This window comes from Schistocerca americana, chromosome 2, assembly GCF_021461395.2.
Source record: "Schistocerca americana isolate TAMUIC-IGC-003095 chromosome 2, iqSchAmer2.1, whole genome shotgun sequence".
Classification (NCBI taxonomy): Eukaryota; Metazoa; Arthropoda; class Insecta; order Orthoptera; family Acrididae; genus Schistocerca; species Schistocerca americana.
The window spans coordinates 303,508,082-303,652,260 of record NC_060120.1 but is presented as its reverse complement, the minus strand read 5'-3'; the positions used below and the strand labels follow the sequence as shown (position 1 = coordinate 303,652,260).

Genomic DNA, 144,179 nt, shown 5'->3' with positions numbered 1-144,179 from the left:
AAAATGGCGAGAAATTAAATTTTGGAGGAAAATTCAAATTTTGACAGTGTTTTTCCTCGCTCCTGTGTAAGTAGGACTGTTGTCCTAAGTAAAAATTGATAGGAAATTAAAAAAAAACGAGATATAGTGCATTGTCATAATGGCTGGCCTGGACTACTGCACTGGGTCTATGACGTCAGAATCCAGGGAGCCAAAATTCATGTAACTTGAAAATAACTCGTAATACATACATAAGAACATTAAGCATGGAAAGTGAAAAATCTGGAGACGCACATCCATCCTCCTGGCAATGTACACTTGTGCAGTGGCTCTGAAGCAACAAAAAAAAGGTTCAGGTACTATGCTTGAAAAATTTATCACAAAAATTTGTATGTGGAATGGATGGTGGCTATTTCATTGGCAGTAACATAACCAACATTCACAGAACCGCAAAACAACCGAACTTTTATGTACCAGCCATGTAGCAGCAATTTTTGAGAATGGAACACGCTTTCACCTATTCACAAATAATATCATAGCCATAAAAACGCGGAAAATACAAATGACCGGAAATTATGATATGTTCTACGATAATTGTGGTCAATACCATACTTGCACAGGACATTTCAAGACGAAAAACTGAACAACAAGCAACGACAAGGTCTGTCGGCATCAAATGCCTGTAACATGTAACCTAGATCCCCAGCACTCTGTATCAGTACAAAGGAAACTGGCACATCCACAAATACACTAAAGTCATATGAATGATGTGGTTTGGTGCAGAGCAGTCAGCCGACCGCTGCCGGCTGCATCGTCCCTTATGCAAGCCTGTAACCTATCCAACCACAGCCAGCCGAATTTTCTGTCATGTCATGGAACTTTAATATCTAGAGGTTACTACGTCACAGTGGGAGATGACGTCTCCATAGGATTTCTAAATGGTGACAGGTGACATCCGTTAGTACATGTCACTGAATTTTCATATCAGTTTTATTGTGAAATCAACGAATAACGAAATGAAATTAATGAAATTTCCACCTAAAGACACTATCTCCACGTGTGCTCGCATGATTTTAAAACGAATATTGTAACGACGATTCTGAATTTTACGTTGCAAATATCGAATATGGAACCGAAAGCAATGAAATTTGTACCCAAATAAGTGTAAACTCTCTCTCCAGGTGTCACCTTATGCTTGCTACAAAAAGAAAAAGAATGTAGCCACAGTAAGTACAGAATCTACATCATCTCCTGCTGAAATGGTGCTTCAAAACAGTGTAATCACATAAATCCTGCAGAAGGACAAGTACAGCACACTGCTGTCTGGGTTTCAACCAGAACTCCCCCCCCCCCAGCCCCCCCACCCCACCCCCAAAAAAAGCCACAGAAAAGCGAATATTTTTTATGGCATGCTTCAAGGAACTCCAGTCACAAGCTAACTTAGGATCCAGTGCCACATAATGTGACACAGCATGGAGGATTATAAAAACAGAGTTGGGTACAGATAAAAAGTGTAAAGAAACCACAAGTGCTGTAAGCAATTTTTGTCAAGGCAGCAAATCCCATTACCCCCACACCTACTGGTGAGCATATTTCCAATTCACTGAACACTCCTATTGTAGACCCCATTTCTGACAATAAGTTTCTTCATAATTGAGCAAACACTGCGCCAACTTTCAAGTAGACACATATGCAGGTATGTGACGTGGCTAAATCAATAAAAAACTAGGAATTCTGAGGTCATTTATGTCTTATCAAATGTTGTGGTTAAAACAAATAATCCAGCTCATATCAAACTCACTTTATACACTAATAAACTGGATGTACACTAGTGATCATTTTCCAGAGCCTCTAAAACGAACTGTTGTCATCCCTTTACCTAAAAAGGGCAACAAGTTATGCAGAAATAATTATTATCCAATTTCACTGCTAGCTCTTCTCTCCAAAATAATAGAATACTGCCTACAACTTGATAGTTCATAACATTTATCTGAAAACAATATTCAGGCTCAGTGTCAACTAGGTCTTAGGTCCAAATTATTAACAGTGAAAGCAGTTGAAGATATTTTTTCTTTAATACAAACCTCATTTGAATCAAAGTTATCTGCTGAAGCCATTACAGATGACCTAAGCAAGGCTTTTGATTTGTCGAACCATGCAATACTACTGAAGAAATTTTGACATTACGGAGTCAAAGACTTAGACCTCTCCCTCATAAGCTCCTATCTCAGTGACAGCAAACAAAGTGTAGCTTACAAGAAACAAAACTCCCAGTGCTTAGATGTAACTAGAGGTGTTCCTCAGGGTTCTGTGCTTGGCTCTTTATTCTTTATAATATTTGTGAATGATCTTCCCAGTAACATGCCCTGTAAATCAGTACTTTATGCGGATGACACAACATTCATTAGGTCTGGGAAAGACATAAAAAATTGTGACTGGAAAACAAAGTTTACCTCAACCTGTGTAATACATGGTTCAAAGGCAATGAGCTATCCATCAACTATGAAAAGACAGTGAATATTATTTTCAGTTTAGCAAGTAGTGAAACTGAGTGCTCAACTGTTACTTGGTATATACATTGTTTCCAAATTAACTTGTTACAAAAATAGACTACATATGCAGAAAGCTCTTACATGTTACCTTCATATTGACTAACCTACTGACATGTGTAACAACACCTCTGTTACTTAACTCCTACCGTGCCTTCTTTCACTACCATCTGCAGTATGATATCCTATTATTGGGTAATACTCCAGGGGCCAAAAAGCTATCGTCTGGAAAAAAAGGCTATCAGGCCTATTCTTGGAGTTACAAACTCTAAAACTTCCTGCAGACAAGTTTTTAAACACTTTAAAGTATCGACAGTTCCACCACTTTTTATGTACTGTTGTGTACTAAAGATTAAAGAAAATTTAAACAACGACATCTTAAGGCAAGCTGTACCCCAATATAAAACTACGCTAACGACTCAGATAGATACGCCCACTGCTAGGTTACAGAAAACACAGTCTCTTTATGAATATCTGGGCATAAAATTACTTAATACTTGATGTTTACAGGCGTATCATGTCTCACTTAATGACTTTAAATTGAAGAATGGTTGAAAGGCAAGACTTCCTATAATATTTCAGAATTTTATAAGTGTTCTAACAATGACTTCAGATACTGAGTTATTTCTAACTGTAAACTATTATGTATTTATCTTAGTATGTCATCAGTTTATTTGATACTTCTGTATATTATTTTCTATGTACTGTAAAATTAAGAAATTGTTCTCTAGTGTATATTTTATGTGCTTTCTATCATTGTTAGAGTGTGTACTTATCAATCAAATAGTTAGAGAAATGTGTACAAAGAGCTGACACAACCTCACCAAAACTATAACTGATTTACGTTGGATGCAGGACGTCCTACACGTACATCAGATAGTTATCGTGCAGTCTTCTGAGTTTGAATATGCTGATGACGATTTAATACAGTCCAACAGTCCTTAGCTCCATATTTAGGTTTAGTTCTGACATGGTAGTACTATACATTGCATCATCACATTAAGGCCAACCCACACTGTCAGTCCTGGCACTGTCACATCATGACACCACATGTCAAGGTATACTCACACTGTTCCTCATGCCATGGCATGTCAAATCAATTCAAGTTACATGATCTCAACAAGCATTGCTGTACTCATCTGTTCTATTCACAGGAATCCCTATCTCTGCAAGATGATTTTCAACTGTTTTGATGTACAAAGTGCATTTACACAATGTGGTAGTCCACAATTGTATGAAAATGACTTTCATGGGACCCAACTGGTTTACAGCTTGCAGGAATAGCTTGTGTATTAGTAAAGCGAGACAGTAGTAAAAAACAACACAAAGAAACTGCATGGGCCTCAAAACATGTCTTTAAGATGTATAGAAGGGGAATTTCATGCATTATACAAGAAGCCTGAGGATGAGGAAACTGCATTTTATATTTTGAAGAGTGGAAGAATCAGTTTTTTCATTTGTTATGTCAAATTTCACCCAGAATTACTAAAATGAACGCAGTGTTGGGATTTGCCATTACAGTGTGTGAAAATTTCGTCAAAGATTAACTTTAGTTACTATACCAGTGCAAAGTTTTGTACATTAGTCATACCTCCCTCAGTATCTTTCATTTCATGATATATATGTTTTGTTTAAATATTGTATTTGGCTTTTAGTGCCTTATTTGTCGTGGGATTAGCTAATGAAACCACATAAATATTGACCACTGCTGTTTCCAAAACTGTCTCACACAATTCAGAGAGCTGGGTAATAATAAATAGGCCTGCCACAAATACATATTTCAATATACAACTGCAGCATCTGAAGTTTTCAGTGCATTTCCTTATGTAACACTAAAAATGGCTGGCAACATACAAATAAATTCCACCAACTAATCGGTCTGGTTCTACTTACAGTACTTATTCCACTTCATGTTGCAATCCTTTTCATTGTAAATATTAAATACGGTATTGGTATCTATAAAAATCCACTTTATAAGTTTAGTACAGGGCAAGTAATTAAGCATGATCATGTCGAACAATTTAGACTGCTAGCTCAGTCTGTCCTCATTTATTATAAATTTTAACAAAATAAATAATGGAATGAAACAATTTATAGCAAATAATGAACAACAAACAACTGATATCAACCATGGAAACCATGATGAATCAAAATATCGAGATATGCCCCTGGTGGTTCATCATGAGGAAATAAGCTTCTAGGTCTCGTGATGTGCAATGGATGGATGACATCAATCATCAAAACTTTCCTCCAGAAAAACTTTGACAGTGCCGTGATGTGATGACACAGCCATTTGAAATATATTGCAGAACATTTTGAATGGAGGGCATATGACGTGACGTGACGGCCAGTGTGAATTGGCCTTTAAGGTGTCCACAATTTTATCACAACCTTGAAACTCCAGCATAGCTCGAAAGTTGCTCCATATGTAAATTGAATAGAAAAAAGAGTCGTCTAGCGGTGATATAAGATATTCCTGACAATGTGTTGTATGCAGGCTTCCAGGATATACATAGTCGTCTTTATTATGTTTGAGGCATAGTAAAAGCAGCATCAAAGTATTTAACGCCACACACACAACACATACACCAGAAACCATACTGATGAATTGTAAGGATGCTTATACAGGAAAATGTATTATAACGGTTCATACAGCTGAGTAGGTCACTGTAGCTCAGTTGGTACAGTATTAGCGATTGTAATCGATTCAATAGATGCAAAAAGTAGGTCTCTTGGCGAATTCAGACTGCAGTAGGTTCCTAACGAGCTGTGGGATTCTCTGTCAGCTACAATGCAGCGATCAACACTCTCATTTGATGGTTGAGGGTATTACTTTTTAATTAATACCGATTTTCGTTGTAGATATGCCTTGGTGTGATCGAAATTTGAAATCGATATTGACAAAAAGTTAAACTGAAACCATTCCTTTTATAAACAAAATGACCAGGCAAGCACTGCATTTTAAGCGATTCTTCGCACACATTGTCAGTGTTTTATGTCGTACATAGGACATCTAACATTTCGAACTGATTTATGTCCAACACTCACCTGTAGCTTCCAGGCTTACTAACGATCAAGCATATTTTGCAGCAGTATGTAGAACTGTTCCCAGACAAGCTCTTTGCTACATAAAAAACTCATTCCCAACTTTGCTTTTTCATTATCTTTAACTTCTACGCCACTAGCATCACATAGCCCAACGATAAATCTGGTGTTACTCACCGCAACGTTAAATGCGTAGTACAATTGGCGTTCAAAAAGTTTTGCTTAGTCGTCCCGATTTTTTTTTTTTTTTTTTTGCAGGAGGAGAATGAAATTTTTTGTGAACATACTTGGAACATTTAGCTATAAGTTGGTGTATAAAAGTATTTTCTCTTATTTAGAAGTGAGCCATAACGGGCCGTGAAGTAGATGTCAGGTTGCGACAACGGTCGGTGATGGAGTTCCTCTTCAAGACGAGCGATGACTCTGCCACATCGATTCACAGGGAGCTGCTCCCTGTTTATGGGGAAGACACAGTGGATCACAACAGTATCCAGCGGTGGTTGCAGAGGTTTAAAGACGGTGATTTCTCTCTACTGGACAATCCACGATGCAGTAGACCATCGATGGCAGTGAGTGATGTGAATAAAGAGACCACTGATCACATCATCCAAAATGGCTTGGCTCCGTCTGATTTTTACCCTTTTGGTCGTATGAAGACCGACCTGCATGGCAAAACATTTGATAATGAGAAAAACCTTACGTACTGTGTCAAGCGATGGCGTAAAAGTCAATCTCCAGAATTTTATTAAAGTGCATTTACATCATCGAAAGAACGTTGGGTCAGATGCATCACAGCTGATGGAGGCTACATTGAGCAGGCTCAATGTATAGCTAAATGTTCCAAGTATATTCACAAAAAAATTCATTCTTCTCCTAAGAAAAAAAAATTAGAGACGAGTGTGCAAAAAACTTTTTGGACGCTCTTTGTATTAGAAATGTCATAACGACAGTTCAGTGTCGTGTTAATTTAAGAAAATCTACGATTTTCTTACATGAAAGTATTGCTACTAGATTGTGATTGATATCAGTTATATCAGAATACAACACAAGTAACTGCAATGTCCAGCTCTGAAGTGCTGATAGTATTGATGGATTACACTGTGTAAGAAACCTCCAAGAACAATGGAAATTACATCTACAACGAGAATATCATACAGTGCACTCATTTTCAGAAACCTGAAACATCAGCAATACCATTTTAGTGTGTGATATCCTTACACATACATATTTTATAGAAGTGGCTAGAGAAAGCTCATTGATCCCACCCATCAGAAAACGTCAGACGAAGACTCAGATACGAATTTCTGCCTTTTTATTCACATATGACATTCCAACACAGTAAAACATTGAGCCGAGTCTCGGCATTTCTGTGACATCACCCTATATGTACTAATCTACAGGGTTTAAAGTTTAGAATCCAAGATGGCGATCCATGACGTATTTGGTGGCAATAGAACCCAAGATCGCTGACCTGGGGTATGGGCGAAGTCAAAAGTAGTTGTTGCAATTCCCACAGCACTGCGGTCATCTCATCCCCACCACACAACCTCATTGTCCAGGCTTACTAGCTATCAAGCAGACCCACAATTTGTGCCATTAGATATCTATCACCTCCAGACAGAAAAAACTGACTCAAACACTTGATTACAGGTATTAATCCTCGCACCACACACTGGGATCCTAGGAACCCTTGCATAATTTTTTTCTGTATTGCAAAGAGCGTGTTGGCTAGAGTTTATTGAAACAATATATTACATTGGTAACACTGCCTATATGTATGCTATGTTAACTCAAACATTTGCATTGTTGTTGCAGTAGTGTCAAGCTCTAAAGATTGTTGAACATCTGTGGAATCTTGATTAAACCCAGTGTGTGTTCCTTGTACCTCATCTATGCAGATTGAAAATAATAACTTGGTAAGTACACAATATTGAAATATATATTGTGTGTAACTTATAACTGTTTCCTTTCAATAAAATAAAATGAACTTATGGACAAGTTGGACCAGGAAGACAATTCATTTGAAGGCCTAGATTCGGATGAAGATCCTGATTTTGTCGAAATACAGGAACCATCAGGTACGGAAGAGACTGGAGAAGATGATGATGATAGTCATGGTAATTCTTCCAACTCAAACAGCCTTCTAGGTAAGAATGGCTAGAAGTGGTCTTCAACTACACCATCTGAGAGAGGAAGAAATAAAACCAGGAATTTATTTACTTACCTTCCAGGACCAAAGGGTCAACCAAAGGTGTATTTCTAGTCCAAATCAAGCATGGCAGAAGAAATGCTGGACATGATTGTCACTTACACGAACAATGAAATTATTCACGTACAATCTTTAGTAGGAAACCTGAAAGTTACCATATCACTACAAATATTGTACAACTAAGAGCTGCCATTGGACTCGTGTATCTCTGCGGTGTAAACAAGGCTGCTCACACAAATTTAGAAGAACTTTGGTCTCCTAAATTTGGCAATGCCCTGTTTCACGCTACAATGTCGCAATGGCGATTTCAGTTTTTCACTAGTCGTCTAATATTTGTTGACAAAGCAATCCGCATGCACATCTGGACTAAATTTATTGATAACTGCAAACCCCTATACACCCATTTCGAATACTGCACAATAGACGATCAGCTAATGGGCTTCTGTGACACATGTCTATTCAGAATATACATGTCTTCAAAGCCAGACAAATATGAAATTAAGATTCTGATGTTGAATGATTCCAAGACTTATGACATGCTAAATGCTGTTTCATACATTGGCAAGGTACTAATAAAAAATACGAAGCTGTCCCATCTTATTATGTGAGAAAGTTATCAGAGCCCATTCATGGCACTAATGGGAACCTGACTTTTGACAACTGGTTTTCGTCAGTTCCTCTTTATCAGACAACGATTAAAAACTTTGGTTTGACAATGCTGGGAAATACCACAATCATTTTTACATTTTTAAAATGCTGGAAAAATACAATTTGCCTTTAATATGAATAAGACACTACTGTCATATATCCCAAAGAAGAATAAATTTGTACTGTTGCTGTCTACCATGCACTACTCAAACGACAACAAAACAACAGGAAAACCTGAAATGATAATTTCATACAATAAAGCAAATGGTGGTACTGATACTTCTGATCACCTGTGACAAACTTACACCACTGCGTATGCAACAAGAAGATGGCCTATGAGGGTTTTCTGTGGCATTTTGCATCAAAGTAGCCATGAAGAAAATTTTTGCATGAACTGGCAAGGAACATAATTGCACCTCACTTAAGGGCTAGACTGAATATACCAACACTACGAAGGAATGTGATAAGAACTAGATACTGTGGCGCCATACAGACCAGAAACTCTAACCATCAAAGTGAGATGTTCTCTATGTTCAAAGAAAAGGGACATAAAAACAAAAATGTGTTGCCAGGATTGTAAAAGGGCGATCTGTGATGAAAATCAAGCCCTAATTGGTACCAAGTGTGCTCACTGACAATACAAACGGTGACTGATATATTAGTTACAGTTTTTCACATGATTCTAACATGTATTAGTTTCATCTGTCTTAAGCATCTTATGCTGTCATAGTAATTTTGTAAACATGCTATGCCAAAATATCCTGTAAAAATCAAACAATCCATTATATTATATCACATTATATTACATTATATTATATTACACTATACATTCAAGTTCAGACTCATTTTGAGTTTATACATAAAAAATAAATATAAAAACTCATTTTCAGTATTGTATTGAAGTGTAACATGTATCAGATTTGTAAATACCATATGTTACTCAGTGTAATAACTAAATAAGGTCAAATAAGACATTCTGATGCATTATACACATTCAAATATGACAAAGCTAAACATAAAGAATTACAAAACAGAATTTGTTACTAATTTTGTTTTATAAATAAAATGTGTTACTGATTGTTGTAATAATATAAACAGAGATGCAGGTAACTACATAGATATTTACAGCAGCCCATATACATAAGACAGTATAATGTATACATTAATGAGCTTGGAACTCATGATATATGAAAACATTTTACTGGGGTTCAGTGGACCCCATTTTGAGGTGCTGGGTAATTCAAATCAAGTAGGTACGCAGTGTGAGGGTTAAACGATTCCTCTTTCTTGCTATTTATTATTTTTATGTGTATGTGTGTGTTTTTCAAGGTTTTCTTTCATTTCTCCCTCAGTTCAACAGCTCCATGATGTAGACAATGCTGTGCCTGATGCATCTGAGAAGCACAAATAGTACCAGATATCAAGCCAACATGCAGACACACTCCCTGATGCAACCCCCAATACGTTGGAGCTGAAATCAAACTCATTTGAGCAAAAGTAGAAATCAAGTCAGCATGCAGACCAGCCACAAAGTGCTGAATCCGACATGCTCGAGTGGAAATCAAGTCGGCATGCAGAACTGTTCCCAAACTTTGAGTTTCCATAATATCATCCACTAAGCAAGCATGCAGATAACTTCTCTGATGTAGTGCCCAATATACAGGGGCAGGACACAGAATTGTTTCCAGAATTTGAGCTCTCTCTATTGCTGACCACAACTGCATGTCACCTTGTATGAAACCAACAACAAACTGAAACTTTTGGAATTTGGACCAATGCTGAGGTAAAACATTTCTAAAATCTTGCACAAAGACAGTGGGGTGTGTTTTCTTGGATTCTTGTGAGAAGACTGGGAATTGTCTATGTTTTAGTATACTCTCGTCTATTAAGTCTGACGATAGGCTAGGCATTACGTCTTCAGATTGTGATGCCACCCTATGCATTTTCAAAGGTGGCAATACTGTCTATGGTGACATGAGCACAAAAGTTTAATTCTTTGCAAACTGCTTTCCTTCGTTATCATTCGAACTATTTCTTTCATTGATAACTCCGAAACGGAGCTTACGTTCTATTGCTTTCATATCACTATCCATTTCAGCTACAATTTTATGTTCTCTTTCGTTTATGATCTCTTCAATTGCATCAGCATAAGTTAATCTTTGTTACATCCTTATTGATACGTTTGTACTCGGTTTTTAAAAAGTTTGTAAGAAAGTCAGAAATCCGTTGTCTTGCGTGAGTTTTTGTTCATTTCGCATGTAGATTTCATTTCAGATACCTGTGTTACAGTTGCTGTGACCACTTGAGCTAAACATTCATGTGCACTTTCTAAACTACAGTGCACTAATGCAAGATCCTAAACCTGATGTGTACTCCTTGATTTTCGCTCACACTAGAAAGTTTTTTTCTCTAGATGATCGTACATATTAGTAAATTTTGTATCTGATTTATTGGCTGCATCTGTCAACTGTTTGTTCAAGTCAGTATACAAATTTTCGAAGTCTATTAAGTGTTCATGACTTTTTGGTCTAAGGCACTGAGACTTCGATCTAAATTGCTAAGACCACTAGACATGTTTATGATTTTTGTACTCAAGTCTGTGCATAACTCAGTATTCATTTCCATGAATTTCTGTAATTACTGTTCTGTGGTTGGTAACAGTGAATGATGGGTGTCTAATGTGTGTATAGACTGAGTGTGTGTGGCTGTCTGTTCTTTTCACTCAACACTAAGCTCGGAAAATTTCTTTGTCTGTTGCATTGTTTCTATCCAAATTATTTTGAAAAGAGACATTTCCCATCGAGGATTGTGAATTAATCTCATCAACTATTAGCCATGTGACATCATTTGGTCTAACGTTCTGTCCATTCATTGCAGTTGCCTTCAGTTTTATATTGTTTTCGACTGTGACACTGTCAACCTGTTGTGACACATTGTCATTTTCATTATCTAATACATTAAATTCTGATTCAGTAATTTCGTGATCATTACCGTTAGTATTAATTTTATCATTGACACTTGATTCCAATTTTACTGAGAATAAAAGATATGCACTGTAATTGAATTAATGAAATATAACAGAAACTCAATTGCTGTGGAAAATTTCACTCATGATATACGTTCATGACAAAATGGCTTCTCCTTGTTGTCTCCATTATGTATATGAAAAATCCACTCTACCATAAATATTGTTGCTTACAAAAAGGTTTTAAGCGGGTAAGGAGGAGAATATTGTGACGAAATTGTTTTAGTGTGCTAAGGTCAGTGGAATATCCATGATTCTACCTGTGGTTAACATACTTCTGTTCATGTTCTGTAAAGACCAATTACCTGTCTCTGTTGAAAATTTTCTCTAGTTTCCATGATTTATTTCATTTTTGCTGGTAACGTACTCCTTTTCTCATTGTCAAACATGTGGAACAAAGACAGAATACTGTTAGTATTTCAACAATCACCCTTAAAATTATATTATTTTTTACTTAAGGTCGGAAGATAGTGGGATCTGGTCCCTGTTCGGTCGCCAGTGCGCTATATTCTACTTTTACTACTGGCTTGATAATGACGCTACAGGTGAGTGCTGGGTATAAATCAGTATTGACAGTTTGTGTGAGGCATCACTTAAAATGCAGTGCTTGCCCTGTCATTCTGTTTATGGGAAGAATTCTTTGAGTTTAACGTTTTGCTTATATCGATAACAAATTCCGATCACACCAAGGCAATACCTACAACGTAAATCGATGTTATTTAAAAAGTAAAACTCTCAACCAGCAAAAGAGTGTGTGAATCGCTGCAGTACAGCTGACAGAGAACCCTACAGCTCGTCTGAAACCTATTGCAATCTAAATTCGATATGAGACCTTGTGTTTGAATCCATTGAATCGATTACAATCGCTAGTACTATACCAACTGAGCTGTATCAACCCACACAGCTCTATGAACTATTATAGTACGTTTTTCTGTACAAGTACTCTTACAATTCTTAATAAATGAGAAGTATGATGTATGGTTTCTGCTGTATGTGTTGTGTGTGGGATATTAAAGATTTTGACACTGTTTCTGCTAGGCCTCAAATCATAGAAATTTTTTCATCTGAGTACTTCACTCGAGAAAGGCGAAAAGTGGTTTCCAGTTCAAAAACTGTATTGCTCATCATAAATATGAATGGGATGTTCAGATTCCAAGTTGTGGTGGCTTCGAATCTGTGGTAGAAATATGGACACCTTAACGTGATAATTCAATAGATAGTATTACTACATGTCAGAACTACACCTACAAGTGCACCTAAGGACTGTAGGATGGTATTAAATCATCATCAGCACATTTCCACCAAAAGACTGCACCTTAAGAAATGTGCTAAATCTCTAAGATATACCACCACATCCAATGTAAAACACTTATACTATATATGTTTCTCTATGTCTTTGTTTGACAGCTATTTGTGTGTGTGTGTGTGTTTGTGTGTGTGTGTGTGTGTGTGTGTGTGTGTGTGTGTGTGTATGTGTGTATGTGTGGGTGTGGGTGAGTGTGTCTGCGTATGTGAGTGAGTGAGAGACAAAGAAAGAGAGAGACAGAGAGAGAGAGATTGTGGTGATCTAGTGTTCTGTTCACATTATTAGCGTAGCATGCTGTTTAATTTCAGGTGTAAAACGCTGAGAACTGAAAGGTGTGTCAACAGCTCAGCACATAAACATCATGTATGTGAGAGATGCAGTAAAAATAAACATGTGAAACTGAGTGAAACATATCAAACTGTTATCATTATGATCATCATAGTTAGAGTTGAGTCGTTCTTTGGCTTTGTGAAGTGCAGGAGAAGTGGATGGAAGACTTAGATTTATTGGAAACATTAACAAGCCATTACATCATTAGTGCCACTATTTGTCAAACCGTATGTGGAACTCTCAATTTCCTAGTTGTTGTAGTTTTGGATCTGTAACAGAAATGGGAACATCTTCACAGAATAATTCAGTGGATGTTATTGCCACATGTTATTCAACATACATCAAACAACTTTCTATATGTGTGTCAGTTGTCTCCATTTACAAATCCTTTAGAGATGTCTGATATCATGTGTGCACTGTGGAACACATGCTGAGGTGGAAAGTCTTAGATATGAAATTCAGTTGCTTGGTTGCCGTCATGTCTCATGCTGACTGACCAAGGATACTGTTACAGGCTCTGTTTCATTTTGGGGCTATTGTGCACTCAGTCTGAATGACTGAAAATATTTGAGTTCACCTCTACATGATAATTCAGTGGATATTCATTCTTTTCAATGCAAAATTCAGTGTTGTCAGTACAATATTCGTTGTAGCAAGAATAAGATTACACATGGAGAGTGACTTTACACATATTTATATATAAATGTCATTGATTTTGGAACCATGTTCGATATTTACAATGCAAAATTCGTTGTTGTTGGTAAAATATTAGCTTTAAAAGCATAAGACCACACTTGGAGACACTGACTTTAGGTGGTAATTTCATTGACTTTGATAAATTTTTCGTTGATTTCCCATAAAATTGACGCGAAAATTCGATGACTTGCAGTATGTATATCGCCTGCCGCCATTTAGAAATCCTATGGAGATGTCTGATAAAACACATAGTGGCATGACAGTAAACTCGACTGGTTGTGGTCAGCTAGGTTACAGGTTTGCGTCTCAGACTGGCGTTGGGAGTAGAACAACTAAAGATGGGGACCAATGGAACTTTTGAAAATGCATACTGCATATCACAATCTGATCCCACGCTATGCTGTGTAATAGGTTAAAATTCTTGGACTTCTTCTTCAAACGACTGCAGGTTCAGATTGTGCGACAAAAAAAATAGATACTGAAAATTAGTAACAAGGTCAAACCAATGGGTGATAGCTACCACATCGAAATGTTGCGTCTCTCCCATGAGAAGCTGAAAAATGGAACTAGCAGCACAACGATTATTTCAGAATTAAATTTTCACTCTGCAGTGATTGTTAACATAAACATATAGACTGGTACTATAATAAAGTATTTGAACATATTTTTGATAGAAGGTAGTTCACCATATTAGAAATTAGTCAGAGCTGTAGAGAACGATGCTTACATGAGAAGATAACAATGGTAGAAGATGGAAGTGACCAGCCAGGCATCTCATAGCTGCCCTCGAAAAAATAAATTATTTGTACAGATAGGATAAATATTAGCACATGGACTCTTTGGTCCTCAATCAAAATATCAATTACATGTTCATTTGCAGAAGCATATACAAAATTTTAGATGCAAAAAATAGTTCTTAGTGAAGTTGTCTTACAAAGCCACCTGAACGAACTGTGAAACAATTTGTTGTTTTATTGTGAGTAGTCATTCAATTCATAAAAAAATTAATATATACATTTTTACATGCTCAACCAGAACAGTCCCATAAATGAATGATTCATTATTTATCAAGTTCTTGGCACTGACTTGTCCACAAGTACACATCAGTATGACATGAGAGCAACACTATTGTTCTAAGTTCGTTAGGACACTTGTTGATTTCTGCCGCAGTGCAATGCAGCTCGTAAGTCCAGTGGGGGAGTGATAGTCAGACACAAGTTACATTGTGTCATCCCATCTGGGCAGCGACAGGTTGGCTGGTACGATTCCCCTCAGTGTGTCCTGCGGTCTTGTAGCTTCTCACCCCTGTGTCTGCTTGGATACATGCAACAGTGCCAGAGCTCTGGGGGGCATGAAACAGTTGTGTAATGCTACCGGTCTTTCGAAAAGATGCACTGCTATGCTGCATACAGACTTAAAACACATAGGTAAATACATATACAATAGACACAGTGTAGGTTTCTTTCTTGCTTAAAAACAAATAATAACGTGAGATCAGAATTTAATAATATGTACAATATAAATTACTCATTTTCATTTGATTTTAGTTAATTGGGGAGACTTGGACATTGTCCAGAACATAAATCCAGTTTGAATTTAGACGAAACTTAAAGTACGTTTCTCCTTTTCTTTGTAATAGTATGCTTCTTATATATAAAGGTCAGAAGTGGATAGTTTCTGATGAATATTATTGTGTCCATATGTTGTTTACTTACATGCATTTTATCGTGTACATCTGAATGCTGAATAATTGCTTTGCACAACCATTCAGCGACAAGCACATTTTACTGTAGACACGCCTGCAGCTTAGTTCACACATGACCGTTGGACATGACACACTGTGTTTATGTGATGTGAAATTGTCTCAGCGAAGATTAGTGTCACAGACGCGTTTTGAGCTCTGTGCCACGGAATCCATCGTCACCCTTTGGATAGCACACACTCTTGGTGGAAACAGTTTCAGTTTTGCCATGAGGTAAGTGCATTCCTTTGTATCCAGGTGAAATGCTGCTTATTTGTAGTAATGTTTCTTTAGCACACTACCAGTGATCAGGATTATGCGCTATGCAATAATTCTCTATCCCAATGCATGATTGGTCACTGTTTCATCACTTATACATTACTAGTTTGGCTTCACTATAGCAAAAGTTTATGTACCTCCATACGATGTTTTGTACAATGCTTTTACAATTACAGATTCTCTGTACAAGTCATTTTATCTACTAATTTTTTTTTGTTAACTGGTCACATATTTTTACAACTTTCACTTAGCCTGTTATCAGCCTCTAAAACATGCTTTAGAATCTGGATGCAGCATTCATATTTTATGAAGTTAATATTGCATTTACTTCTATGCACATATAAATCAGATTGGAGAAAAGTCTCTACAACACATTCTGCAGTCTTGTAGCTTCTCACCCTTATGTCTGCTTGAATACATGCAACAGTGCCAGAGCTCTGGGAGGCATGAAACAGCTGTGTAATGCTATCGGTCTTTCAAAAAGATGCACTGCTATGATGCATACAGACTTAAAACACATAGATAAATACATATACAATAGACACAGTGTAGGTTTCTTTCTTGCTTAAAAACAAATAATAACTGAGATCAGAATTTAATAATATAAACAATATAAATTACTCATTTTCATTTGATTTTAGTTAATTGGAGAGACTTGGACATTGTCCAGAGCATAAATCCAGTTTGAATTTAGACGAAACTTAAAGTACGTTTCTCCTTTTCTTTGTAATAGTATGAGTGAAAATTAGCAAAGTATCTACTATTAGAAACAATTCAAGTACAAAACAGGTGCTCGCCCAAAAGATGCAGGGAAAAAACCTCTAGATACAAGTTTTGCATCAGCAGTACAATGCCTTTCATGTTTCTTAGCAGTATTTTATGTGAGTGTACTACTGATGTTTACTCTGTGAACAGGCATATTTGCATATGATCGTATTGTGTTCAGATGGTCCCATGCACACAGAGCAGTGTACCCGTATAAAATAATTGACAGGACATCATTTTACTATTCACTCAGTTGTATAATTTTGTGACCATCTTTTACTCTTTTCACAAAATAAATATCATAGTATTAAAATGCGTTAAGCATAGTGGGTATTCAACAATTTGAAGGCTGAGACGCACCTTTGCTTTCAGAGAAAACACTTAGCATCCTAATAAACACAGAAAAACCATAGATAAAAGTAAGATGGTGCTACTGCACATCTTCTTCAAATTGTGCATGTACATATGCAAATGGATAAATGTAATTCCTACTAATGTGGATCCTGTATCACTGATATATACATGTGTTGCAAATATAATGCTCATTCCTCAACGAATTCAGGACATGTGATGTTTATGTTTTTTAGTCAATTTAGAAATCAATATGACGAATATTCTTGTAGCAGCTACTTACCTTTCATAATGTTCATTTACTGATTTTGTGTACATTGAAACTTCTTCAGTTCTTTGCATGGGCACAAACCTTCAATCTTATTAGTCCTAGGGTTTGTGAGTAAAGAAAAACCTGGGTGTGGAATGTGTATGACGATTTTAACGAAACTATTGTTACTTGGAGTGAACAGTAAAATATTTCTGGAGTGAAAATTTTCAACATCGAAAAGAGATTATTTGGTTTAAACGAAAAAACCTCAAAAATTGGTTGTTGTACTTGTGTTCCACAGACATCAGGAAATGTGTGATTATGGGGATGTTTCTTACTGATCAAATTGGCCTCCACCACTCAAAGAATTACTTTGAGATAAATGCAATTCTTTACTGCTAGAACAGTTTCCAAAACATTACACATTAGTAATTACTTCTGCAGTGACACTTATATAGTTCAGTTGATTTCTTATACGTATCTTAGTTCAGTGTAACTCGGAGTAATCGGCTTCCTGCTGTTGCTGCTGCTGAAGTAGTCGTTGCCTGGGTGCATTTCATGTGCTAACTGGGTCAAGTTACGTGAATTCCATGAAATAATTCAGGTACCAAGTCGTTTTATAGTGGTTTATCCACATAACAGGCTACATAGTCACAATACTGTATTACAACAATTAGATTTTTGCACAGATGTGCAACACAGTGGTTGCGTCTCAAAAATGTCTCCAACTGACTGTCCTGGAGCCTTGTGCTCCTCCTATTTATACGTTTTTTAACAATGAAGTCAACAAAATTACAGTGCAAATTTATTAAATTAACAATAAAAAGTTTAACATTTTTATGAGTAACTATCCATAAAACCTCGCTTATTTTATGCTGAAACTGGAGTATGCAATAAAAATGACTTTTACATAGGATATACATCATATTATATACAATACTGAAAGATAACAATGCTAAAACTGAAGAAACTGCAAAAAGATGGGAGTTTAAGGAGATGGGACCTGGATAAATTGAAAGAACCAGAGGTTGTAGAGAGTTTTAGGGAGAGCATTAGAGAACGATTGACAAGAATGGGGGAAAGAAATACAGTAGAAGAAGAATGGGTAGCTTTGAGAGACGAAATAGTAAAAACAGCTGTGGATCAAGTAGGTAAAAAGACGAGCCCTAATAGAAAACCTTGGGTAACAGAAGGGATATATAATTTAATTGATGAAAGGAGAAAATAAAAAAATTCAATAAATTAAGCAGGCAAAAAGGAATACAAACATCTCAAAAATGAGATCGACAGGAAGTGCAAAATGGCCAAGCAGGGATGGCTACAGGACAAATGTAAGGATCTAGAGGCGTATATCACTAGGGGTGAGATAGATACTGCCTACAGGAAAATTAAAGAGACCTTTGAAGAAAAGAGAACGACTTGCATGAATATAAAGAGCTCAGAAGGAAACCCAGTTCTAAGCAAAGAAAGGAAAGCAGAAAGGTGGAAGGAGTATATAGAGGGCCTATACAAGGGCGTTGTTCTTGAGGACAAAATTATGGAAATGGAAGAGGAGTTAGATGAAGATGAAATGGGATATGTGATATTGCATGAAGAGTTTGACAGAGCACTGAAAGACCTAAGTCGAAACAAGGCCCCAGGAGTAGACAGCATTCCATTAGAGCTACTGATAGCCTTGAGAGAGCCAGCCCAATTCCAATCCCAAAGAAAGCAGGTGTTGACAGATGTGGAAATTACCGAACTATCTGTTTAATAAGCCACTGCTGCAAAATACTAACACCAATTCTTTACAGACAAATGGAAAAACTGGCAGAAGCCGACCTCGGGGAAGATCAGTTTTGATTCCATAGAAATATTGGAACACGTGAGGCAATACTGACTCTATGACTTATCTTAGAAAATAGATTAAGGAAAGGCAAACCTACGTTTCTAGCATTTGTAGACTCAGAGAAATCTTTTGACAGTGTTGACTGGAATACTCTCTTTCAAATCCTGAAGGTGGCAGGGGTAAAACACAGGAAGCGAAAGGCTATTTATAATTTGTACAGAAACCAGATGGCAGTTATTAGACTCGTGGGTCATGAAATGGAAGCAGTGGTTGGGAAGGGAGTGAGACAAGGTTGTAGCCTATCCCCGACATAATTCAATCTGTATATTGAGCAAGCAGTAATGGAAACAAAAGAAAAATTCTAAGTAGAAATTAAAATCCATGGAGAAGAAACAAAAACTTTGAGGTTCGCCAGTGACATTGTAATTCTGTCAGAGACAGCAAAGGACCTGGAAGAGCAGTTGAACGGAATGGACATGGTCTTGAAAGGAGGATATAAGATGAACATCAACAAAAGCAAAACGAGAATAATGGATTGTGGTGGAATTAAGTCGGGTGATGTTAAGGGTATTAGATTAGGAAATGAGTTTTGCTATTTTGGGAGCAAAATAACTCATGATGGTCGAAGTAGAGAGTATATAAAATGTAGACTGGCAATGGTACGGAAAGTGTTTTGAAAAAGAGAAATTTATTACCATTGAGTATAGATTTAAGTGTCAGGAAGTCGTTTCTAAAAGTATTTGTATGGAGTGTAGTCATGTATCGAAGTGAAACACGGATGATAAATAGTTTACACAAGAAGAGAACAGAAGCTTTCGCAATGTGGTGCTAGAGTAGGATGCTGAAGATTAGATAGGTATATCAAGTAACTAATGAGGAGGTATTGAATAGAATTGGGGAGGAGAGAAATTTGTGGCACAACTTGAGTAGAAGAAGGGATCACTTGGTATGACATATTCTGAGGAATCAAGGGATCACCCATTTAGTATTGGAGGGCAGCGTGGAGGGTAAAAATCGTAGAGGGAGTCAAGAGATGAATACACCAAACAAATTCAGTAGGATGTAGATTGCAGTAGGAACTGGGAGATGAAGAAGCTTGCACAGGATAGACTGGCATGGAGAGCAGCAACAAACCAGACTCTGGACTGAAGACCACAACAACTACAACAATGCTAACCTAAATTTTCTTAATTATGGCTTCATTTGTAAATGCAAAATATTGTGAACATATACTGGACAAGCTTGACCTACTAGTAAACAAATGGACTAATAAATTTTATGATATTTAGTGTCTTACACGGAATCACTTATTAGATACCATTGAATTACAGAACTTCCAAGACTGGAATGTAAAACAAAAGGGTTGTTTTATTTCATGATATTTGGTTCTTCATAAAGTAACGCAGACTTGAATTTTGTTTGATGTCCTGATTAAAACATAATTTCCTACGTCACAATTCTGCATGTTTATGAGATGCTTGTCATTCTGCAGTTTTCTAAAATGTGCTTGACAAGTCAGTGCAATCAAAATGCGTCTTACCTTTCCTTTGTAGGGTTCTGCTTGTCTTATAAATTTTCTAGGAGGGGCGACACACTGGTTTTCTTTGACGTTCAACATCAAGTCTGCAGGAGTGTTTTGTGATCATAAACAGGAAGATGGTTCATTACCTGCTAAAAAATACCAAGATACTGCATCCAACGAGTGTGTGTATAAGTGCTTATGAAATTTTTTAATTCGAGGAACACTCGTTAACACGGATTTGCTTGCGGGTTAAAGTGCAATACTAAAATATTTTGCATGCCATTTTCTCGTAAAAGCTTTCTCCATTTGTACTCAGTGAAGTAAGATGCGTTGCCTGTTAACAATAGACTACAGTATGGCCATTAAATTATGTTACATTCTAGGATTCGCTTGATCTTCTCTCTCCCTTCTGTTCGCTTTGAACAGGGGATCATAGACGTATTGTAGCAAAGTACATCATGGGGCGAAACTACACATTGTAAATATAAGTTTTAATAACACCTGGTTTTCGTTTGAATACTTGTAAATAGTGTAGTAGTAAATCATACAGCGTATCTCGTTGTTCCTTTATAGTTGCTGTGCGTTCAGTCACTTTATCATGTATGAGTTTCTTTAAGTCTGATATCGCATTTAACGTTATGGACGTCATGTAAATATAGCTACTCAAACTTGTGGCATTAATGTGCATTTCGTGCAATTGTTTCAGCGTCTTGTTTGGCCTCATCTTAATGCCGCTGTTAGCGCGTTAATATGGGGGTGTTGAGGGCGCTGATGCAGAGAGCATGGGTCACATTTCAGTGGTGCCAGTGGGGTCTATCAGTAGATCGCGTTTCACTAGGCATGGTCTGCACCTGAATAGGTATGGGAAGGGGAGGATGGTAAAGCTTATAGGTGACAGTGTAGTGCGTGGTGGTGGGATCACTCATGGAAAAATTCCTGTAGTAGTTGATGTAAGAGCTGTACCTTTTTCAGGTTGAAGTCAGCTGATAGGTATACCTGTTTAAAGGAAGTCCCTCTAACTAAGGGCTCACCCTCAGAGGATGTCGTGTTTCCAAGTAGAGAAGGAACTAGCATATTTCATCAAAATATAGAAGGTATTAGAGATAAAGTTAATGAACTGCTTATAGATACTGACTCTGAAATTATAAGTATGTCAGAGCTCCACTTAAGTACTTTGACAAATCAGAGGCTTCCTTTACCAAGATACATTTGCTGGATGTTTTTCAAGGAGTTCCTTGTGGAATAGGGGAGTGGCTATGCATGTAAAAAAAACAGTATTCCATTTGAGTCCACAGATGTATTACAGCACTGCACTGAACAGATATTTGAATGTTGTGCAGGGGCAGTTGAATTTTGTGAAACGAAACTTCTAATTGTTGTTGTTTATAGGTCCCCTAACTCTGATTTCAGAGCATTTCTGCTCAAGCTAGAGAGGGTTCTTGATTCATTTTCTAGGAAGTGCTGGAAATTAGTTATATGTGGTGACTTCAATATAAATTTTGTATATGATGGTGCAAGAAAAAGGATGTTGGTATAGCTCCTAAATTCGTATGATCTGGTGCAGACTGTGTTTTTTCCAACTAGGCTGCAGAGGCACAGTAGTACAGCCGTAGACAATATTTTTATTCACTTTTCATTATTAGATGGGCATTCTGTTAGTAAAAGGGTGAATGGCCGGTCAGACCATGATGCACAAATTTTAACACTGAAAGGCTTTTGTAGTCAAACAAGTGTCACATATAATTACAAACTATGTAGGAAACTTAACCCAACAGCAGTAAAGAGTCTTTTAAATCCTGTCAAGGAACAAGAGCGGCAGGATGTTTATTGTGCTGATGACATAGATGATAAATATAATGCTTTCGCCGCGTGGGATTAGCCGAGCGGTCTGGGGCGCTGCTGTCATGGACTGTGCGTCTGATCCCGGCGGAGGTTCGAGTCCTCCCTCGGGCATGGTTGTGTGTGTTTGTCCTTAGGATAATTTATGTTAAGTAGTGTGTAAGCTTAGGGACTGATGACCTTAGCAGTTAAGTCCCATAAGATTTCACACACATTTGAACATTTTTAATGCTTTCCTTAACACATTTCGCATTTTCTTTGAGAGTTGCTTTCCATTAGAATGTTCTACACAGGTACTAGAAGTAAAAGGCGCCAGGATGGCTGACTCGAGGGATAAGGATATCATGTAGAACAAAGCAGGAAATACATCAAAATGTTAGAAGTAGTCACAATCAAGCTACTATAGTGCACTACAAACAGTATTGTAAGGTGCTTAAAAATGTTATTAGGACAGCAAAGAGTATGTGCTATGCAGATAGGATAGCTAATTCACATGACAAAATTAAAACCATATGGTCAGACGTGAAGGAAGTGTCTGGTCAGCAGCACAAGGTAGACAAAAAAGTCAGTTCATAGTAAAAATATTTCTGTTACTGATGAGTCAGATATATGTACAGTATTTAAGAATCACTTTCTGAGCATTGCTGGTGAATTAAGCAAAAACTTAGTTTCTACAGGGAATCGTATAACTCTCTGGGAAAACACCTTTCCAAGATTGATATCTGAAATACTTCTCTGTGATACTGACAAGGGGGAGATGGAGTCAACAATTAAATAAATGAAAACTAAGGACTCTCACGGATATAATGGAGTGCCTAGCAGACTATTACAGGACAGTGCTGCACATATTAGCCCTGCTCTTAGACATATTTGTAATTTTTCCTTTAAGTGTGGTTAGTTTCTTGAACGATTAAAGTACTCAGTAGTAAAGCCACTTTATAAAAAGGGAAAAAGGGGAAATGTATATAATTTTAGACCTATTTCTATGCCATCAGTGTTTGCAAATGTTATTGAAAAGGCTGTGTATGTAAGGATAATTGATTATTTTATATAACACGATTTGCTATCAAATGTACAGTTCGGCTTTAGAAGTCGTTTAACAACTGAAAATGCTATATTCTCTTTTCTCTGTGAGGTACTGGATGGGTTAAGCAAAAGGTTTCGATCGATAGGCGTATTTTTTTAACTAAGGCATTTGATTGTGTTGATCACAAAATATTGCTTCAGAAGTTGGACCATTACAGGATACGGGAAGTAGCTCACAATTAGTTCACCTCTCACTTTAACAACAGACAGCAAATGTTCATTATTCATGATGTCGAGAATGGATGTGATGTGGGGTCTGAGTGGGGTACGGTAAGGGGGGGTGGGTGCTCCCTGGATCAGTGTAGTCCTTATTTATATAAATGATATGCCATCTAGTACTACAAGTAACTCTAAAATATTTCTGTTTGCTGATGACACTAGCTTGGTAGTAAAGGATGTTGTGTGCAACATTGGCTCGGTTTCAAATAGTGCACCTCATGACATAACTTCATGGCTTGTAGAAAATAAACTAATGCTAAATCACAGTAAGGCTCAGCTTTCACTGTTTCTAACACATAATTCAACAAAACCTGACTTCTAATTTCACAGAATGGGCATATGATTAGTGAAACTAAACAGTTCAAATTTCTAGGTGTTCAGATAGATAGTACTCTGTCAAGGAAAGCCCACATTCAGGATCTTGTTCAAAGACTTAATGTTGTAATTTTTGCTATTTGAACGGTATCTGAAGTGAGTGATCGTTTGACACGAAAATTAGTCTACTTTGCTTATTTTCATTCGCTTATATCTTATGATAATTTTTGGGTAACTCTTTCCATTCTAAAAGGATATTTTTGGCTCAGAAATGGGCGGTTCAGGCAATAAGTGGTGTAAGTTCACGAACCTATTGTCAACACCTGTTCATGAGTCTGGGTATTTTGACATTGCCCTCTCAATATATATATTCCTTACTGCCATTTCCTGTTAACAATATTAGCTTATTCGCTAGGAAAAGCAGCTTTCACTCAGTCAATACTCGGCAGAAATCAAACCTGCATTTGGATCGGACTTACTTAACTCATGTTCAGAAAGGTGTGCAGTACACTACTGCATCCATTTTCAGTAAGTATGATGTAACTTTTGCATTTCTTACTTTTATGTTTTTGTTTTCTTTAAAGGCAAAGAGAAAAGGTGAAGTGGTAGCCCAGCGTAGAGCCTTCGCCTACGTCATGTATCTATGATTTTCAAATGTTAAAAAAACATAAGATGTTTTTCCTGTTCCTGGGTAAGAGGAAGGACTCTCTCTCTGATAATGAACGAAGGTAGATGCACGTTATTTTAGAGCGTGATCAAAGATAGTCATTTTAGTTATGTGAATAAGTGAAAAGTCTGTATTTTTATGTACATTGAAGAAAAGAATATAGTATCATTTGCTAACTGAAAGATTGTATCAGTCATTATTCCAAGTAGTACTGTAATTAGAAGAATTGAAGCCCACCTGTGTACAACTGAGTATTCACAAAGATTCAATTAACATAATACGGACATGGTGAAGATTTTGTATGTGGATATAGCAATCGGACGTAGTATTATTAAATGGTAAGCGGAAATCTACGACAAGAAAAAGAATATTTCCTTAATGCAGAACTAATATGAATCCATTTGCAGGTATAGCCCAGCTTATTGTGGTTGTTGGAGTGCCGAAAAATTAATCTCATTAACTCAATATATCAAAACGTTTTTTTAATATTTTTTTATTATATTATAAAGTGGCGACAAGTGACAGGCACGATACGTAGTGGGCAAAGCTGAGAGCACTAGTATCGTTAAGACAATGAATATACATGTACGTTAATAATTTCTTTATGTTCCATGTACGTTGATGCCATGACAGAGACGATGATGTAACACTGTAAAAAAACTAACTGTAAGAAGAAATAATAAATAAATTAGAAGGAAGAAGACAACAATACCAAGAGTGGACAAAAAAGCACAACAGAGGGAGTGCCAGCCACAAGATAACAATACGGTAGGACCACGCAATGCATGTAGAAAAAGCGTTCCTAGTAGACCTATTAGAAAAGCCAAGCACCTATTTCCTAAAATCCAGAACCTAAAGCTTCAGAGGTGAACGGAATTACAATCAAGTAGAGAGAATGACATTTCTTTATTAGCACAAAAAGCATACTGAGTGAACAACAATTATGACTACAATTAGATATAGCTGTATATGCATTCTGTTGCGCGAGAAATAGCGCGGAAGTAAAATCCAAACAGAGAAAATATTAATTTTGGTAACTGCAGAGGCGTAAGGATTTGTATAACGGATGGACAAAACAATAAGGGAATGTCTTCCAAAATCAAAATGCCAATGTAGTAGCCTTCAATTTGCAAAACGCAGCTATGAGTGGTCTGGAACCGTCAAGCGATGATTATTTGGATGCTGGGCGCGACATGCCATTGTTACATTCGACGCCCGTGAATACGAAAAAAATTCATTACAAGTAACACGTTGATTACAGTAGACGAAATTAATGACACCTCAAGGCAAAGGAATATTTTAAATAAAAGTAGTACGCGTAGTACAGACGCAGATACTGACAAGCGTAGGCCAGAAGTGACTAGGGAAGATACGTAAGCCTTATTTCGAGCCTTAACAGACATAAATTCAAAGATGGCGAGTTTAGACACAATACAAACAGACATGAATACTATGAAAGCAGACCTGATTACAGCAAATTCAAAAATGTTGAGTTTAGAAACAATACAAGCAGACATGACCACAGTAATGTATGAAGATGGTGTACGAAAGAACAAAACATGGTTCAAATGGCTCTGAGCACTATGCGACTTAACTTCTGAGGTCATCAGTCGCCTAGAACTTAGAACTACTTAAACCTAACTAACCTAAGGACATCACACACATCCATGCCTGAGGCAGGATTCGAACCTGCGACCGTAGCGGTCGCTCGGTTCCAGACTGTAGTGCCTAGAACCGCACGGCCACTCAGGCCGGCTACGAAAGAACAGATACCATCTTCATATAGTTAAGGCTAACCAGCCATTGACCTTCTTCTTGTGTGCGGATGCACACGCATTGCCTGAACTCTTACGGGACTCGGTAAGATTGTCCAAGTAATGAGTGTAGTGGGCAGGGGCACTACAAATGTAGTGTGTAGACATTAAGTTGGGAATGTGGATCTCATGCGGAGCGTGCAAGGGATAAATCCCTGCAGTCGCACTATCCTCTCTGCCCTCGGTGGCTCAGATTGATAGAGCATCTGCCATGTTAGCAGGAGTTCCCGGGTTCGAGTTCCGGTTGGGGCACACATTTTCAACTGTCCCCGTTGACGTATATCAACGCCCGTCGACAGCTTAGGGTCTTGATTTAATTAACATTTCATTGACCACAGTAAAGTCCGAGATCGGGAAGGTAAATACAAACATGACACACATTTCAGACGAGGTAAAAAATTTGTGCACAGAATTCAGTAACCTGGATACGAAGTTCACAGAGCAGATTTCGAAAATCTCCACAGAAGTGGATTGGAAAATTAACGAACAAGTACAAACTTCAGTTCACGATGTGAGTGAGAAATTAAAAGGCATAGTGGAAGAAAAATTTGAAACAGTCACACGCACGTATGGACAGGAGCTATCCAGAATCAGAGACACTCAGGATAATTTACAGGTAATGCAAAAGAATACGCAGGTTAACATAGATAATGTACAATCAGAAATAGTGAAGCTGCATTCTTTCTGTGAAGACTTACCAGAAAATGTAGAGAAAAATCACAATGGAGACAGGATTAGTGAAGTTAGAACATAAGAGAATCAACTCAGACGTTTGTAACTTTACGATACAGTAAAGGGTAATACAAAAGATGAAAACACAACGTTCGCGGTGTGGAAGTCGTAAAGGAAGTGATGCGGGACAAGGAAGAAGAAATTTTAAAACGCGTAGAACATGATATCAAACAGGTAGAACAAAGGTTAAGGGATGAAATAGTTAACAAAGAAACTACGGTAATACCATAGCCAGGGGCGGTAAGCGGAGCTATAAGCAACCGTCCGACGGTGAGTAACATCAGTGGCGCGGACAACAATGCCCAACCCACGCCGCGCGACAGCGTGGCGAAGCGCGACGCGAGCAACGGGCAAAACTTTGGTGGACCAGATGTGTCATCACCGCGTGTAATTGCCGTTCCGTCTTGCTAGACAGCGTTGTTAGTGGACGAGAGTTCAATAAAACATCAACAGTTTCCTATATTTTCAAATGAAACAAAGCGAACGCACTTGGTAGTGTTTGTCCGAGGCTGTAGGAATGTACTGCCCAGGACTTGGACAAAAGCTCAAAAGATCGAGTATGTGGTAGGACACACAGAAGGTGACGCACTTTTGTGGGCTACCGTGATGTTGGAACTCTGCGAGACATTTCATCAATTTGAGAATGCGTTTTTAGATAAATACTGGTCAACAGCTGTCCAGGAGAGATTAAGGCGAGAGGTATTTCATCCAGTATTATATCATCCAAAATTCGGGGGGCTGAGAACTATTTTGAAACATATCTAAACAAGACCCGCTACTGGAATAATCCAATACCTCATGTCGATGTATCGAAAATCTTAAAGAACAAGTTGCCTGCAAATGTTAGGGAAAAATTTAGTAACCGTTCCCGAATATGATCTCGAGTATTTTCTCTCAGCGCTCGACTCAATAGATCTAATTCATGAAGATGGGCAAGCCATGCCTAGTTATCTTAATGGTAATGAACACAACCCAAATGGGAAGAACAACTATGGTAACGGCAATGGCTTTGGAAACTATAATGGTCGTATGCGTATGAATGAATGGCATCCTTATGCACCGCCGCGCCACAACGGAACTCCGTAAAATCGGTTCACCTATCAGCCACAGGGCGACCAAAGGTACGAAAATAAATATCAGCCTCATAGGTACGGCAATGGCCGAGATAGGAGAAATTCGAGAGAAAACTTTGACACTAGGCGACAAGGAAATGCAAACTACCAGGATCGGAATGTGGAACACAGGGATCCGAGAGAGAACCGGCAGCCCGTACAGTCAAACCGAATCAACCGGGACACGAACTGGCAAGCACGCGAACATACGGTGAGCATAGTAGGAGTGACGGCAGAAAATGAAACAATATCTTTACTGCCCCCCAGGAAATAATAATCGAGCGTGACTACAGGAAAAAGGTAATGAACTGTCAGTGTGCCACAGTAATAATATTAGCGACATAAACACTAACACGAGCAGAAATAGAAAGGAGGAAGTAGACACTGAAACAAACTTACACGTACAGCATATCAGTAATCTATTTTTAAGGTATGATAAGGAAGCAGAAATGAAAGAAGATTTGAGAACGCAAGGTAAGTGAAACTATTCAAGCAACAATAAAGGTTAAGGTAGGAAACATAGATGTACCAGTAATTTTGGATACTGGCGCGTCAGCAAGCATGACGTCAACCAGCTTGTTTAAAGAGATATCGCGGGAAGTAAATGTACCCACACTACCCATAGAGAACTGTAAGATCGTAACGGCGATGGGAAGTAAATCTAAAGTTATAAAATTACAGGCCAACATACCCATTAGCATATGTGGTGAAATTTTGCAAAGTACTTTCTTGTTGTTAGACAGACTTATAGTGAACTATATACTTGGTAAGAAAGTGTTCAGAAAATGTTGTAGTTGTTGTGGTCTTCAGTCCTGAGACTGGTTTGATGTAGCTCTCCATGCTACTCTATCCTGTGCAAGCTTCTTCATCTCCCAGTACCTACTGCAACCTACATCCCTCTGAATCTGCTTAGTGTATTCACCTCTTGGTCTCCCTCTACGATTTTTACCCTCTAAGCTGCCCTCCAATACTAAATTGGTGATCTCTTGATGCCTCAGAATATGTCCTACCAACCGATCCCTTCTTCTCGTCAAGTTGTGCCACAAACTCCTCTTCTCCCCAATTCTATTCAATACCTCCTCATTAGTTATGTGATATACCCATCTAATCTTCAGCATTCTTCTGTAGTGCCACATTTCGAAAGCTTCTATTCTCCTCTTGTCCAAACTATTTATCGTCCATGTTTCACTTCCATACATGGCTGCACTCCATACAAATACTTTCAGAATTGACTTCGTGCCACTTAAATCTATACTCGATGTTAACAAATTTCTCTTCTTTCGAAACGCTTTCCTTGCCATTGCCAGTCTACATTTCATATCCTCTCTACTTCGACCATCATCAGTTATTTTGCACCCCAAATAGCAAAACTCCTTTACTACTTTAAGTGTCTCTTTTCCTAATCTAATTCCCTCAGCATCACCCGACTTAATTCGACTACAATCCACTATCGTCGTTTTGCTTTTGTTGATGTTCATCTTATGTCCTCCTTTCAAGACACTATCCATTCCGTTCAACCGCTCTTCCAGGTCCTTTGCTGTCTCTGACAGAATTACAATGTCATCGGCGAACCTCAAAGTTTTTATTTCTTCTCCATGGATTTAAATTCCTACTCTGAATTTTTCTTTTGTTTCCTTTACTGCTCGCTCAATATACAGATTGAATAACATCGGGGATAAACTACAACCCTGTCTCACTCCCTTCCCAACCACTGCTTCCATTTCATGGCCCTCGACTCGTATAACTGCCATCTGGTTTCTGTACAAATTGTAAATAGCCTTTCGCTCCCTGTATTTTACCCCTGCCATCTTCAGAATTTGAAATAGAGTATTCCAGTCAACATTGTCAAAAGCTTTCTCTAAGTCTACAAATGCTAGAAACGTAGGTTTGCCTTTCCTTAATCTAGCTTCTAAGATAAGGCATAGAGTCAGTATTGCCTCACGTGTTCCAACATTTCTACGGAGTCCAAACCGATCTTCCCCGAGGTCGGCTTCTATCAGTTTTTCCATTTGTCTGTAAAGAATTCGCGTTAGTACTTTGCAGCCGCGACTTATTAAACTGATAGTTCAGTAATTTTCACATCTGTCAACACCCGCTTACTTTGGGATTGGAATTATTATATTCTTCTTGAAGTCTGAGGGTATTTTGCCTGTCTCATACACCTTACTCACCAGATGGTAGGGTTTTGCCAGGGCTGGCTCTCCCAAGGCTGTCAGTAGTTCTAATGGAATATTGTCTACTCCCGGGGCCTTGTTTCGACTTAGATCTTTCAGTGCTCTGTCAAATTCTTCATGCAGTATCATATCTCCCATTCCATCTTCATCTACATCCTCTTCCATTTCCATAATATTGTCCTCAAGAACATCGCCCTGTATAGACCCTGTATATACTCCTTCCACCTTTTTGCTTTCCCTTCTTTGCTTAGAACTGGTTTTCCGTCAGCTCTTGATATTCATCCAAGTGGATCTCTTTTCTCCAAAGGCCTCTCTAATTTTCCTGTAGGCAGTATCTAGCTTACCCCTAGTGATATATGCCTCTACATCCTTACATTTGTCTTCTAGCCATCCCTGCTTAGCCATTTTGCACTTCCTGTCGATCTCATTTTTGAGACGATTGTATTCCTTTTTGCCTGCTTAATTTACTGCATTTTTATATTTTCTCCTTTCATCAATTAAATTCAATATTTCTTCTGTTACCCAAGGACTTCTACTAGCCCTCGACTTTTTACCTACTTGATCCACTGCTGCCTTCACTACTTCATCCCTCAAAGCTACTCATTCTTCTTCTACTGTATTTCTTTCCCCCACTCCTGTCAATTGTTCCCTTATGCTCTCCCTGAAACTCTGTACAACCTCTGGTTTAGTCAGTTTATCCAGGTCCCATCTCCTTAAATTCCCACCTTTTTACATTATATAAACTATCTGAAACCTATCAGTATCTCCAAACTTCTTCCATGTATACAACCCTCTTTTACGATTCTTGAACCAAGTGTTAGCTATGATTAAGTTGTGCTCTGCGCAAAATTCTACCTGGCGGCCTCCTCTCTCATTTCTTACCCCCATTTCATATTCACCTACTACGTTTCCTTCTCTTCCTTTTCCTACTATCGAGTTCCAGTCGCCCATGACTATTAAATTTTCGTCTCCTTTCACTATCTGAACAATTTCTTTTATTTCATCATACATTTCATCAATCTTTTCGTCGTTTGCGGAGCTAGTTGGCATATAAACTTGTACTACTGTGGCAGACGTGGGCTTCGTGTCTATCTTGGCCACAATAATGCGTTCGCTATGATGTTTGTAGTAGCTTAACCGCACTCCTATTTTTTTATTCATTATTAAACCCACTCCTGCATTACCCCTATTTGATTTTGTATTTATACCCCTGTATTCGCCTGACCAAAAGTCTTGTTCCTCCTGCCACCGAACTTCACTAATTCCCACTATATCTAACTTTAACCTATCCATTTCCCTTTTTAAATTTTCTAACCAACCTGCCCGATTAAGAAATCTGACATCCACTTGAGCAGTCCCTCCCCGGAGATCCGAATGGGGGACTATTTTACCTCTGGAATATTTTACCCAAGACGACGCCATCGTCATTTAACCATACAGTAAAGCTGCATGCCCTCAGGAAAAATTACAGCTGTAGTTTCCCCTTGCTTTCAGCTGTTTGCAGTACCAGCACAGCAAGGCCGTTTTGGTTAGTGTTACAAGGCCAGATCAGTCAATCATCCAGACTGTTGTCCTGCAACTAGTGAAAAGGCTGCTGCCACTCTTCAGGAACAACATATTTGTCTGGCCTCTCAACAGATATCCCTCCGTTGTGGTTGCACCTACGGCACGGCTATCTATATCGATGAGGCACGCAAGCCTCCCCACCAACGGCAAGGTCTATGGTTCTTGGGGGGGAGAGGGGGGGGGGTTGAGAAAATATGGGTTAAAAATGGACATTGGCAGTGGAGAATTGGACTTAATAAGAACTACAATGACAAATCAGACTAGGCAGATACCTGACATTAATGTTAAACTCACATACCCTCAAATCTTAATGGCAAATGAAGTGGAACTTGATGATGCTGGCGGGGAGATTCTCAATGAGCAAACAGTAGTCAGTATAATAAGTAAATCCACTTGTCTTAACAATGAACAGCGAAGTGAATTGACAAAATTACTCTTTAAATATCATAGCATTTTTCGTAAACAACCCAGTGTTATTAAGGGGAATGCATACAAAATCGAAGTGTACCTGCATGAAACCTATTGTAGAACGTCATATGGCATTCCTTGGGCAAAGAAAGAGGCAGTAAGACAAGAAATAGAGTAGTTGATTAAATGGAAGGCTATTGAAACATCACACTCACCTTACTGCAGTCTGATTCTCACAGTTGGTAAAACTGATGGAACGGTGCGGTTGGTGTTGGACGAGACAGAAATAAACAAAATCATCCTTCCTATAAGAACAAGGCCAGAGAATTTAGAAGAGCAGTTACTAAAGTAACATGGCGTTAGGCACTTAACATACCTCGATTTGAAGGCTTCATACTGGCAAATTTTATTACATGAAGAGAGTAGAAAGTATACAGCTTTCATAAATGCCGGGAGGAGCTACTAGTTTAGGGTGCTACCTTTCGGATTAAACGTGAGCGTTGGTGTATTTATTGAAGCATTAGACAGAGTACTTGGACCAGAATTGCTCAGCCAGGTTACACTCTACATTGATGATCTATTAATTGCGACTCAGACATGGAACGAACATAAAAGTATTTTGGAAAAGTTTTTTCAAAAATTTTGTGAATACGATGTCACAGTTAACCGTAAAAAGTTTGAATTCGGAAAAGACCAAATAAAAATCTTAGGGCTTATCATTTCACCAGTAGAAATTCTACCTGACCTCAGTAAACTACATGCGATATACGCAGTTACCCAACACCCTGCACAAAGAAACAATTAAAAGGTTTTCTGGGACTGGCCTCGTTTTTCAGGAAATTTCTGCCACAACTATTGTTGAACAGTAGTTCACTATTAAACTTAACTGCGTAAAAACCACAGTTTGTTGTGGACTAAAGAATGCGAAAATGATATTCAGCAGATTAAGCAGGGGCTGATTAACGCACCTATCCCTAAACACCCAGATATGAAGTTGGACTTTTGTTTAAGCACCAATGCTTGTTATCAGGGGCTCGGTGCGTGTCTGTTTCAAATAATAACAAAAGATGGTAAAGAAGAAGTCAGTATAATCAGTTTTGTTAGTAGAACCCTCACTGAATGTGAAATATCTTATTCTGTAACTGAGATAGAAGCGTTAGCGGTAGTTTAGGCGTTTCGCAAATTTCAATATTACCTTTGGGGAAAGCATACTAAACTTAACTGTGATCATCAAGCTTTGTCCTTTCTTCTCAGATGTAAGTTGTTACATAAGAGAATAGCGAGGTGGTGCATGTATGTCCAATAGTTTGACTTTGAAATAGTGTACATAAAAGGGGAACAGAATGTTTTGGCAGATGCGCTATCACGGTTACACCAAGGCCTCACCGATTTCCACGAGTTAGAGGAACAAACATCAGATTTGAGGGTACTTTTAATAAATGATGGAACTTTTAAACCATATTATATCAAAATGTGCAAAAACATGCAACACTTGCAGGAAGAAGATCCGAGATGGAGCAAGGTAATAAAAAATTTAGTCTAGAACACACGAACGATTAGAACAATATTACATTATACATAATGGCGTCCTTTTTCATAGAGGAGATCGACGAATGGATAAGTGGTGTGTGTGCATACCTCAGGAATATGTGGACAACTTAATTCAACACACGCACTGGGACCAAGGGATCTTGTATCCATTGACGCTGCAGGACCTTCTCTCCGAGTCCGCGGCGGGCTCAAATACATCGTAGACCTGTACGACGTTTTTAGTAAGTATCTTCAGCTATACGTAGCCAAAGCAATTAGGTCTGGTCCATTATAAGACGGATTCTAGAAGACTATGTACCACGCGTTGGGAAACCCCGAGCAGTACTAACTGATAACGCATCAAATTTTACAGGTGACCAATGGAAATCATTTTTGAAATCACAAAACGTAAGTCATATTTTAATATCCAAGTTTCACTCGGAAGCAAGTCCCGTCGGACAGTGCTTTCGTGAATTTAATAGGTTTATCCGGACATATATACCAAAGAATCAAAAGAAATGGATAGAATACCTGGGTCCATTTCAGCATATAGTATGTCTCCTAACGCACACTTCAACAGGGTACACACTGGCCGAACTTATGTTTGAAAAGGTGGAACTAGATGAATGGGCAAAGCCGATACCTAAATTAGGGCTCAAAGACGTAGCCTTAGATGAGAAAGTATGACGAGCGCTAATAACATTGGAAGGGCAAGCTCAAATAAGAAAAGGAATTTACGACAGGAAACTGAAAAACGTGACAGAAATCCAGATTGGACAGGAGGTACTACTAAGAAGTCATCCAAAATCATCGAGGTTAAAAGCATTGAATAAAAAATGACAATTGTTATATGTTGGTCCATATATAATTTTTGACACGCCACATCCTGGGTACTACTTGACAGGAAATATAAAAAATGGTAAAATAAAAGGAATGAATCAACACCGACTCAAAGGAAGGCCTCGGCGCTTGTTCGTGACGTCACGTCAGCTAGGCACGGCGAACGCCACGTCTGTTGCAGGCATACTCATAATAGCCGTGTCTCCCTCTCTGACACAGGAAAATGTGAAACTATTGGCGGTAGTTGACCGACACACATTGTTCTGAGAGATTTCTGCATTCAATTAATTGTGCGGTTCATTACACTTCTTAACAAATAGTGTACTCCTGAACTTAAATTTCCACCTGTTTTAAGGATTTACAAACAGAAACAACTTCACGGTCCAGCAACAACAGAATTCGTGCTTCTTTACCTTATTTGTAAATCTCAGGAAGTTACATTTGCACTGGGTTGCTTTTACAAGAAACTGTGGACATATTGGTGCTCTTCTTTAGGTATCTTGGTTGACTATGGGATGAGGAGCACTGAATGTCAATGAAATATGTTGCGATTGTACACGTCGGGGGAGGGGGTGGGGGACAGAAGAAGAGGCAAAAGAGAGATACTTGTTTTATCAAATAAATTTTTTTTATCTTATAAAGTTTCTCCTTTCAGTTGCAAGCGGGGAATATTTATCTTTTCTAACGTGCATGTTTAAAAAAGTTTAAGCTCAGCAGTATTTTCGATCTATGAAGCTATTTTGGTTCCTGTTTAGAGTTCCTTTCGTTGAAAACGACTGTAATCTAATGACTGGCAACAGTTGGACATTTACACATGTAAATTAGTTCACATTTCCAGTGCCGATGTCAAACGAAAATAAATAAATAAAAGAAACGAGTTCATTGTAAGGGGGTTGGGGTAAGTTTCGATAACAAAATGGATTAAGTAAATATAGTTACTTGAATGTAAAATTCCCGAAGTTTGCAATGGGGCAAAACATCTTCTCATACTGGTCTACGTTTGTTTCGACAGGATTCAGTAATACAGAACTATGATCTTCTTTTGTAGCTTTACGATAGTAAGGAAATCTTTCATCTAAATAAAACTGCAGAATCCAAAACAATACCAAACAGTTTGTCAGAAAATTAGAGATTTATAGTGATAAGCACGCCCAGGCGTTTCTGCCTGCAGCAGACCTGGCGTTCGCCGTGCCTAGCTGACGTGACGTCACCAACAAGCGCCTTTGAGTCGGTGTTGAATGAATCCACATAAAGAGTTGCGGAAATTTATTAAATGAAAATTCAATTCTCGTTCTTTCGTTATCTGTTATATCAATAAAACACATGAAGGTAGGAGGTTTGTCGCCCTTTGACAAATAAATGGACTGGCGCTCAGTTCCTCTCCAGCTAGGGGGTACAATACTCATCTTTCCGGTACCCTCTCCCTCTTCTACTATCCTGTCTGGCCAATAAGCAATGTTCAATTTTCTTCTACTACCTAGCATTCAGAGAATGAGATGCAACCTAGTGAATAGAAATTTTCCTTGTATTTTAATATTGTACTTTCTTAAGACTTAAATATCTGTAGAAGCAAAGGAAACCTTATGATATTCCTTAAGGAATCACGGAATATACAACAAGAACTAAAACAACTATACACAATATTGAACAAGTGAAAACCATTAGATGACGTAGCTATACTACATCAGGCGAAAAAACCTGAATAAGAGTGATGGAAAAGAAAGGAATCCACAGCACATGAGCTTTAAGCGGGAGTCATGAGCGGGGAAGTACTGATATGCGCAGTCGCGCTTAAGGCATAGTGTACATTAACAACTATACACGAAGTGCCTAACAGCTGATCGTAGGAGTAGAGTATGCACAATGCAAAGTTGAGTTCAGTGTCCCCTTTAAGATGCGCAAAGACACACTGCGCACCGTGACGGAAACCATTTTAGAATTTAAGCGAACTGGCATCGACAGCTCACAGCCAACTGGACAAAACAGAAGCGATACGAAATGGCGTACCTATCAGCTGATTACTATGACGTAAATCAGTTACACAAACAAAACGAATAGTGACATTTATTCCCAAGTTGGAGATGATACAATAAAAAACACTAATTTTAAGAGTACATCGTTAGGTTAAGCATACGTAGTTTTAGGAAAAGGAGTGCAACGGCGAAAGTAAACTATAAGAAGTGTATAATACGCTAGACTTGTGAACTTAACATAGGCTATTGAGTGTACATAATTAGAAATAAGTATAAGTGTTCAAAGTATAAGCGAATATACACATGAAATGACCTATTCGACTATACACAACAGGATTAAGACCAGTTTAAAAGAGAAGTAACAACATGTACACTTAAAAGAACGTGATTGTACAGAACTTAAGAACTAAGCGACTTACATACAGTATGTAAGTAAGCGACGATGAGAAAGGTAGTGTGAAATATACACATAGAAAAATGCATGTGGCTGAGACGTAAACTATAAAACAATATATCACATAAGATTTAGCGAGAGCAGCAGTTGTGCACTTATAGAACTACAATTCTTTCCAGACAACATTAGAAGTAGCGAGCTTGATATACATGGAGAATACATACCCACAAATTTGCTATTACAGAGCTCATTTATGTTAGTTGCTATTAATTACATGGTACCTTACAGGAAAAACATAAGCAGCAAAATAAAACTGGGAACATTAATCGTACAACAAGCAGGAGATAAGATACTAAATACGAAAACCAACCAATACGCACACAACGTAATTACATGAACTAAAAACAAAATAACTGAGGTAAGTACTGTATGCGTAAAAAGCAGCTGGAAAAATAAATGAATTTAGCTGCTGGATAATACTAGGAAGTAGTGAGAGTGTGAGAGATTTTAGATTCAACTGGAGGTCTTAATTAGTTAATCTACGTTTGTGGTGACATACCATACATGGAGTGAAACTAGGAAGAGAACGAAAGTCTACTAGAGTAATATGAGTTTATTTATTTTTGCGGGAAGAAATAAATAAGGCGGTAGTGCTAGTGTGAGAATTCCACAGGTAAGACATGGGTGATGTTGCTGTTGTGGTCTTTGGTCCAGAGACTGGTTTGATGCAGCTCTGTAAGCTACTCTATTCCGTCCAAACTTCTTCATCTTCGAATAACTACTGCAACACACATCCTTCTGAATTTGCTCAGTTTATTCACCTCTTGGTCTCCCTCTACGATTTTTACCCTCTACGCTTCCCTCCAATACTAAATTGGTAATCCCTTGATGCCTCAGAACATGTCCTACCAACTGTGATCCATTCTTCTAGTCAAGGTGTGCCACAGATTTCTCTTCTCCCTAATTCTATTCAATACCTCCTCATTAGTTATGTGATCTACCCATCTAATCCTCAGCATTCTTCTGTAGCACCACATTTTGAAAGCTTCTTTTCTCTTCTCATCCAAACTATTTATCGTCCACGTTTCACTTCCATACATGGCTACACTCCATACAAATACTTTGAGAAACGACTTCCTGACACTTAAATCTATACTCGATGTTAACAAATTTCTCCTCTTTAGAAACATGCTCTTGCTATTGTCAGTCTACATTTTTTAACCTCTCTACTTCGACCATCATCAGTTATTTTGCACCCCAAATAGCAAAACTCCTTTACTACTTTAAGCCTCTAATTTCCTAATCTAATTGCCGCAGCGTCACCCGATTTAATTCTACTACGTTCCATTATCCTCATTTTGCTTTTTTATCTTCATCTTATATCCTCCTTTCAAGACCCTGTCCATTCCGTTCACCTGCTCTTCCAGGTCCCTTGCTGTCTCTGACAGAATTACAATGTCATCGGCGAACTTCAGAGTTTTTATTTCTTCTCCATGGATTTTAATTCCTACTCTGAATTTTTCTTATGTTTCCTTTACTGCTTGCTCAATACACAGATTGAATAACATCGGGGATAAACTACAACCCTGACTCACTCCCTTCCCAACCACTGCTTCCCTTTCATGCCCCTCGACTCGTATAACTGCCATCTGGTTTCTGTACAAATTGTAAATAGCCTTTCGCTCTCTGTATGTTACCCCTGCCACCTTTAGAATTTGAAAGATAGTATTCCAATCAACATTCTCAAAAGCTTCCTCTAAGTCTACAAATGCCAGAAACCTAGGTTTGCCTTTCCTTAATCTTTCTTCTGAGATAAGTCGTAGGGTCAGTATTGCCTCACGTGTTCCAACATTTCTATGGAATCCAAACTGATCTTCCCCGAGGTCGGCTTCTATCAGTTTTTCCATTCGTCTGTAAAGAGTCCGCGTTAGTATTTTGCAGCTGTGACTTATTAAACAGATAGTTTGGTAATTTTCACATCTGTCAACACCTGCTTTCTTTGGAATTGGAATTACTATATTCTTCTTGAAGTCTGAGGGTATTTCGCCTGTCTCATACATCTTGCACACCAGATGGTAGAGTTTTGTCAGGACTGGCTCTCCCAAGGTCGTCAGTAGTTCTAATGGAATGTTGTCTACTCCCGGGGCCTTGTTTCAACTCAAGTCTTTCAGTGTTCTGTCAAACTCTTCACGCAGTATCATATCTCCCGTTCCATCTTCATCTACATCCTCTTCCATTTCCATAATATTGCCCACAAGTACATCGCCCTTGTAGAGACCCTCTATATACTCCTACCACCTTTCTGCTTTCCCTTCTTTGCTTAGAGCTGGGTTTCCATCTAAGCTCTCGATATTCATACAAGTGGCTCTTTTTTCTCCAAAGGTTTCTTTAATTTTCCTGTAGGCAGTATGTATCTTGCCCTAGTGATATAAGCCTCTACATCCTTACATTTGTCCTCTAGCCATCCCTGCTTAGCCATTTTGCGCTTCCTGTCGATCTCATTTTTGAGACGTTTGTATTCGTTCTTACCTGCTTAATTTACTGCATTTTTTTAATTTTCTCCTTTCATCAATTAAATTCTATATCCCTTCTGTTACCCAAGGTTTGACCTTCTTGATCCACTGCTGCCTTCACTATTTCACCTCTCAGAGCTACCCATTCCTCTTCTACTGTATTTCTTTCCCCCATTCTTGTCAATCGTTCCCTCATGCTCTCCCTGAAGCTCTGTACAACCTCCGTTTCTTTCAGTTTATCCAGGTTCCATCTCCTCAAATTCCCACCTTTTTTCAGTTTCTTCGGTTTTAATCTGCACTTCATAACCAATAGATTGCGGTCAGAGTACACATCTGCCACTGGAAATGTCTTACAATTTAAAACCTGGTCCCTGAATCTCTGTCTTACCATTATATAATCTATCTGAGACATCCAGTATCTCGAAACTTCTTCCATGTATACAACCCTCTTTTATGATTCTTGAACCAAGTGTTAGCTATGATTTAGTTATGCTCTGTGTAAAATTCTACCTGGCGGCTTCCTCTTTCATTTCTTACCCCCATTCCATATTCACCTACTACGTTTCCTTCTCTTCCTTGTCCTACTATCGAGTTCCAGTCGCCCATGACTGTTAAAGTTTCGTCTCCCTTCACTATCTGAACAATTTCTTTTATTTCATCATACATTTCATCAATCTTTTCGTCATTTGCGAAGCTAGTTGCCATATAAACTTGTACTACTGTGGCAGGCGTGGGCTTCATGTCTATCTTGGCCACAATAATGCGTTCACTATGCTGTTTGTAGTAGCTTACCCACATTCCTATTTTCCTGTTTATTATTAAACCCACTCCTGCATTACCCCTATTTGATTTTGTATTTATAATAATTTGTATAAGCATGGGCCAAGGAAAGAACAAATTTGAAGTAAAATGTTTAGCCTTTGCGGATGATATGGGATTGATAACTGAAAACCGAACAGACGCAACAGTTATGCTTGATATGTTACACGAGATTGCTGAAAAGACTGGGCTAAAAATATCCTACGAAAAAACCGAGTATATAGAACACAAACATAATACAGAAAAGTTCATGAAAACAAAGTATGGAAAAATTAAAAGAGTTGATAGATTCAAATACCTGGGGGAGTGGATCCAAGCCAATGGACTGGATAACACAACAAATAAAGAAAGAATTAGAAAGTTGGAATTTGCATATAAATTAACACAAAACTACTACAATAAGAAATCAATATCCAAACAAGCAAAGATTAAACATTATAATTCAGTTATTAGGACACAAGCAACATATGGATCAGAGTGCTTAACATTGAATAAGAGAACTAGAAAAAAGAGAGAGAAAAATATTAAGAAAAATTCTAGGTCCTGAGAAAAACAACAGGTGGATTAAAAGGAGAAATGAAGACCTATACAAAAATACAGAAAAGATCACAGATACAATGAGGAAGAGACGGCTAAAATTTTATGGACATTTAAAAAGAATGGAAGAAACACGGATCACAAAGAAAATTTTTAATTACGTTAGTAAGCTGAAAAACACTGTAGGATGGATAGAAGCAGTAAAGAAAGACGCCAACAAAATAGGTGTTACAGAAGAAATAATACGTGACAGGAATAACTTTAGGCTACTTATAGAAAACGCAAACTATGAAGAAGATGCGCCAAAACCTCGACCAAAGAGAGTGTGGACAGATGAGCAGAGACGAGCAGTTGGCGAGAAAATGAAGAAGTACTGGGAAGAACGGAAGAAAAAGAAACACCATAAGTCTTAAGTTGTATGCGGTTCATAGCTGGCCAAATTCATAATAAAAAAAAAAGAAAAAGTGTATTCACCTGACCAGAAGTCTTGCTCCTCTTGTCACCAATCTTCACTAATTCCTACTATGTCTAACTTTAACCTATCCATTTCCCTTTTTAAATTTTCTAACCTACCTGCCCGATTAAGGGATCTGACATTCCACGCTCCGATCAATAGAACGCCAGTTTTCTTTCTCCTGATAACAATGTCCTCCTGAGTAGTCCCCGCCCGGAGATCTGAATGGGGGACTATTTTACCTCTGGAATATTTTACCCAAGAGGACGCCATCGTCATTTAACCATACAGTAAAGCTGCATGCCCTCAGGAAAAATTACGGCTGTAATTTCCCCTTGCTTCCAGCTGTTTGCAGTACCAGCACAGCAAGGGCGTTTTGGTTAGTGTTACAAGGCCAGATCAGTCAATCGTCCAGACTGTTGCCCCTGCAACTAGTGAAAAGGCTGCTGCCCCTCTTCAGGAACCACACGTTTGTCTGGCCTCTCAACAGGTACCTCTCTGTTGTGGTTGCACCTATGGTAAGGCTATCTGTATTGCTGAGGCACGCAAGCCTCCCCACCAACGGCAAGATCCATGGTTCATGGGGGTGTAGATTTATGTGGAAGACTTTTAATGAATAATTATATGGGTATATGACGATGAATATGAAGAGTAATATTACAGGGATACCTAGAAAAGGGCACAAAGACGATGTAAGAAAGAAAACATTATATAGTTTTAAGTCTTAGAAAGAATGATTGCATGAGTGTGAAAAGTGAAGTATGACGATATGTGTACGGTAAGTAATTGTGAAAACAAACATCTCGAAGAAGCAGTGAAGAGTAAAGAAGAAACAGTGAAGTCAATAGTAACAAAGGTACACGGTACATTTAACATACACCACAGCACAGTAGTTTGCTTCACATACATCATAATGTAAATCAACTTAGTATGAAGCATATTCCATTAGCAACTGTTACAGCTAGAGCAACTATAAGGTGAATGTAAATGAAAATATGATATACAATTCGTACGAGGGATGAACACAAAATGCAGTGAAACAATGTTTTCTACATTGAGCTCTTGACACACGGAGAAGCGAAAGAAGTACATTTAGCTTAAGCACATTCTTCTTTAGTCGGAATTAATTATGAGTGGAATTACACATCACAAAAATACAGTAAAATTACCGGTCAGACATTACGAAGGTAAACATGTATACATCGTAGCACCAATAAGGCGGAAATGCAGTTTGAAATATGTGTACATGAATGTGAATTATTACGACGATTAACCAGTAGTGATGAAGTCAGGATTGTCAAGGGATAAAACATCCCCCATACTCGCTGACAAATGAGCACTTGTCAATATTGTACATATTTATCAAATGCCAAGGATAGAAAAAGTACACTAACGGCGCACTACAAGTATCAGTCCTAGAAGTAACTTGATCTCTGAAGCAGGCCCTAGCAAATCCCCTTTTTTCTTTGTAGTGAGTAGTGCTGGAAAGTATTTTCTATGTGTAGCCGTGAAGGTAAAAATGCGCAGGAAGTTGGTCCTGCAAGAAAAAAAAAGAAAATGGAAATATTCAGAATAAATGCAAGATTCCTTCTAATTTACTAATTAGTGTGTAAGATGGTGCCTAACACGGAGCCTATATATGAAATGTGAATGTGAATTGAACATTTATTTGACAACTTTAATACTGTCAATGTCTATGTCTATGTAAAATGTATGTACTATTTTCTACGTGTAGTTGTGTAGGTAAAAGCGCGCAGGAGGTCTGCCCTGCAAGACAAGACAAGAAGATGCAAGTTTTCAGAATAAACGCAAGATTCCTTCTGATTTACATACACTACTGGCCATTAAAATTGCTACACCAAGAAGAAATGAAGATAACTGACATGTGATTACATTTTCATGGAATTTGGGTGCATAGATCCTGAGAAATCAATAACCAGAACAACCACCTCCGGCCGTAATAACGGCCTTGATACGCCTGGGCATTGAGTCAGAGCTTGGATGGCGTGTACAGGTACAGCTACCCCTGCAGCTTCAACACGATGCTACAGTTCCTCAAGAGTAGTGACTGGCGTATTGTGACAAGCCAGTTGCTCGGCCACCATTGACCAGACATTTTCAATTGGTGAAAGATCTGGAGAATGCGCTGGCCAGGGCAGCAGTCGAACATTTTCTGTATCCAGAAAGGCCCGTACAGGACCTGCAATATGCGGTCGTGCATTATCCTGCTGAAATGTAGGGTTTCGCAGGGATCGAATGATGGGTAGAGCCACGGGTCGTAACACATCTTAAATGTAACGTCCACTGTTCAAAGTGCCGTCAGTTCGAAACTGAGGTAACCGATACCTGTAACCAATGGCACCCCATATCATCATGCCGGGTGATACGCCAGTATGGCGATGACGAATACACGCTACCAATGTGCGTTCACCACGATGTCACCAAACACGGATGCGACCATCATGATGCTGTAAACAGAACCTGGATTCACCCGAAAAAATGACGTTTTGCCAATCGTGCATCGAGGTTCATCGTTGAGTACACCATCGCAGGCACTCCTGTCTGTGATGCAGCGTCAAGGGTAACCGCAACCATGGTCTCCGAGCTGATAGTCCATGCTGCTGCAAACGTCGTCGAATTGTTCGTGCAGATGGTTGTTGTCTTGCAAACGTTCCCATCTGTTGACTCAGGAATCGAGGCATGGCTGCACGATCCGTTACAGCCATGCGGATAAGATGCCTGTCATCTCGATTGCTAGTGATACGAGGCGGTTGGAATCCAGCACGGCGTTCCGTATTACCCTCCTGAACCCACCGATTCCATATTCTGCTAACAGTCATTGGATCTCGACCAACGCGAGCAGCAATGTCGCGATACGATAAGCCGCAATCGCAATAGGCTACAATCCGACCTTTATCAAACTCGGAAACGTGATGGTACGCATTTCTCCTCCTTGCACGAGGCATCACAACAACGTTTCACCAGGCAACGCCGGTCAACTGTTGGTTGTGTTTGAGTAATCGTTTGGAAATTTTTCATGTCAGCACGTTGTAGGTGTCGCCAGCGGCGCCAACCTTGTGTGAATGCTCTGAAACGCTAATCATTCACAGCATCTTCTTCCTGTCGGTTAAATTTCGCGTCTGTAGCACGTCATCTTCGTGGTGTAGCGATTTTAATGGCCAGTTGTGTATTAGTGTGTAAGATGATGCATGTCATGGAGCCTTATATGAAATGTGAATGTGAATCGGACATTCATTTGTCAACTTTATTGTCAATATCTGTGTCTAAGTGAAATGAATGTACTATTGTGAATTTTATGTGAAATTGTATTCTCGAAGAAGAACCATTTATGGATGTATGTGAAGTGCAACGCGATGGACGAGTAAAATACTCGCACGTGTGAAGTGATAGAAAAATAGTAAGGCCTGATAATAGTGACAATAAAGGCTGAGCCGTGATAAGAGTAAACGCTACAGTAAAGCGAAGTGATTACAGTGAGTGTGATGCGTGCGCGACGGAGAAATCAGAAGAAATCCGTATAACAACTAGTTAATGTGTGAGGACCGCCGAACTACAATGCACAACGGAAGATAATGCCGAGTTCTGCAGTGTGGCCCTTACCTTCAATGGAAATGGAAATTCCGTGTGGCAAGGGCCTCCCGTATGGTAGACCGTCCGCCTGGTGCAAGTCTTTTGAGTTGACGCCACGTCGGCAACTTGCGTGTCGATGGGGATGAAATGATGATGATACAGACAACACAACACCCAGTCCCTAAGCGGAGAAAATCTCCGAGCCAGCCAGGAACAGAACACGGGCCGGTAGGTATGACATTCCGTCGCGCTGACCACTCGGCTACCAGGGGCGGACACCTTCAATTCCACTGGTTGAAAACCTCATCCAGGTGTGAGATGAGGTATTGGTGTTCTTCGGGTTGAGCGTTGGAGTTGAATCTTTTGTATTCAGTCTCCGGACTGGAGGGCATGTACAACACCGACTTCATAAGCCTGGAGCGACATTCTGATGAATGCGCGGGCAGTGCTGCTGCTCACATGGCCCTTGCGTCACTGTGGACGTTGCGTCAAACAATGAGCTGCTGGTGGTAGCGAACGATGAGGTAACATGTGCCGAAAGGACACCTTCTCAGAATTGCCAATAAACCGAAAGCAAGTGAGAAAAACAATTTTTAAGACCAGGATGGAAGGACGATTTAAGAATTTTAAAATTTTTCCTCTGTTCACACCATACAGCTTAACAAATGTTAGAATAAATAACAGACTAAGACGTTAGCGCAACATGGACGTGCAATTGTGTAATATAAATATATGTGAATGTATTTATATGTATGAATTGGCAGTAGACAAAGAAATGAAGCTTTGTAGATATACTTGTAGTAGCATCAGGGTATTAAAACTCCACTGACGTCCACTAAGTGACCAAACTATGAGCCCCAATGTATATAAGGCTACTGTATACTGTCTCTCTAAATAAAGAGACTTATTTCCGACTATACAGTAGGGGGCAATTGTGATGTGCCTTTTGCATTTCTTGCTTTTAAGTTTTCGTTTTCTTTAAAGGCAAGGAGAAAAGGCGAAGCAGTAGCCCAGCGTAGAGCCTGCGCCTATGTCATGTATCTACGATTTTCAAATGTTAAAAAAACATAAGATGTTTTTCCTGTTCCTGGGTAAGAGGAAGGACTCGCTCTCTGCTAATGGATGAAGGTAGACGCACGATATTTTAGAGCTTCATCAAAGATAGCCATTTTAGTTACAGGAATAAGTGAAAAACCAGTATTTTAATGTGCATCAAAGAAAAGAATATAGTATTATTTACTAACTGAAAGACTGTATGAGTCATTATTCCAAGTAGTACTGTAATAAGAAGAACTGAAGGTTACCTGTGTACTTCGGAGTATTGACAAAGATCCGATTAACGCAACATGGACACGGTCAAGATTTTGTAGGTGGATACGGCGATCGGACGTAGTACTTTTTAATTGGTGAGCACAAATACACGGCAAGAAAAAGAATGTTTCGTTCATGCAGAACTAATATAAACTAATATGAATCCATTTACAGGCATAGCCCAGCTTATTTTACTTGTCCAAATGCCAAAAAATTAATCTCATTAATTCCATATATCCTGACTTCTTTTCATATTTTTTATTATGTTATATAAGCTACCACTTGTACTCAAAAATCTTAGCAGTAATCCACGCGCTTTCAAATCGAAACTGAAGATTTTCCTCCCAGGTCACTCCTTCTATTCTGTCGAAGAGTTCCTTGAAAAATTAAGCTGATGCTTCTTGTATTGTTGATTGTGTTTACTGAAATTTATGGATTGACTTTTTTCGAGTTCATAAACATTTCATTTTTCGCTGTTATTACTTTTATGTTGTAATTTCATGTACTGAGACGTACCATGACCTTGAAGACTTGCTCATCAATTTGGTCCTACGGAACTTGACCTGTAAATAAAAAAACCGTTGCTCCAGAACTGTAAATGGTAGCTCTGGAAATGTTTGCCATGACTTAACGTGTGTTTGTTCAGAATTACTTCATCCTTTTCGCCATTGTGTGTCGAGAAACATTTTCCTTCGGAGATGTCGATTATTGTGTCTTTCTCTCTCAGAAAAGCTACCGACTATCAGGTAATTAGTAACTAAATGATCAGTTACTAGGAAACAGGTGTTCCATCACCCCATTTCCCAGCTCAATTATCACAAAAATATGCATTCTAGCCCCATGTGACTTAACGTCTACTGCACTCGTGATTCAGCATTTCTGGACAGGAAAATATGGAATGGAGCCTGTTGTTGTTGTTGTTGTTGTTGTTGTGGTCTTCAGTCCTGAGACTGGTTTGATGCAGCTCTCCAAGCTACTCTATACTGTGCAAGCTTCTTCATCTCCCAGTACCTACTGCAGCCTACATCCTTCTGAATCTGCTTAGTGTATTCATCTCTTGGTCTCCCTCTACGATTTTTACCCTCCACGCTGCCCTCCAATACTAAATTGGTGATCCTTCCATGTCTCAGAACATGCCCTACCAACCGATCCCTTCTTCTAGTCAAGTTGTGCCACAAGCTCCTCTTCTCCCCAATTCTATTCAATACCTCCTCATTAGTTATGCGATCTACCCATCTAATCTTCAGCATTCTTCTGTAGCACCACATTTCGAAAGCTTCTATTCTCTTCTTGTCTAAGCTATTTATCGTTCACGTTTCACTCCCATACATGGCTACACTCCATACAAACACTTTCAGAAACGACTTCCTGACATTTAAATCTATACTCGATGTTAACAAATTTTTCATCTTCAGAAACGCTTTCCTTGCCATTGCCAGTCTACATTTTATATCCTCTCTACTTCGACCATCATCAGTTATTTTGCTCCCCAAATAGCAAAACTCCTTTACTACTTTAAGTGTCTCATTTCCTAATCTAATTCCCTCATCATCACCCGACTTAATTCGACTACATTCCGTTATCCTCGTTTTGCTTTGTTGATGTTCATCTTATATCCTCCTTTCAGGACACTGTCCATTCCGTTCAACTGCTCTTCCAAGTCCTTTGCTGTCTCTGACAGAATTACAATGTCATCGGCGAACCTCAAAGTTTTTATTTCTTCTCCACGGATTTTAATACCTACTCCGAACTTTTCTTTTCTTTCCTTTTTTGCTTGCTCAATATACAGATTGAACAACATCGGGGATAGGCTACAACCCTGTCTCACTCCCTTCCCAACCACTGCTTCCCTTTCGTGTCCCTCGACTCTTATAACTGCCATCTGCCTTCTGTACAAATTGTAAATAGCCTTTCGCTCTCTGTATTTTACCCCTGCCACCTTCAGAATTTGAAAGAGAGTATTCCAATCAAAATTGTCAAAAGCTTTCTCTAAGTCTACAAATGCTAGAAACGTAAGTTTGCCTTTCCTTAATCTTTCTTCTAAGATAAGTCGTAGGGTCAGTATTGCCTCACGTGTTCCAACATTTCTACGGAATCCAAACTGATCTTCCCCGAGGTCAGCTTCTATCAGTTTTTCCATTCGTCTGTAAAGAATTCGCGTTAGTACTTTGCAGCCGTGACTTATTAAACTGATAGTTCGGTAATTTTCACATCTGTCAACACCAGCTTTCTTTGGAATTGGGATTATTATATTCGTCTTGAAGTCTGAGGGTATTTCGCCTGTCTCATACATCTTGCTCACCAGATGGTAGAGTTTTGTCAGGACTGGCTCTCCCAAGGCTGTCAGTAGTTCTAATGGAATGTTGTCTACTCCGGGGGCCTTGTTTCGACTCAAGTCTTTCAGTGTTCTGTCAAACTCTTCATGCAATATCATATCTCCCATTTCATCTTCATCTACATCCTCTTCCATTTCCATAATATTGTCCTCAAGTACATCACCTTTGTATAGACCCTCTATATACTCCTTCCACCTTTTTGCTTTCCCTTCTTTGCTTAGAACTGGGTTTCCATCAAAGCTCTTGATGTTCATGCAAGTGGTTCTCCTTTCTCCAAAGGTCTCTTTAATTTTCCTGTAGGCAGTATCTATCTTACCCCTAGTGAGATAAGCCCCTACATCCTTACATTTGCCCTCTAGCCATCCCTGCTTAGCCATTTTGCACTTCCTGTCGATCTCATTTTTGAGACGTTTGTATTCCTTTTTGCCTGCTTAATTTACTGCGTTTTTATATTTTCTCCTTTCATCAATTAAATTCAATATTTCTTCTGTTAACCAAGGGTTTCTACTAGCCCTGTCTTTTTACCTATTTGATCCTCTGCTGCCTTCACTATTTCATCCCTCAAAGCTACACATTCTTCTTCTACTGTATTTCTTTCCCCCATTCCTGTCAGTTGTTCCCTTATGCTCTCCCTGAAATCTGTACAACCTCTGGTTCTTTCAGTTTAACCAGGTCCCATCTCCTTAAATTCCCACCTTTTTGCAGTTTCTTCAGTTTTAATCTACAGTTCATAACCAATAGATTATGGTCAGAGTCCACATCTGCCCCTGGAAATGTCTTACAATGGAGCCTAATCCTCTTATATTCGTACACAAAATTATATGATACAGTATATATTGCTACCTCTGTATCTATAACAAATGTGATCGGTACACCATCCTAATGTGCTGTGGTCTGTATTATTTCATTTTGTGTGCCACAGCATTTCATATTTTCTTTGGTTAACTCATTGTGAAGATCTATGTCTTTGTTGCCCCTCGACAGGAATACAGGATCTGTCTGATTACTATTTTGTTTATTCTGGTTCTTGTTATTAGCTTGTAACAGGTTGTTGCCCACATTATGATCCCAGTCATCATCTGGGGTTTAGGTGAGACCGGATCTAATTTGATGGACCATCATTTGAAGGTTGACGCTGATTCGCTAGCTTTATTGCGTTAACATGAGGATGCTGTGTTCTCCAGTCACCTTGGACCATACGACTTAGCGTGCTACTTGTGAACTATGCTGGTTGTCACTGTTATCATTATTATTATTGTTACTGCTGTTATTATGGTGGTTACAGTAGTTGTGGTTTCCATCGTCATTTCTGTTCCTATTCCACTAGCTATGTCTGCTATGACTACTATTGCATCCTGCATGGAAACGGCTTGCACTCTTTCTTATTAGGCACATTCGGCCCATAGCTCTGAGGGGGCCAAATTCGTATTTGACAACTGATTAGCCAGTACTATATAGTCAACAAATTAAGTTGGCTGTTGTTTTTTGTTTATACATGATCTAAAACTTGGGTAAGTTGTCGTGATGCAAGTGGAAGTCTAGCTGATACCGACTTAATTTCTTTCTTTTCTTATAGCCATGTGGACAATGAGCTAGTTCCCATACGACTGCAAGATCAACTAGCAACAAAATTCTTTGAACATCGTTTCAGATCTGTTTGTGTTTGAACAAAACATTGCAGAACATCAAAATATGAGACCATTTCATTATTTGCCCCTACTATACAACATGACACAAGTGGGGAACTGAGTACCAGACATTTTCACATTGCCAAAATTTCGTGCAGTTTGCATGTGACTGAAACTTTCAGGTGTGGGTGCAACTGTGGGTGTGTTACAGTGTCCTGCACTTGTTTTTAGTTACTTTTGCAAATTAGACAACTGTGAAGACAGATTTTGTTGCCAAACAGGCAGATCTTTGTCAAATGTTTGTTTGAACTGTTAAAATTCATGACTGTTCAGGTTTTGAAATCTCATTACTTGCAAAGTATTAATTCACCAATCATTGCAGCACTTGCAGTAACTCTTCACTAATACATTTATCAATGTGCTTATCTTTGTCATCTATACATTTGGAATAACTAATGCTAAACATATATATTTGGACATCGAATTACAACATTGAATCTTTTGCCCATTCAGTAGCGAAATGTGCTATTTGAGATTGAAGTGTATGTTAAGAGTTACAGAGAATGGTATTTTCGCCAATGTGCTTCCTGTATTAGCAGGCACAGTATTACAAACACTACGTTTATTCAGTTGGGATATTTGCCCCATATGCAGGGAAAACATACTAAACTGTGACTGCAAATCAGATACAGTCGATGAAAGCTCTGAACCTTGTGTTGTGATATTATTTGTTGTTTCTTCGAACTTTGAGTCATTTCGTCTGATATAATTGTGGCAGTTTCTTTTTTAAAAATACAATGGTGTCCAAAATTAAAGCAACAAACCGCTATTTCCCCACCTTGTGTCTAATTCATAATATAATAATGCAGCATCAAGAAATGTCCATGCGATCGTGTTCTGCACGGAAGATGGGATTTCGGTCAACGGAAAACCACGCCAACGATGACGTCAGGGCACTTATCAAACAATCGCTGTGTACAAAGTCACAGACGCTGCAGTATGACACAGAGAAAACATCTAACAGACACTCTGTGGTGGAGGGCCATAGGAAGAGTGGAAGCAGGACAGTCGCAAACTTATATGGTTTGATGACTTAATGTGACTCGTTCTGTTGTATCTCGGATGTGGAGACAGTTGATAGAGACCTAAACTGTATTTCGAACATCATGGTACAGCCGACCACGAGTAAAATCAGAAACAGAAGACCGTTATTTGGCTGTAAGGGCATATTCGCACTACCTTAGTACTGCGCAGCGACTGCCATTTGACCTTGCAGCATCCACTGGAAATGTATTATTGAGGCAAATGGTGTAGAGAAGGCTTCGACAGAGTGACATTTACTATTGGAGATCTGCCGAATGTGAGCCTCTGACACGTCTTCTCTGAAGGGAACATCTACAATGGAGTCAACAACATGCCACTTGAACAGTCGAACAGTGGGCCAATGTTCTTTTCACAGATGCATCCCAAAGTGGTCTGGAGAGTGATTCTCGACGGATTTGCGTCTGAAGGCAATGTGGAACACGATTTCGAGACCCGAACATTGTGGAAAGAGACCGATATCCAGCACAATTGCTAATGATGTGGGCAGTGATTGTGTTGACCACTCGAACACCTCTTCATGAAATTGTATAGGTGAATCGGAAAGGTTTAACTGCTGTCAGGTAACGTGACGATGTCTTGGGGCCTCATGTATAATTGTTACGAGGTTCGCACCCACACGTCATACTGATGGACGATAATGCTCGACCTCACAGAGCACAAGTGGTTGATGTTTTCTTGGAAATGGACGATACAGCACACATGGAGCGGCCTGCTCGCTCTCCCTATTTGAATCCCATAGAGCATGTCTAGGATGCCCTAGGGAGATGGGTTGCATCACATCAACATCCACCAACCACTCTTCAAGACTTCCAAGCAGTTTCACGGGAACAATAGGCGTTACTGCCTCAAAATGACATAGATGACGTTGTTCACATCATGCTCCGTCGTTATCAGGCCTCTATTGCTGGCAGATGTGATCAAACACCATAGTGAGCACATTAATAAGTTGTCAGAGTGTGTGTTATTAAGTTTGAACTTTTTCGTTTGCTCTTCTGCATGTTTCAGTTGTTTACTTTCTCTGTTCTTTACAGTTTCTACTTTCCTATCACCTATTTATACTGTTCTGTGACAAAATAAACGCAACGTTGCAGAATTTCGGTTTGCTGCTCTGATTTTGGACACCAGTGTAGTATTTCATCGTTAATGGTAATATTAACTAACATCTTTTGGAACATTTTCTGTACATCAAGTTCATCAGAAACTTGCACAGGCGGAAAAAATAGGTCAGCTAAAGGTCAAACTGTTGCATTCGTGGTCTGTACGTAACTTGTAGTTGATTAAACATCTGATTGTAATGTGTCACTTTCCGAGTGTGTTGGTTTCTCACACAGCGGCATTAGTTTGGATTAATTTCTATTTCGTTACTTTCTTCTTCTCAAGATATGTTACCAGAATTTGTTTCTGCCATTTTTTGTTCCTTTCCAATTTTGACCATAATTTGGAAGATTAATAAATCGCAATCAAGCTTTTCTTTGAAATAAATAACATTACTTGTTCAAGGAAAATATTAACACTGTTGCAAAAATGACCACGATACAGACTGCATTTACCTCAATACCGAAACGTGCCATTATGTGTGAGATACAACGAGATTGTCCATCTTGGACCAACAAAACTGCATATTGTTACTTCTGTTACTGTTAACTGCATTATACTGTATGAATGAGTGTTTGTGACTAACTAAGATAGAAAAGTAATGTACTGCTGAGGTACTTAAATAAAAAATCATAAGATCACAGCTTAGCACTCACTACTTCAAACAGTACAACACAATAATGAATTATCTCTTACCTTAAATATCTTCATTCCGCTTCAGCTTCTTAATTTCTCATTTATATATTTCTTTGTCTATTTTATTTCTTAGTTTATTACATTCAGTTTTAGTTTACAATTCGTTTGTATGTCAATTCTACAATGAGGTTACAAAAGTCATGGGATACCTCCTAATATTGTATCATACCTTCTTTTGCTTGGCACACTGCAGCAACTCGATGTGGTACAGACTCAATAAGTCATTAGAAGTTCCCTGCAGAATTATTGAACCATGCTTCCTTTATAGCCGTCCGTAATTGCCGGTACAGGATTCTGTGAACGAACTGACCGCTTGATGGCATTACTGTCAGGCGACGTGGGTGGCCAAATAATTCGCACGAATTGTCCAGAATGTTCTTCAAACGAATCGCGAATTCTTCTGACCCAGTGACATGGCGCATTACCATCCATAAAAATTCTATCACTGTTTAGGAGCCGGCCGGGGTGGCCGAGCGGTTCTAGGCGCTACAGTCAGGAAACGCGTGACCGCTACGGTCGCAGGTTAAATATCCCGCCTCGGGCATGGATGTGTGTGATGTCCTTAGGTTAGTTAGGTTTAAGTAGTTCTATTTTTTTTTAACTGTTTAGGAATATGAAGTCCACAAATGGCTGCAAATGGTTTCCAAGCAGCTGCACATAAACATTTCCTTTCTTAATTTGTATGGCTATGTTGTCCGTAGTTGCTTTACAATTCCTGAGAGTATTTTCGTTCTGTCGTTGCAACTACAAGAAAATGCGTGTTTTTTTCACCAGATGAGTTTCGCTTTATTGAGGTAAAGCGTCATCAGTGGTGGTGATTTCCGCTTGGTTTCTCGCCAACATCGGGAAATGCCGTGTGGTAGCACATCTTCGGTGTTTTTCTTCATTAGACACTAATACTTCTAGTTTAATTTTTAGTTTCTCTGCAGAACTATGCATCTCTTATGTTTCACACAGTACACTTTTTCGCACACCACTGAAAGAAAGGCATAGTTCTGCAGAGAAACTAAAAATTAGACTTTTTTTGTTTTTAACTCTTTCAGTTGTTTGTCTGCGCCAGGGACGCTTGTTACTATGTTGTCCATACAGAGTCTGTCTGATGGTCAAACGAAAGTATGTTTGTACAATTCGCCTGCATGAACGATTTCTTGAATGTGAAATTTAAAACTTTTGCTTTCGTTTTGCTATCTTCAACTGCCACACCAGACTGGTCAACTAGTAACTGGCTCGAAGCCTTAGACCGACTTAGCGATTTTACATAGGACCAGAATTTTCTCGAGTTCTCTGGCGGATCTTTTGCTAATGTATGACGGTAGTAGTAGTTGTACGCTTCACGCATAGATCTTTCCACAGACGCACAAATCTCTACTAACTTTTGCTTGTCATCATTTGCGTGCTCTCTTCTGAACTGAGAGATCATCAGCCTCTGATTCCTCAGTATGTTCCGAATCTCGTTAATAAACCATACTTGATCTTTTCCTGCCTTGATCCCCTTACAAGGCATATAATTCTCTAGGCCACGAGTTACAATCTGCTTAAACTTTGCACATAATTCCAGTAAGTCCAATTTACTGGAACTAAATGATGTCTCACTGTCTCCGTGAGATGCTAACAACACCTTACGCGCTCTTTCAAGCAGAAACACTCTCAACCTTCTTAACTGATTTGTTAACTTTCGTAACCATAATTGCTATAATGACATCATGATTGCTACGCCCAGTTTCTATACTGACATTGTTGATAAGGTCCGACCTACTTGTAACTGCTAGGTCTAAGATATTTCTGTTGGTTGCAGGCTGCCGATCTAGCTTCTCAAGAAAGTTTTCAGAAAATGTATTCCAAAGTACTTCACATCTCAGTTCTTCCGTGCCCATTGCGGCCGGCCGGTGTGGGCGAGCGGTTCTAGGTGCTTCAGTCTGGAACCGTGCGACCGCTACAGTCGCAGGTTCGAATCCTCCCTCGGGCATGGATGTGTGTGATGACCTCAGATGTTAAGTCCCATAGTGCTCAGATCCATTTGAACCATTTTTGCCCATTGCAATGAATCTATAGACATCCCAGTCTATATTCAGTAGCCTACAGTCGCCTCCAACTAGTATTGCATAGTCTGGGTATTTACGACCTACTGACTGTAGTTTTTCTTTGAATGATTTTAAAACTGTCACAGTAGAATTGGGTGGGTGATAAAAAACATCCAACAATTAACTTGGTTTCACCTCGACTTGGTTTCACTATCACACTCAACTTCGATCTCAATGGAGACAGTATTTTTGTCATCTACAATGAACACTCCACCGCCTATGGCCTCTATTTTGTCTTTCCGATATATACCCCATGGCTCACTAAATATCTAAGAGCCTTCTACTGTGGATTTCAGCCAGCTCTCGGTCCCGAGAATAATTTGAGCGCGAGAACTTTCCTGGAGGGCAGTTTGTTACGAATAATTCGAAAATTTACTGATAAAATTTTGACAGTCGAACTGTCTTTACTCTGAATACAGTCTGACTTCCCTGCATGCTTATCGACTGGAGAGTGTTGATCAGAATACCTCAAATTACTGCCTAGCCTAAAAAACCCTCATGTGCAATCCACAGGTACTCTGCTACCCGAGAAGCTGCTTCCTTTGTGTAGCGCACCCTTGACATATCACACGGGCACTCCTACAAATACCCAACTGATAACGCAGGTCGAGAACCTGCAGCCAAGAGCGTCACAGTCAACAAATAATTTGGTTAAGACCCTCCACTTGGCTCCAAACCAATCCTGTCATTGTCGCAGGTGAATTGGTTTCCACCTCCTCTCAGTAAATAAGTACTGAAACAGTGAAGTAATGCATACTATAATTATCCCAGACTGGTGTTGGGAACAGTGCAATAAAAGAAGTGGACCAATGGAATTTTTGAAAATGCAAATTGAATATCATGATCTGATAACCGCCCTATGCTGTGCAATTAGTCTAAATTCTCAAACTTCTTCCAGTGACTGCAGATTCAGGTTGTACAATAAGAGAAAACAAGACACTGAAAACTAGTAACAAGGGCACGCCAATGGCGGATCCCTGCCACATCGAAAGGTATCTCTCCCACAAAAAGCTGAAAAATGGAACTAGCAGCACAATGATTATAACATAAAAATGTGGACTGGTATCGTAATAAAGTATTTTAACACATTTTAGGAAAAGTTAGTTCACTATATTACAAATTATTCAGGGCTACAGAGAACAATGCATACATAATAAGATCGGGATGATGAAAGACAAAAGCGAACAGCCAGGTATCTCCTAGCTGCCCTAAGAAAAACTGAAGGCCACACCCCTACTTATTTCTACAGATAGTATAAGTATTGGCATATGGACTCTTTGGTCCTCAATCAAAACATCAATTACATGTTCTTTTGCATACACAAAATTTTACTCACAAAAATAAATATGTTACCAACCACTATTCTCGTAGAAAATATCATATATTCCCATTATTTCCATTTGCCAAATTTTTTATTGCTATAATTCGACTCGTATATAAGCATTCCCCATTATCAAAAATTGCTGTTATATGCCTGGCACACATTAGTTCATTTGTTGGACGGCTCTGTGGCGGTTGATTATGTTATTGCCGACGAAACAGGCACCATCGAATCCACATAGAAATTTTTATGATGAATTTTACAAGCACAAAACCTGAACCTAATTTTTTGGCTTCAGAGCCACCATACAAGTGTCCTTTGCCAGGAGAAAGAATGTGCATCTTTAGATTTTTCAATTTCCATGCAATATGTATGTATGGGTTATTTTATATTTACATAAATTTTGGCTCCGTCATTTGGGTTAAAGTACAAGTGAACACCCAATATGTAAACGCAGCTATGTGACCAAAAAACAAAATTTGTGTTAGCGCCGCCATCTTGTACCGTTTTTCACTGGCTATCTAATGCTGTATCGATCAGGCTGCAAAAATTATTCTGACGTTTAAAATGAGGTGCGAAAATCGCACGCAGTGGAAAGGCGGGCATGTCTTCAGTGTACTGGGTTGCAAAACCGATCAAATCCTAATTGGTTGCAAAAGAGGTAAATTGTGTGGGTGCAGAATCATACATGTCGCCCTGCCATACAGCACCCTGCCACTTCATAAAGTTTGAATTTTTGAGCAACCTGTGACTAAAATGTTTCGGTTGGCAGTATTGGAGAGAATCGTTGCAGTCTTGAGTAACCTGTGACTAAAATGTTTACGTTGACAGAACTAGGGATAATCTTGTATGTTTTGCTTCTATTGCTCCCTCATAAGAAGGAAAATGCGAGTAGATTTTTTTAATGATGAACTGACCAGCTGCCATGTTTATGCCATTGTTCATTTTAGAACAACTTTGTGGTCAGTTTTATTGTAGGACAGTCCGTAATGGACGAGGATAATGAAGAGGAAACTTCTACCATTGAAGAAGTCAACGACCCCAACGAAAATAATGCTGAGCGGCATTAGTGATGACAGGGAAGACACTACGAGAAATTGTAGTTCCAGGAGGAGACGAAGGAATACAGAGCAATGGAAACAAAATGTTGAGAAAAAGAAGTAGAAAGGAAAACCATTTCTTATACTAATATTCAAATATTTATAAGTTACGTGTTTACTGTTGGAGGAGGTGGAGATTACTGTTTAACGTCCCGACGACAATGAAGTCATTAGACAGAGCACAAGCTCTCACTAGGGAAGAATGGTGAAGGAAAGTGGCCGTACCCTTTCAAAGGAACCATCCAGGCATTTGCCTTAAGCAATTTTGGGAAATCATCGAAAACCTAAATCAGGATGGGTGCATTCAGGTTTGAACCGTCGTCCTCGCAAATGCGAGTCCAGTGTGCTATCTGCAGTGCTACCCCACTCGGTAATATTGTTAGAATTAATGACCTAGCCATATAACTACTCCCGTTCTTAATCTCTTCATTGCTGGGTAACTTCTGAAAATCTAAAATATGATTCTCCCTTCACACACATAACATGGTAACACAGTGTACCTGAAAATATAAACAATGAACTTTTGATTGTTTTGACATACAACTATACTCCATTCGCCGAAACGAGATATGGCATGTAAACACCTGAAGACGCATAACCATAGCGCTGCCGCCAAGGGGTGTATAAGGCGGGGGCTACTCGCTCCATATGATCGCTTTCTATCCAGATATAAGTCATCAGTGTGTCTTGTTTTATAGCAGTGTTCTTAGAATCTGATTATAAAGTTCATCACCTTTGCAAGACCGGTTTTTGATTATTAACGTTAAGTATCAGTGTTTATAATCACAGTCAGCAGTCACTGTTGCTCTGCCCACCGAATAACTATTCTTTTTTCCCATTCGTAAGATGTACGAGTAAACTTGTTATGTAATCCTACACGAATTCGGGGAGCGAGGTCAATATGTCAGTTTTGAGGCCACCCAGGAAGCGATTAAAGAAGAAATCATTAAGTTTTGCAGAAAAACACATGGTTCTTCGTGTGTGTAAGACGGAGTTTTTGTATACCTAGCAGTCAATGACTGATGTTTTGAAAACAATTCGTTCTTCAGTGTATTGTGCGATAGGTGAGTACAAGGCCACACACGGTTCGCAGAAGAAAGAAATCACGACAAAAGCTTTCAGAAAGTGTTGGTGACTTACATAGTAAGACAGTACGAAAGAAAGTACACGAATCTTTTTCGTAAGGAACTGCTAACAATTGTCAATGTGCTTGCTGCCCTGAACGAAGATTCAGATTTGGGCAATTTTCGTAGAAATACATTTTATAAATTACTAAAAGAAATAAATTTTAAATATATTCAGCATGAATACAGTAACATAATAACAGGCAGGGATGATATTTTGTGGAGGTAGTGTTATCTATGAACCATTAAATTGTTGAGAGATGGAGGAAGACCATTTTCTACTTGGAGGAGAAATGGATGAACGCAGGGTATATCTGAAGTAATGGCTGCTTAGATAAAGCCATAAATCCCCGAAGCATGCGTTTATATTCGGATTATCCAACGGAAACAAAGGGCCACCATATAAAGGAAAATGCCTGACTATCACACACACTGGGAATGAGGCAGATTTCGCCGACGGCTGTTTGTGGATTTTTGAGTCCAAGAACAGTGGAAACCACTATGATGAGATGGGCGCCGATACATACGAGAAGTGGTTTCAAGGTGTTCTTTTTCAGCTTCAGAAAAACGCAATTATTGTTCTTCACAACGCGCTGTAGCGTTCTCCTCGAAAAGAAGAAGTTCCTAATGCAAATTCCAATAAGCACAAGATATCATAATGGCTAAAATCTAAAAATATCGCGTTTGGAAAAGGTATGTTGAAGAAAGAAATACTGGAAATCGTAAGAAAAAACCCACAGAGTAGTGCACAATGAATACACATTAGATAAAATGGCTAAGAATGCAGTTGTGGTATTTCGGTTCGGTTGTAGCCCAAGGAAACACACTCATTTCTGTAATACTTGGTATATTTCATACAGACGCCCACATTACAACAAATCATACAGCAAACTGAACAACCATAATGGCGGTGGGCCCTTATGTTACAGAGTCGAAGAATCTGCGATGGCGGAAATATGTCGTTCATACCTGTCAACGCCGCCCCCCCCCCACCCCCGCAATTTGGAGCACAGTTTGAGCACAGTGGAAGGCAGCAGTGAGGGAGAGGGCAGTGATGTGATGGGGATGTCCATCTCCAGAAGTTGTTGTGGCATGGACCACACTGAGGATGCAGAGGTGTGGGGAGGGACTGTATTCCTCGCATGACTGGCTGGGAGCATTCAGACTGTAACTAGAGGAGCGTGATGTCGACCCCATGCGAAAGCGGTCAGGAGCCAGTAACCGACTGCCAAACCGGGCCCCAGTTGGGTTAGACGAGTTGTCTCGCAGCAGGATGAAGATGTGGTTGTCGCTGATGAGGATGGTGACATCCTCCACAAGTTCGGACAGGACATTGGTTTGCAGAACTACTAGTGGCGGTAGGGGGGAGGAGGTAGAGAGAGAGAGAGGATGAGAATCCGAGGAATGGCATTGATGGTGACACAAATGCATGTTCGGGTGAGGGCTGTGCCGGGCATCTCTGAGGGGTCATAACTTGAGCGTGTGTCCTCCATGCTGGGAGGCTGCATAACATCATCGGGTGTGAAAGACGCTGGGTCAAGGTGTACTGGTTTCACATGGTGGAGAGAAATATTGAGTGGTGAACCTTTAACCCAGATGTCCGTAGTGTTAGCAGTGCAGTTTATGGCATATGGACCTGAATATGGTGGGGCAGGTGGGGCCCGGATGGTGTCATCACAGAGAAAAACAAACTTGCATGAAAGGAGATCAGAGGGCATGTAGGAGTGGGGGGGAGGGGGGTATGGCTAGATGGGGGCTCAGGGAAACATTTGCAAAATGCATTCAGATCTGGCTTACAAAGTCGGGAAGGGGGGTAGGATTGTCAGGGGAGGTAGGTTGCAACAGATCCCCAAGGAGGACAGGGTTTTCACCATAAACTCACTTGTGCACCCTCAATATCTGGTTTGTATGACGACTGCAGGCCAAGGAGCATCCACAGGAGGAACTTGATCCAAAGACTGTCATGACACCGCAGTGGTGTCTTGAAAGTGCGATGCCACCATTCTACCAGTCCGTTTGCCTGAGGGTGGTAGGCAGTCATGCGACATTTGTTGATGTTGGGTGAAGAGTGCTGATTCAAACTGCCAGCCCTGGTTGGTGGTGATGGTTGTCGGGTAACCGAAGCAAGAAATCCAGGAAGAAACAAAAGCCTTAGCCATGGTTTCGGCGGTTATGTTGGTGAGAGGTATGGCCTCTACCCACCGAGATAAATGATCGCTGCAATAAAGATCACAACAGAAGTCCTCTGGGGGGGGGGGGGGGGGGTCGATAAAGTCCAGGTATACATGGTGAAAGCGGCCAGAGGGGATATCGAATTTGTGGAGAGATGGAACAGAGTGCCTGGTGACTTCATTGTGCTGGCAGGTGACGCAGTTCTGGGCCCAGGCATGACAATCATGCTTCATGTCTCACCACACGAATCATTCGGACAAAAGGCGTGTCGATGACATAATTCTGGGGTGTGCTGCTGGAGTTGTACCAGGCTTCCTCTCGGACACCGGTGAATTTTGCTTTGGTGAAACACAGCAAAGTGGAGGTGCTGTTGAGAATTTACTGTGTATCCCCGTCCTGGTTCTGTAGGGACGCAAGGTCGGAAAGGTCGACCACCATTGAGATGCTGCTAATGCGGGAAAGGAAATCTGTAATGATGTTGTCGGCAACTTTGATATGGTCGGTCAGGATGTGGAAAGGTCAGCCCTTGACATCAGGGCATAAGTGTTTCACCACCTCATAAACTGCTAAAAGTTCAATGTCGAAGGCTGAGTATTTTTGTTGGGCACATGAAAGTTTCTTCAAAAAGAACTGAAGTGGCATCTGTGATGATGAAGTTTGGCATATGAGACTGGATGAGCAAGGGTGACGGCTCACGCAAGAGTGTCTTTCAAAGCCTGGAAGGCTGCGCACATTGGTTCTGTCCACGGAACAGGGTAGATCCCTTAAGATGGCTTACTCTCAGGGTATCAGTGCGGGCGGCCTGTGTCAGCTGGTGCAGGCAAATGACGATGGTAGTAGTTTATTGTTCCCAGGAACTGATGAAGCTCTTTGTCTGTAGTAGGGAGTTGCATGGATAAGACTGATTGCACCTTTGATTCAGGGGGGTGTACACTGGCAGCCGAGACTGTGTACCCCAGGAATTGAACAGATTGTTGGCGTACTTGCAGTTTGTCGATGTTGATCTCGACTCCGTTTGATGAGAGAGCGATGTGGTGTTCATGATCTTGCGCAGATTTGCTGAAGATCAGGATGTCGTCGAGATATACGAAACAGAAGTTAAACTGGAGCAAGAGAGAGTCAATAAAGCGTTGCCACGTCTGGGCAGCGTTTTTTAACCCGAATGGCATGAAATGGTACAACCCAACAGGCGTGACAATCGCCGTTTTCGGAATGTCGTTGGGTGCGACTGGGATTTGGTGATAACCGCTTTTGCCATCCAGTACAGTGAAAATTGTAGCACCCACAAGAAGGTAAGTGAAGTCGGAAATGTTCGGTATAGGATAATTGTCCATCACAGTTCCAGCATTCAAGCATCTTTAATCACTATGCATATGAAAGGAGCTGTCCTGTTTGGGAGTGAGGTGTAAAATTTCCGCCTCAAGACGTTTCTGTATTTGCTGATGAGCCGAGGGTAACTGGAGTGGGTACGGGTGGCGAGCCATGTGGTGAATAGGTGGGACCTCGGACGTGATGTTGTGATGAACAGTTCAGTTCATGACAGCGGAAACCGAATGTTCGATGACTGCGTAGGCGGGACGTGGTGTCAGTTGATTTATTAGGGGCGCATGGCTTGAAAGCAGCGTAGTTATCTATTCGAGAGGGGAATGACAGCGAAAACGTCACATTTTTGTTATGTATACGCTGGCACAGATGGCAATTTGCGAGTGCCGAGCGTGAGCGGTGCACGTAGAGGCTGTCTATTGTCTGTAGTGTGCAAGACAGGCGCGTTTGGCGGCGGCGGCACTGCTGGAGATATGGAGCGAGCCATGTGAGGAGGCACGAGATTTGGGGGGGGAGGTTATGTGTATCAGCAGATATGGCGGGCGCACGTGTGATGGCAGTAGGCGTGGTCGGAGCCTGGCCAGCTGGATTGTCATGAGGCAAGTGAGTGTCAGTTTGTGAAACAGGTGAAAGAGATGTTGAGCGAACACACTTGATGGGGGCGGGAGTAACACTGTGTGGTTGAGACTGGAGTCACACGAGACAGGTATGGTGTTGCTAAACTGTTTGCTGTTCTTGACAGAGCTGTCAGGTGCGGCAGAAGAAGGCTCGGGTGACGGCGCTGCCGAGCAGTGTGAATTGATGCGGGTGGCATGAAGAATGCGGCAAGCTCGTCCTCGATGCATGCAATGCGATATTTCAAAACGGCGTTCTCACAGTGAAGGGTGCATGTCTTGACACTTTCTGCCAGGATGAGATTCACGGTTGTACAAGTCCTGCTCGCGGGAGCCACGCACTGATGCACTAAACATATAACGGCGTTTACACTTGGAGCAGGTAGTGGAGCACAGTCACAAAGGATGTGAGTTAGACGTATGGTGAAACAGAGAACCTCGAACGTCATTTGGAGGCCGGTGGTGGTGGTGTGATAAAAAGTCAATTCCCAGGATCGGTTCCACGATGTCCGCCACATGGAAGATCCAGGGGAGGGAGAGGCCGTTAGAGAGGCAGAGTTGAAGCTCGACAGAGCCACAGGTCTGGAGTGTAGATGAGTTCACAGCTTGCAGGAGTGTGTGTGTGTGTGTGTGTGTGTGTATGAGAGAGAGAGAGAGAGAGAGAGAGAGAGAGAGAGAGAGAGAGTGACTATGTGTGACCATCGATTGAGGTACGATTGAGATGTCAGCGCCGCTGTCCGCAAGGAAGCTGCAATTTGAAGAATAGTCACTGATGTAAGGGCACCTGTTCGACAGGACAGAGGCATGGGCGGAATGAAGCGTGAATTGGCGATTATCAGATGATTGGCTTTTCGGACGCTTGCACGGGGAACGGCACTTTTTTGTGTCAACGCCAATTACGGTGCGGTACCAACAGTGAGTGTACATTGGGAGACGTTGCAGCCGGTCTTCCACTATGTGTTTGTACACCGAGGTGGTCGGCGCAGACGTGATATGAAGCAGTTGGGCAGGCAGAGAGTGTGCGTGCCGGGTGGTGCAGCAGTCAAGGGGGGGGGGGGGGGGGAGGGCAACCGTGGCCTGCGGCGGAGAGCTCTACTGGACCAAGAGTGCCAACCTGTTGCATGAGCTCCTGCTGGTGGCACTGGTGTGTGAGCAAATAAACCCGGTCAGCCATCCACAGACACAAACCGATGGACTTCAGGGCATGGGGGAGGAGATGAACCTGGAGGTCTGTAGGCAGTTTTGATAACCACACCGACCACAGGGTTTCGTGTGGCATGATCTGCTCACTGACCAGGAGGTGTAGCCGGCGCCAAAGCTGGAATGATATGTGGTCACTGAGATGTTCCTCGTACAGTACTCGCAGAATAACCTCTTGTGGAGAATGCTAGAAGAGATCGATGACAGTCTGTTTTGTAAAATCGTCATCAGTAGTAGGTTGCAGATCACTTCTGTGTGCCTGTGCAGTTGAGTTGTAAGGCACAGGAATTTTGAATTGTCATTGGTAATGCTGTACAGTTCGAACAAGTTCTCCACCAGTGCAAACAATGTTGCTGTGTTGTCCTCGGATAGCGGAGGAAGGGTCAGTAAGTGGCCTGGTGCTGTTGATGAAGGCACAACTAGTTCTGTACCCGAGTCTCTTGTGTCACTCATATGATGTTGATGCTGGGCCAGCACGGTCGAAACAGACAGCACTGCATAGAGTGCAAGTCAGCAGTCTGCTGGAGCGAATGAGAATGAAATAGTGCTCTAGAACTGTCCGATGCAACGTTTGTGGCATGGATATCCAATGTGGAAGGGATGGCCAGTGCCATGTCAAAAGCGAGTGGGTGAACGGCTGCAGCCAAAACCCCTTGCAAGTTTACTTTTGGTGGCTGGAGGCTGGAAGAGTCTGCAGAGCAGAGCAGCACAGTAAAATGTTCCCATTGCACTGTTGACATGACGAGCCGGGGCATGTTTGGAGGGGCAGAACCCCATCACTATCACTACGTGGCACATTGTCCACAACTGGTGGGAGCCTGTAAAGTGCACTGAGGAGCTGAACAGTCACTTGGGGGCGAAAACAGGCCTGGAAATGTTCATGATATACGCTGGGCGTTGTCTGCTTTGTAAACCAATAAAGTAGTAAAGTACTCGGACATCGTGGGAGTGCAATCGGTACACGTGGTGTCCTACCAAAGGCAAGGTTTATCCTACCAAAGGCAAGGTTGCACACTGCGCTGCCGTAATGGTCGCCCGGGTGGCCACTGTCTGATACATAGCTTGTGCATGAAATGGAGAATCCACATCACCATGATGAAATGCAGGAACTTTGCTCTCCTTGTTATCGTTTTCGAAATGCATATGTCGATGCACACTTGCTGGAGAGGTAAGGCCTGAGTCTGCAGTCACATGTTGCACTGTCAGATGGCGAAAGTGTTGAAGAAACTGCAGGAAACGTGTTGTAGAATCCAGGTGGTGGTAAAGCGACGAAATGTCCTGTTGTAGGTGCAGGAGCTTCGGTATCCACGCGCTGAGTGGCAGGATACATGGCCAAGCAGAACGGATGAAAGCGTATACAAAGCCTGTGCGGTAGACGCGAAAATACTTGCACTTCGAGGAAACGGCGCGCGAATACTCAATTGGGGTCACCACTGTGAGATTTCGGTTGATATGTAGCACAAGGAAACACACTCATTTCTGTAATACTCGATGTATTTCATACAGACGTCCACATTACAACAAATCATACAGCGAACTGAACAACCAAGGTGCCGTGGGCCGTTATGTTACAGTGTCAAAGAACTTGTGTTGACGGAGATATGTTGTTTGTACTTGTCGATGCCAAACAGGGAAAGGTGCTTTTCGAATTCGTCTCTATCATTGCGAATTAAACACCATCAAGCTGGTTTGGGACAGAATCAAAGGCTGTGTTGCAACAAAAAACAGTACATATACAATGTTGGAAGTTAAAGAACTTTAGAACAAGCAGAAGAGAGTAACAATGTGTCCTCTATGTGGTGGAAAAGAGTGAAACTCAAATATGGAAATTAGACTGCATTAGAGAAGGGAGAGCAAAGCATTTTGTTATAAACCTATATGAAAGCAATTCAAGTTTTACAGAATGAACTCAGTTTTATTGTTCCTTTAAGGCTAGTCTAATTGCTATTGTTACTAAAATCGGCTGTGTCTGAATCTGCTATGCCACTTGTCGGTTTTTTTACTCTTCTTTCGTTCCACTGTGCCCAAGTTTGTAATAAAGGGTTTCTCATGAGAGACGCATTCTTCATTGTGACATCAGCCAGGCGCGCTCTACGAATTTTCGACACCCCTGCTTTTGCTGGAACAGGTGGAGGTCAGTCATGTGAGACTGTTTCTGATTCATCCCAGTTCTAGGTGAGCAGACTGTAGTATCTGTTGGGTTTCAAATAATTTTATTTTCGCTTATCTTTAGGTAGCAACTGAAAGGGTTTCTGCAGAGGCCAAGCTGTAAACATCCCGCTGGAAAGCTGAAACCCAAGGAACTCATTATGCAAGACATACAGCAGATCCATTACATTTTTTTCAGGAAAAAGGAAAAGACTAAACAAAATCTGCCATGGTATGATGAACGATTCCTCACCTGCAACTGGTGAAAGAAGGGAAGGTAACAAACGAACATTGTTGTACAACGATATTGTCAGACACACTGCACAATTCATGCCTATCGAAAGTCACTATTCAAAAGTAAAAGCGTCTCATCGCCAATGTTGAGCAGTGAGTTGAACATGAAAGTATGTGGGAAATTTTCTACGGCAAACATCCCAATCTGGACGTAAAGTATGACTATGACTGGACAGCATTTGCAATATTTTTATATTACCTTTGGAGCACCTTATGTTCACAAATGCTTGTCACTACAAAGTAGCATTTTCTTGGAAAATAAACAACTGAAAAGGAAAAAACTGGAACATTAACTCACAGATCACAAAATTTGACTGCCAAAAGAATTTAGTCCTTGCAAAAGTTCCAGATCAGGCTATCTATTACACAGGTCTGTGGCTAAAAAACTACATAGGATTTTTTAACATTTTCTTATCGATTCGGACCTCCCAAAAACAGGAAAAATATTCAAAAAATTCTATCACATAAGTTTTTATGTATATTGCGGTATTTATGTTCATTAGTAATAAACCCATGTGTTTTTTTAATTTAATAATTATTAAAAATTATATCAATGATAAATTGATAAAATACATTTAAAAAATTTACAATGTTAACTATTATTTGCAGGTTTTACTGTGAACTCCTTGGCACCAGAAGCAAATGTAAACAATCTTATTGTTCAGTTTTATCGTGTTGCGACAAGTCAAATGACGATTTGTATTTTTCATGAAATGAAGATAAACTCTCAGTAGACATATTGCTATTCAAGTGAACTGTGCTGTTGTTTCTGTCTAGTCATGGCTACAAGAGGTTAGTATTTCTCCAAATCGTTTTTGTTATATCTGTGGTGAATACACTATTAAAAGTCAACGGAGAAACATAACTGATATTGCGAGGAAAGTTTATTTTGCTTACTTTGCATTAAAACTTGGTTATCAAGATGAACCATGGGCCCTGCATAATGTGTGTAGAAGATGTGAAGAAGATCTTCATTTGTAGTTTAAGGTTAAGAAAAATGCGTTTCGATTTGGAATTCCTATGATATGGTGTGCACAGAAAAACCATACCACTTATTGCTACCTCTGTTCAGTTGACGTAAAGGGATTCAATTCAAAAAACAAAAGAAGCATAAGTTATCCTAACCTTGACTCAGCTATAAGTCCAGTGCCCCATAGTTCTGAAATACCTATCCTACAGCCACCTTCCAGTTTGGATGAATGCCTGAGTGAGTTGGAGGACGAAGTTACATTAACTCCTCAGGGTGAATCAAACTCAGAATTTTCTTCAGACGAAGGCCTCAACTATTTTCTCAAAGTGAGCTCAATGCTCTAGTAAGAGATTTAGGTCTTCCAAAAGATGCAGCCAAACTGTTAGGTTCCAGATGAAAAAATAAAAACCTTCTATCATCTGGCACCTCATTTTCATGGTACAGACACTGAGAAAAAGAATTTACCCAGTTTTTCTCAAAAGAAGGAAATTTAGATTTTGCAATGATGTGGGACTCACGCATTTCTTTGATATGCAGTACGACTCATCTGAATGGCGCCTTTTCATTGATTCATCCAAAACTAGTCTTAAAGTACTATTATTGCACAATGGAAATAAATTTGCATCGCTTCCGATGGGACATTCTGTGCATATGGACGAAAATTATAATGATTTGGCCATTATCCTGGAAAAAATCAAACATCAGGACCATCAATGGATGGTTTGTGGGAACTTCAAAACACTCATGATGCTTTTGGGTCAGCAGGCAGGCTATACTAAATACCCATGCTTCTTATGCTTGTGGAATACTAGAGCCAGAGAACAGCACTGGACTAAAAGTGATTGGTCACACTGAGAAACAAATTGGGGTAAAGGGAAAAAGAAGCTTGGGTATCGTTCAAGGATGTAGTGCGAAAGTTTTTGGGACTACAAAACCATTGTTCAGTGGATGCTAGCAGCATACGGAGCTCAAGGCTGCTTGAAGGTCCATTTTTTACACTCCCACATAGACAGTTTTCCTGAAAACCTGGGAGCTTACAGTGAAGAACAGGGGGAGCGGTTTCACCAGGATGTCCATGATATTGAGACACAGTACCAAGGAAGATGGGATGTCACTATGCTTGCTGACTACTATTGGATGCTTAAGCGGGAAACTAAAGATTGAAATCAGAAAAGGACTCAGTGAAGTATCAAGGAAAAGAAGAAAAGTTTCATAAAAAACATGAGTAAGTATAATATTATTACCATGTCTCAAAATGATGTTTCTTTGGTTGTAAAAAAATATTGTGTTTGATAATTTTGAATAAACGAGTGCTTTTACCATTTTTTGTGTTTGTGTCATAGAAAACAATTGACATCACTTATGAAATCAGCACATCTAAAACATATAATTCAGTAAAAATATCTCATGCAGTTGACATAAATTTTTTTTGCAGACCTGTGTTATTCAAGACAGATGTATAATTTCACAGTTCGCCGTGGTTCCTCTACAAGCACTCAGATGAAGGAAAAATGTGACTTATATTTGGGTGGAGAACGAGTTTGCAAAGGGGTCGAACTAGACTGCCTCAGCTTCATGTCCATTTGGATGCTGCCACCAAACTATACACCTTTGTGGATGTATGGGGTGGGGAAAATAAGAATATGACAATGATTGGGGCAATGATGTACTGGTTCCTGTATGAAGCTGCAGTATAAGTAGCAACCAGTGAAACATGGTTCCTGATTGTCAATCATTCGTTATACCACACAAAAAGGTCTATGGAAAGAAAATATTGCAAGATGAGCATAATCGAAAATCCTGCAATCTATGTCAGCATAATGGAGCAATTCGCCACAGTAGTCCCCTTGGTTTCGGGCAGCAAAGTGAGAGACGCTCATGGATCTTTTACTTTCAGCAAAAAAAAAAAAAAAAAAAAAAAAAAAAAAAAAAAAAAAAAAAAAAAAAAAAAAAAAAACTCACTAAGAAGCAAGCAGAAAGTAGTGAATTATGCAGACACACCCATTATTCAATTTTGACATTGGAGAGTCGAAATCTCTTTTTAGGAGAGAATAACATCACTAAAAAAAGATGAGTCCCACTGAACAAAGCTCAATCAGCTCCTAGGATTTCACTGGGGAGTGGCATGGTGCAAGGACAAAAATAAAATTCTATACCAAAATTTTTGATCATCAGGAGCATTTTTGTAGTTTCCCCGTAATTTTAACTCAAGTCATGAAGGCTGTGGCTGTGTTGCCATCACAACAGCACACTAGTGTTGGGAATTGGAACTTCTACACTTCATTTCACATGAGGTTATTGGATAAGCAGTATGCGTGTGGTGTGTGTCTGCATGGAGCTGTCTGCGGTGTACAGTTGTGCGACTCCAGGGCAAGTTAGATTCACACATTTTATGCAGTATGGCAACAACAATGACTGATGGTTCTGCCCTGACCAACCTTCTGGGAGCAACAGCAGTGCACTTTCACTTGGATCTTAGCAGGGTACCGCAAACAGGGCGGTGGCGGACTTCTTGACCCATTCTCTGATTATGAACTTTTCGACCATGGAATAGGGAGATCGCTTTGGCAAGTTACTTGTTTAAATAAACACCCAAGTGTTCCTGCTACACAGCATACAGTTTGAACTGTAACTGAGGGAAATACATCAGGGTGACAGCACAGTGATGTGTCCAGAAGACCCTTTCCCTTCCCCTGGTATTTGTTCAATTAAGACACAAGTGCAGAGATCCAAACTTAAGAGAAGCAGTGTACAGTGACCATACACCTCTGCATGAAATGCTGCTTGGGGAAAAAAAGACTTCAAGTAGGAAATCCTTTGTTCAGCTGACAGGCCTGGACCTGCAGTGCCAGTATTCTAGAACCTGGATTCTGATGTCAGAACCAGTGCCAGTATTCCTGGGCTTGAATTTTGACATCATAGGGCGTGCACCAGTATTCTTGGTCAGACATCTCAGATTTTTGAATTTCCCACCAATTTATACTTAAAACAGCCCTACTTTCCCGCCATTTTATACAGATAGGGCAACTGACCTTTGTCAGATGAGGAAATCCCACGACTCATCACAGTGGATACTCTAAGTTGGAAAAAAAAAAAAAATCCCTGATAAATCCAGGTGTGAGAAGGAAGATGGTGTCAAAAGGTCCCTAATAAATTAATGGTGAGCAGGGGAGACGGACAGCACACCACAGTAATGACTTCTTTTCCCAGTGAGCTGTATACCAGCCATTAACAGTGGCTTAGCAACAGCTTTTAAACACCGATGATTTGCATGGAATAGTATTCACATAATTACTAGTTTGAGATATTAAGTATTTTAAAATTTGTTATTTATAAAACTAAATATAATTCAATTTCAATGATAGGTTACAAATGCAGAAATCCATGAGATTTTGTGAATTTCCTCGATTTTCCAAGTAAAAGTAGTTTCCTAATAATTCCAGGTTTTCCTGAAGAATCACCACCATGCTCTTTGACGACGTCAGAGGTGGCACACTTTGTGCCGAAACTGTCCTTACATATCTACTTACATACCTGCAAAAGTTTTAAGATGGCTGAAATAGAGTTTATGTCAGGTACAACTGCTTGCGACAATGACCGGACGTGGCTGTTTCACAGGCTGACTGACATGCTCCACGAGGCTTAACTGTTTCCAAATTTTCTTTGCTGCATAAGTTAGGTACTACTATGCAGAAATATGTGTGTATGGCATAGCTAAATTGACATGAGTGTAGTTCAGTTAGTGGGAGAATATCAGAAGCAACACCAGCCTACAGACAAACAGAGCTGCTATAATGGCCATGTCAGAGGCGAGCGTAGCAAGCTGGGTGGCCTCTGCCCCATAGCTCACCCCACTCCCAGCATTCATACTCGAACAAGCCACGCCGAAGCGCAGCACACTTGAGTGAGCAAAAATCCGCAAACTGGAGGCTATTATAGATTTCCTAACACATGCCCCTTCTCATACACTTTTCCAGCCACTTGGTTTAAACGTTTGTGTATTAATTGCCAGTTATTGTCTCACACTGACAAAGGTAATCAATAAGAAGTTTCGACTTGCACAAAGCACTTAATTACCACCAGATCACACTGATTTCACCAGTTTTGGTTAAGAGCCACCATCTTTCACTTACTGCTTTGACTGCTGTTTCAGTTTTGTCATGATGTGGAGACATGTCTCATTCACAGTATCTAATCAGTTTAACTTCAAAACACCTGATATTGGCGACACTTTTTTTGCATTTTCTTAGCTGTTACCAGTTATTAAATAGTAACTGTTTGACAAAAATATATCACACAATTTCTTTTAATGTGCCTATGCATCAGCTAGTTCAGTGCCCTTTAATTTCCAATTGTGCAATACCATACTGCAAATTTTCTCATCACTTTTGTCTATGGTTGCTGCTTTTGAACATCTTTCTCATAGATAATCTTCACGAGGATGATGGCATGTCTTAATCCAATATGCAATTACCTAACTGTTGAAAATAAATGAGTAGACTCCTTGAAGACTTTCACTAACTTTGGATGAATTTCAGTGGTTGATAATCCACTCACAAAAATGTTTATGATAAACAGTGTTCCATTTTAATGAAACACAAGCGATTAATTTAAAAATTCATATAAACAAAATTGAGATAATAGTGAAATTGATACAATTTACATTATGAACTGTCCTAGGAAAACGTTTCTGAAGCCAAAATAAAGGACGGCCCGTCCCCTCCCCTCTTGCACATACTGTCCTAAAGATACATGCCTTAATAACATTATCTTGTAATGAGCAGTTAGTATGTAATTTCTTTGTTGAAATTTCCTGCAGTACAAATGTGGATAACTGCAATGCCCAGGGGAAAAAAACATCTTTTGGAGCAATATGGAAATCTGAGATGTAACATGTATTAAGTATTTCACAACTAACATGCTCAGTGTGACCTTCTCCCTAAAAATTCTAGTACAGAAAGTGACAAACAGGGAGAAAATTTCCATTATAAAATTCTATGTCTTTCACAATGAGACTCACAAATGTGAACATACAGAATGCAAACCACCACTGACGGAAGGGACAGTGCCAGGGAATGCTTGAAAACAGTACATTTCATGTTTATTGTTATCACACCGAAAACTTGTAACCAAGTTATTAATTTGCAGTATTACAGTAAATTACTGTTGCTTTTACACGCAGCATAATTTGGAGAGTTGAATTCACTGTTTTGTGTGTTTGTTCCACAGCATAAAAACTGCCCTCCTCCAAACATGGGTCTCTATTCAAATTATTATCTGCTCGGTTCCTCTACACATCCTGAGACTGTATCGGACAGTAATTATCCCATTCTTTCCCGAAACAATTTCCACATTTTACACAGAGATCCTTTCAAAGTATTAATATAGAATAGGCACTTGTTTCCTCACAACAGCACTTTTTTAACCCTATAATCTCAGTAATGTGTGCACATTTAGAACATGAAGTAAACCATATCAGACAACTGAACGAAACTTATTGGTTCATGAGCTATTGAATCATTTGATCTTAGAAAAACCCTCACTAGTTTCCATCTTGCACTATCCAGCTATAGCCCTTGATTCAGGGATCTGCATGAACATTTAGTATGACTCAAATTATTTTCGTTTCCTTTCCCTTACCAGCTTAAGGAACCACTACTTCCCAAAACTAGTTTTTGTTGTTGCTTGGTAAACAGACTGCTGCTTAGTCAGCACAATTTGATTTTCCTGTCTATACCTTCTACCATGTTTTTCTGTCTATGCCAAGGCTAATCTCATGAACTACTATAGGGTAGTAAATACATGGTCCACAAGGAACGTTCGTGTATACAATCTACAGGCAAACCTGGCAATGCTTTGCAATTGTTAATCATGTAAAGGAATTGCATAAATATCCTGATCTCCTAGCCGCCCCGCCAGTCTCCTCCAACTTCTCTTTCCATCATGGCCCCCTCTCACTGACATTAACCCTTGTACTGTTACAGTTAACGAAAAATTGACTGGGAACTGAATGCACTTAAAATAAATGAGTAAATCAGTTGGAGTCATTGGTATATGGGGCACGAGATCTATCTTCTGTTGCTGTATTAGTGTGGGTAGCAGCTTCAATGACAGTGTTTCACATAACTTTAATCTCCAGATGGGTAGGATTGCAGTTTTGCACAATACAGATTCCGTAGTAGTACTCTAATCAGAAGGTGATAAACCAATCATACAATTTTCTTTTAAAACTATGATGAACAAAACAAAAAAGCACTTAGTTGAGAGTTCAAACTTTGACTAAAATTATAAATAAGAATGAAGATCTATGGAAGAAATTAAATGGCCTGCTATCATAGTTAAAAACTGAGTGGGAGAAAGAAAACAAAACCACACATTTTCAGAGCAGAGCAATTTCTTTCTCAAAGCTGGTTTTACCAGAAAACCTACCCACTGTTACTTTAAAAAATTGATAGCCTTATGTCTGTATGAATGTTTATTGGTGTATTGTGTAAAAATTGGAAGTAAATCAGTCAAGAACTTTTCCATACACAGCGTACTTATCATTAAACTGTAGCTACTCATGGAGGTCTAGTGTGGGGTCTGTAACTATTGTGTGGCAGTGAAACGTATAGATACGCTAATGTGGAATCAATCCATGCTGGCAAACAGAGTTCTAACTCTGCCCACCACATGCCAATCTTACACTGCATGCAGTTTGTACGACATCCACGCTGTCATTTGACATGGCATAATATGCATGAATGGTATGGCTATGAAAGAGACACACTGTGTGCTGTTACTGAAACTATTTTATAGGAATGGCAGCAATTACAGTGCTGCAAGGTCTGAGGAGAGGCCCGATGTCATTAAATGGTTCAAAGATGTTAATGAAATACAAAAGTGCAGATGAGCTTGGTGTGGCACCTGGAAGAGAGAGGCGTCCTATCCCAATGGGAGTTACTGATGAGGTGGTCGTAACTAATCATGCAGCAGATGTCTTGGGTAGTGCTAGTGCTCATGCAGTGTCACGAGTATTGCCCATGTCATGGCCAACAGTATAGAAAGTTTTGTGGTATATTTTAAATTGGTACGTATGCAAGATGCAGGGGAAAGTGCAGCAACAGTCTGAATCTGCTCTTCGATTTCTGGTGCGGACTGAAGTTGATGACGTGGCTGGACAATATTCTATGGAGTGATGAGGCACATTTTGTATTGTAGGATGCAGTAAATACACATAACTGCTGAATTTTGGGCACCGTTAAACCACCTGTTGTTCACAAAGAGCCACTACACTCACCACACGTCGACTCTGGTGTGGATTCACAAGCACCTTTATTCATGGTCCATTTTTCTTTGAAGAGAACACACCCAGAGGGCCAGTCATCTGCGTGTTATCAAGACAGCCTTCTACAGCCTGTGATTCCTGGTTTGAAAGAGTGGAGATAAGTGGAAAACATCTTTTTCATGCAAGATTGGGCAACACGTCATGTCTCTTGCCCAGTGACAGATCTGCTTAATGCAACCATCCACAAATGCATTATCTCCAGAGGTTCCACAGATCACATGTTCTTAGGCTCTGGGAACTCCTGAAAGAACGCGTTTCAGGGACTAATTCATTCTCTATCTGATCTGAAGGCCAGTCAGTACACAGGAACATGATGTTAGTATTCCACCAAACTGCTGCAGGCAAATGCCGATCTTGTCATGTCACACATCCAGCACCCCACTGACATCCCTGATGCTCACACTGAACAAATTGTGTAAGCAGTGGTTAATCATAAAATCAACATTACACCTTTCTCATTTGTTTAACCCTTTCTGGCCACATCCTGTTCGTAACACTTTACATATGGAAATGTCTATATGGTTTTCTTGCACCTAGTGGCCAAAATTGGAACTAACATTTTTTCCAATGTAAATCAAATATATATAACGAAAAAACTACAAAGAACGAAACTTGTCTAGCTTGGAAGGGGAAACCAAATAGCGCTATGGTTGGCCCGCTAGATAGCGTTGCCATAGGTCAAACGGATATCAACTGCGTTTTTTAAAATAGGAATCCCCATTTTTTATTACATATTCGTGTAATACGTAAAGAAATATGAATGTTTTAGTTGGACCACTTTTCGCTTTGTGATAGATGGCGCTATAATAGTCACAAACATATGGCTCATAATTTTAGACCAACAGTTGGTAACAGATAGGTTTTTTAAATTAAAATACAGAATGGTGGTACATTTGAACATTTTATTTTGGTTGTTCCAATGTGATACCTGTACCTTTGTGAACTTATCACTTCTCAGAACGCATGCTGTTACAGCGTGACTACCTGTAAATACCACATTAATGCAATAAATGCTCAAAATTATGTCTGTCAACCACAATGAATTTGGCAATGTGTGTAATGACATTCCTCTCAACAGCGAGTAGTTCACCTTCCGTAATGTTCGCACATGCATTGACAATGCACTGACGCACGTTGTCGGTGGATCACGATGGCAAATATCCTTCAACTTTCCCCACAGAAGGAAATCCGGGGACGTCAGATCCAGTGAACCTGCGGGCCATGGTATGGTGCTTCGAGGACCAATCCATCTGTCATGAAATATGCTATTCAATACCGCTTTAACCGCACGCTATCTATGTGCTGGACATCCATCATGTTGGAAGTATATCGCCATTCTGTCATGCAGTGAAACATCTTGTAGTAACATCGGTAGAACATTATGCAGGAAATCAGCATACATTACACCATTTAGATTGCCACTTGTAAAGTGGGGGCCAATTACCCTTCCTCCCATAATGCCACACCATACATTAACCCACCAAGGTCGCTGATGCTCCACTTGTTGCAGCCATTGTGGATTTTCCGTTGCCCAATAGTGCATATTATGCCAGTTTACGTTACCGCTGTTGGTGAATGACACCTCGTCGCTAAATAGAACGCGTACAAAAAATCTGTCTACGTCCCGTAATTTCTCTTGTGCCCAGTGGCAGAACTGTACACGACATTCAAAGTCGTCGCCATGCAATTCCTGGTGCATAGAAATAGGGTATGGGTGCAGTCGATGTTGATGTACCATTCTCAACACCGACATTTTTGAGATTCCCGATTCTTGCGCAATTTGTCTGCTACTGATGTGCGGATTAGTTGCGACAGCAGCTAAAACACCTCCTTGGGCATCATCATTTATTGCAGGTCGTGGTTGAAGTTTCACACGTGGCTGAACACTTCCCGTTTCCAGCAAACGGTCCGGACACTTGGATGATTTCGTCCAGGATACCGAGTAGCATACATAGCACATGCCCGTTGGGCATTTTGATCACAATAGCCATACATCAACAGGATATTGACCTATTCCGCAATTGGTAAATGGTCCATTTTAACATGGGTACTGTATCACGAAGCAAATACCGTCCGCATTGGTGGAATGTTACGTGATACCACGTACTTGTATGTTTGTGACTATTACAGCACCATCTATCACAAAAGCGAAAAAAGTGGCCCAACTAAAACATTCATATTTCTTTACGTACTACACCAATATGTAATAAAAAATGGGGGTTCCTATTTAAAAAACGCTGTTGATATTCGTTTGACCTATGGCAACACCATTTAGCGGGCCAACCATAGCGCCATCTGGTTCCCCCCTTCAAGCTAGACAAGTTTCGTTCTTTGTAGTTTTTTCGTTTGATGCTTATTTCCTGAGATATTTGGCCTGGTCACCATCAACGGACCACCCTTGACTTCAAAGATGTTTTCTCTACACAAATAGAGTGTGATTCAGCTGCCCCTAACACTGTCATCCTAAGCTACACAATGTTATAGCTGGCCTTCATAAACCATACACAACATTTTCATATTCCATTACTCGTTACACGCGAACTGTTAGTCCCACATATTGCTGGTGGCCACAGTTTGGGTTATTTAAAAAAAAAAAAAAAAAAAAAAAAAACCATACCAAAGTGACCTTCAGTTGACATTGCAGTGGTTACATTTGCTCAACAAATGCGAACTAATATGAAAATTAAAGCTAAATGTTCTCTGTGCAACCCAATATGCACACTACAGATACTGAAGAATGACACTGGGTGGAGTGACATACAGCACATTGTTTCTTGCAACTATGGCTCACCCCGCGTCCCACTATTGTAATAACAACAAAGGAACAATTTGGAAGGAAAACTTGCAGAAAGAAATTATAGGATAGAGTACGCTGGAAAAATATCACAAAGCAGCCTGTTACATTCAGTAAGAAGAAAACTAGTGAATAAGAAATGTCAGAAGACAATGTAAATTGAAAGTTCCATTAAAGACCAAAGAATAATCAGCTGATATATTAGTAAAAATTTGCAGAAAGTAGCTCCGGTAAACTTTTCAAAAGCACCTGATATTCTGACAGGTAGCATCTGCCAGCAAGAGAGGAACTGCAACCTAATCTGCAGCTGCTCTGCAATATAAACCGACAGCAAGCAAAGCTTTCCACATCCTAACTCCATCCACCAAAAAATCCACTTTATGATGAAAGATACTGTCTGTCTTTACTCAGTGAGAGTCAGGAGGTAGCATGATAGGACATTGCGGTATGCTGGTTTGTACCTCAATGAGCGTTTACACCATCTTGCCCATCATGAAGGGATACGTGTATTAATGCACAGTGTCCAAGCAATCACAGACTAAACAACTGCCTGTTTAACTGACTCACTGAAAGTATACTTTTCACCAGATCAGGTATAATAAGCAACGGACAGTAACTGATTTGGAAATCAGGATGGTGGTGGAACCACCATCGCACTGCCTGCAAAAGGTGATTTGTGTCTACAAAAGGCAGGTGTGTCAGTTCCCTTCCAACTGCAGTTTTGTATACATCAATAATACTATCTCGACCACTGTGTGGAAAATAAGCGTTACACAAGCTTACAGTAATAGTGGCACACTGCCTTGATACTAGCCCTCACATATTATAGGCTGCTGCTCAAAATGACTGGGAGTTGACAAGTTCATCCACCTGCATTCCTGTGAGCTATAAAAATGTGTTTTCAAAGGAATGAGTACTGAGGCGCATTAGCCCTATTTCTTGAAGTGATATCCAATTTCTCAAATGAAATGATATCAAGAAAATTTAATGTTGCTTCCACTGTGAAATGAACAATATGGGTGCAGTAAGAACAACCACAACTGCATGTGGAACAGTAGCAGTATTTTTTCTTCCAATATTTCAGCTGAACAATTTTGCCATCTTCAAAGCTGTTCGATGTCAAATTGAAACCACTTGACACAATGATAGACTGTGGAATATTCTATCTGGCAGAAAAAACTTCAAGATACACAGTAGTAGAACAGTTAACAACATTAGGCAGATTGTACCTTTGTCAATTAATATTAAAATCACAAGTGTTACTTACAATATCATCAACAGGTTGAGACATATCAAACACATTTGTGTAGAAGATAGTTGGCACCTGCGGATGGAGGCAACATGGCATTGCCAGTGATGGGATTTGACCTGAAGGCAGTGGTGTGTGTGTGTGTGTGTGTGTGTGTGCGCGCGCGCAGGGGAGAGGGGGGGGGGGGGCAGCAGTGGGAGTCCCTGAGAATTCTAGCTGCGGAGGAGAAGACTGTCATCAGAAGTTTCTGATAAATTAATGGTGAGTGACGTGGAGAAGAGGGGGGAGGGGGGGGGGGCACAAAACACAGCACCATGAACTTTGATGACTCAACAGTAGGTTTTTGACAACCAAGACATAGGAGGTCTGGTTTTGGAGAACAAGGAGGTGGAGTCATCTTTTGAAGGTCTCAGCAGGAAATTCAGATACTGAGAGAATATATATAAATATGACAATAATTTAAAGATGATTTATTTAATGAACAATGGATTTGCATTGTGTAGTATTTCATAATGTCTAACCCAAATTCACTGCTATCAGAGGTTCAGACAAGGAGAAATAGTATCACCATCTCATATCCTTTAAATACTGAATTGTGGTTAATGGATGAAGATTGAAAAGGTATGGTTTCTGATCCTCATACCAATCTACAAGCAGACACTCTTATCAACAAAATGTTTATGTAGTGGATATAATGGCACTCTGCCACCTCAATACACACATACCTGCATCACTCAATGAGACACTTCTAAATAAAAGACACACGTAAATAGAAATATAAGTTCTTTTATTTTCAAAAGTAAAAGATCTTTTTGTATAAGAATATTATTGGATATTATATCACGAACAATAGAAAATAAAATCACACTATAACAAACATATAATAGTTCAAATCACACAAATAAGTGCAACATCATGTGGGCTGAATCTTCCAGATAAACTTGAGGTAATTACAAAATACAATGAAATGTGCAACATGATAGGACCATGGAGAAGGAATGCTGATAAAAGGCAAATGACAGGGGGAAAAATAAAAAAAGTTACATACAAAACACAGCCTATTATTAGCTGATGTACAGTGCAGTTTGTTAAGCTATAATACAGGATGCACACTCATAAATAACATAAAAAATATTTCATTCCAGGTCAACTACAATCATGGCATTTAAAAAGACATTTGGTGCAACACAATGGATACATTTTGCACAGCCTAGATGACAGAGAACTGCCAATAAATTGTTCTGATCGCTTCACCTTCCACAGTAACACACTTTTTTTGCATCATAACATCAAATAAAGAACCTCCAATTCATTATGTACTTGGAGTATTTCATTTCAACTGGAACAGCAAAGTTCATAGTGAAAAACAAATAATTAAGAATAGTCAAATTTATAGTAGTAGTAGTATTTACTGTACTTGATCCACTTCCCGATATTAAAAATGATGCTTTAACTTTATATAGAAGACTCATGAGATAGATTTGAATTTTTCTGTGCAAAATAAATTAACTATGCTTATAAATTAAATCTAAATATTTAGTATTACGGTACATAATTTACAAAACGTATTATAATTTATCCCTGACCACAAAGGTTACTCACTGTTTTTTTCTTTAAAAAATAATGGCACAGGTAAGATTAAAAGTTACATTATTAACACTGCAATTGTGTAAAAAATAAATGTTTCAATGCTAACATTTCTCCCATCAGAACAGCACACATGTAATGTTCCAGAAAAAACATTCAACAATAAGCACAACAACCTCATGTCACATAAATAACAGTACTTTCTGTGAGACTGATATTGTTATCCACAAATCCACAACACTGATGCACAGATTACCCTTTAGAGGGCCAAGGAAATAATAATAATAAAAAATTGCAGTAATTTTACAATGAAGTTCATTGCAATAAAGGGAAATTATGGAGTAATCTCCTTTCTTTTGTACACTGGTAAAATTAAGAATTTCTTTGGTGTTTCCCAGATTAAACAATCACTTCTTTATGAAAGATCTCTCCTTTTAACTGCTAGAAATGGGTAAGACTGGTCGTGCAAAAATAGTGTTTCAGCATGCCAGTGCAACGTTACAGTTACATGATTTGTTACATCTACAGCACTTTGAATATAGTATGATTCACAGAATGCATTAGACAATACAATTTATGTACAGGAATGATACCCATATATGTAACACAGCATCTCACAAGAAAGGGCACTTCTGGTTTTAAGAAAAATCAAAGAGATCCATAAGGCCCTCATCCACATCCAAACTGAAGTTATAGTCTGCATCAGACAGTGGAGGCTCCAGTGACAGGAAAGGCTCGCAATATGACGAAAATCCCATGTCCAGCATGGTATCTGGTTCTGCAGCTGAGAAAATTATGACATCAGATCACAAAAGCATACCAATCTTGCAACTAAATATTAATCGTCTCTACTACTCCAGTAATTTTATTTCACTGTCATCTGAATGTTAGATTTAACATACATACGTACCCATACATGCAAGCATTACAAGCTTTAACAAAAGACAAGATGCCATGCAGCAGAAAGTAAATGAGCTCCCAAAGCAAGCAGTTGTGTCAGTAACACGGCAGTCTAAGCAATCCCGAACTCAGCTGAATCCCATGGTGCTACGGTAGTAATATACGTAGCATACACAGGCTCCAACTAAGCTCAGGGCACAGAGCAAAGCAAATGGCACCACATGTGTCTATTTATATTTTTCATTAATAGACACAGGCCCTTCTCAGTAGGCACCTTAAAATATCACAAATGCATAACTGTTACAGGACAACACAATAAACAAGTGCATTAACATGCTTCTAAAATCTTTTGCTGGTTTAGTATATTTTATTATTTGGGAGAATAATGCACTTCCATTAGCTCCTTCAGAAACCAGTTCACTATAATGTAAATTTTCAGACATGACATAAGGAATAGGTTCAAAAAATTTGGCAAACTAAGGAAATAGTGTGTTAATTATAGCAGTGGTATGCAAGAACAGTGTTTTTTCTCATGATTCCTGTTTAAATTTCTTGACCATCTGTAAGTCCACCTTGCCCTAGAATCACTTATGAAACCTTTGTCTTCGTCAATGTCACCTTGGTAAGGGCCTGAACGATGGAAAAGTAATCCAATAACAAAAATGTTGTCAAAAGTATTTTCTGTGGTTTTCTAAGACAGAGACTGACCTTTCTCCTAAAATTCTCTCAACACACCTAAATCTTCCATTTACCTTCACCAATCTTGAATAGAGGTTTGCATCTTTTCATATTTCTGATGAGTGCACTTACATACTGAAATAATCCAATAAGCTCTTACATCAAGAGTGATTTTTTATTTATCAACATTTTGTTATGTTTATCCCCTTTAATGAGATCTAACTTCATTAAATGAAATGGAAACACCCTCAGTCCATCATCATCACCACTACCACCACCACCACCACGTCAATATCTCGAGTGCTGGCTATTCTACATCCTGTGTTAAAAGAGGGACCTGTTTCCCAATAAAATAGTGTTTCCCAAATTTTGCTATTTAAAGAGAGAAGGCACTACTTCTTGGCAATTATCATGTTTGAGTACAGAATATGCTTCAGGATGCCACAAATAATAGATGTTAGGGATGAGGAGGAAATCAGTGTTTAACATCCCTTTAATAACAAAGTCATTAGAGACTGAGCACAAGCTTCAATTAGGGAAGGATGGGGAAGAAAATGGGTCGTGCCCTTTGAAAGGAACCACCCCGCATTTACCATAAGTGACTTTTGGGAGGGGGATATGGATGGCCGGACGTGGATTTGAACCGTAGTCGCCCTGAATGTGAGTCCAGTATGCTAACCACTGCACCACCATGCTCGGTTCAATGTTAGGGATATAAGACATTTGTACAAGTCTGTCTATGTCAGTTATTTGAGTCTACAAAAGTTCAGTCACGTAAGTTTCCATACTTCAATTAAAATTATCTGATAGCTGACACTTCACACATTGGAGATGGTTTCCTCCAATCAGAGAACACACACTTTCATGCCCGAACCGCTCACTGTTGCCGAACTGCCGTAACAATTGATCTGTTCACTTCCAATTCCATGTCCGGCATCTTTTCTTGATGTGTTTGGATCCAAATCCTGGGTCTGCCCATTTCATTCCATTCCATCACACTTAACCCCCCCCCCCCCCCCCCCAAAAAGATGCTAACAACACACATTTCATGCACGGCCCTAACCAAACACTATTGGATACTTCTGTACAAGACGAGATTCAAAACCACTCCAGAAATCAGGTTACATTAGGTAAACTTCACACAACACTGCAAAAAGCCTAATTTTTAAAGGCTACAACTCATTTCGATTAGGCCACCAGAGACATAAATGTACATAGGATTCTACAGTGTGATGTCATAGCACAGTGGATAGTGTACAAATATGACATGCAAAAGGTCATAGGTTTGAGTCTTGCCAAATGCAACAAAATTTTTTAATTTCTAAACCTAATCAAAAGATTTCGATTACTATTTTCATTCAATTAACCGGTTTAAATGTAATTTTTTTTATTTGCTCTTATTTTTCTTGCTATTACTCTTTTTCTTTTGTTTGGAATCTATCGCCTATTATCTGCAACCAAATCCCAATGAGGACCGCTTATCAGTTGGTAACTTGGCTGCTGGTGTAACTGTTATTTCTTTTACCCACTATTAACACTCCATTACGAGGAACAATCTACCTTTTTGACAGACAATCTACATGCTGAAAATTTCCCTATTTGTTAGATTCACTCAACCACCGACTCCTAATGTTATGCTCGGGTATCTAATTTTTTTGAGCGTACACACTTCAACAATCAATTATTGCATGGGGTGGGATGGAGGGGATGGGGAAGGGGTCCGAAAGAATGTGTTTAGTTGCATTACACACACTGGCCAGTTTTTGTGTTTATGTGTCTCTTTGAACATGACACTTGTCAATATCTTTGTTAAGCCTCTAATGTGATTTAACATATCTGGACTGAAAATGATGCGATCTGAGACACCATGACAATCGAACCTGAGGTAATGATAGTATGGGGCTTGAGTTGGCAACCTTTTTCCCCCACTCCTTTATAGGAACTACCATCAAGGTTTGTATTGGAGGTAGTGATAACTGAAACATCAAATTTCCTTAGTGTATTAAGATTTCACATTCTCAAAGATTTCCCCTTTTTTTATTCTTTAATTTCACACCAATGCTAATTTTTATCAAGTTGTAAACTCAATTTAAATCTCTACCTGGACAGTGTCACACAGGGTTTCACCAGATTACTAAAAATGTTGGCAATAGGGTTTACCCTGGCCTTTTTGAAGTAATCATCTTATTTGGTTAATTTTGAAAGGGGGGTGAGAAAAGAAAGGGGGTGTCTGCTACAGTTGTTCAAAATAGAAATTAAGTTTCTGTTATTTCTTTCCTCGGGCTAGTTTTTGTGAAGAATTATGCCTCCATTCCTTACCATACTATACTGCATTTGCCCACCCATGTATAAGATGATGTTATTCCTCAATTTTATATTAATATACAATCTTTATTTCTCCATTTATAATTTGCAAATTGGGCATGGTAACTAGTACAATCACAATTGGTGTTTGCTCTTCCTACAATATTAAACTGCTCTTACAGTACATAAAGCTTTAAGCTAATAGTACCAATTTGAATCTGTGTTCCAACATTCACTAATATTATCGCTCAATCACAAGAGGTTGTTCTAAAACTCTATTAGCTATTTTTTAATTTTACTCCTGGTAACATAAATCTATGGGTGACAATGCACAGACTCCTATTAAGATTTATTAGATTCACTGAGAATGAATTTCTGAATTTAAGATTACTGATATGACTTGACCACAGTACAGCATATAAACACAAAATATGGCTCTTTACCACACGCAAGCACGACAGTTATAAAACTAATGTAAAGGCAACTTTGAACAATATTTTGTACCAACCATACTTAAATCAAAATCAGCCCCAAACAAACAAATTTTATAATCCAACAACATCCAATCTCTTATTGCTTGGCATGGCATAGAAGATAAAAAGGGCCTTGGCATTTGTTTCTTGACTAAGTATTTTTACCTTCCATACACTCAAAATAGGGCATGACCAACACTTTGATTAACCCAACTCTTGTTTTATTAGCTGTACCACCCTCTGAGTTCCCATTGTCTTTTTTAACACCTTCATAAGTATTGTCTCTATATTAGACCTTGTTTCCCCTTCTGATTTCATATTTAAGAGGTTTTTCTTAGTATGTTGTCAGTATTGGCGCCTCTATTTTTTTCATCTTTTCTGTTTTAAGAACAAAACTATGAAGTCAATCACACTGATTCATCTCTTCCAAAGGCTTTTTAAGGAATTTTAACAATGTGCATTACAGATCACAACACAAATAAAACATTTATTATACAATTTCTTTGAAATATAGACTGCCCTAACTCTAAGAAGAAAGTTATGAGCAAAACACTGATGTTAAGATTCTTCTACAAACCATGTAAATAATTAAAAGTTTGCAGGCTGGAAAGAGGTATGTACAAAATTCCAATGATAGGTTTTGATCTCGTAGTAACTAGAACTCTGTCTGTGATGTGGTTATGAAGGACAGCACAAAGTCACAGGCAGAGATCTGGCACTACCACATCAGTACAGTAGTTTTCCTCCAGAAAGTGCAGTTAGTGATTACAGTAGGCCATTATTTTAATCCAACATTTGAACACAGTTTCAACAGAGCTTAAATTTGATATATCCATTAACAGTTAGGCACTTGCCTATCAACAAGCAACAATTACTCAATAAATTTTTATTTTCAAGTTTACAATATTTTTCTCAAAAACTGGCTGTATAAAGCAGTATGCACACAAATATAACAATGGACACAGGAGTAGGAAGGAAAGAAGGCTGGCAACAGAACGAAAAGCAATGTCATGCAAACCAAGGACTATGGATGTTTAGTGCATTGAGAAAGAACTCAGCTTGGAAAACAAAGCAGTATAGAGAGTAATATCAGATGACGAGGAAGAACTACAATGGTAAAGGGAGAGAGAACATATTATGTTCACACAAAGTAACAATCCGGCATATCATTTACGATGTCAAAATTCAAAGAACCACCTCCATTTAAGAGCTTTACAGCAGCAGCTGCCAAGAGACATTCAATGTCAAATGTTTATCATATGAATGCAATAAATTGGAAATAGAATTATTTCTCCACGGAAATAAAAATTTCGAACTTTAAGAATATAATTTTTTTCATGCCCTGAGAAAGTGTCCTTAATAGAATTTTACAGTCAAAATCATTTCTTTGAATTTAGGTAATTAACTCTATTATTAAAAAACAAATGGGATGCACCAAAGAAAAAACAAAACATCCTCCATCATTAACACAATTTTGCCTTCTATTATAAATGTAGACTCAAGTGTACATGTAACTATATATTACCTCACTGTTTTCCTTCAATGAACAGTCAGAAAGAAGTGGTTATTATTGGAAGATGACAAAGTTAACATCAGCATTCAGCATACTTAAAAAGAATGTACAGATTTAACTATCCTGAAATAAATATGGCAATGCTGTGTATTTCTTATCTGCATTAATATGAACGATACACACAAGCCCAGGGATACATACCAATCTCATTCAATGTATTGTAAACTTAAAGCAGTTCTATGAAGAAAAGTGCACTTAGAGAAGTAACAGCTTTCTTCCTCCAGCTCAACCGTAGTACAGGAAAAAGAAAGAGGAAAACTGCAGTTCTTCAAATGTGTGATATAATTTGCCACAACTACAGTCACCTGCATAAAAATATTTTCCTACAGAAAGACATTGCAACCGACGGTATAAGTGGGACAGCACCAGTAGCAAAATTACAGATTTTAAGATTATGTCCCTGAGAGCAAAAAGCAGTTTTATAACATTAACATACTGAGAGTCACTCAAAACAGACCCTGTGCTGACTTACACTGTTTACCATGAGTAGGACCTGAAAATGTAGCAGCTATTTTTGGAGGAATTTGGAAGTTTTTTCTGGGTGGCCTCTGCAACCAGAGACAGGGGTCGTGTGAGTGAATTGCATTTGCATTAATATGAACACGTGTGTGTGTGTGTGTGTGTGTGTGTGTGTGTGTGTGTGTGTGTGTGTGTGTGTGTAAAAGGCATTTTAGCTGGAAGATTACTTGTTTAGCAACCTTTTATTGTGCCTCTCTGCTACTTAACATCTCCACTATACGGGGAGTAGCAGCCTGTCCTTTTCATAATATTGTCTTTGTGTAAATATGAGAAGTACAAATTTAAAAGGTTGTCATCATGCTATGGACTGAAGATTATGCATTAATGCTTTGAAATAATTTTCTGGTGATGGGGAAGCTTTTATACTTTAATGATTGTTTAGCAAAAACTTCAAGTGTTTTTCCCCCTTTCCAAAATGGTCTTTGTACTTTTACTCCTTCTTGCTCTATTTCTTAACAGATGATTGTTTCTGTTGAGAAGCAGCAACACTTTCACATCAGTTAACTTCGTATCTGATTTACAGTATTTCTGGAGATCATCTCCCCCCCCCCCCCCCCCCCCCAACTCTATAACAGCAAAATCTGCAGAACATACTTCACTCTTTCATGGGCATTCACAGCAATGCGCCCCACGCTAGACAACATTACAGATAGAACTGACATGGCATTTAGTGTAGAAGTAGAATAAAAAATAACTTATTTCCATACAGTCAAAAACATTTCAAGGTTTTGTTTTTCAGTCACTATACTATATAGTGTGGACATTATAAACTGGCAGTCAGCCATGGGTGTCAACAAACAACAACGACTGCCAGAGGGGCAAGGAGCAGAGTGGTGAAACAAGCCCTGCATCCCCTCGCAGGGCAGCAGCCTAAACCAGTGGTCTACAATCCCCCGCAGAACTGACACAGGGTTACAGGGATTGCTCATCTTTTCTAATGTCGTCAGGGTCATAACGGAATTTCATGATGGACCAGGATTTCAAAATAAGAAAAGAAAACAATGGAGACAAAACACAAATCATCTGGTAACAGCTACCACGCAAATACTGGCTATGCTGTCAACAAGGTAGCTGAAGCCCATCCTCTACTGGAATTTGACAACCACAATGCACAATACCCGCTGCCTAAAAGAGCCACATTAAATGTCTACTTTTTATACCTATATTTGAACTTGAGCTACGGGAGAAACTTACACCTAAAGCACAATGATAAGTCATAGCATTCATGCACCTTATATTTTGCACATACATTCTTATGCACACGATCCTTTCAAACTGGGCTTAGCCAGATGAATTGCAATACCAGCAACCAAAAATTAGCTACATTTTCGATATTTTTATTTAAAACTATCTCTGAAAAATAGTCCACCAGGATACAGTTCGCAATGAAACAGCAGCTGCTAGATAATTGTGTGTTTTTTGTATTTTGAGATAAAATTTGTATCTATATTAGCATTTATTACAAAATGTGGATTACACAGGCTCTCAACGCCGAGTAATATTCTGTCATAATATTGTGTATCTCTCCAGGGATACCAGTACTCTGATGACTTTTTCATGCCGAGTTTTTGGGATAAACTCAACTACAGTCACTTTACGCTATTCACTTCCAAGCATTTACTATGTAATGATATGTTTGCTGAACTCTCTTAGTTTATGGGTGTTCAATTTATCACACACTATTATTGTTGTTGTTGTTGTTGTGTTACATCAGCAGTGCTTAGTCTGATTATTTAAGCAATGACAATATAACTCCAGAAATAAAGTGATTGAAAGCATTTTTGTACAAGACACACAAGGTATGTTCGTATCGTGATTGAATACATGTTTACTGTGCATCCACACGCATATACACAAAGAAAAAATACATTCTACAATAAAAATGGTGTAAATTAATTTTTGATTGGTTACCTGTAGGAAGATGTGGATCTGACTGCTTGCCTCCCATAAGAGGACCAAGGCTGCTGGGACCTGGTAATATGTCTTCGTCACATTCCCTTCCTATTGGATCTTCTTCCTTAATTACAAAATCTTCTGACAGTTCCAGACTGTCAAGACCAAGACCAAATTCCCCAGCACTACATGAGGCTACAGGCTCAGGAGTGGGTTGAGGTGCTGGTTCTTCTGGACAAAGGAAAACCTCAATTTCACCATGCTGGCTCTTCATATGCATTGTCAGGCCCTACATGAAAAAAAAAAGAGAAAAATGGTAGATGAAAATTATTAGTCATGTAAATACATTAAGTGACTAAAACCTGAAATTTAAGGCATACTAACCTCACTTGCCGATGGTACTTCAAGTTTTGCTTCTGGTGGGGCTTTGATAGCCATCACCGTTTGTTGGCGGTATTCTGCAATGCTCCTTAAATCTTGGTATGTGATGTAAGCGTAACGTTTATTTTCACTCATTTGGCGAAGATTGGCCTCTGTGAAGAAAGTTGTAATGATGCAGAGAGAAACAAAACATTCTGCACTCTCAAAAGAAATTTGCCTCACTGAGAACATTATCATACAACATATTTTGTTGTTTAACATCACTATATTAATTCTGTAATACCAGCAGGCAATAATTTAGAATATATAATTGTGAGGGTCTTATGCAATATCCTAAACAAACTGTTGTTTCACAATTATTTTTCTGATGGATACTTTACAATTAGTAGAATGAAAGTTGACAAAACTGATATTCTTGTAAAATCGAGGATAGTCTGTTTTTATTGCTACACAAAATATCTAAATGTGGTTTATTAACTGCACAATTATGCATGCTTGTTAGTAAGAAGAGACTATTTCAAATTGTGGGCATATCAAATACCATTTTTACACGAATCTAAGCCGCACCTAAAAAACGAGACACGAAATAAAAGGGGGGGGGGGGTTAAAAAAAAACGAATCTAAGCCGCACCTGAAATTTGCGACTCGAAATTCAAGGGGAGGGAAAAGTTTTAGGAAGCACCTCCATATCGAAACAAAGTTGGTCCATTGTAATATGAGACACAATATACGTCGAATGAATGACGATACAGCGACAGTAGTTTGGTTCGAGTCGTAAGCTTAGCAGTTAAGCTTTACCAGGTAGCCATTGCGTCAGATGCTTCGTCCGTATTTATATGAGTACCCGTCCTTTTTCATGTGCTCCGTATGGTTTGAATCGATTGCTTATTTTGCTTTGATCTGATAAGTGCTGTTTTCTTTGCTATAGGTGTTCACGTCACTCTAAGCTGAAAATGCATTACTGTACTGTTTCATGCATTGTTTGTCGCATTCTGATAGTGCCTGTTTACGGCCTGTTGCCGCTTGCGGCACGGTTTGCTTTTGTGCGCGCTACCACCGCTTACAATAAAAAGAAAGAGAGGAATTGTCTCATTAGCGAAACAATGGCAAAAGGATGTTATTTGTTGTTACTTACACTGCTGCTTTCTTTGATAATGATCAACAAGAACCAAATAATAGACTGCGTATGACAGAACATGTTCTGAACGAGAGTTAGGCGAAAATTTTTCTCCGTTTGAAAATCTTTGCGGCCGCTTCTTTAGTACATCAAATTCTGCACAGAAATTAGTCATCTTAGATTTATAAATCTAGTCAGTTGCCGTGCTTCATTTCTGACTGTATCACTATTAGGCATAAGAATAATATGAATATAAACATGACACACGTTGCTGTTGTCTCACTCTAGTTTCGTAGTTTATTAGGCAGACAGGATTTAAATGAGATAGCAGCAAACACGAAAGAATACATGGCAAAATGTTTATATTCGTATTATTCTTATGGTGAAGAGAATAGTGCATGTGATTCACATTTCATCAGGTTCCTATTAGCAACCACCTCTTCTCACAGGTAGGAAAAAATTCAGAACATAGAGTTGGCCATATTGACAAACATCCTAAACAGTCTTGCTAGTCGGATTTTCGTAGTACATTGAAATTCTGCTACATTCAAAGATGAACAATACGGAATTTGTATTTACTTCGTTGGATAATGTAAGAAAATGCAGTGGTCGAAACTCTGGGCGTAGAAAAAAAAAAAAAAAAAAAAAAGCTAGTCTTCCACCTTCCTTTTTTTTTTTAATTTATTTACTGACGCAGAGGGTTTGGCGCCAGTATTTATTTGTGCTTACAAAGCATGCCTGTGTAGCGCTACATATATTTGACAGCAGAAGTTAGTTGTAGTGGCACTTACCAACATTTTTCAGAACTTCCGCTTGCTTTGCACTCGATTCTAAGCTGCAGGCGGTTTTTTGGATTACAAAAGCCGGAAAAAAAGCGCGGCTTGGATTCGAGTAAATACGGTACACTTCTAACAGCAGAAACAGTATCTCAGGACATCAGCAGTTCCTACACAATTTCCGTTCACACAGTTTCACCACTATTCTTTTTATATTTACCATGCCCTTCAAAACGATAAGTTGTACTTTGTGGCTTAATTCTATTTTCCTTCTACTGTTCTGGTCGTATGTAAAGTACACCAGTGGCAAAAAACAGTCAATACCGTCACTGCGTGATAGCGATGGAAATGTTACCGATGATGGTGCCACTAAAGCAGAGTTACTAAATACGGTTTTCCGTAATTCCTTCACGAAATAAGACAAAGTAAATATTCCAGAATTCGAAACGAGAACAGCTGTTAGCTTGAGTGACATAAAAGTAGATGTCTCAGGTGTTGTGAAACAACTCAAAACACTTAAGAAAGGCAAGTCTTCCAGTCCAGAGGAAATACCAATCAGGTTCCTTTCGGAGTATGCAGACACAATAGCGTCTTTCTTAGCAATCATATACAACCGCTCACTTAACGAAAGGTCTGTTCCTAAAGACTGGAAAATAGCACAGGTCACACCAATATTCAAGAAAGGAAATAGGAGTAACCCATTAAATTACAGACCCATATCACTGACCTCAATTTGCAGTAGGATTTTGGAGCATGTACTGTACTCTTAACATTATGAATCACTTTGAGAAAATGACTTACTGATACATAACCAACATGGATTCAGAAAATATCATTCTTGTGCAACACAGCTAGCTCTTTATTCCCATATAATAACGAGTGCTGTCGATAAGGGATCTCAGATCGATTCTATATTCCTAGATTTCCAGAAGGCTTCTGATACAGTTTCTCACAAGCGACTATTAATCAAATTGAGGCATATGGAGTATCGTCTCAGTTGTGTGACTGGATTCGTGGTTTCCTCTCAGAGAGGTCGCAGTTCGTAGTGATAGACGGTAAATCATCGAGTAGAACAGAAGTGACATCTGGTATTCCACAATGGTAGTGTCATAGGCCCTCTGCTGTTCCTGATTTATATAAGTGATCTAGGTGATAATCTGAGCAGCCCCCTTAGATTGTTTGCAGATGATGCTGTAATTTACCGTCTAGTAAAATCATCAGAGGATCAATTCCAATCACAAAATGATCTAGAGAGAATTTCTGTATGGTGCAAAAAGTGGCAATTAGCACTAAACAAAGAAAAGTGCAAGATCATCCACATTGGTACTAAAAGAAATCCGATAAATTTTGGGTATACGATAAATCGCACAAATCTAAGCGCTGTCAATTCAACTAAATACCTAGGAATTACAATTACGAGCAACAAGCAACTTAAATTGGACAGACCACACAGATAATATTGAGGGGAAGGTGAAACAAAGACTGCACTTTGTCGGCAGAACACTTAGAAGATGGGTTCACTAAAGAGACAGTCTACATTACACATGTCCATCCTCTGCTGGAATATTGCTGCGCGGTATGGGATCCTTACCAGGTAGGATTGACGGAGGACATCAAAAAAGAGCAAAGACGGGCAGCTCGCTTCTTGTTATCGCACAACAGGGTTGAGAGTGTCCCTGATATGATATGTGAGTTGGGGTGGCAGTCACTGAAACAAAGGCTGTTTTCTTTGCGGCGAGATCTATTTATGAAATTTCAATCACCAACTTTCTCTTCCAAATGCGAAAATATTTTGCTGACACCCATCTACGTAGGCGTGATCATCATAATAAAATAAGAGAAATCAGAGCTCAAATGGAAAGATTTTCCCACGTGACATTCGAGAGTGGAATGGTAGAGTAGTAGTATGAAAATGGTTCGATGAACCCTCTGCCAGGCACTTAAGTGTAAACTGCAGAGTACCCATGTGGATGTTACTATTCCTTATCACTTTTGCATGTATTTTATACTGAAATTTCTTCATACAATTATCTCTGCGTTTTCATCCCCCCCCCCCCCCCCCATCCCCGCGGCTACTACACACTGCCAGAACTTCTTTCTTAAGTGCTTCCTTGAACACTCAATTTTATCTTCCAAGTTGACTGACAAGCCTCTTATAAATACAGTTTTTTACGAATTGCCAACAGTATTGCCCATTTCAGTTGTGTGCAAAGATACCTCTAATGTGTCACACTTTCGAATACACACTATTGTCCGCTACCATTACATTCAGACTGGGGCGACAACTGTTTCCAGGACCTGGTTAAGGGATGGGATTGTTGGAAGGAACAGAAAGGACAGAAGGAAAGAGGACCAGGAACAGGATACAGAGAAGAATAAAGACAGGGAGGGAGCTGAAAGGAATGGTATAGATGTTTTAAGAATATTTCCTTAACTTGAAATGAATACTGCATCAAGCAAACTCTTCACTGGCAACTACAAAAACTAGATACAAAAGTTTCACAATTAGTTTCCAATGTTGCTCACAGGCATGCACTAACAAGCTTGACCTCACCAGAGCACAAGCTCGGATTAAGAATGGATGGAGAAGGAAATTGGCCTTTTTCTTTCAAAGGAACCATCCCAGCATTTGCCTTGAGCAATTTAGGGAAATCGCAGAAAATCAAAATCTGCAGACACGAGTTTGAACTGTCGTAGAAGTTCAGTTTGCTAAACAGTGTGCACAAGTGATCGTGATGTAATGACAATGGTTACTTAAGTTACTACATCCTACTTAGACAATGAATGGACATCATTTAGTTCCAATATTATGGACGTATAGGAATTGTGGGTGAAGTTAAAATTGAAAATCATGCTCTGAAGAAGTATGGCCAGAAAAAGTGGATCAAGAACAGAAAAGACCCACCACGGTTTCACAAAAAAATTCAGAAAATGCCAAGGAAGCAGGGATTGTTGCACTCTCGGTTAAAAAATTGACAAAGAAATTTTGACAGGCAAAAGCTAATAGAAATTCAATGTCATATATCTACGAAAGATCTTGCCAACAACAACAACAAAAAATTGCAGTTGCACATAAAATAATTAGGTGTGTTGAAGGCTTCTATGCAGTCACTCATTGACTAGTCTGGCATGGCATTAAAGGCAGCAAAAGGAAAGCTGAAGTTTTACATTTTACTTTTAAGAAATCATTAGCACAAGAGGTTCATAAAGACATACTGTTGTCTGACTGACAAATTCCCATATGGAGGAATGGTAATAACCAATCCTGCCTTAAAGAAGCAAGGGAAAGAGTTGAAAAAATAAGTCATCAGGTTCAGATGGAATTCCAATTCAGTTTTATAGAAAATATTTTACAGTATTGGTCCCTTTACTTAGCTTACACTTATTGTGAATTCTCACCCAGTGAAAAATCCGAACGATTGAAGAAAATCACTGTTAACTCATGCATATAAAATGGGCAAAAGAAAGGATCAGCAAAATCACAGACCACAAAAGGGCATCCCCTTGTGACTCGGCACCACCAAGAACTGGAGCGACACTAGGTTGTTGCAGTATTCTTCAATATATTATAAATTTTAATACAATGAATTTCATTGAGACAGAAAAGCTTCTGTCTACACTTCAGCACAGATATAGAAAGCATTGATCACTCTAAACTCTGCTGGCCTTTTGTCACGCGATATACTGTGGACAGGCAGATTCCATATTCCTAGATATCTAGAAAGCATTTGACATGGTGCTCCATTACAGGCCTAACAAAGGCTCAAACACATGGATTAGGATCCCAGATATGCGAGTTGATAAGACTTCATAAATAATATACTGCCCAGTCACATTAATGACACCATCTGTCAAAAACCTGAATAACCACCCTTTGCAGCACGGACCACTGCCAGGCAGGCAGGCAGGCAGGCAGGCAGGCAGGCAGGAAGAGTCAATGTGATTCGGGAAGGTACCGACAGGGATGTGGAGTCATGCTGGTTCCACTGCCGCTGCCAGCTGCGGAAAGTTTCTCGGCTGAGGATCCATGGAACAAACAGCCCGACTGAGGTGATCCCACAGATTCTTGAATGGTTTGACATCCAGGGCATATTGTAAACTTATCCTGGTGCTCTCTGAACCCCATATGTACAGTGCAATCTGTGTGACACATTGCACTGTTCTGCTGATAGATGGAGTAGTGCTGAGGAAAAAAACTGCTTGTAGGGGGGGGGTTATGGTCCTCAAAACAAACTGCATGTAGGGGTGTGCATGGTGCTCAAGGGTAGGTGGGTTTTCAGATGGGGCTTCCAGAATGAAGAGATCACTCAAATGCCACGAAAACACTTCTTAAGACCATAAGACTCCTTCCTTGTTTGCTTTCAAATATTTCATGCCGTACACACAACAGCCATTGTCGGATCGAGCATGAAACTGGATTCATCTGACAAGGTCACCTGTCCAGTTGTGATATTGGCGTGTAAATTCCAGCCTTCATCGCAGATGAACACTATTTAGCATGGGCGCATGAACAAGGTGCCTGCTGTGGACGTCCATATGCAATAACATACAGTTGTTGAAGAAACACTTGGTTCATCTGGGAGGCCAGTCACTCAGAGTTACAAGTCTATTCGTCTGTACACACATCTGCAGCCGTCATTCACCCGTCAGCTATGGCCGACGATCACCAGTGTTGCCTTGGTGTTGATTTTGGATGATCCCAATTTTCCATTCATGGAGCACTTTAAGTCTGCTAGAAAGTAAATAGTTTCCAAACTAGCCATTTAGGTAACACTTCCATCCTTGGTCAGAAAGCTAACTATCAAGCTTTTTGGACATCTGATAAACCACTTCATCTCTGCATTATACAAAGAGAGCACTTTTTCCTGTGCCCCCAAACATACTTTATGTACTCTTATGCTAGTGCTGCCATCTGTCACCTATGAGTTGTTACTACATGTTGACATCAAATACAGGCAGTGGTCAAATTAATGTGGCTTGGCTATGCCAAGTCCAGGATGAATACCCTCCCAACCTTGTATAGAAACAGATCTCGCATGCCTTCTCTCTCCAGTTACTTACCAGCTCCACATACTCACCATCCATAAAGGAGCACTCACCTTGTGACTCAGTACCACATTTGTCACTTTGCAACATGAGCTGCACAGCAGTCAGACCACTTCATGAGGGCGGAAAGAGTGGGGAGGGAGGGAGGGAGGGGGGAGGGGGGAACCTTAGTTTTTGTTGAGTGTTATGGCAGCTTCTACCCTGAACCTCTATGCAGTGTTAACGTTGAATTTACGATGGAGGTAACTTTACAAAAATGCTATGCAGCAAAGTTTTGCTTGAAGCTCAACAAGACACTCCTGGAAACTTATGGAACGCTTAAGGAAGCCTTTTGGGTTGACACATTCCACTTTGCAGTCTAATAGATAGCACAAGATGTTTAGACAAGCTAGAGAGGATGTTGCTAATGAGGCTTGCATAGAACCCCCTGAAATATTGTGAACAGACAAACGTATGATTCATGTACCCCAGTTACTGAATTCAGACCATCGAATGAGTGTTCGCTTGATGTTGGAATTATTGGGACTTGGCAAAAACGATGAGACTGTATCAGAAAAATTGGACAGGCAGAAGATTTGCACAAACATGTGCCCAGAGTTTTGACCAACCATAAAACCTACACCAAATGAAAGTGTGTGCAGAACTCTAGCAATGATATGAAGATGACACCAATTTCTTGGACAATGTGATCACTGGGGATGAGTTATGGATCTTTTAGTATGATTTGGAGTCAAAGATGCAGAGTCCGGAATGGCACACATCACTGTTGCACCAGAAGGAGGCTCGCTTGAGCAAGTCCTGGGTGAAATACCACCTGCACCACCGCTCTCGATATAAAGGGGGATAGTTACCATTAGTTCATGCCTCCTGGCTAAACTGCCAGTGCTCAATTTTAAAAGGAAGTGTTCCACAGACTGAATGACAGGCTCACTCCAACAGGAGTTCCACACTTAGTGGAAACTGCACCACAGCAATGTGCTGGCCCACACCAGTCTTGTTGTCAGGCCCTACCTGAACCGGATCGGTGTGATGACAATGCTGTAGCCACCCTACAGTCCCGTCATGGCCTTGGCAGACATTTTTAATCCCTTGACTGGAAAGTGACCTCAAAGGAAAGCACCTCGGGTGAGTGGACAATGTGCAAGCTACTTCGATGGCTTCCCTGAAGAGCATTCCGAGTGAAGAGTTCGAGAAAGCTTAAGGCACTTGGAAATAACACTGGCAAAAATTTATTGATGCAAAAGGATAAGACTTCAAAGAATTTTAAGTCATGGAACCTATCCAAACAATAGAAAATAAATAAATAAATAAATTTACAACTCACTGCTTTCCAGACAAATCATGTAGACGTTTCCCATACATCCCCCCCCCCCCCCCACCACCTGGTCACAAGCATCTCCTATCCCATCACAGGCAGGGCTACCTGTGAAAGCAGTTGTGTGGTTTACACACTAAGAAACTAAGCAAAAATCAGCGTTGCTTTCTTCGTGGGTATGATGAATAACACGCTGTCTGTTCGCATGAACGGCCATTGACAAACTGGTCAAGAGAGCTAGACCACCCATTTGCTGAACAAGCTGCCCAACGCAATGTGCTTCACTTCAATGACTGTTTCACATCCTGCACTATCTGGACCCTTCCTACCAACACAACTTTCCTGAAATTCGCAGCTGGGAACCCTCACTGCAAAATATCCTACATTTGCAAAGTCCCCCTAGCAACATCTGCTAGTCCTTGTCCACTTATCTACACTGCTACCCCCCCCCCCCCCCCCAGGCCCATGCTGCCCCCTTACCACCACCACCACCACCACCACCACCACAAACACAGGACTACTGCTCTCATTGGACATAGTTGTGACTCACAAGTAGTAGTCCCCAGTAGTGGAATCTACTTCTTGAAATCGTCTATATGGCGATGTCACATATTGCAGCAATTCTGCCTGGTAAGCTCTTCTTTGGGAGTAATCGACGAAGCAGAAAAACCATGGAATGTTGTGGGATGGTTAAAAAAAAGAATGTTATTTTTACTGACTGTGTAGTGTAATGATATACTGGTTAAGGCACAGTTCTCACATGCAGAAGGTTGCGAGTTTGAATCTCTACTTTTTTATATCTTTATTGAAACGACTTGGATCATTATTGTATCCCACTATAACATTGCTGTTACTCAAGTCTGGTTAAATGGAAAAGAAAAAGAGAAGAGAAAGCATACATTCTTAATGTGTATGAGAATTGTATGTATGCCCTAATCTCCCCCCAAATCCATCACCTGTTTCCTCTCTCTGCGTCCATTCCCCCCCCCCCCCGCCCCCCCACCACACCCTTGAAACTTGTTTATTGTTATTGCAAATTCAGGTCATACTCATTAGTCAGTATAGTCAGTAAGTCAGAACAGAACCCCCATTTTCTGCAAAAACCATCTGCAAGGAAGAAAACAACAGCATATTTTGTTAAAAAAGAATATACATGAGAGAAACAAATTATCCAACAGTTTAAATGCCTAAACTGGCTGTGACGAAGGAAACAAAACTTAAAATTTTTACAGCATAGCACTTTCATTGTCGCAGTTGGTTTTAACAGAATATATAGTCTGTCTGTTTAATAGACTATCATTTAAAATTTAAAGTAAATTGGTTAATAACTAGGACAAGGAATTCCGCCTTATGCAAGACACCTTTTTAGTTTTGTTTTACCCAGGTTTCAGCACTTTTTGTGCTATCTTCCATGGGTTATTTTCTTACTGTAAAATTGTTGTTATATATCAACATTTAGCAAAACATTTGGTACATAATATTTACAATTGTGAATGAATAATTGTAAAATAGTATACCTCATTTGTTCATGGTTGAGATATGTATTAACGACCTGATGCCCTGTGTGTTGTTTATAGGATTATGTCTAAAGTTCTAGTTATAGCTTAATTGGCAAAAGAGTGGATGTATGCAACATGTAAGGTATGTAAACTAATGCATTCATCCACTGCATACACCCTATGATGATATCAAGATCCCGTCCAAAGCGACCACTGAAACAAAACAACAAAGCGATCTTGGCTGTATAAGATTTTCCTATTCACCTATGACAGATCGCTCTCTACAAACACATGCAACCTACAAAATGTCTTAAAAGTGGAACCTACTAATGGACAGTGAGCAAGGCATAATGTGAATCCAGCAATAGTACATAAGAAAAGCATAGCACTGAGATGTTGCTAATGTAGCAACAATGAATTGTGCAGCTGCATATATATATATATATATATATATAATGGAAGGAAACATTCCACGTGGGAAAAATTATATATAAAAACAAAGATGAGGTGACTTACCGAACAAAAGCGCTGGCAGGTCGATAGACACACAAACAAACACAAACATACACACAAAATTCAAGCTTTCGCAACAAACTGTTGCCTCATCAGGAAAGAGGGAAGGAGAGGGGAAGACGAAAGGAAGTGGGTTTTAAAGGAGAGGGTAAGGAGTCATTCCAATCCCGGGAGCGGAAAGACTTACCTTAGGGGGAAAAAAGGACAGGTATACACTCGCACACACGCACATATCCATCCACACATGTGTGGATGGATATGTGCGTGTGTGCGAGTGTATACCTGTCCTTTTTTCCCCCTAAGGTAAGTCTTTCCGCTCCCGGGATTGGAATGACTCCTTACCCTCTCCTTTAAAACCCACTTCCTTTCGTCTTCCCCTCTCCTTCCCTCTTTCCTGATGAGGCAACAGTTTGTTGCGAAAGCTTGAATTTTGTGTGTATGTTTGTGTTTGTTTGTGTGTCTATCGACCTGCCAGCGCTTTTGTTCGGTAAGTCACCTCATCTTTGTTTTTATATATATATATATATATATATATATATATATATATATATATATATATATATATATATAATGGAAGGAAACATTCCACGTGGGAAAAATTATATGTAAAAACAAAGATGAGGTGACTTACCGAACAAAAGCGCTGGCAGGTCGACAGACACACAAACAAACACAAACATACACACAAAATTCAAGCTTTCGCAACAAACTGTTGCCTCATCAGGAAAGAGGGAAGGAGAGGGGAAGACGAAAGGAAGTGGGTTTTAAAGGAGAGGGTAAGGAGTCATTCCAATCCCGGGAGCGGGATTACCCTAAGGTAAGTCTTTCCGCTCCCGGGATTGGAATGACTCCTTACCCTCTCCTTTAAAACCCACTTCCTTTCGTCTTCCCCTCTCCTTCCCTCTTTCCTGATGAGGCAACAGTTTGTTGCGAAAGCTTGAATTTTGTGTGTATGTTTGTGTTTGTTTGTGTGTCTATCGACCTGCCAGCGCTTTTGTTCGGTAAGTCACCTCATCTTTATATATATATATATATATATATATATATATATATATATATATATATAAAAACAAAGATGATTTGACTTACCAAATGAAAGTGCTGGCAGGTCGACAGACACACAAACATACACACAAAATTCAAGCTTTCGCAACAAACTGTTGCCTCATCAGGAAAGAGGGAAGGAGAGGGAAAGACGAAAGGATGTGGGTTTTAAGGGAGAGGGTAAGGAGTCATTCCAATCCCGGGAGCGGAAAGACTTACCTTAGGGGGAAAAAAGGACGGGTATACAGTCGCGCACACACACACATATCCATCCACACATATACACACACAAGCAGACATATTTAAAGAATGAAGTTTGAACCAATGTTCTGATCCAACGTCGTGGCCTCTGCTTGTTAGAGACACAATCCAATGTACTGTGCAGTAAAGCAGATGATGTTTGTCCAATTTCTATCTAGAGAGAGAGAGAGAGAGAGAGAGAGAGAGAGAGAGAGAGAGAGAGACTGATTCCACATATGACTGTACAGATTATTAAGTAACTCTAGGTTATTGGGACACCAATTTTTGATCATTATCTGTATGCATTCACTGTTATATTGCATAAAAACTGATTGACTCTACAGCCATGTTCTTGTGCTCCCCTAGAAATTAATGTGTGTAAGACCTGAGAAGAAATCAATGAGACTACACTGAGGGAGATAAAACAATCATCACCAACACCAAAGAATAATTAATGTACAGTAATGAAATTCCGCGAATTCAGTTGTCCAGGTAATATATTTGAGTGATTAACATTGGGAGATCACAGGTCAATGTAAGGGCGAGAAAAGTGATTGCAAATGTGAAATGCTGGTTCATTAATAACTGATGTAACCACCAGCATTTTAAATGCAAGCATGCAAACATGCATTCATTGTGTTGTACAGAAGCCAGATGTCAAGTTTGTGGGATGAGGTTCCATGCCTCTTGCACTTAGTCAGACATACAGGAACAGTTCATGCTATTTGTGGGTGACACTGGAGTTGTCATCTGGTGATTTCAAATATGTGCTCAACTGGAGACTGATCTGGTGATCGAGAAGGCCAAGGAAACATGTTGGCATACTGTAGAGAATGGCGGGTTACAACAGCAGTATGTGGGTGAGTGTTATATTGTTGGAAAACATCGCCTGTAATGCTGTTCACGAACGGCAGCATAACAGGTCAAATCACTAGGCTGACGTACAATTGTCAGGATGTGTGGGATAACCACAAGAGTGCGCCTACTGTCATACGAAATCACACCGCAGACCATACCTCCAGAGCAGGCGCGGCTCGTGGTTTCTATACAGGGGAAGGCTGTGGCATTTATTGATCAGAGCCAACCATAGACCTCGGGTTACGCTACAGATTAGTCTGACGTAAACAACTAAGAATTCAGGGGGAGGGGGTGGGCAGATCACGCTCTACCCATAATTTTACGTACTGTATCTTCTATAATCAGGTATTAAATATCATTAGAAGCTAACTTCGTGTTAAAATCTTTGGTTAGTGTTTTTATACGTCATTATTGCATTTTCTGACACTTTGCAGCAAATCATATGAAAAGACGCGTTTCGGAGAGATCTTTAATGCGGGTCTGGAAGCACCAAGTTCTTTCACTTTCATCCTATGGCCGTGTTCCAAGTTTTTACATATTAATTTGCACACTGAATTCATATTGCGCTTGTTTCACACTCGCGGTGTGTTGCAGGTATTCACCAGCAAGTAAAACTCACTAAAATCCTGCAAAATATACTCCGAAAAAGAAACTTGCTAATATCACACGGTATCAACAAAAGCAGTCAGCATCAGCAAGCAAGGAAGGTAAAGTAACGGGACAAATTTCGCGCGTTTTGTCCTCTAACCACTTATGAAACTCTCGCTAGATGACAGTACTGGTACGTTACTGCAGTGTAGTGCACTCTGGCGGGATATTTGCAAACTTATTCTAAATGTGGATAAAATAGCCAATAGCAGAAACAAAACAACTATGTAAAACATTATCAAAACAATAATACTAAATGTCGATTAATGACGCATCGAAGCGTAGTAGAGATATGCAGAGACAGAGATTGGATAGCGAAGTTTCGGCCACTCTACATTCCTTTATTACATAGATAGTGGAACCTGAAAAATATGTGGTGGTTGGTACGACACCCTTAGGCTGCAAGCTCTGAGCCTTCGGGTCGCCCATAAAGAGCAGTACTTTGTAGAAGCCACGCCCCCAAACCGCTACTACATGCAGCTTACGGACGTTTCAAGGCGCAGCCTAAACACTACTAACCATTCGGAAAACATCTATCGATACAAACAGTTCCAAAAATGTTGACCGTCGTTATTTTAATCGGAACGGGAAATATGCGAAATTCGTCCTGATAATTTAAATTATGTAATACGTTCTTGCGAAATTTACTTTAACATATATTTTGGGGCGGCTCCGCCTCAGAGCCTTTAATTACGAGCCGCGCCTGCTCCAGAGTGTATGTCCAGTGTGTCTAGCACACAGAAAGTTTGGTTGCAGGTCCTCAATTGGCCTCCTCCTAGCCAACGCAAGGCCATCACTGGCACCAAAGCAGAACTAGGTTTCATCAGGAAACAACAGACATCCACCCTGCCCTCCAATGAGCTCTCGCTTGATACCAATGAAGTAGCAAATGAAAGTGGTTTGGGGCCAGTGAAGAGCATGCTACGGGGCAACTGGCTTGGAGCTGTACTTGAAGTAACAAATTTGTGAGTTTGTTGTGTTACTGTGGTGCAAGCTGCTGCTCAAATTGTTGCTGCAGATGCAGTACAATGAGCCAGATCCATATGCCATACATGATGGTCTCCCTCTCAGTACTGCCAAGTGGTTGTCTGGAGCCTGGTCTTCTTGCAACCATACATTCTTGTCATCTTAAAGGCATTCTTGACTAACATCAACACACCACATCTAACCTCAAAGATAACACTCATGACCGTTACATAGAGTATTTAATGTACACCTAAATTGCATCCTTGTAGTGGCACTACTAGCACCACTTTTATCCGACTGGCATGATATCTGAATAGACATCTTCCACATGTAAAAACACACCTACCAACTTCTGTTTTTGTGGCAAAATGCCTCCTTGGTGTTATGATCCCCCACCCCCAGGCAGTGTATGTTGTACAGCGAGATCAATAAATCTATGCAGTTAATACGCCACAAGTAGTTCCTCAGAAATCTGAGCAGCCTGCCTGCTACGTCTCTCTCTCTCTCTCTCTCTCTCTCTCTCTCTCGGGCAATACAAATACCTTTTGTTGACAGTTTCCCTAAATGCAACAGCAACCTTTCTTATTACGTGTAGTGTCTCTCTAACTCTTACCAACTGACTTTGAATATGCAGACATACTGCACCCAAAGTCAACAATTTACTAGAGAGACCAAAAGCTTTCAACTATGGAAAACCCAAGATCAAATAATGACAATATTATGAAAAGGACAGACTCATAGGGCTGGTGGCGAAAAGTGTTTCCACTGAACAGACCAGGGCAAGGAGAGAAGGTCTTTACCAAGTCCTGCATAGTTGAATTTGTGAGAGGGGTAAATGGCAAGGCCTCTGGAAAGGGCTGATACTTTTGTGGGGCTAAAGCTTTTTGTGAAAGGGTTCACAAATATGTTTCAGGTCTCTCTAGGTCCTGGATTCTGTGTGGTGGTAGCAGCAGAGAATTTTTGAGGTTTGGGTAAATGTAGCAGCTCTGCAAGGCAGCATTTGTCAGCAGTGAGGGGATGTTTGAAAGTGGTTGTAGAGGTGACGGATAGTGGTAGTCCAAGGCAGGAATAGGAAGTGAACACAGTAGTGTGTGTTTTTAAGGCGGCATTGTGCATGCTGCTCTAGCTCCTGGAGGGCATGAGTTTCACTGTGTGATATGGAATCCAGGAATTTGGAATTGTACAGCAGGAGAATTTTACATATGGAGAGGATGTACTGCAAGGATATTTGGGCCCGATTGACATGGTTTTGTGGGACTATGGTGGTAAGGCTTAAGGACTGGCAGAGTCTGAACAGTTGAAGGTCATTGTGGAAAGAGGGGTTGCAGTCAGAGATGGATAATTCGATGGTAAGGCCATCTGGGGGGATTCCATCAGCCAAACAACAATGCAGAAACAGTATATGGGATTTTGTTCTGGCTAGGGATAAGGAAACTCTTCTGTACTGACCCACATGGAAGGAACAAGGATTCATGGTGGAGGATAAAAACTCTTAATTAACTTAGAAACACACTCAAAAAAGTTTGCAGAAATACACCAAACGGGAGGGGGGAATCACAAAATGGATGAAGTATGGGGAAAAAAGGTAACACCTGATGGAGTAGGTCGATAGTGAAAGGCAAAGATTAATTGGAATTGACATGAAAGCACTGGGGGGGGCTGGGGGGGGGGGGGGGGCGGGGGGAGGAGGAAAGGTTGTATTATGGGTTGCAGGTCTATGGGTGGATAAGTGTGAAGAAGGGGGACGGCATTTGTGACTAGATTAGGTGAATTTAGTCTGTCTGAGCTGGAAGAGAGAGGAGAAGTGCAGAGCGGGTAAGGGTTGGTAGGGTGAGATACAAGTCCGTGTGGCACAGAAAATAACATGCACAGATACATGAGAGTGATCAATCTGAAGGTCAAAGATTAATGATATCAGTGGAAGTAATGCAGGACATGAGGTACTCCACCAACAATCAGTGTGATCCCGTAGCTGCCCATTGTGCACGGCCGAGATGGTTGATACAGTGTGGCTTGTAAGTAGAGCATGCAGTGTGATTTGCAAAGTGACAAATGAAACACAGGAAAGAAGAGAAAGAAAGGTGGACACTGAGTATAGTAATGTGATAGAAAATAATAACAAAGGAAAACAACTGGGTTATGGGATGGAAGGAAATTCATCATGCGAAAACAAACAATGGAAACAAAGGATGGAATAATGACCACAGATAAGAACAACAACAAGATTGTCAAACAAAGCTTTTGGCCCAAAACTGACCCTCGTCAGAACAGAAAACACACACACACACACACACACACACACACACACACACACACACACAGTCATCATTCTATCCGGGATTTTTCATGGCTTGATTTTTCCCGTCTGTTTTTCTTCCATCCCATAAACCAGTGCTATTTTGTAACATATTATTATACTCAGTGTCTGTCCTCCTATCTCTACTTTCCTGCGTTTCATTTGTCACCTTCCAAATAACGCTGCATGCTCTACTTACGAGCCACACTGTATCAACCGTCTCGGCCACACACAACAGACAGCTATGAGACTGCACTGATTGCTGGTGCAGCATCTCATGTCCCACATCACTCCCACGGATACCATTAATCCTAGACCTTGAAATTTATCACACTTCCAGCCCCACTCTCTAGTGTTATTTTCCGCACCCGCCTGTGCCACACTAACTTCTATGTCACCCTAGCAACCCCTCCCCAACCCCTTCTCCTCCTCCTCTCTATTCCAGCTTGCATAAACTAACTTCACCTAATCTAAATACATCTGCTGTCCCCCTTCTTCACACTTATCCACCCACCACATACCTGCAACCCAAATTACAATCTTTTTATTTATTTTTTTCTTTGATCTCAGTTTTCTCATGTCGATTTCACTTTGTTTTTGCCTTTCACTACTGGCCAAATCCCTTAGATTTCATCTTGTTTGCCCATACTTTATATGTTTCATTCTTTTCATGATTTTTTCGTGTTTTGGTGCATATTGTGAAATTTTTTCTGACATATTTCTACTTTATGTACATATTTTTATCATCCACTGAATGAACCCATGCTCATTCCAGCTGTGTCAATACAGTAAAGTTTCCTTATTCCTAGCAACAACTCAGTCCCATATACTGTTCCTGAATTGTCACTTTGTTTATGGACCCCCCCCCCCCCCCCAAAAAAAAAATTACCCATCTCCAGCTGCAACCAATTCCATCTTCCACAATGACCTCCTTCAGGGACAGGTCTCGACACTACTACTGTGACTGAATACCTCACACACCTTAAATGTCACCCAATCCCTTGCTTTCTGTATTTCAAAAGTTAACCAATATTGCTCCAAGTTGCCATTAAGATCTTTTTAACACAATAAGACAAGCTGTGAGAGTTACAACTTAATTTAGGAATGTATTATGAATGGTTGCCCATCAATGAAACATAATATGTACTGGCAGGTTTTTCTAGCAAAACAATCCACATAGCACAGTTACAAACCACTGCTTCATGTGACAACATATTACCAGTAACATATTTCCTGCCATAAGTAACTGGATAATAGCTTTTGACCCATAGATAACATACAATATAAAAGGTATGGTCAGCACCTATGTGCAGTGTTTAAGTAAGTTAAATATCTAAACAAAATTTCAAGGAACAGGAGACCTAATATCTTTGTGCGCTAAGTCAATTCAATATAGTTTGAAGTAGCACCAACCTTATTTGTTTCACTGGTGAACATTAGTTTCCAATCACTACTTTCTACTGAGAACGACACAGTCATGGGAATACTCTTCAGAACAAAAAGGAATGCATTGCTGCAGCCATTTATACCTGTGTTCAGTCACAGATACAAGGAGCTGGGAAACATTTATTTAGTGCTAAAATTTCATTAAACACACTTTTCATTGTCATTCACAATGACAATGAAAATCTGAACAGCTGCTGTAAGGTTGCTTACCAATTTTATGCAAGATGGACTTTGAGATTCTTTTATTGTCAGTAAATAAAACCAATTTTGTTACTACTCTTGCATCTCCCGGATATATCTGTATGTTCAATACTTTTATTTACCATATTTACTCGAATCTAAGCCGCACTCGGATCTAAGCCGCACCTGAAAAAAGAGACTCGGGGTGGGGGGGAATCCCGAATCTAAGCCGCACGTGAAATTTGAGACTTGAAATTCAAGGGGAGAGAAAAGTTTTAGGCCGCATCTTCAATTTGAAACAAAGTTGGTCCATTGTAATATGAGACACAATTTACGTCGAATGAATGACGATACAGCGACAGTAGTTTGGTTCGAGTCGTAAGCTTAGCAGTTAAGCTTTACCAGGTAGCCATTGCTATGCGTCAGGTGCTCCGTTCTATTTATACGGGTACCCTTCCTTTTTCACGTGCTTCGTCTGGTTTGAATCGCTTGCTTATTTTGCTTTGATCTGATAAGTTCCGTTTTCTTTGTTATAGGTGTTTACGTCACCGTACATTGTCATGCATTGTTTATCGCATTCTGATAGTGCCTGTTTACGGCCTGTTGCCGCTCGCGGCACGGCTTGCTTTTGTGCGCGCTACCACCGCTTACAATAAAAAGAAAGAGAGGAATTGTCTCATTAGCGAAACAATGGCAAAAGGATGTTATTTGTTGTTACTTACACTGCTGCTTTCTTTGATAATGATCAACAAGAACCAAATAATAGACTGCGTATGACAGAACATGTTCTGAACGAGAGTTAGGTGAAAATTTTTCTCCGTTTGAAAATATTTGCGGCCGCTTCTTTAGTACATCAAATTCTGCACAGAAATTAGTCATCTCAGATTTATAAATCTAGTCAGTTGCTGTGCTTCATTTCTGACTGTATCACTATTAGGCATAAGAATAATACGAATATAAACATGACACGATATGTATATTCTTCCGCGTTTGCTGTTGTCTCACTCTAGTTTCATAGTTAATTAGGCAGACAGAATTTAAATGAGATAGCAGCAAACACGAAAGAATACATGGCAAAATGTGTATATTCGTATGGTGAAGAGAATACTGCATGTGACCCACATTTCATCAGGTTCCTGCTAGCAACCATCTCTTCTCACAGGTAGGAAAAAATTCAGAACGTAGAGTTGGCCATATTGACAAACATCCCAAATAGTCTTGCCAGTCGGCTTTTCGAAGTACATTGAAATTCTGCTACATTCGATATGAACAATACGGAATTGGTATTTACTTCGTTGGATAAAGTATGAATATGCAGCGGTCGAAACTCGGGGCGGAGAAAAAAAAGCTCATCTTCCACCTTTTTTTTAAATTTATTTACTGACGCAGAGGTTTTGGCGCCAGTATTTATCTTTGTGCCTACAAAGCATGCCTCTGTCGCGCTACATATATTCGACGGCAGGAGTTAGTTGTGGCGGCACCTACCAACATTTTTCAGAACTTCCGCTTGCTTTGCACTCGATTCTAAGCCGCAGGCGGTTTTTCGGATTTAAAAAAATGGAAAAAAAAAAAAAGTGTGGCTTAGATTTGAGTAAATACGGTAGCCCATCCAGTACCTCCACAGAGAAAAGAGAATATAGCATTTTCAGTTGTCAAACGATTTCTAAAGCCATTTTCATAGTACATTGAAATTCTGCTACATTCGATATGAACAATACGGAATTTGTATTTACTTCGTTGGATAATGTATGAAAATGCAGTGGTCGAAACTCGGGGCGAAAAAAAAAAAAAAAAAAAAAAAAAAGCTCGTCTTCCACCTTTTTTTTAAAATTTATTTACTGACGCAGAGGTTTTGGCGCCAGTATTTATCTTTGTGCCTACAAAGCATGCCTGTGTAGCGCTACATATATTCGATGGCAGAAGTTAATTGTGGCGGCACCTACCAACATTTTTCAGAACTTCCGCTTGCTTTGCACTTGATTCTAAGCTGCAGGCGGTTTTTTGGATTACAAAAACCGGAAAAAAAATGCGGCTTAGATTCGAGTAAGTACAGTAGCTTCTGTTATACCATTACTCCTTACTACAATATCATATTCTTTGGCAAAGTTGCTTTGTCAAATGTATTTGATGTAGTGTTATACGCACCTTTTGTCAAATTTATTTGATCAAATCTACCACCTTAGATTTGATCAGAGAAAGCAACTGTTTTCTGCCAAGTGCATGTGGCTGGCATGTACAAACACACAGTGAAAACATTACGTGTTTTGTATATGGAGTGGAGAAGCATATTAAAAATTCAAACGACATGTCTCGGAGCTTATTGCGGCACTATAAAAATGGAAACCCGTTTTACACTGTGCGATAAAACAAAATGTTTTTCCTTTTTTTACACAGGGAGATGGAAATCCACTCTTTCTTCAAAGCAAATTAGAATTGTCTGCACTGACATTCATATAAGAAGTCAAATTCAACAAAGATGGAAGGTAAGTTCACTGTCACCATGATATTTATTTGTTCACTGATGATACATCAGTGGCACTGAATATGTATAGGAATTGAGCTTCAGCTAAATGTAATGGAACATCTGCTAACTGTAGTTTAAGATACATGCATAAAGAAGAAAGCACTGCGGGCAGACATGCTAGAGGACTAAATGTTGCAGCCAGGAAAGAGAAATTTGATGGGTACTTGCAAGGCACAGAAGCAAGGACAAGTCTGAGTGGTGTTTAACAAGAATAAATAGCTGCAAATGTTCAGGAATGTATGAATCATGCCTAATTTTAAATGTATTAAAATTAGTTCGAAATCCGTAAAGAAACTACAATCTGTGTGAAGTTTCAGAAAGCACTTGGTAAGCACATAGATATACTCGTAATCAGTTCCTTTTGAACTTAAAACACACCTGGTCACAATTAATTTAAGTTAAAGGATTTACGATGCTACAATTACGACTTGGCTACTATGAAATGTGGGAGAGGGTGCAAGAGGGGGAGGGAGGGGGGAGGAATGAACAATCAATTAGTGCAGGAAGCATTTGAAGCAAAAGATTTAACTATGACTAATGTTGCTGACGAAACTGTCATAAAAACTGAGCAGTTAGCTATGTGTGTTAAAGTGCCACTTCCAGGATGGGGAGGTGTACCGCTCCAGAACAAATCAGCGCAACAGATTAATGCCCAGGTTCTGTGTGTAGTGGCAAGTCTGGATGTTTTTTTACACTTTCTCACATCCTGTTACATAAATACTGCGTTGTTACCTAAAAAGTCCCATCTCATTTACACAACCCACAAACATTTAGAAAACTTTCACGTGAGCCAACACTACACACTGACAGTTTCGGTACACACATTCCATTGTGGGATGTAGCAGGGTGGCAACAGGTCAGTACCTGACCACTCCTTTCAATTAACCATGCAAGATTCATTAATAAATGCCAGCCCTACACCAGTGTGAAACAAGGGCACAAGAGGAGGAGGAGTACTCTGTCCAAATGCCTGGAGATAAAATTCATGGGAGAGGAATGTTAATGGTTTTTCCCACAGCTGACGAGACTGCGACAACTACATCTTAGTTCTGCATGTTGCAGGCACAGCTATTTGCACAACTATTCAGATGACTTTTGACTAATCAATTTTCCAGTAAGATACAAGGTTCACACACTGAAGTATTAATGAGGACATGTCACAGATGTGAATTGGGCAACCTGTGATGGATGACTCGGTTAAAATGTGATAATTTCTTCAGCCTTCTAATCTTATGTGGCGCCCATTTTTAAAGAAGGGACGGAGGAAAGACAGCTTTGGAGATGAAGTGCATGTAACAACGTCACCAGCAACACAGGTGAACTCAAGTACAACTTCAATGCAGTATTTATAATGACTCTTAATTCAGGACAACATGTGAAGATCAAACTACTCCCACAGAGAACTTTTGTGTGTGATGATATATAGAACTGTTTCTCTACAGAATCATATATCAGCAGGATCTGTCATTACTCATCCATTTGTCTGCAAGTGGCATATCAACTTTAGACCTAGGTACCCTGTGCTGTGTGGACAGGGATCAGGGATGACTCAGGGTGTTGTACTGATTCCCCTAGCCAAAAAATTTCAGGTGCTGCCCTTCACTGAAACTGAGCCAGTGGGACTCACTTTACCTGTTTTGGGGAAATCTGTTCTGTCCAGCGTAGGGGGTCTATTAATCATTGTCCGTTCAACTGTATGATGAATGAAAGTACCCCTCTGAGAAATGGCAGCAAGGGACAGGAAAGGACACCAGATGCACACAGTGTGTATGCCTGGGGGGCCCATTCAAAATGCTGAAGAGGCTATTCTGACAGCCACTGAGGGAATAGGGTGCAACCAACTGCAGATTGTGGCACATGCTGGAACAAATGATGCCTGTTGCCTGGACTCCAAAGTAATACTTGGGTCATCCCAGTGACTGGCAGAGAAAACCAGCCTTATGCATGGAGTTTCAGTGAGGCTCACAATTTGTCATCAGAACTGATCCTGGCCCTTTGGTTCCAAATCACGAGGAAGAACTGAAACACAGACTTCGAAGGTTCTGTAACAATTGAGATTGTGATTTCCTGGGCTTGTCCCATAATGTTGCGAACTGTACGCAGCCCCTAAATGGGTCAGGTGTACGACAGCTGGACGAAAGCCAGATGTATCAGTGAAAGATCAAAAGAAAGGCCTTCCACAGGTGAGAGTATTAAAATCCTAGTTGTTAACTGCTCAAGCATTTAAAACGATGTGCCAGCATTTGAAGCACTGCTGAAAAACAAACTCTCCCAATACTAGAAACAGAAAGCTGGTTGAAACCTGTAATTGATGAATTTTTGAAGAGTATCTGAGTTTTTATTGAAAGGATAGGCAAAAGGGAAATGGAAGTGGGGTATTTGTCACAGTAGAGAAGAAACTCAAATCCACCGAGACAGAAACTGATGCTGCACAAAGATTGTTTGGGAAATGACAGGTGGGCATAAAATAATTGAATCCTATCGCCCACCACTCATCTCCTGATGCAACTAAAAACTTTAGAGACTTAAGTTCACTTGTACATAAGTTGCCCAATCATACTGTAACCATTGGTGGAAACTTTAATCATACAACAATCAATTGGGAAAATAGTTTCGTTAGTGGTGGACATACTAAGACATCGTGAGAAACACTCCAAAACAAATGCCTTCTCTAAAAACTACCTAGAACAGATGGTTAGGAACCCCACTTGTGAAGGAAATACACTGGACCTAATGGCAACAAAGAGACCTGACTTATTTGAGGGTGTCCACATTGAAACTGGTATCAGTGACCATGATGCAGTTGTGGCAACAATGATTACCAAAGTACAAAGGACAACTGAAACAAGCAGAAAGACTTCAGTAAACTAGATAAAAAAATCAGCTGTGTCATATCTCAACGAGGAACTTGAAACTATCAGCACAAGGCAAAAGCACATACTGGAACTCTGGCTCAAGTTTAAAAGAATAGTTGACCATGCACTGGATAGGAATGTACCTGCATATACAGTCACTGTAGAGAAGCTTTGAAAGAAACACAGATTACTGCATAAGAAGTGTAAAACAAAGCATAAGGCTATAGACAGACACATGATGAGTGAAACACTTTTGGCTGCCAAAAGAGTAATGCTTAATGCCTTCAATAACTATCATAGCAGAATATCATCAAGTGATCTTTCACAGAATCCAAAGACATTCTGGTCATATAAAAAGGGTGTTAACAACACCAAAGCTAGTGTGCAGTCCCTATAGAATGAGACAGGAGCTGAAACTCAGTATAGCAAAGCAAAAGCTCAAATGCTTAACTCTGTTTTCAAATGTTCCTTTACAAAGGAAACCCACGAGAACTGCCCCAAATTTAATTCTCGTATCACTGAAAAGATGAATGGAGTAAGTATTAATGTCAGTGATGTGGAGAAACAGCCGAGATTATCAGAACTAAACAAAGCTCCAGAGCCTGTTGGAATCCCTACCAGGTTTTATACTGAATTTGCTGCTGAATTGGCCCCTCTTCTAACTATAATCTATCTTAAATCCCTCGAATAAAAAACCGTGCCCAATTTTTGGAAAAAGCACAGGTCACACCCGTCTATAAAAAGGGTAGTAGAAGTGATCCACAGAAAATACCACTTGATGTCCTAGATATCGATTTGTTGCAGTACCTTATAATATATTCTCTGCTCTAACATTACAAAGTATCTCAGACAGAATTACTTTCTCAATACCAACCAGCGTAGATTCCAAAAATATCATTTATATGAAACCCAACTACCACTTTTCCATATGAGATACTGAAAGCTTTGGATCAATGCAATGAGGTAGACACACCCAGTACTACGGCTACACTTATTGTCAAAAGTATGACCATATAGGGTATCAAGTGAAATTTGTGACTGGATTGAGGGCTTTTTGGTAGGGAGGACACAGGATGTTATCTTGGATGGGAGTCACCGTCAGATGTAGGGAAATGTTGGGACCCTTGCTGTTCATGCTGTACATCAATGACCTTGCACACAACATTAATAGTAACCTCTGCAGATGATGAAGTCATCTAAAATGAAGTACTGCCTGAAAGAAGCTGCATAAATATTCAGCCAGATCTTAAGATTTCAAAGTGGTGCAAAGACTGGAAACTTGCTTTAAATCATTAAAAATGTAAAATTGTGCACTTCACAGAATAAGAAACAAAACAAATAAACATTGCATCCTATGACTATAATATCGATGAATTGCTCAACACCTACAAATACCTGGGTAACACTTTGTAGGGATATGAAATGGAATGATCACATAAGCTCAGTTGTGGGTAGACTTCGGTTTATTGGCAAAATACTGGGGAAGTGCAAATCAGTCAACAATCTACAAACCAGACTGCTTACAAATCACTCATGTGACCAGTTCTAGAATATTGCTGATGTGAGAGACCCCAATACCAAATAGGACTAACACATGCAGAGAACGGCAGCATGAATGGTCACTTTGACACTTAAGAGAGGTTCACAGACATACTGAACTGGAAGACTCTTAAGATAGATGTAAACTATCCTGAGAAAGTCTACTTTAAATGATGATTTTAGGAATATTCTACAACTCCCTTATGTATCTCTCACATAGGGATCCTGAGGGTAAGATTAGAATAATTACTGCACACACACACACACACACACACACACACACACACACACACACAGAGAGAGAGAGAGAGAGAGAGAGAGAGAGAGAGAGAGAGAGAAGAAGAAGAAGAAGAAGAAGAAGATGCCTAATTAAAACGAATGCAAACTCTCAAAGACTGGCGATGTTTTACTGAAGCTTAAAATTTAGCGCAGACATCAATGTGAGATTCCTATAATAGTGTCCACAACAAAACTGTCTTTAAACTTGGCAGAAAATTCAGAGAGATTCTGGTCATACGTAAAGTACACTAGCAGCAAAACAAAATAAATGTCTTCTCTGCGCAATAGCAATGGAAATACTATTGATGACAGTGCTGCCAAAGCAGACTTACTAAACACAGCCTTCCAAAATTCCTTCACCAAAGACAACAAAGTAAATATTCCAGAATTCGAATCAAGAAAAGCTGGCCACATGAGTAACTTAGTAGTAGGTATCCTCGGAGAAGTGAAGCAACTTATCCGGTCCAGACTGGTATACCAATTAGGTTCATTCAGAATATGCTGATGCAATAGCTCCTTGCTTAACTATATGTACAACCGTTCACTCAGAGAGAGATCTGTACCCAAAAACGGAAAAGTTGCACAGGTCACACCAATATACAAGAGAGGTAGCAAGAGTAATCCTCAAAATTACAGGACCATACCATTAACGTTGATATGCAATAGGATTGTAGAAAATATACTGTGATCAAACACTATGAATTACCTCTAAGAGAATGGTCTATTGACACAGTGAACACAGATGCAGAAAACACTATTCTTGTTAAACAAAACTAGCTCTTCACACACGAAGTGTTGAGTGTTATTGACAAGGGATTTCAAATTGATTCCTTATTTCTGGATTTCCAGAAGGCTTTTGTCACTGTATCACACAAGCAGCTTGTTTTCATGCTTTTGGAATATTGTCCCGTTACGTGACTGGATTCATGACTTCCTGTCGGAGATGTCAAAGTTAGTAGTAACTGACGGAAAGTCGAGTAAAACAGAACTCATTTCTGGCATTCCCCAAGGTAATGTTGTAGGACCTCTGCTGTTCCTTATCTATATAAATGATTAGACGATCTGAGCAGCTGCCAGCCTGTTTGCAGATGATGCTGTAGTTTATCGTCTAGTAAAGTCATCAGCAGATCAAAACAAATTGCAAAATGATTTAGGAAAGATATCTGTAAGGTGCAAAAACTGACCCTAAATAACAAAGTGTAGGGTCATCCACATGAGTGATAAAAGGAATCCGTTAAACTTCGGTTACATGATAAATCAGTCAAATCTGAAGGCCATAAATTCAGCTAAATACCTAAGAATTACAATTACGAACAAATTGAATTGGAAAGAACACAAAGAAAATGTTGGGGAGAAGGCAAAGTAAAGACTGCATTTTAGTGGCAAGACACTTAGAAAATGTAACAGCTACTAAAGAGACTGCCTACAATACGCTTGTCCATCCTCTTTTACAGTACTGCTGCATGATATGGGTTCCTTATCATATAAAATTAACAGAGTACATCGTAAAGTTCAAAGAAGGGCAGTATGTTTTGTATTATTGTGAAACAGGGGAGGGAGTGTCACAGATAGGATACAGGATTTGGGATGGACATCATTAAAACAGAAGCGTTTCTTGTTATGGCGGAATCTTCTCACGAAATTTCGATCAGCCACTTTCTCCTCCGAATATGGAAGTATCTGTTGATGCCAACTTAGATAGGGACAAACGATCATCATAATGAAATAAGGAAAATTAGAAAGATATAGGCGTCCCTCCCACCCCAATGCTGTTTGAGATTGGAATAGCAGAATTATTATTAAGGTAGTTCGATGAATCATCTGCCAGGCACTTAAGTGTGATTTGCATCACTCAACAAGCCCTCAAGTCAACTGACGAACAAGTAACATCAGGTGCTGTGTCTTTTGAACAAATTACAGCACAGCAATAGAAGCAGGCTCCAGCATTGATGGTATCACGATGCCAGCTTCTATGTAAACAATGTGCTGTCAGTGCACAACCGCCTGCTTTTATATAGTTTGTATAGCTTCCACCCCAGTTTTTGTTTACTACAAATGTCACCAAAACGACATTATTCACCGAGTGACAATCCGTTGCATTGTGGAGTGGCAACTACTGTGAACTCTCCATCACGGTATAGTCAACTACAAGTGGGCTGTCAAACATGTTTCAGTGGCATGGGTAAAAACTGTGGTACTAAAAAGGCAGAAACAAAAATTAAAAAAGCATATAATTACTTTTGTTACGTTTAATGTGTAATGATTAAGGTCTTTCATTTATAAAAATAATAGTGTTTCACTGTTTAACTTATTATGTTGACAGTAAGCACTAAATACATACTTCTGCAATTCTTGCATCTTAAGATGATACACTTACCAGCATTTTGTATCAGTGCATCAAGATCATTTTCTTTGGCTTCCAAGTCTTCTATATCACACTGCAGTTTACTTGCAGATGACAGCCCCGAATTGCCAACCATACTGCCACCTCTTCAAAATGAAAAAGAAATTTGTATTAGAAACTTTCACTATACATCTACCATTCATTAACAGGGCTGTCAATAAATTACACTTTCTTCTAATATTTTAATACAATCATGTCGCAGGGAATATACGCCAAATATGGGAATTATTCATATTTTTACATGCCCCATAATCACATCAAAAATTAATTTTCAATGCATACTATGATACAAAGAGAGTGATTTTAATACTAAGAAGTCACAAATAGCAATCTAATGAACATCTGCGACAATAATTTGCATATATGGTGGCTCTCCCAGCATGACTGGCAAAAGGAACAGTACATTCTGAGGGTCTCTTTGCATCAGTTCCATTTTGCCACACAATATTATGACATTCATCTTAAACTGGTATTGTGAGAGTGTCTAAATGTGGTTGTTGCCCAGATTCCTGTCGGACTAACGTAACCAAAATGCAGTTTTCAGTCTATATCTGCACCAGAAAGCAGTCAACCATTACAAGAATAAGTAATTTCCACAATCAACTGTGGAAAGATGGTGAAAATATTAACAAACACACCCATTGCCTACAGGAGATAAACCTTTAATGTGCTGCCATCAGGAACAAATATCTGAAGATGCTCGGTCTCAGGATTGTATCTAACAATAAATGAATCATATCTGACATCTGGTTTCTATGTCCATGTAACAAAACTGCCTGGAAGGATAAGGGTACAGATTACTAATATCTAAAGAAAAAGACAAAATCTAAGAACTGTAATATAAATAACTGCCTAAAACCTCTGGTAAGAAAACATCCACAGCTATAAACAGTACTTCACTGGGACTGTGGTTACTGCTTAATTTATTTTCTCACAATCAAACTTCTGCACTACTTCTCCAATATTGATTTTGGTGGAATATAAAATGGGTACAAAATGTACAAATATTACAATGATACAATGCATACTAAAATCAAATTACTTAGCACAACATGGCATAAAAACAGCGACATACAAAGAAAAGCTGTTTTCAGTTGTAATGTGGATGCAACTGCTAGTATATGTTTCACTATTAGAAAGTTGGTTGTTAGTGTTTAACGTCCCGTCGACAACGAGGTCATTAGAGACGGAGCGCAAGCTCGGGTTAGGGAAGGAAATCGGCCGTGCCCTTTCAAAGGAACCATCCCGGCATTTGCCTGAAACGATTTAGGGAAATCACGGAAAACCTAAATCAGGATGGCCGGAGACGGGATTGAACCGTCGTCCTCCCGAATGCGAGTCCAGTGTGCTAACCACTGCGCCACCTCGCTCGGTATTAGAAAGTTGTCTTTTTAAAATTACCGTATTTATCTAAGTACAAGAAGACACTGAATATGAGGCAACCTTTTTATAAGATGATCCTTGGGAAAAATTTAGTTTCAATCTGGCTAATCAATATTACAAATTGTTTTATTGCTCTATACAGTGGAACTTTGATTTTACATTTACCGTTTTCACATTTTTCATGATTCTACACATAAATTTGTAGCCCCCTGTGAAAAGTCTTAAGATCAACGCTAGGAATTCCCGGTTTTATGTTTCTTCCCAATAAGGTTTAACCCGAGTCTACATTCTTATTCAACATCTCACTTCCGAGTTCATCCCACTTTCTCCCTTTTGACATTCGCTATGACAGAGTGAATTATAAGTGGCACAAAAGACAGAGGGTTTGCAGCGCAGGTGGGAGGAGATGCTGACAATCCATAACTGCCATTGGCAACACAACTTTGCAATGTTTAGCTTCACTGCACAATTATAATCTCCGAGTGCTGACATTTTGTGTAATTTATAGTCTTCGGCAGAACAGTGTATGAGGTCTGTTAAAAAAAAATTCTGGAAGTTTGTCTACAAAGTTTTTCTACACTTACCGTTTACTTATTGTGCGTGGTCTCGTTCAAAATACTCTCATTTACAACTGATACACCACTCCCAAAGCTATTTCCACTTCTGGAAGCAGTCTTACTACCACTCCTTCTGGATCGTGTGAACCGCCATCTACGAATTTTGTTTTATCTTTTCTATCATTGCAGATATTCCTCCTTTCAGCAGGGTTTTCTACTTTGGAAATAAGCACAAGATCACAGGAGGCAGGTCTGGAGAGTGCGGAGGATGAGGCAGCACAGTGATTTCATTTTTTGTGCAATAGTCACACACCAACAAGAATGACTGTGCGAGTGCGTTACTGTGACGCAAGAGCCATGAATTGTCTCATCACATTTCTGGCTGTTTCCTTCTCACATTTTCTAGCAAGTGTCACAACATAGGCCAATAGTACCATTGATCAACAGTCTGTCCCTGTGGCACGAAATCATGATGAACCAATCCTTCAAAATAAAAAAAACCTATCAGCATGGCTTTGACATTTGACCTGACTCGACGAACATTTGTTTGGTCTTAGAGAACCTATCCTGACCCATTGTGAAGACTGAACTTTGGTCTCAACATCATAACCGTAGACCGAAATTTCATCACCAGTTACCAATCTCTTAAGGAAAATCTCATTCTCATTTGCTCGGTCCAAAAGCTCTACACAGATTGCAAGGTGAAGGTCTTTCTGGTCTTGACTCATGGGACAAACTTGGCAACATGATGCATTCCAAGATAGCATGTCAGGATTTCATGACACGAGCCAAACAAAATGTTACATTCTTCGGCAATCTCTTGGACAGTCAGTCTTCAATTGGCGTGCACAATTTTGTTGACATTCCTGACATCAGCTTCATCAGCAGACGGCGAATGGCGTCCTGAACGAGGGTTATTTTTAACTTCTGTCTGGCTTTTTAACGTGTGGACCATTCATAACACCAAACCATTGATGCAAAACTATGAATGTTGCAGAATTTTTTGAACAGACCTCGTACATGAGCTGTTCTGCATAAGAAATGTGCTTTTAGCCCTGCACAAGATTCTTTTCACCTCCTCTCTGTGCTTATCACTACTATCACCACCCTGTACCAACCAAACCCACTTCTTTACAGGCCTTAGCCTATGAAACATTTGAGATTCCATAAATACTGGATTATACAGTATTAACAGGCACAGATGCTATAAACCAAAACCGGAGCCAGAATTTCATTCTTCTCCTCTTAAGCAGCAATTTTATTAACACTCTTAAAGTCAACTGAACATAACCAAATTGCAAATCCTTACACAATCAAGAAAGAAACTTCAAAATTTTATGTCGTATAATAGATCTATTAAAGGAAAATCTCATATAAAGATGTGAAACAAATACTAACAAGGAGATAGAGGGGCTGGCCAGTACTTACCTCAGCTCAGTACAGCCGATAGATACACAAAACAGAACAGAAAATTTACATTCCTAGCTTTCGGAACTTTGTTCCTTCATCAGGGAGGAGAGAGGGGGAAAAAAGGGGAAGTGGATTCAGTTACAACCCAGGTTATGAAGCAACAGGGAAAGGTAAACAGGGAGGGTAGCAAGGATGGAGGCATGGTTGTCAGAGGGAAGCCAAAGATATTCTAGTGTCAAGCAATGTGCCAGCTTCCAACCAAAGAGAATGCATGCAGAAGTAAAGAGGTATATAGTATCAAGATAAACACAACTATGTAGGATGAAAAGATGCGTGAATGGCTAAAGAGGAGAGGGGAAAAAGGACAAGACTGAAGAGTAAATGGGAGTGAGGTTGGTTAACGTAGGTTCAGTCCAGGGGGATGGCGGGATGAAAGGATGTGTTGGAGTGCAAGTTCCCATCTCCGCAGTTACGAGGGACTGGTGTTGGGTGGGAGAAGCCAAATGGCACGTACGTTGTAGATGTCCAATACCCAGTAGCAGAGCATGCCCTCCAGCATAATTCTAGGGACCTAGGAACCTGCTACAACATAGTGCCATTGGCTTCTCCCACCCAACACCAGTCCCTCGGAACTGCGGAGATGGGAACTTGCACTCCAACACATCCTTTCATCCCGCCATCCCCCTGGCCTGAACCTACGTTAACCAACCTCACTCCCATTTACTCTTCAGTCTTGTCCTTTTTCCCTCTCCTCTTTAGCCATTCACGCATCTTTTCATCCTACATAGTTGTGTTTATCTTTATACTATATACCTCTTTACTTCTGCATACATTCTCTTTGGTTTGAAGCTGGCACAGTACTTAACAGTAGAATATCTTTGGCTTCCCTCTGACAATCATGCCTCCATCCTTGCTACCCTCCTTGTTGCTTCATAACCTGGGTTGTGAGTAACTGAATCCACTTTCCCTTCTTCCCTTTCCCCTCCCCCCCCTCTCCTCCCTGATGAAGGAACAAAGTTCCGAAAGCTAGGAATGTAAATTTTCTGTTCTGTTTGTGTATCTATCGGCTGTACTGAGCTGAGGTAAGTACTGGCCAGACCCTCTATCTCTTTGTTAGTAATAGATCTATTAAGAAAGAAGAGGGTACTGCCACTAGTAATACTGTAGGGTACATGATTAAAAAGAATACCACTTTTGCTAATGATGTACGATGTAATTCAGCCTTTCCCAACACACTATTACCACAAATTAAACCTTAAAAGACGCCGTTTTGAAGGCTCTTTCATGTTCACCTCAAAAATAGCAAAAATTTATAGCCTATATGGTGAAATAAACAGAAAACTGCTGGATTACAGCATCTTGTATGTTTGCTTCTCAGCTGTAGCCAATAGCTGGATAGCATGGTGACGTCATACTAATGCAGTGGCTTCTTGCATAGAGAGTGATAAACAGCAAGCTTAATAGGCGGCTTGTTCCAAAATATGGCTGATGTGATTGAGGCACAGCAAATGGAGTGACTGCAGCTTCCACTTTGATTTAATTTATATCTCCTGCACTCTTCACTACCGTGCGTTAATTTTACTTACAACAGTTCTGCTCGGAGCCTCTAGATAGAATCTGCAACATATTGTGCCTCTACTGACTAAGCCATCATAGGCTACTCCATTTGCTCCTTGTGGCAACGTTATTAACAGGTCGTGTTCAGTGAACAGTTGTGCAATGGCTTGTTGTCTTTGTTGCAGTCCTCAATGGGGTTTTAATATCTCGTGATGGGAGACAAATTGTTATAAACATAATGGATTGTTGGGCCAGAGAAACACAGGCTAAGTGTTATTTCAGATTCGCTGGTATAAATAAGTAACACATGTGAAGCAAAACTTCGGTGCATATACGTCCTTCCATGAAACCTGCTATGTTTACACTGCAACAAGCGAGCAGTTTGAAGTGCAAATGGCACGTGTTGACAGTACAGCAGAATGCTCCAGTTCGACCAGTCAGCACAATGAACAAGAAAAAGTTTACAAGCAATATTCTAGAAGTCACTGCATTCGCATCACCAGTGTGTGCTGCACTGCCACCGGCTACAGAAGGGTCTAAGGCTTCCATTCAGTCCTTTATTGCAGAGTCTAGTGCTGCAGTTGAAGATAGCAAAACGAAAGCTAAAGTTTCACATTTCACGTTCAAGAAATCAATCACACATGACAATTGTCCAAACATGCCATCATTTGACCATCGGACAGACTCCCTTATGGATAACATAGTAATAAGCATACCTGGAGTACAGAAACATCTGAAAGAAAATCATTGTGTCCGGACATAATCCCAGTTCAATTTTACAAAGAATACCTATGGCATTGGCACCTAACCTAGCGATGCGAAAATAGCGCAGGTGACTCCAGTATACAAGAAGGACTCGCAAAATTACAGATCAATATCCCTAACTTCTGTTTGCTGCAGAATCCTTGAACAAATTATCTGTTCAAATACAATAAACTTTCTTGAGACTAAGAAGTTTATGTCCATGAACCAGCATGGTTTTAGAAAGCATCGCTTGTGCGAAACTCAGCTTACTCTTTTCTCAGATACAGTGGGAACCATGGATGAAGGGCAACAGGCAGATTCCATAGTTCTAGACTTTTGGAAAGCATTTGACACGGTGCCCCATTACAGGTGTTAATGAAGGTACAAGCACATGGAAATAATGAAGGTACAAGCACATGGAAAAGGTTCACAGGTATGAGAGTCACTTTAAGACTTTTTAAGTAATAGGACCCAGTATCTCTTGAAATTTTCCTGGCGTATCGAATATTCCACAAGATTTCGGGATTGCAGCTGGAGCTCATCGACTTCTTTCCACGATATTTCGGTTGACAACCTTACAGCCATCTTCAGGCGAGTGTTTGGCACTGGAGATTGCTAGTGCAAGTCGCTCTATTTATACGTAAAAGTGCCGCAGGTGCAAGTTACCGTAGCATGCGCGCCACCTGTCGATTCCAAGGCCCTCTACAATATTACTGCATCTATGGAGCGCAAACGAATGCGTGAAAAAAGTAAAACATGCACGCAGACGTGTCCAAAACAATAAAATGCAAAATTTCAAAACTAAAATTACTTGTCGCTCGACATGTCAGAAGCCATAAAAAGTTTTCTTTTGGTTGAAATGAAAGAAATCAAACGGGTCCCAGGTCTTATTCAATAAAAAGCCGCCATCACGATTAATGAGATTTTCCGCTAAATGTATTTCCACGGATTCCTTCACAACTGAATCCCAGACTCGATGGGGCCAAGATTTTCGTGGTTGAATAATCCATAGTATGTCCTGTGGAAATACAATGTTCGGCTATGGCCGACTTACTGGGCTGTAAAAGGCGAGTGTGGCGCTCATGTTCAATGCAGCGGTCGTGTACTGTGCATGTGGTTTGACCAATGTAGGCTGTCCCACACTCGCAAGGTATTTTGTAAATTCCAGCCTTCCGTAATCCCAGATCATCCTTGGCTGAGCCCAGAAGAGCACGAGTCTTTGTAGGTGGCCGGAAGATTGCTTTCACACGATGTTTCTTTAAAATTCTGCCTACTTTCGATGAAATGTTCCCAACGTACGGCGGAAATGCTCTGGACTTAAACACCTCCTTCTCCTCTTGATCTTGTGGGTGGTCACGTTTTTTCCTCCTTAAAGCAGTACTGACCTGACGTGCAGAATATCCATTATGTTGAAATACCGATTTCAAGTGCTCTAATTCGTCTGCAAGGCTGTCTTTATCAGACACGACATGTGCCCTATGCACCAATGTTCGAAGGACGCCCATAGTTTGTGACGGGTGATGACAGCTTGACGCCTGCAGGTACAGATCCATATGCGTGGGTTTTCTATAGACAAAATGCCCCAATGACCCATCCATCCTGCGTTTAACCATGATGTCCAGAAATGGTAGGCAACCATCCTATTCAACTTCCATCGTAAACTGAAGGTTTGTGTGGATGGAATTCAGATGATGTAAAAACCGTGAAAGTTCTTCTTCACCGTGAGGCCGCACTACAAAGGTATCGTCCACGTACCGCCAGAAGATTGTTGGTTTCAACATTGCCGAATCGAGAGCCCTCTCCTCAAAGTCTTCCATATAAAAGTTTGCTACCAGAGGGGACAGAGGACTGCCCATGCCAACACCGTCAAGTTGCTCAAAATATTCATTATTAAATAGAAAGTAAGTAGAGGACAGGGCATGGTGAAACAGCTCCATTATATCGGCCATAAACTTATTGCCGATAAGTGACAATGAATCCAAAAGAGGGACCCTCGTGAAGAGTGAAACGACATCGAAACTTACTAACAAGTCCGAATCCTTCAGCTGTAGTGTCCTCAGTCTATTGATAAAGTCCGCAGAGTTTCACCATATAATATAAACATGACACGATACGTATATTCTTCCGCGTTTGCTGTTGTCTCACTCTAGTTTCGTAGTTTATTGGGCAGACAGGATTTAAATGAGATAGCAGCAAACACAAAAGAATACATGGCAAAATGTTTATATTCGTATTATTCTTATGGTGAAGAGAATACTGCATGTGATTCACATTTCATCAGGTTCTTACTAGCAACCATCTCTTCTCACAGGTAGGAAAAAATTCAGAACGTAGAGTTGGCCATATTGACAAACATCCCAAATAGTCTTGCCAGTCGGCTTTTCGAAGTACATTGAAATTCTGCTACATTCGATATGAACAATACGGAATTGGTATTTACTTCGTTGGATAAAGCATGAATATGCAGCGGTCGAAACTCGGGGCGGAGAAAAAAAAGCTCATCTTCCACCTTTTTTTTAAATTTATTTACTGACGCAGAGGTTTTGGCGCCAGTATTTATCTTTGTGCCTACAAAGCATGCCTCTGTCGCGCTACATATATTCGACGGCAGGAGTTAGTTGTGGCGGCACCTACCAACATTTTTCAGAACTTCCGCTTGCTTTGCACTCGATTCTAAGCCGCAGGCGGTTTTTCGGATTTAAAAAAATGGAAAAAAAAGTGTGGCTTAGATTTGAGTAAATACGGTAGCCCATCCAGTACCTCCACAGAGAAAAGAGAATATAGCATTTTCAGTTGTCAAACGATTTCTAAAGCCGAACTGTACATTTGGTAGCAAATCGTGTGATATAAAATGATCAATTAACCTTACATACACAGCCTTTTCGATAACTTTTGCAAACACTGATGGCATAGAAATGGGTCTAAAATTGTCTACATTATCCCTTTCTCACTTTTTTAAAAAGCGGCTTTACTACTGAGTACTTTAATCGCTCCGGAAACTGACCATTCCTAAAGGAAAAATTACAAATATGGCTAAATACAGGGCTAACATGTGCAGCACAGTACTTTAATATTCTACTAGACACTCCATCATAACCATGAGAGTCCTTAGTCTTCAGTGATTTGATTATTGTATCAATCTCCCTCTTGTCTGTATCACAGAGGAGTATTTCAGACGTCAATCTCTGAAAGGCATTTGCTAAGAAATTTATACGATTTCCTGTAGATACTAAATTTTTATTTTGTTCACCAGCAATGCTCAGAAAATGGTTGTTAAATACTGTACATATATCTGATTTATCAATAATAGAAATATTATTACTGCAAACTGACTATATTGTCAACCTTGTGCTGCTGACCAGACACTTACTTCACAACTGACCATATGGCTTTAATTTTATCCTGTGAATTAGCTATTCTATTTGCATACCACATACTTTTTGCCTTGCTAATAACGTTTTTAAGCACCTTACAATACTGTTTGTAATGGGCTACTGTAGCTTGATTGTGACTACTTCTAACATTTTGATATAATTCCCGCTTTGTTCTACACGATATCCTTATCCAGGTAGTCAGCCAACCAGGCTGTCCATTACTGCTAGTGCCCCGTTTAGAATGTTCTAATGGAAAGCAACTCTCAAGGAGCATGAGAAATGTGTTATGGAAAGCATTGTATTTATCATCTATATTATCGGCACTATAAACATCTTTCCACTCTTGTTCCTTGACAAGTTTTGAAAAACACTCTATTGCTGTTGGATTATCTTTCCTATGTAGTTTGTAATTAAATACATTGGTTTGAGTACAAAAACCTTTTAGTGTTAAAATTTGTGCATCATGATCTGAAAGGCCATTCACCCTTTTACTAACAGAATGCCCACCTAGTAATGAAGAATGAATAAAAATATTGTTTATGACTGTGCTACTGTTCCTCTGCACCCTAGTTGGAAAAAAAACACAGTCTGCATCAGATCATATGAATTTAGGAGATCTACCAACATCCTTTCTCTTGTACAATCGTGTACAAAATTAATATTGAAGTCACCACATATAACTACTTTCTGGTACTTCCTACAAAGTGAATCAAGAACCCTCTCTAGCTTAAGCAAAAATGCTCTGGAAGTCGGAGTTAGGGGACCTATAAACAACAGCAATTAGAAGTTTAGTTTCACTAAATTCAACTAATGCTGCACAACTTTCAAATATCTGTTCAGTGCAGTGTCGTGACACTCCTTGAGAAACAGCCAGCTAATCTGTAGCCTCGTAAAGGAAGCCTCTGAATTATCAAATTATTTAAGTGGTGCTCAGATATACCAATAATTTCAGAGTTAGCATCTATTGGCAATTCACTAACTTTATCTCTAATGCCTCTTATTTTGATGAAAAATGCTAATTCCTTCTCTACTTGGAAACATTACATCCTCTGGAGGTGAGCCCTTAGTTGGAGGCACTTCCTAAATTCATATGATCTGATGCAAACTGTGTTTTTTCCGACTAGGGTGCAGGGGAACAGTAGTACAGTCATAGACAGTATTTTTATTAATTCTTCATTACTAGATGGGCATTCTGTTAGTAAAAGGATGAATGGCCTTTCAGACCAGGATGCACAAATTTTAACACTAAAAGGCTTTTGTACTCAAACCAATGTCATATTTAATTACAAATTATATAGGAAAGTTAATCCAACAACAATAGAGAGTTTTTTAAAACTTGTCAAGGAACAAGAGTGGCAAGATGTTTATAGTGCCGATAATATAGATGATAAATACAATGCTTTCCATAACACATTTCTCTGAGAGCTGTATTTAGCCATATTTGTAATTTTTCCTTTAGGAATGGTAAGTTTCCTGAGCGATTAAAGTACTCAGTAGTGAAGCTGCTTTATAAAAAGGGAGAAAGGGATAATGCAGATAACTTTAGACCCATTTCTATGCCATCAGTGTTTGCAAAAGTTATCGAAAAGGCTGTGTATGTAAGGTTAATTGATCATTTTATATCACACGATTTGCTATCAAATTTACAGTTCGGTTTTAGAAGTCGTTTAACAACTGAAAATGCTATATTCTCTTCTCTCTGCGAGGTACTGGATGGGCTAAACAAAAAGTTTCGAACGCTTGGCGTATTCTTTGATTTAACTAAGATATTTGACTTTGTTGATCTCACAATATTGCTCCAGAAGTTGGACCATTACGGAATAAGGGGAGTAGCTCACAATTGGTTCACCTCTTACTTTAGCAACAGGCAGCAAAAGGTCATTATTCACAATGTTGATAATGGCTGTGATGTGGGATCTGAGTGGGGTACTGCCAAGTGAGGGCGGGGGGTGGGGGGTGCCTCAGGGATCTAGTATTACGGGTAACTCTAAAATATTTCTGTTTGCTGATGACACTAGCTTGGTAGTAAAGGATGTTGTGTGCAACATTTGCTTGGTTTCAAATAGTGCAGTATATGACCTAAGTTCATGGCTTGTAGGAAATAAACTAATGCCAAATCACAGTAAGACTCAGTTTTTACAGTTTCTAACACACAATTCAACATAACCTGACATTTTAATTTCACAGAACGGGCATATGATTAGTGAAACTGAACAGTTCAGTTCAAATTTCTAGGTGCTCATATAGACAGTAAGCTGTTGTGGAAAGCCCACGTTCAGAATCTTGTTCAAAGACTTAATACTGCCATTTTTACCATTCGGAGGGTATCAAAAGTGAGTGATACTTTGACACGTAAATTAGCCTACTTTGCTTATTTTCATTCACTTATGTCATATGGTATTATGTTTTGGGGTAATTCATCCCATTCTACAAGAATATTTTTGGCTCAGTTACGGGCGGTTCGTGCAATAAGTGGTGTGAGTTCACGAACCTCTTGTCGCCCTCTGTTCACGAGTCTGGGTATTTTGACATTGGCCTCTCAATATGTATATTCCTTATTGTCGTTTCTTGTTACCAAGATTAGTTTATTCCAAAGAATAAGCAGCTTTCACTCGGTTAATACTCGGCAGAAATCAAACCTCCATTTGGATCGGACTTCCTTAACTCTAGTGCAAAAAGGTGTACAGTATAGTGCTGCATCCATTTTCAATAAGCAGCCACTCAAATTGAAAAATCTTAGCAGTAATCCACGTGTTTTCAAATCCAAACTGAAGAGTTTCCTCATGGGTCACTCCTTCTATTCTGTCAAGGAGTTCCTTGAAAAATTAAGCTGATTCTTGTTGTACTGTTGATTGCGGTGACTTAAACATACAGCTTGACTTTTTCGGGTTCATAAACATTTTGTTTTCATCTTTTACTACTTTTACGTTGTAATTTCATGTACTGACACGTTCCATGACCTTAGAGATTTGCTCCTCAATCTGGTCCTATGGAACTTGACGTGTAAATCAAATAAAATAAATAATAAATTCTTTTAATTTATTCTTCATGTGATGCCACAATGATCTTTCACTTCTCTGACACCAAATTTTCTTTCTGTTTCACAATTGTTTGCAGCCTCTGCTTCACAAATCACCGTTAACTTAAAATTAGATTTGATTTGTCTGCGAGAACCAGTTGGAAACTGAACACTGAGATCCACACTTCTCAATTGAGTCATGGCTCTAATTTGCATCTACAATTTACGGTTCTTACAACGCAGACAATACAAGCATACTGAATGAAAACAACAGTGTTCGCTGCTTCCTACAGGTAAATCATCATCAGAAACTGTCCAACTTTAACACTAGCCAACCTTGAAAGTCAATAGCACTGCAGAACAGTTGGCAGCTTTAATGGCCCCACACATGACTGATAGAAATCTTGACATACTGGAAATAAGCCAAATATTTTCGACAAGTACGAGAATAAACATTGTTGCTCCCTGTGAGCTGTGCCACTAGGTTCCTCAGCAACCACAATTAGTGAAGTCATAGTTTTCCTTTCTACAATATTGTTTGCAAATAAATCTTGAGACAGTAACTTCAGTTGTGGGGCTATATATTGTACTTAGTTGCTATATAAACCATAAACACAAAGTATTTCAAGTCGTCCTCTGCAACTACAAGAAAACGCCTATTTTGTCACCAAACACATTTCCTTTTATTCAAATAAAACATTATCAGTGATCTGCAATGAAACAATTTTGCTTGCTTTTTAGAACCAAAATAGTTTGTTGTAAAATATACTGATTTCACATAAGGAAGTTTAAGTCTGATTTTCACTCATGCCAGGAAACATCATCTGCGTGCACATTTATGAGGTACTGGTTTGTTTGGCACAGTTGATTCCAACTTATCTACTCCCCCCCCCCCCCCCCAATTTCTTTGTGGTGCTGCATTGGGTTTTTTTACTTCAAGAAGTACACAGTTTTGCAAAGCAATGTGAGGTTAGGCCAGATGATATCACGTGTCCTGTGATTTTCTGCTAAAGAGGAGGAGCAGGAGGACTGAATTGAGCCAGACAGCTACCAACTTGTTTCATTGTTTACAAAGCCAACACATGCCATACTTGTTAGCTGACACATCACACCTTTGAACTTAGTTCTTTCAATCTGTGCTCGGAAAATCATATTCAGATTGCTTGTTGCTGCCGCCAGTGTGCCACAGCAAAATGTTTTCACATAGTTGTGTACATAAGTAATTCACCATTTGGCACTGTTGGCAGCTCATTTAAATGACATTGACTACTGCAGGCGAAACCACATTCTGGTCCTCTCACGGGAATCTTCGCTTAGGTGCAGCCGACATCCACATGACTAATGTTAAGTAGTTTTAATCAGAGCGCACTGCAAAATATTTCACATATGACCTGTTTTCCTTTCCTTCATCCTCCTCCTCCTCCTCCCGCCCCTCCTCTTTAGCAGGCAGTACCCACTTATCATACTGGACACAAACTCTAAGAACTTCAATAGGAAAATTACAAATGAATTTTACAAAACAGTAGTTGAGTAGGGGCAAATTTAAGAGAACACTAAGCGTCACTGAAGACTAACTTCTTTCACAATGGAGATCAAAAGACAGAAGAATAATTTTAGAGGAAAGAAAAGGCATTTACCTGAGAATCAGATGACTTCCGTGAATCACCAGAACATACAAGGACAGCTCAAACAAATGACAGTATTAGTAAGTTTACACTCACACACACACACACACACACACACACACACACACACACACAAATCCACCTTCCCTTTCCTTTTTTTCAATTGGCCTTTTAAAATCATGAACCAGAGCATACTGTCCCAAGGATTAGGCAGTGGAAACCTGGTGGCACAACTCATACACTCTGGTGTACAGGAAACATAAAAACCAGTATTGTGTGCATTCAAGCTTCAGTAATTTATTCGTTTTAAAAGGTTTCTAGGAATACTTATGGGGAACTATTGTAATGATTAATATTATGAGAAAGACCAGCTGCTACTCACCATAAAGATGACATGCTGAGATTCAGTCACGTACAACAAAAAGACTTTACATATTCAGCTTTTGGCCAATGTCTTTTTCAGAAAGGAACACACACACACACACACACACACACACACACACACACACACACACACACACACACACACACACACACCGCAGTTACATCCTGGACAGAGAGAGTGGCCGTGTGCATGATGTGTATTTTTTCCTTTTAGAAGAATGCTTTGGCTGAAAGTTCAGCATTTAAAACATTTTTCTGTTGCACCTGTCCCCAACTCAATATAATAAATAATCTTAAGAAGAAATAGGTTGTTCAAACAAACCTCCATTGTATGTTGTTTTTTGACTTCTTTTCCAGAATTCCAATGCCTTCAAGCACATTAGTGATGTCATATATCCTCCTCTTCTGGACATCCAAAGATTCTGATGCTTTATTGAGATCAACAACACCATTTGGTGAAGACTGGAGTAAATTTAAGAATTTTTTTGTCAGTAGGCCAAGGGATGTATCATATCGCGTTCGTTCTACATTTTTCCCTGAAAGAGTAGAAATTGCAGTTCTTTCATTTTTAAAGCATCTGATCAATGGCACTTGGTATGCCAGCATTTACATGATCGAACCAAACTACACAGTAAATTAAAAACTTTCAAGTATTAATAAAATACAAAACAGACTTAAAACAACAAAACAAATTTATGATGCTGGATGGAGAAGCAGAAATACAAGACAAATTATGGCTGTGAGCCTGCTGCGGCAGAAGATGTTGAATGCTCAGCTGAAGGTTTTAGATATCTGACAGGTTATATACTACATTCAAGCTACTGAATACGGAAGCGCACTGGGGACATAATCCAGCTTTTAAGCAATTTTCACAAACACTGTGCAATTAATATTCTTGGGCTCTCTTCTCCCTAGTTCTGAATTTGTAAAAGTCAAAAGTTGGAACAACTCGTGCTACTATAGTTCAATTCTTTTATCTTGGCAGTTCGCGCATGCCTGCCCAGACGCAGGAGATTGCTGCGTTGCCAGTTGCACACGACGCACGCGCCAAGAGAAGCAGCGCCATAGTATAGCATAGTTCGCAAACTTACGTTTAGGAGGGAACGCGCAGTTCATGAAGTAAAGCCACCACGGCCGCATTAACCCTTTCGCTGCTACAGAGACGTGCTCCCCGCATTCCGCACTGTGCGCGATTGTGTCACTGCACTGCTTGCCTGTGCTGACACATGGTGTTCCGACTGCTTTGACACTCTCATCATTCGATTCCACAAAAACTATTTGGCCCAAAAATTAGATTTTTACACCTCTTCTTGACTGATACCTTCCCCCCATAAATGACTTAATTTTGTTTCGATGTTCAACCCAGTTATTATGCACTATCCAATATAGTAAACCATTGTACGAAATTTTGAAGAGTTTGCAGAGGTAAAAGTCCATAGAGTATACTTTCCATATGGTCGATTTTAGTTGCCACAATGTTGAGAATGAAATGTGGACAATATACCTAAATTTCATATAAAATTTACTGTATAACAATATCTCATTTAATTTAAGTACCACATAGGTGTCGTATGTAATACTGAGAAATATTCCGTCTTTCGCGACTGTAACAAAAGTCTTATTTACACCGAGGACGTTTGGCTTTATTTTAAAGCACTTCAATCAATCAAAAGGAAGTAGACAAAATACATTAAACAAAACTGTGGACTTACAAAACCATTAGGACTTGAATATACTGTCTATCAGTGAAGTGCTCTGAGCTATGTCAAATATAATTTTTGTGTGTGGCACACACAAACAGCAATTATTTGCTAAAACACTGATCAGCCGACACAAATGTTGAATATTGTGTTACCGCAGCACAAAACTACGAAAGGTGACTTGGCAATGAAGGAGACAAAATACTGTCCACTGAAGATGCTTCAAAAGAGAGAAACACGTCTTGTGTAAATAAGTTGCTTATTACAGTTGCAGAAGAGGAATAGTGTATGTGCCATACCTTTCATTGATTGAAGTGCTTTAAAATAATGCCAAACACGCCTGGTGTAAATAAAACTTTTATTACAGTCGCGAAAGACAGAATATTTCTCAATATTACATACGACACCTATGTGGTACTTAAATTAAATGAGATATTGTTATACAGTAAATTTTATATGAAATTTAGGTATATTGTGCACATTTCATTCTCAACATTGTGGCAACTAAAATCGACCATACGGAAAGTATACGCTATGGACTTTTACCTCTGCAAACTCTTCAAAATTTCGTGCAATGATTTACTACACGGTAGAGCATCTTCTGAATAATACACGTGAACTACTTTCAATTGTTACAGATGTGGGACCTTTTTTGAAAACAGTACAAACTACATGGGAACTGCTAGTAATAAGTTTGTTAAAATAAATGAAACAATTTAGAAAGGCATTCGCTTTTGGCACTTCTTTTGGAATATGTCTCTCAACTTTGTTAAACTTTTTATTTACACATATAAACTTTCGGATGAATTAACGAACTAGAAAACCAGACAAAACATTTTAGTAGAAGAAACTGGAAAACTATAACACAGAATATTTTTATTTATTTATTTTCAAAAGCACAAACTACCAACATGTCAATGAAACGTAAAACTTGCATACGTGCTTAAAAAGGAATTTCCCAACATTTACATTTTCCCACAACTTTTTTAAGTCCTCTGAAAAGTATAAAATACAATATCACTGTAGTCGTAAAATATGTATAACACTTATTACAGCATCATCCAAATGCATATGTAACTCCCATCCAAATGTGCCTTACAGTTTGACTCTTAGCTCCTATCAACCACTACCATTAGTGTCACTGCAAAGTGGAAGATTCAGTTTGCTTTCCCTCTTACTAAGTTATATTCTTCATTATGTACCTTTTGGTATTGGACTTCCATATGAGCAAGAACTTGAGCTGGATGCTGTCCTCAAACGAGTTTTGGAGCGAGGAGTCTTGAAACCAGCATCACTTGCTGGTGATGTTTCCAGATTTAAGCGCCGTTTAACATTCTGAAAATAAGATAATCCAGAAAATAAGATAATCCATCATAATGACCTAGATAAACAAACACATAACAAAGAAGTAAAAATTCACAATTACTTACGTATTATTTTTCTGGATCAAAACCCTAGCCTTGAAAAGAAAGAAAAATAGTACATTAGGTCCTGTGGGACCATCAGAGCCAAACTACTCAGTCAAGGTATAAGTTATTACATGTTCCTTATCAAGAGCAATGCGGAAAGAAAAGACTTGCGATATTAAGTCCATTAAGAAACAGTTTATGGTGAAAGAAATCAAGAACTGTAACACACACCTACATAGAATAAATAATGTGTGCAACAAGAAAGCCTTCAGCACATACCTGAAAATACAGGGCTCGTCAGAAATATATAACACTTTTGCTGGAAGCTTACCAAAAATGGAACTTTCAGAGGAGTTCACACCATAGTGCACAGTGGACAAGTGCCTAGTTCCCAATAGTGAAAACCAAAAATTGTTTTGAGTTTGGCAACATTGTTGCTGTCCTTACTCCAAAGACTGATTTGATGCAACTGTACGCATTAGTCTATCCTCACATTCACTACCTCTGTGTAACTACTACAACCTGCTTGTACTTGAACCTGCTTTATGCATTCAATCCTTCGTCTCCCTCTGCTGTATTTACCTGCCATTACCAAACTAACAATTCCTTCATGCTGCAGGAATATTCTTATTAACTGATACCTATTTTTAGTCAAGCTATGCTGTAATTTTTCTCCCCCACAGCTGATTTACTACCTCCTCATTAGATACCACATCTACTTATATAATCAGCAGCTTTCTTCTGTAGCACCACATTTGAAAAGCTTCTCTTCTTGTCTGGACTGTTTATCATCCATGTTCCACTTCCATACAAGGTTACACTCCAGACAAATTTTCAGTTTTTCTTCAAATGAGGAGAGAATTACAGGTGGTGACGTCTTTGTCAACATTAAGTTAGTTTTCTATTGTCATATATTGCTATAAACAAACTTCCATGTTCTCGTACAGGAAGAAAAGAGTACGAGTTGCAGTGAGACAAAGAAAACACTATATGGTAGCACACAATTTTGTAATCAGCAATCATTTTTGTACACAAAATTGGGAGCAAATCCCCAGAACTAGCAAGGGACACTCCTAAAAGGAAAGAACAATTTGAGGAGAGCATCATTTCAATCAAGATTTTAACATAAAACTTGGCTATTTTTTCCACAATTTTCTTTCTTCCAAAACCACTAGCCCAGAAAATTACACAGGAGTTGCTGGAAAGTAAGGGGGAGGCACTAGTGGAATTGAAGCTGGGAAAGAGGACCATGAGTAATGTTTGGGAAGCACGATTATAGCAGTCTCTGTGTGACTCTTCATCTGTCAGTTTCTGTTGTAAGGAAGTTTCACAATAAAAACTCTCCAGTACAGAGTTAAAGATTCTTTCTACAGTAAGGACATTACTTGTAATTTCAAAAACTGAAAATAGCTCTGGAGTACCATTTCAAGCGAATGTTCCCGATGAGTATTCACTACTGAAATCCAGACGTATCATTCTCATAAATGCTTGCTATGGAACACTCCATTACATCATGCTAATAATTAATGGTGAGAAAGGATATAATAAAAACTGAATATAGTTGGCGAAGTGGCCAGTAGCCATACGTTACTACAACACAAATTAAATTACCTTTTTTCCACTCACTTTCACTCAAACTGTGGCCAATGAGGTGAAATAAGTAACACTTCTGGCTTAGATATGTTACAAGAAACAAACAATTTTACCAGCAAAATTGTGTGTAATATTGATTTCCACAGCCTTTTCAAATTGAGCAAGCCGAACAACGCTTAACTTCCTTCAACTACTACTGAATAACTGAATCAAATTGACAGGAACTTTCATGTGGCAGGGTGCAAGCATTGGAAAACAGAGCCAAAGGTTTGCATTTTGATTTAGAAACAAATTTAAACTGTAAACAGCTCCACCCAAATCTTAAATTATCTGGGTCTGATATGTTCACATGTTCTTAAATATGGTTATCACCTCAGAAAATGGGTATACCAGCAGCATAATTTGGAGGATGAAAAAGACTGCTATACAACTCTTATTAGTAAGATCAAACATTATGTCAAAACCCAACTAGTGCTGCCACCAAGCAATTTATCACCAATCTCTTAGTAACTGAAGTGCCTCCCACTCTCCAACCCCCCCCCCCCCCCCCACACACACACACACACACAGAGAGAGAGAGAGAGAAAACCACGACAATAGTTAAATCATCAGCTGCCTGTTTACTGTGCACAAACTCCCTTCAAAATGATGAATGTTTCAAACAAACCTGCATACTAGTGTCTATTCAGACTCAAACTCACCTCACTCCTTGGTGGTGGAACTGCAGGGCACCTTATTATCTGGTTCTGTGGTGTCTGACCATATTCATGATCAAGCAGATGATATGAAGTTGGTGTAACAACTGTCACCTCTTCTGCAGTTGTGATATCAACATAATGCTGCTCACCTGTGTATTGGAAGCAAAGTTATAATGTATCAAAAATTAACAGCACATTAATTTGGAACATGAAAAGTCAGCAAGTAGTAGAACCCCTCCCCCCCTTTCCCCACACACACCACGACCCACACAAAACCACTACCATCACTCGAAAATAAATAATTTACAGAGATGAGTGTTGTTCAGAGCTTATCATACCCAGTTTAGCTTCTGGTGTGCTGATATTTCGGGTCCCATTATTAGTCAATGCAGCAGGCCTTCTCCCACGAGGCATGCCGCTAGTGGCACACTATCCTGAAAATTCCAGAACAATTTTTATCAATAACTGAAACTACTGATTTGAGAAGCAAGGTGGCAGGGGACAAAACATATGATACATGAACAATCATTTGAAGTTATAAAACTAGAGCTGACAAGACACTTTTCCATGTAACGAACAATGACCTTTGGTTTCTGTTGACACATTACCACTATCAGAATGTAAGTCATTAATGATGGTTGAAACTTCAGCCTCTAAGTAGACAGTACCAAGGTTGGAGAAGTAAAAGTACAACACTGAATGAAAATTTAGTAACGCAATACAGCCTCTTGGCAAATATATTAATAGCAAGACATTAAAATTGGGAACTGTTTGTGATTATACACCAGTAGACCAAATTCCTATCTTGGCTGTTGGCAATATGAACTTTGTCGGGAAGCCACCAAATTTTATCAACAGCACAGCACATACATAATCATGCACGTAATACAAGTATAATATAACTTTGCATTCCAAGTGTGAGCTGGTCACAGCAACTGTAACAGATTCCATCTATTGTGGAATTCTCACGCCCTCCACGAAAGAGTGTCAAGTGACACTGTACGTATACATACCAGAGGGGGTGATAGTATTCCTCTCGGGTGTGCAGCCGGATCATAACGTCTTCATGACACAATATTTCCAAGGTCCAACTGGCCGCCATCTTCAGGTGAGAGTGCTGGTGCACGATCTCGCCGGAACTGTCTTCCCAGCGCACGCCTATATAGGCCGCAGAAGGCCCACAACGCGTGCGCGAGAAGGTGCCGTTTTGCCAGTGGTGGAAACAGGCGAAATCGAGATATCGCTAACAAAAATTTAAAAATTTTATTCCGACGATCGAAACACAGACAGTTGTTTTTTAATGTCTGATAACACCGGGTCCCAAGTCTTACTTAAAGGATAACCATTGTCTCATTAATAAGATCTTGAGATAAACGAATCTCTATGGATTCTTTTAAAACACAGTCCCAATAGCGAGATGTAGGGGCAACCATTTGTGTCTCTTCATACAGCATTCTGTGTCCCTCGGTGAGACAGTACTCCGCCACTGCAAATTTCTCAGGTTGGAGCAACCGTGTGTGCCGCTGGTGCTCAACACATCGGGTCCTGAATGGTCAGGATTGTTTGACCAATATAAGCCTTCCCACAGTGGCAAGGGATCTTGTACACAACCTCAAACCCAAGTCATCCTTAACAGAGCCAAGAAGCGCTCTAATCTTGGCTGGAGGACAAAAAATACTTTTGAAATGAACAGATGCTAAATACATACTTTTTATTCAATGACAAATATTTTGAACAGACGGACAGAGTCGCTATGGGGTGCCCATTGTCCCCAATAGTTGCCAATCTTTTTATGGAAGATTTTGAGGACATGGCGCTGAAGACGGCGTCCTTAAAACCAACCTGTTTATGGAGGTATGTTGAAGATGCGTTTATGCTGTGGCCTCATGGGAGAGAAGCTCTTGACCGGCTCCTAGATAATTTTAATTCCCTGCATCAAGTTTACCATAGAGGTGGAAAGTGATGGAAAGCTTCCGTTTCTTGATGTTCTGGTGTACAGAAAGGATGATGGGACACTGGGACACAGTGTTTATCGCAAGCCTATGCACACGGACCTTCACCTGCATACTTCTAGCTGTCATCCATCGTTCCAGCGTATGGGGGTCCTGTGGACGTTGGCGAGAAGAGCTTATGCCATTTCAGATGGAGAAAGCTTGACACAAGAACTGGACCATCTTAAGGTTGTGTTCAAGCAGAATGGCTATACCAATAAACAGATCTGTCGTGCTTTCCAGTTTGGACCTTCACCTGAACCACCAGAAGATACCTGCAAATCAGTGGCTTTTCTGCCTTTTGCTGGGAGCATTTCCTCGAAGATAGGAAGAATTCTGAAAAGATATAATATCAACAGTATTTTTCGCCCGCCAGCCAAGATTAGAGCACTTCTTGGCTTTGTTAAGGATGACTTGGGTTTGAGGTGTGTACAAGATCCCTTGCCACTGTGGGAAGGCTTATATTGGTCAGACAATCCTGACCATTCAGGACCCGATGAGTTGAGCACCAGCGGCACACACGGTTGCTCCAGCCTGAGAAATTTGCAGTGGCGGAGCACTGTCTCACCGAGGGACACAGAATGCTGTATGACGAGACACAAATGGTTGCCCCTGCATCTCGCTATAGGGACTGTGTTTTAAAAGAATCCATAGAGGTTCGTTTATCTCAAGATCTTATTAATGAGACAATGGTCATCCTTTAAGTAAGACTTGGGACCCTGTGTTATCAGACATTAAAAAACAAGTCTGTGTTTCGATCGTCGGAATAAAATTTTTAAATTTTTGATAGCGATATCTCGATTTCGCCTGTTTCCACCTCTGGCAAAACGGCACCTTCTCGCGCACACGTTGTGGGCCTTCTGCGGCCTATATAGGCATGCACTGGGAAGACAGTTCCGGCGAGATCGTGCACCAGCACTCTCACCTGAAGATGGCGGCCAGTTGGACCGTGGAAATATTGTGTCATGAAGACGTTATGATCCGGCTGCACACCCGAGAGGAATATTATCATTTATTACGCCAGGAAAGCCTTCATGGTCACATACCTGAGGGGTATTTAACCATCACTTAATTTCACAAGTACAAAGCCGGTCCATATACAAAATTTTTCAATCATTATTGGCCAATGTGAGAATCTAGATTCTTCTGTAAGCTATGTGTAGGGTACCCTGCAGCAATTTTCAGACATAAATGTAACCTTTGCTATAATTTGGGTTTCTATTTTTTAATACTTTGTGTGATATCTCACCCATTATATGGATAAAATTTCCTTTATCTCCAACAAATCACAAATTAAAAAACAAAAAGGCATCTGGAGTTCAGCACAGCGAATTGTGTAAATCTCTGGATAATGAGGAATATCAATACTTCTTGTCAGCTTTGACCAGTGATGTAGGAAAAGTGTGACAAACATTGTAAACAATGTGGTGACTATTATGTAACATTGGTGGCAATTTTTTCGAACTAAGAGACTATGCTACAGATCACGCTTATTTGCTTTTCCAACCCACAACCAAACCTGTCATCCTCCAACATAAACTAGAACTCAGGCTAAGCTAGAGATCAATTTGTCATGACAACCAAGCTTTGCACTTCCACATTTGTTGGCTTTGTCAACTAACAACCAAACTGTGGAAATACAAACCAAAAGGTGGTGCCACAACAGTCATTAACATTATGTCACTGATCCAAGTCAACAACTGGTATCAAATATTATTCTTGAACTGGGCTTAATTTTGACTGCAAGAGCATTCAGGCACTTCCCAGAGACTTTTTAACATAACAGAACAAACCAAAGATTTAAAATATCATGTATTAAATTATGGCATAACTATAATTTACCACTGCACTGGCACCAGTGAACTTTATGATGTGTGACTAACATGATGCAATGGGCAGTAGCTTCTTCCACCAAGTACGAAATCTAATCTGGAACAAGGAATTCCCTCAAGGAATCAAATAGACCATGTATAAAATTTATCTCCTGCCAATCATGATGTATAGTCTAGAGGTGTGTGTCATAAATAAGAGTCAAATACAAGCATGTGAAATGAAGTTCCTTAGGTCAGCTCTACAAAAAACTAGGAGAGACTGTCAGGAATGATTATGCAAGGAGAGACCTGCAGGTGACACTGACTACAGAGGAGAGAATGAGTGCTTTGAGACTGAAGTGGTTCGGTTATGTGAAGTGAATGCACCTGACAAACTCCACACCAGTATTCGGAGATGGAGGTACCATGAAGAAGACCAATTGGGCGGCCTAGAAAGAGATGGACAGACCAGGTTAAGGAAGATCTCAAGAGGAGAGGAGAAACATGGGATGTAGTGGAGGGAAAAGCTATATCAGGACAGAAACCAATGGATGCATATTGTTCACAAAGTTTCAACCAGGCCTGCTGGAAGGAAATCCTGATGATTTCCGATGCACAGGAATTTTCATTCACTTCAGTAGTAACTGTTAGTAGTTAGTCCTCTGGGTAAGATTTTCCTATCTTTGTGTAAGAGTGGCGTTTTTACACTTGACAATTATTTGCCTGAAACAAATCAAATTTATTTGTTAGGACCACTCACAATACGCTGCCTGAAAATACCCTAACAAATATAAACACACCAGTTTTTTTTTTCCTTTAATTCACTTCTCTGCTACACAATTATACAGGAATTTTATGTCTGGCTTGAATACGGCTTAATATAGGCTGGTAACTCTGGTGAAAATTGAGCTATTGTTGATGCTCTGGTACCATGGGAAATTAAATTTTAAGTGATAAAACAAAAAGTTAAGCACAAATTTTTTTGCTGTTTCCTAAACTTACATTACAGTAAAATAATACGATTAATAATTTAACTTAAAACACAAATAACTGCTTGAGAAAGACTTAGGCAATACCAAATCAATGTTTAACAGAAACTTTGATTCCTGCAGGTGTGATGAGGCTGTCAATTAACTATCCCCAGTTTTCATGTATGAGAATTATTATCCCACACTACACTGCAATTTCAAAAGATTAAGTGCAATATAAAAATTTTAAATTGCAAGCCAGATACGGTTTAGCAAAACTTATATTTTGTTGGATGGAGCCTCATTTTAAGGCTCCAATTTAGAGAAACATGGGTTAGTATGTAAATTTGTGTTCCAGTCTACAACTGCAAAAAGACATCTTCTGAACTATGTGATTACTGTTACTGTAAAGAAGGCTGTCCACTAAAGTACATCTTTTAAAACTCAGACAATAATGCCAAGCATTTTCAGAAAAAAGCTTGTACACACACACGAGAGAGAGAGAGAGAGAGAGAGAGAGAGAGAGAGAGAGGGATATTAAAAGGAAGTAACAATGCAACAAGTAACGTGTAAAAGATCTGACCTGCAATTTTTATGCCAAAAACTCCTCACAAGCTCACACTGAATTCTGTGTTGCAATAATTATAGTCATCACATATCTTCGTTTTCTAACAAATTATTCAAGTTTTATAAACAAATTCTGCAATGTTAATGTACCTAAAAACAAGCTTCCATTACAATATGCTGCCCAATTTTGTTGCTGCACGTTAGAAGATATTTAAGGTATACGTAAAAAAGACATACTTTCCAAGTTACAAGTATCACAGATGAATGCAAAATATAACCATAAACAAGTACACTGAACTATTGCAAGAACAGAAATCTATATGCAACAAAATCGAACACGTGTGGCGTACTGAAGTGCCTGCATAGACTTTCAAGACAAGAATAGCAGTTCAAATGACTCCCAAATAATTACACACGTCTGTATATACCACCTCTCCAATCAAGAAACTGTGGCACGCGTTTTACTTCACGTCAATATTTTAACATCTAATACGACTGCTGTTTCCCAGAAACATTCAACACGACACGTGGTTCAGTAATTAGCATCTTACAAATATCGTTATTTCTTTCTTTCCACTCGACGCTGATCGTTATTCCAAAATCTAGCATGAAACTAAACGTGTTATCCGAATATCTATCACGAAGATAGACGATACATCATACTGTCTTAACATTTCACGTTACTTCGTTTCTCGTGCTATATGAACTACCCACTCTATTGAATGTTAACGGTTAACATTTTCAATTTTCGCATTACACACAGGACGCTTCTTTGCTTGAGAAAGGCCGATCATGTTACCAAACTCAAACTTACGAGTTCACTTACGACCCACACTACTTTACCAAAAACTGTAACTCGTTATACTTACTATTAATGAAAAGCAAAAACATCCAGCCACGGCATGAAGTATAACTGCAACTCTTCACTAAAATTTTAAAATGTTACATGATCACAAAAAAAGGATGCAATGATGCCGAGCATTTGAAGGTGTAGTCTTTTGTTTTGTGATTGGCTTGGTTAGCCGCAGTCACCGTGCCATAATTACAAATTTACGTTCATTTACTTTCCTCAATACACTCGATTTAATGCCCACACTAAAACCAACTCAAAAATCATACACGGCACGTGCTTATTAACAAGTAATACGATCAACAGGCTCCAAATTTCCACATATTTCAACCACACAACCTCCCTCACATCCAGCCATCTGCTGCAAACAGCCAGTAGCAACAATGAATGTGGCGCGAACTTGTATTTCCCGCAAATAACGTACATTCGGTCTCGGCCCTGGAATCGGGGCCCAGAACGTAGGTATGATTCACTGTATTAACTTCAGAATCACACGGTTTTGGAGCTCGGAATATCGCATAGACAATATAAGTTAAATCTTAAGTCATATTTTCTAATTTATAAAGACCGAGTACTCAGCAGTAGCACATCTAACACAAAAATTGGTCGTTATGCTCGGTCAAAGTTTTGAAAAGTTGCTCGCCAGGTGACAGCAGCGGAGCAACATGGCGGAACTTTACATGTGGTAGCAGATGATTTAGTCTGATGTTTAAAGCTGCTTTGTGTGTCGTATAATATAAATCAGAATTATTTGCTCGATAAAGAATTAGTATTATTGCATTAATTAATTAAATCCAAGGTGTCAAGTTGAGAAACGATTGATAACGGGAAGAGAGTGCATAGTAAACAATTGTGAATACGGAATTTAGTGCCAGATTGTAAACCATTAGAGGAAATAGAATTTTAAAGTGTATGAGGGTCAACCGCCAGTTCTTCATTATTATGTATACAACGGTGCAATATGTGTAATTCCTCGTCAGTATTTTTATCGATTTCTCCATTACGTATGCCCACCCACCCTACTTCTGGCTCTGACTGAAATTCGGGCGCAAAGGACAGTTTTGTTCATGCTGTAAATAGAGTTATTTTCACATACGTATGTAATTATTGAGGCTTACGTGACAATTTCAACGTTGTTACTACTTGCAAATCATGAACGAAGAGTCAATTTTGTCTCAGAATGGTGCCTACGATCAGTTGTGCTGTGTAAAAATTGCACATGTATACATTCGGCAAATTTCTTTAGAAACGATTGAAATGTGATCATTGTTGCAAAGAGCGAAATTTACTGTTGCAAATGCATGCCTTGTTTCATAAGGTAAGCATAGACCAAAGCTCTTATTAGGTCTGCATGAGATTGTCACAAGCCCTGCAATATGTAATGGTAAATATCTCAACACTACCAATGTACAAACCTTTTAACTAACGTATGTTATATACATGGCATGCAAATTAATCCTACAATGGATATAAATCGCTCGGTGTTTTTCTGTTTTAATGTGGGCAGTAGGTTGCAGATCGACAGCTGTAGACTAGTAGTACATATATTGAACACAGAGTACTCAGGTGTAGATGGTGCAGCAATGCAGTAAATTTTATGAGGTCTTTGTCTCTTTGCTACTGTGTGTACAGTTGTTTTATTTTTTACTATATATTTCTCTTATGCTGCTATGTTATAGCAGTCTATGAGCTA

The 144,179-nt window shown here is 39.6% G+C and overlaps 1 protein-coding gene across 2 annotated transcripts; it reads right to left on the bottom strand.

Annotated features, from left to right (window-relative positions):
- Window positions 1-79,763: 79,763 nt before the first annotated feature.
- LOC124596551 (transcription factor E2F6-like) lies at window positions 79,764-142,977 on the bottom strand. Of its 2 annotated transcripts, none has more exons than XM_047135734.1 (9): window positions 142,506-142,977; window positions 136,638-136,733; window positions 136,303-136,448; window positions 133,802-133,934; window positions 131,222-131,435; window positions 116,820-116,932; window positions 89,305-89,453; window positions 88,939-89,209; window positions 79,764-81,364 (listed from the first exon to the last, which is right to left on the bottom strand). In XM_047135734.1, exons 2-9 carry the CDS (start codon window positions 136,711-136,713, stop codon window positions 81,219-81,221), a joined length of 1,248 nt encoding a protein of 415 aa, XP_046991690.1. In that variant the 5' UTR covers window positions 136,714-136,733; window positions 142,506-142,977; the 3' UTR covers window positions 79,764-81,218. The 2 variants fall into 2 exon arrangements, with proteins under 2 accessions (XP_046991690.1, XP_046991691.1); XM_047135735.1 differs by lacking the exon at window positions 142,506-142,977 and adding an exon at window positions 141,787-142,357.
- Window positions 142,978-144,179: the final 1,202 nt, after the last annotated feature.

Excerpts from the sequence above, each read along its gene's own strand:
- LOC124596551 (XM_047135734.1), bottom strand. The coding sequence starts at position 136,713 with ATGCCTCGTGGGAGAAGGCCTGCTGCATTGACTAATAATGGGACCCGA. Across the intron at positions 136,449-136,637 it reads CACACCAGAAGCTAAACTGG|GTGAGCAGCATTATGTTGAT; the intron begins GTATGATAAGCT and ends TCCAATACACAG. Across the intron at positions 89,454-116,819 it reads TGCACTGATACAAAATGCTG|AGGCCAATCTTCGCCAAATG; the intron begins GTAAGTGTATCA and ends CTTTCTTCACAG.